The sequence below is a fragment of the Loxodonta africana genome, chromosome 18 (assembly GCF_030014295.1).
Source record: "Loxodonta africana isolate mLoxAfr1 chromosome 18, mLoxAfr1.hap2, whole genome shotgun sequence".
NCBI classification, from domain to species: domain Eukaryota; kingdom Metazoa; phylum Chordata; class Mammalia; order Proboscidea; family Elephantidae; genus Loxodonta; species Loxodonta africana.
Genome location: NC_087359.1, coordinates 58,563,550 through 58,699,795, shown reverse-complemented (window position 1 = coordinate 58,699,795; position 136,246 = coordinate 58,563,550). Strand labels below are relative to the sequence as shown.

Genomic DNA, 136,246 nt, shown 5'->3' with positions numbered 1-136,246 from the left:
GAATGTTCAGTCTTTAAAGTGAATTCAGGAGTTACTGTAAGTTCCAAGTCCAAAGTTTGATCTGTAACTTCAGTCAGGTTTGGATGCTGAGGCTGAACCTGGTCTGGAGGTGGTAATGTCACCTCAGGATGCTCTGGAGAAGAAGTTGTATTGTTCTGCAGGACTGTAGAATATTCAGCCTCCATAGTGGGTTCTGGGGTTATGGTAAGCTCCAGGTCCAGAGGTTTAACTGTGACGTTGGGTAAGTTTGAATGCTGATCTTGATCCTGACCAGGAGGTGAAACTGTCACCTCATGATGTGCTGGATGTTGAGTTACAACCCCCTTAGGAGGCTCTGGAGGCCGAGTTGGAGTCCTCTGCTTGGTTGGAGTATTGAGTTCTGGTGATATGGAAAGCTCCAAGTCCAAAGTTTGAATGGTGACTTGCTTTGTAGGAGGAACTGTGGTCTTCTGCAGGGTTGTAGAATATTCAACCTCCATCGTGGGTTCTGGAGTTATGGTCAGCTCCAGGTCTACAGGTTTAACTGTGACTTTGGGCAAGTTGGAATGCTGAGCTTGATCCTGTCTTGACGATGGAGTTGTCACTTCATGATTCACTAGAGGTTGAGCCACAACCTCCTTAGGAGGCTCTGGTGGGTGAGTTGGCATCTCCTGTTTAATTGGAGAAGGTTCAACCTCCATATTGGGCTCTGGAGTTATAGTAACTTCCAGGTCCAGTGGTTGAGCTGTGACTTCAGTCAGGTGTGCCTTCTGAGCCTGTACCCGGTCCGGATGTAGAAGTGTCACCTCAGGGCACTTTGGAGAAGGAGCTGTAGTCTTCTGCAGGGGTGTAGAATGTTCAACCTGTATAGTGGGTCCTGGTGTTACGATAAGCTCCAGGTCCAAAGGCTGAACTGTACTTTCAGTCAGATTTGGATGCTGAGCCTGAAACTGGTCTGGATGTGGAATGGTCACCTCAGGACAAATTGGAGGAGAAGTCGTAGTCCTCTGTGGGGCTGTAGAATGTTCAACCTCCATAGTGTGTTCTGGAGTTATGGTAAGCTCCAGGTCCAACGGCTGAGCTGTAATCTTGGGTAAGTTTAAATGCTGAGCTTGATATTGACCTGTTGGGGAAACTGTCACTTCATGAAGCACTGGAAGTTGAGCTGCACCCTCCTTAGGAGGCTCCAGAGGTTGAGCTGGGGTCACCTGTTGGGTTGTCGAAGAGTCCTCCACCTTAGGAGTCTCTGAAGAGTGTGCTGGAGCTCCCTGTGGGACTGGAGAATGTTCTACCTCCTTAGGGGGTTCCAAAGGATGAACTGGGGCCTTCTGCTGAGTTGGAGAAGGTTCAGCCTCCTTAGAAGGCTCAGATGTCTGAGGCGGAACCTCCTGCAGGGATGGAGGAGGCTCCACTTCCTTAGGAGGCTCTGGAGCTGAGGCTGGGGCTTCCTGTTGGCTTGGAGAAGGTTCAACCTCTTTAGGGGGTTCTGGAGGTCGGGAAGAGGCTGTATGCTGGATTGAAAATGGTTGGCTATACTCAAAGGGCTCTGGGGGTAGAGCTGGGGCCTCTTCCTGGACTGGAGAAGACCCTACATCCTTAGGTACTTCTGCAGGTGTAGCTGGGACGTCCTGCTGTACTGAAGATGGTTGTACACTTGTAGGAGGTTCTTGAGGTGGAGCAGAAGCCTGCTGCTGGGCTGGAGAAGGTTGGACTTCCTCAGGGGGCTCTGGCGGCTGAGATGGGGCCTCTTGCTGGATTGGAGAAGGTTCTACCTGCACAGGGGGCTCAAGAGATTGAGTCGGGTTCCCCTGCTGGGCTGCAGAAGGTTCGACTTCCTCAGAGGGCTCTGGAGGTTGAGATGAGGCCTCTGGCTGGATTGGAGAAGGTTCTACTTGCATAGGAGGCTCAGGAGACTGAGCTGGAGCCTCCTGCTGGGCTGGAGAAGGTTCAACCTTCTCAGGGGGCTCTGGACTCTGAAATGGGACTCCTTGCTGGTTTGGGGACGTTTCCACCTGTGTAGGAGAATGTGGAGGCTGAGACGGAGTCTCCTGCTGGACCTGAGAAGATTCTACCTCCTTAGTGGGCTCTGGTGTAAGAGCTGGGGCCTCCAGCTGGGATGGAGAAGGCTTAGCCTGTGTAAGAGGCTCGGGAGACTGAGCCAGGGCCTCCTGCTGGGCTGGAGAGGGTTCAAACTCCTTGGGAGGCTCTGGAGTCTTAAATGGGATCTCGTGCTGGTTTGGGGAAATTTCCACCTCTGTAGTAGACTGTAGAGGCTGAGGTGGAGTCTCCTGCTGGACCAGAGAGGATTCTACTTCCTTAGGGGGCTCTGGACTAAGAGCTGGGGCCTCCTGCTGGGATGGAGAAAGTTCTGGTGACATAGGGGGCTCGGGAGACTGAACTGGGGCTTCCTGCTGGAATGGAGAGGGTTCAACCTCCTTGGGCGGCTCCGGAGTCTGAAACGGGGCCCCCTGCTGGTTTGGGGAAGTTTCCACCTGTGTAGGAGTCTCTGGAGGTGGAGGTGGGGCCACTTGCTGGAACAGAGATGATTGTACTACCTCAGGGGGCTCAGGGGACTGAGCTGGTGCCTCCTGCTGGGGTGAAAAAGGTTCTAACCCCTCAAAGGGCTCTGGAAGCTGAACTGGGGGTTTCTGCTGGACTGCAGATGGTTCAGCCTTTTCAGGGGGCTTTGGAGGCTGGGATGAAGCCTCTACTTGGGTTGAAAAAGGTCCAGTCTCTGTAGGGGGTTGTGAAGATATAGTAAGCTCCAGATTCAGAGGTTTTCCTGTGATATGGGGCAACGTTAGATGCTGAGCTTCACTCTGACCTGTGGGTGAAACTGTTACCTCATGATGCCCTGTATATTGAGTTCCAACCTCTGTAGGGGGCTGTGAAGTCTCAGCTGGGTTTTCCTGTATGTTTGAAGGAGGTTCAAATTTCTCAGGTTGCTCAGGAGATTGAGTTGGGGCTTCCTGCTGGCCTGAAGGAAGTTGGACCTCTTCAGTGACATCTACAGGCTCTATTGAGTCTTCCTGCTGGACTGGAGAAGGTCCAACCTCCGTAGAAGATTCTGCAGGCTGAGGTGGGGCCTCCTGCAGGGCCGGAGATGGTTCATCCTCCTCAGTGGACTCTGGAGACTGTGATGAGACCTCTTGCTGGTCTGGAGAAGGTACATCCTCTGTAGGATGCTCCGGAGTTTGAGTGGGGGTCACCAGCTGGCTTGGAGAAGGTTCAACCTCAACAAGGTCCTCTGGAAATTGAGTTGTGGCCTCCTGCTGGTCTGGAGATGGTTGAACCTCTGTAGTGGTTTCTGTAATTATGGGAAGCTCCAGATACAGAGATTTAACTGTGACTTTGGCCAATGTCGGGTGCTGAGTTTCACCTTGACCTGGAGGTGAAACTGTCACCTCATGATGCCCTGCTGGTTGAGTTACAACCTCTGTAGGGAACTCTGGAGGTTGAGCTAGGTCCTCTTGCAGGACCGGAGAAGGTTCAACCTCCTCAGGGGGCTCTGGACGTAGAGATGGGTCTTCCTGCTGGGTAGGAGAAGCCTCATCCTCTTTAACCAGGACTGGGAGCTGTGTTGGGTCATCCAGTCGAATGGGTGAATGTTCAACCTCCTCAAGGAGCTCTGGAGGCTGAGTTAGGTCCTCCTGGTGTGTTGCAGAAGTTTCACCCTTCTTATTGGGCTCTGGGGGCTGTGGCAGGTCCTCCTGCTCAACTGGTAAAGATTGAGAACCGTCAGGAGGATCTTGAAGTTGAACTGGGTACTCCTGCTGAACTGAAGAAAGTTCAATCTCCTTAGGTGGATCTGGAGGCAGAGCTAGGATTTGCTCCTTGGTTGAAAAGGGTCCAACTTCCTCAGGGGACTCTGGAGGCTGAACTGGGGCATCCCGTTGTGTTGGATAATGCTCAACCACAGGTTTAACTGATACATTAGGCAACACTGAATGGTGAGCTTGAGGATGACCTGGAGGCTGAATTGTCACTCCATCATGCAAAGAGGGTAGGGTTAAAACCTCATTTGGGGGCTCTGAAGGCTGAGCTGGGACCTCTAGTTGGACTGGAGAAAGATTAACCTCCTCAGTGGGTTTTGGAGGCTTAGTTGGGTATTCCTCCTGGCTTGAGGAAGGTCTGATCTCCTCAGGAGGTTGAACTGAGGAAGGTTGCACCTTTTCAGGAGTCTCCGGAGGCTGAGCTGGGACCTCTTGCTGGGTTGGACATGACTGAACCTCCTTAGTGGGTTCTGGAGTTAAGGTAAGCTGCAGATCAGCAGGTTTAACTGTAACAGTGGGCAAGTTTGAAAGGTAAGGTTGATTCTGACCTGGTGGTGGAACTTCATGATTTGTGGTAGTTTGAGTTATAACCTCAGTAGGAGGCTCTGGAGGTTTAGCTGGGGCCTCCTGCTGGAGTGGAGAAGGTTCCACCTCTTCAGGGAGCTGTGGAGGCTGATGTGTGTCTCCCTGCTGTACTGGAGAAGGTCCAGCTTCCTCAAGGGGCTTTGTAGCCTGAGCAGGAGCTGCCTCCTGGGTTGAAGAAGGTTTAATTTCTTCGGAGGGTCTTGAAGGCACAGCTGGAAACTGCTGCTGGGTTAGAAAAGGTGCAATACCTTCAGAGGGCTTTGGAGGTTGTGCCTGGGCTTCATGATGTATTGGAGGTTTAACCACCTGGGGAGGTTTTGGAGGCTGTGCTGGGGCTTCCTCCTGGACTGGAGAAGGTTTAACCCCCTCAGGGGTCTCTGGAGGCTGAGCTGGAGCCTCCTGTTGGGCTGGAGAAGGTTTAACCTCCTGGGGAGACTTTGATGGCTGTGCTGGTACCTCCTGTTGGCCTGGAGAAGGTTCATCCTCCTCAGGGAGCTCTGGAAGGGAAGCTGGAGCCTCCTGTTGGGTTGGAGGTTTAACCTCTTGGTGAGGTTTTGGGGGCTGTGCTGGGGCTTCCTGCTGCACTGGAGAAGGTTCACCCTCCTCGGGGAGCTCTGGAGGCGGAGCTGGGGCCTCCTGTTCTGTTGGAGGTTGAATTTCTTCGAGGGGCCTTGGAGGCTCAGCTGGAAATTCCTGCTGGTTTGGAGAAGGTTCAATACTCTCAGAGGGCTTTTGAGGCTGTGCTAGGACTTCCTGCTGCACTGGAGAAGGTTCAGCCTGCTCAGGGAGCTCTGGAGGTGGAACTGGGGCCTCTTGCTCAGTTGGAGGTTCGACCTCTTGGGGACGATTTGGAGGCTGACCTGGAGCCTCCTGCTGGAGTGGAGGAGGTTCAACTTCCTCAGAGTGTTTCGGAGGCTGTACTGGGGCTTCCTCCTGGACTGGAGAAAGTTCTACTTCCTCTGAGGGCTTTGGAGGTTGAGCTGGAGCCTCCTGATGGCCTGGAGAAGGCTCAACCTCGTGGGGAGGCTTTGGAAGGTGAGTTGGAGCTTCCTGCTGAACTGGGTAAGGTTCAACCTCCTCAGAGGGCTTTGGAGGCTGAGCTGGAGCCTCCTGCTGAACTGGGTGAGGTTCAACCTCCTCAGAGGGCTTTGGAGGCTGAGCTGCAGCTTCCTGCTCAGTTGGAGGAGGTTTGACTCCCTCAGAGGGCTTTGGAGGCTGAGCAGGAGCCTCCTGATGGCCTGGAGAAGGTTCAACCTCATGGGGAGGCTTTGGAGGGTGAGCTGGAGCCTCCTGCTGAACTGGAGGGGGTTCAACTTCCTCAGAGGGCTTCAGAGGCTGTACTGAGGCTTCCTCCTGGACTGGAGGAGCTTCAACTTCCTCAGAGGGCTTTGGAGGCTGTGATGGGGCTTCCTCCTGGACTGAAGAAAGTTCAACTTCCTCAGAGGGCCTTGGAGGCTGAGCTGGAGCCTCCTGATGGCCTGGAGAAGGCTCAGCCTCATGGGGAGGCTTTGGAAGGTGAGCTGGAGCTTCCTGCTGAACTGGAGGAGGTTCAATCTCCTCAGAGGGCTTTGGAGGCTGAGCTGGAGCCTCCTGATGGCCTGTAGAAGGTTCAACCTCATGGGAAGGCTTTGGAGGGTGAGCTGGAGCCTCCTGCTGAACTGGACAAAGTTCAACTTCCTCAGAGGGCTTTAGAGGCTGAGCTGCAGCTTCCTGCTTGCTTGGTGGAGGTTCCACTCCCTCAGAGGGCTTTGGAGGCTGAGCTGGAGCCTCCTGTTGAACTGGGTAAGGTTCAACCTCCTCAGAGGGTTTTGCAGGCTGAACTGTGACTTCCTGCTGGGTTGGAGGAGGTTCAAGTCCCTCAGAGGGCTTTGGAGGCTGAGCAGGAGCCTCCTGATGGCCTGGAGAAGGTTCAACCTCATGAGGAGGCTTTGGAAGGTGAACTTCAGCTTCCTGCTGAACTGGAAGAGGTTCAACCTCCTCAGAGGGCATTGGAGGCTGAGCTGTGCCTTCCTGCTGGGTTGGAGGAGGTTGAACTCCTTCAGAGGGCTTTGGAGGCTGAGCTGGAGCCTCCTGATGGCCTGAGGAAGGTTCAACCTCATGGGAAGGCGTTGCAGGGTGAGGTGGAGCCTCCTGCTGGACTGGAGGGGGTTCAACTTCCTCAGAGGGCCTTGGAGGCCATGCTGGGACTTCCTCCTGGCCTGGAGAAAGTTCAACTTCCTCAGAGGGCTTTGGAGGCTGAGTTGGAGTCTCCTGATGGCTTGGAGAAGGTTCAACCTCATGGGGAGGCTTTGGAAGGTGAGCTGGAGCTTCCTGCTGGACTGGAGGAGCTTCAACCTCCTCAGAGGGCTTTGGAAGCTGAGCTGGAGCCTCCTGCTGAACTGGGTAAGGTTCAACCTCCTCAGAGGGCTTTGGAGGCTGAGCCGCGCCTTCCTGCTGGGTTGGAGGAGGTTCGACTCCCTCAGAGGGCTTTGGAGGCTGAGCAGGAGCCTCCTGGTGGCCTGGAGAAAGTTCAACCTCATGGGAAGGCCTTGGAGGATGAGCTGGAGCCTCCTGCTGGACTGGAGGGGGTTCAACTTCCTCAGAGGGTTTCGGAGGCTGTGATGGGGCTTCCTCCTGGACTGGAGAAAGTTCCACTTGCTCAGAGGGCTTTGGAGGCTGAGGGGCAGCGTTCTGATGGCCTGGAGAAGGTTCAATGTCATGGGGAGGCTTTGGAAGGTGAGCTGGAGCTTCCTGCTGAACTGGAGGAGGTTCAACCTCCTCAGAGGGCTTTGGAGGCTGAGCTGGAGCTTCCTGCTGAACTGGGTAAGGTTCAACCTCCTCAGAGGGCTTTGGAGGCTGTGCTGCAGCTTCCTGCTGGGCTGGAGGAGGTTCGACTCCCTCAGGGGGCTTTGGAGGCTGAGCAGGAGCCTCCTGATGGCCTGGAGAAGGTTCAGCCTCATGGGAAAGCTTTGGAGGGTGAGCTGGAGCCTCCTGCTGAACTGGAGGGGGTTCAGCTTCCTCAGAGGGCTTCAGAGGCTGTACTGGGGCTTCCTCCTGGACTGGAGAAAGTTCAACTTCTTCAGAGGGCTTTGGAGGCTGAGCTGGAGCCTCCTGATGGCCTGGAGAAGGTTCGACCTCATGGGGAGGCTTTGGAAGGTGAGCTGGAGCTTGCTGATGAACTGGAGGAGGTTCGATCTCCTCAGAGGGCTTTGGAGGCTGAGCTGGAGCCTCCGGCTGAACTGGACAAGGTTCCACTTCCTCAGAGGGCTTTGGAGGCTGAGCTGGGGCTTCCTGCTCGGTTAGAGGAGGTTCGACTCCCTCAGAGGGCTTTGGAGGCTGAGCAGGAGCCTCCTGATGGCCTGGAGAAGGTTCAACCTCATGGGGAGGCTTTGGAGGCTGAGCTGCAGCTTCCTGCTGGGTTGGAGGAGGTTTGACTCCCTCAGAGGGCTTTGGAGGCTGAGCTGGAGCCTCCTGCTGGAGTGGAGGAGGTTCAACTTCCGCAGAGGGCTTCAGAGGCTCTGCTGGGGCTTCCTCCTGGACTGGAGAAAGTTCCACTTGCTCAGAGGGCTTTGGAGGCTGAGGGACAGCATTCTGATGGCCTGGAGAAGGTTCAATGTCATGGGGAGGCTTTGGAAGGTGAGCTGGAGCTTCCTGCTGAACTGGGTAAGGTTCATCCTCCTCAGAGGGCTTTGGAGGCTGAGCTGGAGCCTCCTGCTGAACTGGGTAAGGTTCAACCTCCTCAGAGGGATTTGGAGGCTGTGCTGCAGCTTCCTGCTGGTTTGGAGGTTTGACTCCCTCAGAGGGCTTTGGAGGCTGAGCTGGAGCCTCCTGCTGGACTGGAGGAGGTTGAACTTCCTCAGAGGGCTGTGGAGGCTGAGCTGCAGCTTCCTGCTGGGTTGGAGGAGGTTCGACTCCCTCAGAGGGCTTTGGAGGCTGAGCTGCAGCCTCCTGATGGCCTGGATAAGGTTCAGCCTCCTGGGGAGGCTTTGGAAGGTGAGCTGGAGCTTCCTGCTGGACTGGAGGAGCTTCAACCTCCTCAGAGGGCTTGGGAAGCTGAGCTGGAGCCTCCTGCTGGACTGGAGGAGCTTCAACCTCCTCAGAGGGCTTGGGAAGCTGAGCTGGAGCCTCCTGCTGGACTGGAGGAGCTTCAAACTCCTCAGAGGGCTTTGGAGGCTGAGCTGCGACTTCCTGCTCGTTTGGAGGAGGTTTGACTCCTTCGGAGGGCTTTGGAGGCTGAGCTGCAGCCTCCTGATGGCCTGGAGAAGGTTCAACCTCATGGGAAGGCTTTGCAGGGTGAGCTGGAGCCTCCTGCTGGGCTGGAGGAGCTTCAACCTCCTCAGAGGGCTTTGGAAGCTGAGCTGGAGCCTCCTGCTGGACTGGAGGAGCTTCAACCTCCTCAGAGGGCTTTGGAGGCTGTGCTGGGATTTCCTGCTGGGCTGGAGGAGGTTGGACTCCCTCAGAGGGCTTTGGAGGCTGAGCTGGAGCTTCCTGCTGCACTGGAGAAGCCTCAAACTCCTCAGGTTGCTCTGGTGGCAGACCTGGGGTCTCCTCATGTATTGAAGGTTTAACCTCCTGGGGAGGCTTCAGAGACTGGGCTATGGCTTCCTGCTGCATTGGAGAAGGCTCAACCTCGTCAGATGGCTCTGGAGGCAGAGCTGGGGACTCCTGCTGGACTGGAGAAGTTCCACCTTCCTGTAGAGGCTTTGGAGGTAGTGCTGGGGCTTCCTGCTGGACTGGGGAAGGTTCAACTTCCTCGGGGGTCTCTGGAGTCTGAGCTGGGGTCTGCTGCTGGGTTGGAGAAGGTTTAACCTCCTGTGGAAGCATTGGAGGCTGCGCTGGGACTTCCTGCTGGACTGAAGAAGAGGCAACCTCCTCTGGGCTCTGTGGAGGCAGAGCTGGGGCCTCCTCCTGGGTGGGAGAAGCTTCAACTTCTTCAGTAGCATTTGGAGGCTGCACTGGGGCATCCTGCTGACCTGGAGAAGGTTCGACCTCCTCAGAGGGCTTTGGAGGCTGAACTGGGGCTTCTCCCTGGACTGGGGAAGGTTTACCTTCCTCTAGAGGCTTTGGAGGGTGAGCTGGGGCTTCCTGCAGGCCTGGAGAAGGCTCAATTTCAAACTCCTCAGGTAGCTCTGGAGGTGGAGCTGGAGCCTCCTGCTGTGCTGGAGAAGCTTCGACCTCCTCGGATGGCGTTGGAGGCTGAGCTGGGGCCTCCTGCTGGCTTGAAGAAGGTTTAACCTCCTGGGGAGGCTTTGGAGGCTGTGCTGGGGCCTCCTGCTGAGTTGGACATGATTGAACCTCCTTCATACGCTCTGGGGTTAAGGTAAGCTCCATATCCACTGGTTGAACTGTGATATTGGGCAAGGTTGAATTATGAGTTTGATTCTGACCTGGAGGTCGAAGACTCACCTCATGAGGCCCTGAAGTCTGAGGTATAACCGCATTAGGTGGCGTTAGAGGCTGAATCTGGGCCTCCTGCTGGGCTAGAGAAGGTTCATTCTCCTCAGGTGCCTCTGGAGTGTGAACTGGGGTCTCCTGCTCTGTAGGAAAACGCTCTTCTACCTTAGGGGCCTCTGGAAGCCGTGTTGGGGCCCCTTGCTGGACTGGCGATTCGGGTGGGAAATCAGGGGAGGGCAAAGACCGGGGTTCGGTCAGCCCTGGGGGGTCAGAGTTCAGCCGGACTAGGTTCCGGGCCCACCTTGGAACAGGTGGCGCCTGGACCAGCAGCCACAGTAGTTGCAGCATGAGGAGGACCCGTGGGTCCCAGAAGCGAAACCGGGACATGACACGCGGAGGGTACGGGGCGCCGCGCTCTTAGCCGGAGCCGAACCGTTATGACCGACTGAGACGCACGCGCACGGTTACCCACCGCGCGCCCCACCCTTTATTTATGATGACACCTTTGTTTACGCACCACCTTTATTGAGGTGCGTCAGAGACCAGGCCCAAGCCACTATGGCGAGCCCTTTTCCTAGAATTACTGCGGCCCAGGCTTCCCTTCTCCTGCAGAGCTGGCAGGATTTCACGTCCCCTCCCTCACCCTTCCCCTCAAAGCAGGGGAGGGTTAGGGCTCTTTCTGTCCCCCCTCCCTGCCCTCAGCTTCCAGCTTCAGGGACAGAGAGCTTCACCAGCCTCTCTGCACAGTCAAAAGTGCTAGTCAGTTTCTGGCAGCCAGACCTCTTCTTCCTCCAAACTGAAATCGAGACATTCTTCCACTCTGTGGCGGAACTGCTTTCAAGAAAAGCACCTGACCTGCAAAATGAACGCTATTTAGTGCGGCCAGGAAGGGAGGGAACACACATTAAAGCTATTTTACTCTAAAAGGCTGCTGTTTCCTCAACTCTCCGTATCCTCTTTGTTCCATATTTGGTTATTAACTCACCACTCTATCAGGTAGAGGGTACCACTAGCCAGTGAGGACGCCAAACTTTCTGTAGGAAGGCCTTAGGGAGTGGGCAGTTTGGTCTGAGAGTGAGGGACTGAATCCGAGTGCACAGCACTTTACATTGGCATGGAAAAACTTGCCCAACCCACTTTGACTCAACAAGGCCATTAATACAGAAAAAGTAACAACCCCACTTTTCAGAGGTCCACCTTTGCCTACAAGGGAGGAGAAGGATGTTAAAGTCAGCATGTTAAAGGCTTCTCTTGAAATACTGTAACCAACACCCATTTGTTTCCTTTATAGCTCTCCTTATAATCTTTTATTTTCTTGTTTATTTGCTAGCACGACCCCTAGCATGTAAACTCCGAGAGAGGGAGGCTTTATGGTGTTATTCCCAGTGCCTAGCATATGGCTTGGCACATAGTCATGGTTTTAAAATTGAACCGACTTCAAGATTGGTCTCATAAGGGGGGATCTTTTGTTTTATTCAGGCTTCTGAAATCTTTAGCACCGGCGTTGAATCCCTTCCTCTTATATTTAACAGGAAGCTAGACTTTTTTCCTTCCAAATTTGTTGTTGAGAGTACACACTGCAAAGGATAAACTAATCCAACACTTTCTACATGTACCATTTAGTGACACTGATTATATTCTTCAAGTTGTGCAACCATTCTCACCCTCCTTTTCTGAGTTGTTCCTCCCTTATTAACTTTACCTCACTGCACCCTAAGGTTCCTATCTAATCTTTCAACTTGCTGTTGTCAACTTGATTCCATATAGGTAGTTCTTATACAAGCATAATGGTCAAGGCAGGCCCTTTTTTACTATTTATGCTGAACTACTCTTCGGTTTTAGGAGACTCAGGGGACATTTTTTGTTCAACATTTAAAGATTATCTCAGGGCAATAGTTTCAGGGTTCATCCAGCCTCCATGGCTCCAGAAAGTCTAGAGTCCCTGAGAATTTGAAATGCTGTTCTGCATCTTCCCCCTTTGGATCAGGATTCTTCTGCAGAATCTTTGATCAAACTCTTCAGTAATGGTAGCCAGGCATCATCCAGTCCTTCTGGTGTCCCAGCAAAGGAGGCAGAAAATGGAGGCAATTAGCCACACATTCCATATCCTCCTCCTATTCCTGACTCTCCTTCTTCCTCTGTTGCTCCAGGTGAGTGGAGACCAATTGTTGTGCCTTGGATGGCTGCTTGCAAGAGTTTAAGACCCCGGGCAGTATGCAGTGAACTAGGAAGAACAACAGAGCACTAAATATGCTATTAGGCCAATTAACTAGGATGTCCCATGAAAACATGACCCTAAACCTCCAAACCAAGAAACCAAATTCCCTGAGGTTTTTGGCTGTACAGAAGCAGCCTCAGCAGCTCCTCTTTCTTCTTCTTCTTGTTTTTGTCATTGTTGTAAATACATCCATAACACAACTTCTGCCAGTTCAACTTTTTACAGGTGTACAACTTACTGACGTTAATTACAGTAATCGGGTGTGTAACCCTACCCTGAATCAATGTGATTTAGGAAGGTAGACTTCTTAAAGCCCAGTCTTGGATAAACCTGAAGTTCCCTTCACTGGGTTCTCTTTAAATCAATTAAAATAATTATTTTACTCAGAAAAACCTTCAAATACTTTTTCAGAAGGGAATGGCCTCCTCTTTCTCTACCTTCTTCTCTTCAAATCAAAACACTTTGCAGCTTTGGGGTGAACTAAATAATCAAACACCTAGCCCCCAAATTAAGTTCCCATTGATCCATGTCAATGAAACACATCTTCCGGCTCCTAACTTTAATTCTTTTTATCACTATTTTTAAAGAAAACATCTTACAGGTAGTAAAGTTGTTTTAGAAACTACCTTGGCAGCTTAATGCCTAAGCTGGGGCATTCATATCACAGATCTACAAAAGGGTTCTTCAGCCAGCTTCCCAGGCGCTCACTCGATCCGAAGTCAGCGCTGCAGCTCTCACTTTCCTCCTCGGGGGGCCAATCTACAGACTGGAATCATACATCCTCAGAGCTGGGGGTCCTCCCAGAGTGGGAGAGGGACCCGAAATGCCCTCCCAGCAAGCCAGGCCAGAAGACCCCCAGACAGAGAGGAAGCTTTTTCCTTTCCTTACCCTGGTTAACTCCCCTCACGGCCACCAGGGACCCTCAGAGCATTCGCTTTCCTTGACGCATGGAGCCCCTCGTATGTTGTAGACAGCCATGCTATTCTCCCCCACCCTTTCCTACCCTGGCTACCCCTACCCACCTCCCAGTTCTGGCCTCTTCTTCCTCCCAGTTCTGGCCTCTTCTTCTCGTATCTTCTTCAGCCCCACTGTACACACTCCACTAAGTCAACATTCCTCAGTATGTGGCTACCAGTTCTGAGTTTGGGATTCCAGCTGGGGCCAGAGCACTGCTACCAACCGCCCCAGCATCACCTCCCTAGATCTGAATTCCTACCTCTATTAATTTTTTTTTTTTTATTAATACAGTCAAATTCTGTACCCACTGTTGGCTTATAGGGAATTAGAGGTCAAAAAGACCCCAGTTGTTTTTTTTGATAAATAGCAGTCAGAGTGGGCCTACTCTGTTTCTACTTATGCAACTGATATTTTAAAGCTAAAAGATGGTGGACACAAGTTCAGGTTTTGTTTTCTAGTTTCAGCTGTCATTCTGGCCTGAGGCTGTTTCTAGGGGTATTTGCTTTCTTCCTGCCTCACTTGAAATGGCAAATTCCTCTGTTATCATCTAATGGTTGGAAGAAAAAAAGGTGCACAGGTTCCAGAGCCAAGACTCAGGAATCTTATTCCAGTAACAGATGGAACCTTTGTCTTTGAAGCAAATTACACAAAGAAGAGATTAACTCTTTAACTCAGTAAGCAACGAAAGTTTTCTGATTTTAACAGTGAGAAACCTAATTCTTCGTTTTATATGCTAGTTAACATTAAAACTCTTCAAAATCTCATAAATTAAACTGTTAAACTTTAGTCAGACAGATAAAACTTTTGAAAGGGAAAAGATAACTTATTTCTTCCCCTTTTACACTTTTGGAACTCTTACTTTTACTTTAAGACGAAATTCTTATTCTTATTATTTTCTACACCAGCTGCACTGGTCTCTTTCCAAAGGGGTGAGGGGCTTTCTCCTCTCCTGTGGCCTTGGTCTCCTACCTTTTTTTTTTGTTTGTTTTCTTGTGGGGTGGCCTTTAGCCTGCAAGACAGCAGTTAGGAAGGCTGCCTGACAATTGGGTCTGTAAATCTTTTTCCTTATCTCAGAGTATGCTTGGCAGGCCAGTCTCAGTAGCTGAGAGATAATTAACACTATACTTCCTCCTTTTTCTGAAGCTTTCTTTTTCTTTAATTGATCATAAAAAAAGAATTGTCAGTGATTAAGAATGCACCCTAGGGTGAATCTCCTGGTATGGGCTCTTGATTTTTCATTGTATCTAATTAACTATTCCCAGGGACCCACCTTTTTATTTTTATGGGTAGTTGATACCCCTAGCTTTTTCTTTTAGTCCATAGGAATTTATTTCTCTCTCGTCTTGCAGCCAAAAATTTTGTCAGCTCTGGGAGAGAAACTCTTTTTTTTTTTTTCAGCTCAAACAATAAGTTCTCAGGAGTCTCTGTAAGTATGTTTTAATTTAACCTGAACTTTTTTCACCAATTAATTTCTATACATTACATATAAATGACACATAAGACACAGACAGAGGTGATGGAGATAATCTTGCAGTCTCAACATTTCAGAGAGCCCAGGTCTCGTAAAGTTCACACATCAGACAAACAGAGACTGCTTGGACCAGACAAGCCACAAAGGGAGAGGGGAAATGAGGATGGTTTTAGTGAGGTCCAACACATTACTAGGAATATCTGAATCTCCACTGCCATCCTCCAGATGCCTCTTATCCCCAATACCAGATGGGGGTGCTTCAATCTCTCAGCCTAAACAGATAGAGATGTCTACATCCACTCCCCAGAACCAGGGTGCACGAACCAGAGCCAGACAACATCTAGATAGACAAAATTGACAGCCGTTTTTACACCTGCCCAAAGTCTAGAGTCACCAAGGGTCCCTCTTTGCGATCACAAATGCAATAATGGGCCTGAACTAGTAGAAATGCACTAAGTGGCAAAACGCCAGGAGTAACACCCACCAGCTGGCACTTAATCAAAAGGAAAATAAAATGGAGAGGAAACTGAGAGAAAGAAGAGAGTCAATTATCAGTTCTGCAGAGTATATCAAGTCTAACAGATCTTGGGGTGATTCCCCCCTCACTGCAGACTACACCAGGTCTAACAGATCTTGGGGTGGCTCCCTCACCTCAGAAGCCAAGTCTGCATCGAGGGGAATCACTCCACTCTTGAGACTCCCTGGATTGTGCAGGTCAGGGCAGGCAGCTTTTCAACTCAATCTGGGAAGTGTATCTATTAAGTGTGCCTGCTTTACCAGGTTTACCAGATCTGGGGGCCAAGCCCCTCACCATAAACGTGGCGTCAGGACTCTCAGGCTCAGGAAAAACAAACAGTCAGGTGGAGACAGAAGAGAAATATCCTTTGTTCTTATGGAAATTCAGATGAGAGGAGCAGGCATGGAGATCTAATCACCAGAGGGAGGGACACAGGACAGGTGGTGTCCTGGCAGTTGCTTGTCTGTCTGTCATGGTTTAGGAGGTCTCCTTATCTGCCCCCACACCCGGGTCTGAGGAAAAAAATCAGTCCTGCTGTGATTGCCAAATTCTGTTACAGGGCAAGGCTTCCCAGCTCGAGACTAAGCCCTGCCGAGGTTCTTACCTTCTTCCGACCAAGAATGCCCACGAGAGGCTCAGAGGTTCCACAGGAACAAAGCTTTATTAGTGATAGAAAGAAAGTAAAAGGCTCCCGAGGGAGAGAGGGAGAGGGGTTTCCACCTATGCTAGCCTCCAGGCTCACTGGATAAAGGATTTCTTAGGGCTTATAAATGCATTAGAAAGGTATTAACTTTATTCATTAGATGGGTGGAGATTTCTAGGGGAAGGGGAGAAACCAACAAAACCAAACCCAGTGCCGTCAGTTGATTCCGACTCATAGCGACCCTATTGGCCATAGTAGAACTGCCCCATAGAGTTTCCAAGGACTGCCTGGCAGATTTGAACTGCCAACCCTTTAGTTAGCAGCTGTAGCACTTAACCACTGGCCAACCAGGGTTTCCGGGGAAGGGGAGGGATTATGGAAATCACATGCGGGCGCAGTTAGAATTCAAGATGGACTTCCTCGCAAAGGTTGCTGGAACTAAGATGGACTCTGTCACAAAGGCTGACGGGATGTCAAACAGGACTTATTCTGGGATGTTGTGCATGCGTGATGCCTTTGGATCTTGGTTTCAGTCCTGGCGAGAGGTCCCTGTTTATGTTTGTGTCATGTGAAAGGTCATTCACAGGCCTCGTTGATCTTTACTGAACACAGTCTGCACCTGGTGAGGCCTTGAAAAACAACTCAGAAGGATTATCCCTAATTTATCGCTGGTCAAGCACACAGAGCCTTGAAATGCTGCCCCTTATCTTGTCTAAACACCTAGTTTGTTAATCACAAGTAGTTTTCTGGCGCCAGCAGCAAAAGTTATATGGTGGTCTGTACTTAGGTTTAGATTCAGAGACTAATTAGATCTGGTCAAGCACACAGGGCCTTGAAATGTAGCCCTTATTTAATTCAGCTGGCCCGATCTCTTCTCTGTCTTACATACACCCACCCTGTGCTATGTAATGCTCTGGCTGGGCTTGGGGCAGCATCCTGTAATTACACTCAGTTGCATTTCTGCACCCCATTCATTTCTCAGTCTGTCATACACTGGTGGCTTGTGTGTTGCTGTGATGCTGGAAGCTATGCCACTGGTATTTCAGATATCAGTAGATTCAGCTGTGGTGGACAGGTTTCAGTGGAGCCTCCAGACTAAGACTAGGAAGGCCTGGCGATCTACTTGTAAAATTTTACCAATGAAAGCCCTGTGGATTACAACAGACTGTTGCCCAACACTGTGCTGGAAGACGAGCCCCTAGGTTGAAAGCACTAAAAATACACAGTGGCCACTACAACGGACTGCAGCATACCCACAATACTGAAGATGTGACAGGGCTAGGCCGCTTTCAGTTCTGTTTGTACATGGGGTCTCTGGGAGTTGGAGCTGACTCAGGTGAAGCTAACAACAGCATTTCCGCAGCAAAATATGAATATTCATAAGTGGGATAAATAAAGATGATCCAGGGCTTGCAGGGAGCTCTGGTGGTTCAGTGGTTGAGCGCTCTAAAGCTAATGGAAAACGTGGGCGGTTCAAAGCTACCAGGCACTCTTCGAGGAGAGAAGTGACAGTCTGTTTCCGTAAAGATTACAGCCTAGGAAACCCTATGGGGCAGTTTTCTACGCTGTCCTGTGGGGTCGCTATTAGTGGGAATCCACTCGACGGCAACTGGTTTGGGAATCGATGACATCGCAACAGTTCAAGTCAAATTTTTGCCACCAATCAAGTTACAAAAAACCTTTGGCCTCCCAGAGTTTTGGCATTTTGGACATGCATCATCTGCATTGTGAGTCTGTACCATGCTGGTTTGGGGCTGAGGAAGGTGAGGCCCGGTACCCTGTGTGAACGAACTGATCCAGGGGACACTGGGTGTCAAGCCCCACACTAAGCGGGTCTCCTTGCACTCCTACTCCTCGCCTGGTAACGCACCTGGTCCGGGCGCTCCTCCCGCGGGGGCCCACGCACGTCCTGGATGGCCTTGCTGATGTTTTCTGGGCCATTGCTCGCCAGGCACCGCGGACACACCCAGGAGCCCGCCACCTGCAGGCCCTGAAGCTGCCCGCGCTCCCGAGGACGCCGGCAGGGGCGCAGCGGCAGGAGCCAGGTAGTCCAGGGACTGGGCGGGCCGCACAGGCGCAGGGGGCCCCAGGTACAGGCAGGCAGGCCCGGCGACAGTTTGTCGCGCTGGGCGGCACAGGGAGCGTGCGCGGCGCGGTGGCTCGGTGGGGGCGCCGTCGGGGTCCGAAGGCGTCGGCGCGCTCAGGAACCGGTAGTCGTAGGCGAGCGGCTCTGGGCTGTGGGCCCGCGTGGGGCGTTGGCGGGGCGGACAGCAGCGGGGCCGCCGAGCGGCGACAGCTCACGCACGCACTGCGCGCGCAGATTGAAGGGGCGCCCGCCGGGCTCGCGCCTTAGGTGCCACCAGGGCTCCGTACTGTGGCTCAGCAGCTGGTAGCGCTCGTTGGGCTGGATGGCGACGCGGCGCCCATCCTTGGCGGTGTACTCAAAGGGGTGCTCCACCAACAGGTACACGTCCCCCTCGACGTCCGCCGCCATCGCCGCCTGGGCGCTTCCCTGAGGGCAGCAAGGTGGGGCGGGGTGGGGGAGGACATGGAGGTCAAGGCTGCGGAGCAGGGAAGAGCACCGCAGGGGGTGGGAGGAGGCCTGGGTTCGAATCCAGGTCCTGGACTTACCCTGTGCGCCCGGGACTCCGTTTCCCTATCCCTCAATTGGGGGCCTCGAACAAGAAAATCTCGAAGGCTCCGGTTCTTACACTCCATGACGGACTAACAACACCGCGTTCATTCTGTGGCGTTGGTTATGAGATTCGAGCCTCGCTTGTGTCCCGTGGTGGGAAGGTTGGGGTAATACTGCTCCAGCTGTACTGCCAGGGAGGCCTGGGCTCAAAGAGTTGGGGTGATCGACAGCACAGTTGCCTAAAAACTGACTGGGCCTCAGTGTCCCCGTCTGTAAGGTGGAAAGAACTGTCCATTGCCTACAGCTCCTGCTGCCCGCTGGTCCCGCCTCCTGGAGTCCGCAGGGAGCCCTCGGACGGCCCTGCAGCGCCCCCTGCCGCCAGGAGTCTGAGGACGCAACTTGGCGGGTCAGGGCCTAGGCGCGGGCTCTGGGGGCGGCTCCCTGTCTGCTCTGCCCCTGAGATACCCCTGTCCGGCTTAGTCCCAGGGTCAGGGCGGCAGGGCTGCATCTGCCAAGGCGGGGAAACCGGTTCTCTGGGTTTCTCCTCCCCTACCTAGCAGCCTCGCCGCATACGTGAACACGGTGCCCGGCCCGCCTAGACAGAACCGAGCCGCCCCTGCCCTCTAGCTCCCACCTCCGCTCCCATCCTGCCCTGTAATGCCTACATGCCCCATTAGAGTGACCCCTAGAAAATGGACTCTGTGACAGTGACTACCCGTGCGGTGACACCTCCCTCCCCCCCGAAAAAAATCAAACCCACAGCTGTCGAGTGGATTCCGACTCACAGCGACCCCAAAGGCCCTCCAAAGTTCTCCAGCAGTGAACCCAAGTCCCCGCCACTCCCAGGCTGCCCCAGCTCTGCTCCTAGTGGATCGGGGAAGGGGACAGAGCCTCACTGTAAATCTGCCAGCATTCCCATCAGAGCGAGGAGTTGGTATCCTCCCCAGGAAGTGGCTTTCGCTGCAAGCTCTTCCACTGACCACACCTTCTCCTGTCCCAAAAGGTTGCCAGGGACCAGCAGCGGAAAGCCCGCCCCCCTGGGGAGCTGAGGGACCCCAGGAACAGCGTCAGGGCGCGTAGTGATCCTTCTCTACTCTTTCTCAAGCTTTCCTCGATGCTGGGAAGGGGTGTAAACCGAGTCACTGAGCACACTGAGCTCCGGAGGTGGGATCAGTGAGGGGCCCAGAACTGAACCAACAAGTCCCAGGGGCCCAGAACTGAGCTAACAAGTCCCAAGGGAGAGGACATCCCCTCATCCCACCTCACCTGGGACCCTCAGCCGCGCACTTACTTGGGCAGGGCCAGCCTCAGGGCTCCCATCAGCTGGGTGGGCGGAGCTGGCGGATGGGTGCAGGTTAGGTTCCCATCATCTCCCTGGACTGGGCTTCCAAGGGCAGGGTTGAGAGCACCGGGATCAAGAACTGGGGAGGGGAGCAAAGAGGGAGAGGGATGCTCAGGAGTGACCAGGTTGGCTCCAATTTCCAAAGTAGCTGTACCTGGGAGGGGCTGAATGCTGCTGCCTAGGCCCATGAGGACGCTGGGGACGGGGCACCGAGAGAGAGGAGACGTGGGAGAGTGGGCACCGACTTGAGGGGCCGTGTCGGGACGGATTTGCTCCTCTGGAGTCCCTGCGCCCTGGGCGTGCAGCGCCAGGACACCCGGCCGAGCTCCACCCGGATCGGAGTGCCGCTGTCGGTGCTGCGAATCTCCAACTCCGGGCCCTCTCCAGCCTATTGTAACGCCACCCGCCCGGGTCCACCTCCTCTCTCCTCAGGCCCTTGACTGGCGCAGCCGTGCTGGGCCTAGAAATACGTGAAGCGGGGTTCCCACGGCAGGGACGCCCACGGAGAGCGGTGTCCCGCAGTGGGCGAGGAGGGGACCAGGACCTCGGCTTCCTCCCAGACTCTCGGTGCGGAAGAGTAGGGGAGGGATGGCAGAGCGAGGAGGCTCCCCGAGCTCAACGACGGACGCCTGTCAGGAGCGGCGCGAGTCACAGTGGCTCCACCGCCTGGGTAGCCGTTGGGGGCCCGGGCCTGTGCCCCTCCAGCCCCCAGGCCTGGGGCAGCCCTGGACTCCCCGCTCCCAAGACGGATCTGTCCTTTGGCTCCACTCCCGGGCCCGCGCAGCTCGGACCCCCGCGTGGCGATCAGGGGAGAGGGGAGGGCAGCGGCCACCTGTCCCTCTCCTACAAACCATCGGCAAGGCTCTGCGCCCGCCGCCGGGCCCTGCACCTCGGGGCACCGGCTCGCGTCCGGGGCGCTCCTTTCTTGGCTGCTGGGTGCCGGAGCTGCCAGGTTTCCTGTTCAACAATACAGTGAGGGAGGCACCAGAGGAGAGCGCCGGGCAGAACTTCCTCCCAAGCTGGGGCTAGGCTGAGGTTGTGAGAGAGAATCCCTGGTGTCCAGGCTTTCTGTCTCCTCTGGGCCACGCCAGCGCCCCAGGAGAGGAGCCACCCCTTCCCCCTGCACCTCCCCTGAGCCTAGGCCACACCTGGCTGTCTCCCAGGAGGAGGAGGCATCAGAGCCAGGATGACACTTGAGGCTGGGGGCGGGAGTCTCCCCACCATCTTTCCCTGACCATATTCACTCCCTCTGCGCCTGGCTTCCTCGTTCCCTGTAGGGGAGGTGGCCACCCAAGCTCAGAGCAATCCCTGGAGGCCAGGATCTTGAGTCCAGCCTTAGGGCGCCATACTTGCAGGCTTCTCTTCCAGAATCTTCTGCCTCTCTGGGGAAGGCAGCCTCTGTCCCCCCTGACTAGAGCTTCCATTCACTCCAGATATTGGCAAGCCCTAGCCCCTGTGGTCCCTTACTCCGAGGGCCCTCATAGAAGGATTAGTTGCCCCAGGCCTTGACCCCTCCAGACTCCACCTCCTCCACCTCCTGAGGGCTGAGCGTTTAGTTGGTGCCTGAGTCTGGCCACCTGCTTCACTGAACTCCGCCTCCATGTCTTTGCTCTTTCTAGGCTTTGCTCAGAAGTGATTCCATCTTGTGCTAGTTATTTCAGTGTGCCTGAGGCCTGGTGGCATCCTGGACTCCTCCAGGGCAGGTACCCAGCAAAATTAAGCATTCAAGTCCCTGGTACCCATCATGCTTAGGAAAGAGTGGCTGGATGACTCTCCTTGAGGTCCCTCCCCACTGGTCCCAGAGTTACCCAGCAAGCCAGGCAGGGTGGCACTGGCTGATGGTGATTAAGGTTCTTGCCTGGAGTCAGACAGGTCTCACGCCAAGCTCTACCATTTGCTGGCCTTCGGGCCTCGGGAGATCTGCCTCATCTCTGCATTTCAGTTTTCTTTCCTGTGAACTGAGGGTAATAACACCTACTTTGTATCACTGTTGGTTGAGACATACTTAATTAGCACAATGCCCAACACTAGGAAATTCAATATATTATATATCACTATTTTTTTTTATCACTATTAGTTATATATCACAATATATATCACTACTTTTATCATGTGACGAACCTTCCCGTCTCTGGGTTTGGACTGAGGCCTTCAAGCCTCCGATTCTTCTTTATGGGGAGAGGGAAACGTGCCCCCAGAGGCACATTGTGGAGGACAGAGGGGCTGATCCAAACGCAAAGCAGCACCCAGGACACACGTCCCTGGCCCTCTACTGGGTCTGTTTCCCCCCATTCCTCAGGCTTGTCTCCTCTTCTCCAGACCCTCCACCTACTGCCCCTGAAGGGAGACAAAGCTGGACTCATGGGATGGGCAGAGGGTGCTCCCTAGCAAGCTGGGAGGATCCTTCATGGACAGGAAACACCAACCAGGGTCCTGCCACTTGATTTCCCTGGGGGTTAGTCTGACTTCCTTCTCCTGTGATAATGATGGCTCTGGTGGGCTTCCCCTGGAACTTCAGAGGAAGGTCAACAGCCAGGTAAAGGCCACTTGGGGCCCTAAAGCTGTGGGCCCTGAACCAGGGGCCCTGCTCAAGCAGCCTGGCCATTCTGAAGCTCCCTCTCTCCTTCATAACCCAGTGAGAAGTTCATTCCTGAAGCTTCTCAAGTCCCAGTGTCAGGAGGCTGTGCTATGACATTTAAGGCCTAGGAAAAATGCTTTTTTAGTGTGGAATTTCAGGCATCAGCTTCAGTTGTTACCTATGAGCGTATGTGAGTAAACCTCCCAAAGCCCCTTACCGTCTCCTCTGTCCTCACTCCTTCCTGGCACACAAGCCCCTGCCTTCAAGTGTTTGCTCCTGATCTCTGAGCTTTCTGCTGTGCCCAGGGACTACTGGGGCAGGTGGAGCCCTATCACACACAGTAACAGGTGGCAGATGGCCCGTGGTCTTCCCTGAATCAGTGGCAGCATTAGGATTCAGAAGCAAAAACAGAGATTAGAAAGAGCAGGTATTTGGTGGAAAATCATTTAAAAATCCTATGGCAACAGTCCCTTCAATGCATTGCAAAACGCTTTTCTGGGCCGAGGCCTGCTCAGGAGAGACAGTTCATTGCATAAAATACCATTTTTTAAAAGAGCGTGGGCACTACTGAGGTTCATGCCAGCTTTCCACTGGAGGCCAGTGAGTAAAGGTCATTAGCATTAGCAGCTTTTTGGCAATGGGGAGGGGGTGAGCCCTAATGCTAATAATCCCCAGGGTGGGAGAAGGCCCCACCAACCAAGATGAGCTCCGCCAAGGTCTCACTCCTGCTGCCTGAGGGCACCTGCCAGGATAGACTCACAAAGCCTGAGAAAACAGGGCCAGGTGCAGGCTGCGCTGCCCACCCCAGGCTGGGCTCCTGCCCACTCAGGCTTCTGGAGCAGCTATGGCTCTGACCAAGCCGTGCCTGTGGTGGGCCATGAATGCTGGCTACAGGGGTTGGGGGTTAGGGCCCACTTTCTGGTTTAGAGGCTTTGGTGTGCTGGGTACAGGTGTGTACCATCTTCCATGACAGAGGGATAAGCTGTGTGGCAGCCTCCCTGCTCCACACCTGCTACGGCCTCCTCTATCCTGTTGCACAATGTATCCGGCTCCACAGGGCTCCAGGGCCAGGTGACTCAGGAGCTGGATCACCCCAAGAGAGAGGTGGAGTTAGGGTCACCCTTTGACAGTGACACCTGGGATCTCCACCTGAGGCCTCCAATTCCAAGCTGAATGCAGGTTAGATGGTTAGAGGGCCCTAGGGCTGAGAGAGGCCCTCTGGGTCCAGGATAGGTGGGGGAAGGCAGCAAAGAAATCACACTCAGATTTCCCCCCAGCCCCAGGGGTCCAAACACCACTTTGAAAACAAGTTCAGGCCTCATCCTGATCCCAAGACTTCCTCCAAGGCAATGCCTTCCCATGAAAGTTTCCAGACTCTGGCAGCGCCCCCTACTGGGCAAGTCCAGCAAAGCTTTGTGAATAATGGCTTAGAAAACTGAAGCTAAAGATCCTTCCACAATCAGTTTCTCCCACAGGTCCCTGCACATCTTCGCAGTGGGGCTGGCACTCTTCACAGAATGACAAGTCACTTCACAGTGCAGAGCCTAGCTGCCACAGTGCCTAAGGTGAGCCCCTGGCCTGGGCTCCATGCCCTCTCTCTGGGCCCAGACCATCTCCCTGCCCTGGCAGCAGTCAGGCAGGCAGGGTGCTTCCCAGGAGCCCGCCCGAGGTAGGCCTGGAGCATCTGCAGAAGCACCCTGCCCTCTGGCTGCCTGTGTGTGGTGGGATGAGGAGTGCATGGGGGTGAGGAGTGGGCAAGATAAGCCCCCTTCCCTGGAACAAGGAAGGCTCAAAGTGCTTACAGTGCTGGTTCTGAGTCCTTTCTCCTGCTGGGACTAAGACTCCAGGATGGAGGGGGGGAGGGTCCTACACTGAGAAAGGGGAGGGGTTTATCAGGTGAGGAGGCTAGGGGAGGGGAGAGAGAGACCGAGAGGAAGAGGGTGGTCGATGGGGCCAACCCACCCTGCCGACAGGCACTTTGGCACCTTGCACTGGAGTTGTCCGTGCCCTGCAAGGGCACAGGAAAGGCACCGGGTCCTACCAACAGTCTCTGTCCCAGCAGTGGCCCGCCTGCCAGCTCCCCACCAACCATCAGGGAGGGCCTAAGCAGCAACTGCACAGCTCTCTCAGGGTGAGAAGGCCTGGACTTCTTGGTGACTTGTGTAGAGTCAAGAATGAAAAAATATTTCCTGCTGAAATACGAAGGGGGGGAAAAACCCACCTTAAAAAACTAGACCTTTTCATCAGGAATGTGAAATTGAAAATGTTCCCTAAGTTTGGTTTCCACAGCCCTGATGGATGTGCCGGGGACAGCGAGGTGAGCTGGGCCTGGTGAGTAGAGAGGGCCCTGAGGAAGGGCGCATCTGATGGGGAGGCACGGGGCACCTCTGGGGCTTCTGTGGCCTTCTCCAGGAGGCTTGTGCTCCAGTCACATCTGATAGTCTCCCTGACCAGGAAAGGTGGCCCCAACACCTTGAGACAGAGTGGCCCAGACTGATGGAACAACCAGCTCTGATGGCTGAAATGCACCCTTGTCCCTGTGGCCTCTGGGGTGGGGACAGGAGTTTGGAATTAGGTGAGAATGTTCTGTTCTTGGTACTTGCGCCAGCGGGCACAGTGGGGGCAGGCCTTCTTTACCACACCCGGGAAGCTCTGATGGAAGACAGTCTTGCACTCGGCACACGGGGGGAGAGAACAGCAAATGCTGCTTGTGCCAAATGGGCCGGAGGCCTCCCCTGTGGCTGCCCAGTGTTGTCCACAGTATCCACAGGAAGGCTGTGTTCTACTCCGCAACCCAGTGCATGCAGTCAGCACCTCTCCACTCCAGAACAAAAGATCTTAAAATGCTTACCTGAAAATGATGCAAACATTCTGATATTCTCTTTCCTAGTTCATTTTTTTTTTTTTTTTAATGCTGTTTGAGACTCACTAAATTGATTTGTTCCCTATGTTTAAAACACTCTGTAGCTTAAAAATCTCAGCCTTAGGCCCCATTCAGGGACTGTTCCTGGCCAGGGTACTCCTACTGAAAATGAACCCACACTCCACTACTCCAGTTCTCCAGTCCCACGTGGAGTGGGATGAAGGTTTGGTGGATGAATTTTTCCATTTAGAGGCATGTGACCTATGCTGTTGAAAGCACTGAGATCAATGAGCAGTAACTGTGGACAAGACAATAATGACAGCAACAGAGGCAGCAGCAGGTACCATCTACCAGGTGCCCACTAGGTGCCAGGCCTCTGTCAACACTGCAGGGCAGTAACTCATTTAATCCTTTTTCAACCCAGTCACAGATGGCAAAACTGAGGCCCAGGGAGGCTCCCACTCAGAGGGTCTGTGGGGGCCACCTCTGAGTAAGCAAATGGATGGCTCAGTAGAGTCCTGTGAGGGCTTGTCCTGTCCCCTGACCTTGACCAGAGCCAGCCATGTGAGGACGTGGACTGCTCTGGACAACCTCCACCACGCTTCAGCACTGACAGAGTGAATGTTCAATATGTTCCCGCAAAATGGAACTAGGCCTGCTGCGCTGGGACTCTTGGGCCAGGCTGTGGGTGTGTTGGGGTGTCCCACATACTTGACTGTGGTGTCAGACTCAAAGGGGAAGATGATGTCGTGATGGTGGCAGATCTGGCAAATGAAGGCAAGCTGTGCGCACAGATGGTAGTGGTAGACATGCCGGGAGGCAAACTCACTCAGGCCTTGAGGAATCCTTCGTACACGCCCTCTGCAATCTGTGGAGGGTGAGCACAGGCCACCGGGCCTTTTAGGCCGCAGTGCTGACACTGTCTGCAAAATGGGGCCCCCTGCTGCTTATGGCAGCTTACATGGGGAACATCAACCGCCAAGGCCACCTTGGGCAAGAAACTTCCCTAAATTAGGTTGAGCAGGCATCCAGGATTTACAGAGGAGACCCAAATACACCATACCCTCCCCCTTGGGGAAGGAGTGTCCCAAAACTGTCATTGCTGTGGCTCTTCCACCCCTTACCCTCCAGGTCAGGGGAGGAGTTCAGATGCAGGGAAGGGGCTGAAGAGCCCTGTGATCCTGGGGTTTGCTAGAGGACCTGCTAATTCCAGGGGGCTGGGGGCCTCACCACTGCCCCAGGAAGCTTGGGGCAGGAAACAGGGAGACCCATGCTGAGAATGGAGAAGCTGAAGACTGCACCCCCTCGCCATCTCCCTTTCTGATTTTTCCAGGAACGAGCTCCTTCTAGAGAGGTCGGGAAGTGGGGCAGGGCACTTCATCTTACCTGTTGGAGATCGGCGACGCTGTACTTGTGGGCAAACTCCAAAAGATAATTCCTGTGGTTGAGCCTTCAAAGAAAAGAAGACCCAGACTAACCTCTGTTCTATTTGTTCTCATTCCCTCAGCTGCTAACGAAGCTTAAACCCTTTCCTGCCTCGTACTGGGTTGTAGTTGGGAGCACAGAATGAGCTGCCTGGGCTCGGGACCTGGTCTTCCAGGTAACTAGCTGTTGTGACCTTGCTCAAGCTCCTCAGCCTCCCTGAGACTCAGGCTCCCTCCAGTGAGAAACAGAGCTGTTCTGAGGAGAAAATCATTCACCGAAGGAACCTGGCACAGCACCTAGCACACAGTGACACCTGAGGGTGAGGATGAGGAAGATGAAAGCTCACGCTTGGTGCTGGTACTGAGCCAAGAGCTTTACATATCATTCTAGCCCCATAGTCCTGTGAGGTTGGTACTATGTAATCCTCATCTCAGAGAAGAGGAAACAGAGGCATCAAACCCAAAACCCAAACCCATTCCGGTTGAGTTGATTCCGACTCATAATGACCCTATAGGACAAAGTACAACCGCCCCATAGCTTTCCAAGGAGCGCCTGGTAGATTTGAACTGCCAGCCTTTTGGTTAGTAGCCGTAGCGTTTAACCACTATGCGACCAGGGTTTCCAGTTCTCATCGTAGAGAAGAGGAAACAGAGGCACAGATGGGCTAATTAATCTGTCTGAGGTCTCATAGCTAGTAAGTGGCAGAGCTGGACTTTGAATGTAGGAGTCGGGCTCCAGAGCCTGTGCCCTTATCGGCCCTGCTGAGTGCCTACAGGTGCTGGCTGTGGTAATCGTTGCTGCCACTATGTGCCAGGCACAGTGCTGGGACAGAAATGCACAGGATGTGGCCTCTGCCCTCCTGCAGCCCTAGTCTAGCGAGGGACAGATATTCAAACACTTGGTTTCAGTCTATGTGAGAGGAGCCAGACATGCCCTAGGTGCTACAGATCCCGTTTCAGAAGCAGAGAAGGGGTGTGGAGGACAAGGGCTCACCGCCTGCTTGGCTCTCCTTTCCCCCACACCAATGGGAGAGATCCTGTGGGTGACATCCTGAGAGACGGAGAGGAAACACCTGCAGAAATTCCCCTGGTACAAAAACCTGCCTGGCCTTGCTGTGTGTGTGTGTTTCTATGGGTATCAGGGATGGGGACAGAATACTCTGAGTCAGAGGAAGCTTGGGAGCCTGCCCCAGGACATGGAGGGTCACACGGGGAATCTGGATGGTGTCAAAACTGTGCGGCATCTGGAATGGGGTCTTAGCTATGCCCCACCCCATGGCCTTAGTTGTGATCCAGGGAGGGCTTGATCTAGGGCAGAGATAGTGGTCCCACCAGGTAGCCAAGTGGGCCACACTGTGCCAGAAGGGGTGGTGATTCTGCCTACAGGTCACTCAGTTCACCATGCTGATTTCTCCTGTCAATTCCCAGCTTTCTGGGAACAGGAACTGCCATTTATCACCAGGAAATGTGGGGGTGGGGGAGAGCACAGGCTGGTCTTGAGCTAGCTGGAAGAGCGGATTGGAGGCAGAGTTATTTCTGTTATCTGTCCTCTGTTGCTGTCCTGGAAGCCCTGGGTGCCAGCGAGGCCCAGGGCTTCCCTGCGAGCCCTCCACACCCTGGCCTGTCATACTCTCAGGTACAGCAAGGCCTTGCAGCCGGTTTCTCTCCATAAGACTTGGCTGACGTCAGAGGGGAGAGTACTGGCCCGGGGTGAGAGGCCACCTCTCATCCCAGCTTCTGGTAGAGAAATCTTCGAGCATGCCCACACCCCAGGCCTACTTGGGCCTTAATTTCTCCCCCACACAATGAGGAGACTCAGCTCTGTTCTTCTCTCACCTGAGGCTGACTCCCTGGGGAAGGGACGTGAGAAATCTTTTGGGCTCCCTGGAAGAAAGCTGAAGATGAGAGGAGATGGAGGTATCTTAACTCCTGTAACCCACAAAGTGATGGGGTAGGATATGGTGGGTGATGTGGATATTACCTGTCTCCCTCTGAGCCCAGGGTTCCTTCTCTGCCCACAACTCCCTAGGCTGTTAGGAGAAGCACTTGAGGTCTGGTGGGCAAGCTCCCCTGTGAGGCACTTCTGTGATGGCTGCTTTGCAAAAGCCCGAAAGGATGCTCTCCTGGGCTTCCCTACCTCTTGGAGACGTGTCTGTGCCCCAGGCCTGCCCCTTTCTCTCAGAGCACCCAGCCAGGGTGCTACCACTAGCGAGGGGGAACTCCACAGTGACTTCCCCACCTGCATCCAAGGCCTGCTCATTCTCCTTTTCAATCCACCTCTTCCTCTCAATTTCCACTCTGGCCACCTGGGTCCAGGCCCTCTCATCTCCCTGGATTAATGGATTGCTACACCAGTCACCTGCCCAGGCCCCATCACAAGCTGCTGCACCCCACTGCTGCCAAAGCGCTCTTTTCTAAAGTCCTGATAGAATATGACCGTCGCTTGCTCAAAATTGTTCAATGGCTCCCCAATGCTTGCAGAATAAAACCAAAACATCATCAGTGTGGCACACAGGATCTTCGAGACTGGCTCCTGAGGACACCTGGCCCATGCACCACAGCCCAGCTGCCCTGGACCCCTGGCAGGTCCCTCTGAGCCACGTTCCCTCCCACCTCCACATCACAGATTCCCTTCGGAAAGCCTGGCCCTCTTCTCCCCTTTCTCTCTGTATTGATTTTTCTGAACACCAGTTCAATACATACATGATGCCGTTTGTGCAGAGGCACCTGTTTTCATGTGTGAATAGACAGAATGAGGTCTGAAAGAATGCTCTGTCGATCATGACGGTGGTAGGATTTGAGAAGGGGTGATTGGAATTTCTCACCTTTCTCCCTGTTATACTGTTTGAATGTTCTAATGTCATCCACCAGGGACCATTTTTGAAAACAAGAAAAATCTTTTTTTAAAAAGGTAAAAAAGGACTCTGCAAGCCCTCAGCTCAGATGCCATCTCCTCTGGGAGCTTCTCTGGCCCCCGGGCTCTGCTCAGGCTGGTCAGGTGTCCTAACTCACAGCACACGCCACACTGACCTGGCGAAATAGGCGAATGTTAAGAGACCAAGGCTTATTATCGGGGGGTGAGAGGGAGGGGTAAGGGGGGTCATTGCTTAGGGGGCACTGAGTTTCTGTTAATGGTGGTGGAATAGTTTGGAAAAGATTATGGAGGGTCTAACCCGATCACTTCTGAGTTACAAAAAGAGCAGAATAGACACAGAGACACACACGGGGGGAGACAAATGCCGAGGAACGCCAAGGTACACCAAGGAACTCCAGGGACTACTGACAAGGAAGGCCTTCCCTAGAGTCAGGCCCTGAATTTGGACTTCTAGCCTCCTGAACTGTGAAAAAATAATTCCTGTTCTTTAAAGCCATCTATTTTGGTGTTTTTGGTTATGACAGCATTAGGTAACTAAGACAGTGCTCAAAGCCATCACACTGTGTGTTCAAGGGAGAGATGCAGGCTGCACAAGAGCCCGTAATGGGTACTTGACCCAGCCAGAGAGCCAGTGGAGTTTCCTGGGATAGTGACCACTCGGCTGAGAACTAAAGAATGAGAAATGGACAGAGAATGGGCTTTGCAGCTGGGCAGGCATGGGCTGTGTTATGGATTGAATTGTGTCCCCCAAAAATGTGTGTCAACTTGGCTAGGCCATGATTCCCAGTATTGTGTGATTGTCCAACATTGTGTCATTTATGTGATTTTTGTATGTGTGGTAAATCTGGCCTCTATGATGTTAATGAGGCAGGATTAGAGGCAATTATGTTAAGGAATATGTTAATGAGGCAGGACTCAATCTACAGGATTAGGTTATGTTTTAACTCAATCTATTTTTTTTTTTTTAATAATTTTTATTGTGCTTTAAGTGAAAGTTTACAAATCAAGTCAGTCTCTCACACACTCCCAATTACTCTCCCCCTAATGAGACAGCCCGCTCTCTCCCTCCACTCTCTCTTTTCCTGTCCATTTCACCAGCTTCTAACCCCCTTCACCCTCTCATCTCCCCTCCAGGCAGGAGATGCCAACATAGTCTCAAGTGTCCACCTGCTCCAAGAAGCTCACTCCTCACCAGCATCCCTCTCCAACCCATTGTCCAGTCCAATCCATGTCTGAAGAGTTGGCTTTGGGAATGGTTCCTGTCCTGGGGCAACAGAAGGTCTGGGGGCCATGACCACCGGGGTCCTTCTAGTCTCAGTCAGACCATTAAGTCTGGTCTTATGAGAATTTGAGGTCTGCATCCCACTGCTCTCCTGCTCCCTCAGGGGTTCTCTGTTGTGTTCCCTGTCAGAGCAGTCATCAGTTATAGCCAGGCACCATCTAGTTCTTCTGGTCTGAGGATGACGTAGTTGCTGGTTCACACGGCCCTTTCTGTCTCTTGGGCTCATAATCGCCTTGTGTCCTTGGTATTCTTCATTCTCCTTTGATCCAGGTGTGTTGAGACCAATTGATGCATCTTAGATGGCTGCTTGCTAGAGTTTAAGACCCCAGATGCCACCCTTCAAAGTGGGATGCAGAATGTTTTCTTAATAGATTTTATTATGCCTATTGACTTAGATGTCACCTGAAACCATGGTCCCTAGACCCCTGCCCCTGCTACTCTGGCCTTCGAAGCATTCAGTTTATTCAGGAAACTTCTTTGCTTTTGTTTTAGTCCAATTGTGCTGACCTCCCCTGTATCGTGTGCTGTCTTTCTCTTCATCTAAAGTTGTTCTTATCTACTATCTAATTAGTGAATGCCCCCTCCCACCCTCCCTCCCTCCCCCCTCTGGTAACCACGAAAGAATGTTTTCTTCTCAGTTTAAACTATTTCTCAAGTTCTCATAATAGTGGTCTTATACAATATTTTTCCTTTTGCTACTAATTTCACTCAGCATAATGCCTTCCAGGTTCCTCCATGTTATGAAATGTTTCACAGATTCCTCACTGTTCTTTATCGATGCGTCGTATTCCCTTGTGTGAATATTCCATAACTTATTTATCCATTCATCCATTGATGGGTACCTTGGTTACTTCCATCTTTTTGCTATTGTAAACAGTGCTGCAATAAACATGTGTATGCATATATCTGTTAGTGTAAAGGCTCTTATTTCTCTAGGATATATTCCAAGGAGTGGGATTGCTGGATCGTATGGTAGTTCTATTTCTAGCTTTTTAAGGAAGCGTCAAATCAATTTCCAAAGTGGTTGTACCATTTGACATTCCCACCAGCAGTGTAGAAGTGTTCTAATCTCTCCACAGCCTAACATTTATTATTTTGTGTTTTTTGGATTAATGCCAGCCTTGTTGGAGTGAGATGAAATCTCATTGTAGTTTTGATCTGCATTTCTCTAACGGCTAATGATCATGAACATTTCCTCATATATCTGTTAGCTACCTGCATGTCTTCTTTAGTGAAGTGTCTATCCATATCTTTTGCCCATTTTTTGATTGGGTTATTTGTCTTTTTGCAGTTGAGTTTTTGCAGTATCATGTAGATTTTATAGATCAAGTGCTGATCGGGAATGTCATAGCTAAAAACTTTTTCCCAGTCTGTAGGTAGTCTTTTTACTCTTTTGGTGAAGTCTTTGGATGAGCATAGGTGTTTGATTTTTAGGAGCTCCCAGTTATCTAGTTATTGTATTAGTTTATGCTTGCTTACTGTGTCGTAGCTACTTGCTTTGTTTTGTTTTGGTATACCCCTGTGGGTTGCTTGAGTGAGCTAGCTTGATTATTTTCACCTTTGGGGCTCTGGTGTCCTGTCCCCAGCTGACTAGAGCTGTTATCAGGTATATCAGTCTAGGAGTCCATTCAGTTTTCTTGTATGAATTCAGCTCAGGTGCCCAGGTAGCTGATATCGAGTGTGTGGTACAGGCTCTGTCCTACAGTCTAAGAGGGGTAGGGGAGATTGGCATATATACCGGTATCTGACCGCAGCAGGGGGTCACACTCTGAACAAGGCAGGGGGGCTGAGAACCGACCACCAAGTGTCTCTGAGGAAAACCTGTCTCTGTTCCCTAGAGCGTGCTGGTCGGTGGGTTCTGCAGAGGGACCATGGGCACCCAAAGTTTTTGGTCGTAAGGACTGGGAGGTACCAGTTACCTTTGGACCCCTGTCGCGGGTGGCTGGGTGACCTGAGTGGAGCCACCAGTCCATAGGTCCCTGTTGTAGGTAGGTGAGGACCTTGTTTAATAGGCAAAGCAATGTCAAACGTCAAATAGCCACCTCTCCACCACACCGCTGAAATGGTTGGAGTTTGCCAACAAGGGCCTATTCTCCCAAAATAGGCCCACACAGGTCCATGCGGAAGGGAAAGGTGCTCAAGGTCCACGGACGGTTTGTGCCTGGGCAGGAGCCGCTTCTGTCCTGAGCTCCCCCAGTTAACGGAGCTAGCAAATTATCTTTTCCCCCCAGTTGGAAATTTTTTCCTTCCCCAAGGCTGGGAGGACCCTCCAGGCGCTCACCAGGGTCTACCTCAGGCCTAGGGATTCAGCTCCTGAAGCTGGGTTCGGGGGGGGGGTGGGTAATGGTAAAATATATGCAAGTACTTAGCTTTTGCCGAGAGCGGTCCCGGAGGTGTGAGTGGGCTGTGTGGCTGCTGCTCCTCCCTGAGGGAACTGCGGCCGAGCGCTAGGACCAGCCCGCCGCCACCACAGCTGCTCCGGGAATGGTGCCTGAGGGCTCCCTGCCATTCAGGTCCAGTAACTCCTCTCCGCTTCTGAACGGCCTCTTCCTTCCCCTGCCCCTCAGTTCATTGTCTAAGCTTGCCTTTGATGCTCAGGGCTCCCAGCTTGTCCCAAATATACTCCTTTCACTTGTTTTTTTGGTCTTTGTTGTAAAGAGGGCTGGAAGGAAGCCTCTGTCTATTCCGCCATCTTGGTTGAGGAATCTCTTTTGAAATATAAAAGAAAGAAGTGAGCGGATAGACACGGGGACCTTACACTACCACAAAAGCAGCGCTGGATGCAGAGCCTGTCCATTGGACCCAGGGGTTCTTGCACAGAGAAAGTCCTAGACTGGGGAAGATTGATGACAAAGACCTTCCCCCAGAGCCAGCAGAGAAAGCAAGCCTTCCTCTGGAGCTGGCATCCTGAATTCAGACGTCTAGCATCCTAGACTGTGAGGGAATAAATTTCTCTTTGTAAAGCCAAAAAAATAGAAATAAGAAGGATGGTGCTGGATGTGCGTTTATGTACCTGGGTGTTTAGTGTTTGCTAATTCCTCACACCACTGTCCACTGTTCATCTATATATCCTGATATTCTTTCCGAGTTTCCCTGTAATAGCCAGGACAACATTTCCCACACAGGGTGGATGGTTACTGATTCAACGACCTTAAGCTGGAATTTTCCAATCACAAGACTCATGAAAAATGAAGGTAAGGCACGTGACCAAGAGAAGGCTGGCTGGTCTGTGGGAGGAGGCAGAGACACACAAAGGACTAAGACAGGTAAGACAGCCTAAGTCATGCCATGGGTCCAGGCATTTCTGGAGAAAGAGACGCTTCTCCCCAATATATCAGATCTAAATTCCCCCAAGGGACAAATGAAAACTGCATACCAATGCTCCACTGCTTTATAGGTCCTTTATGGGGCCTATGAGACATTCTTATGTATTCAACTCATTAACAGTCATCTGATTTGATTCTCAACAGCCCTATAAGGGTATCTCCATTTTACAGATGAAGATACAGAACCTCAGAGTCTACAATTTGCCTGACATTACTAGGCCTGTACATGGTGGGACAGGGATTGAAACCAAGTCCAATCCAGTATTATTCTCACACCAGATGGGAACTTGTAAGGACCTGAACCAAGGTAGGAGCAGCAGGACTGGACAAAAAACCAAAACCAAACCTGTTGCCATCAAGTCTATTCCAGCTCATAGCGACACTACAGGACAGGGTAGAACTGCCCCATAGGGTTTCCAAGGCTGTAAATCTTTAAGGAAGCAAACTGCCACATCTTTCTCCTGTGGAGTGGCTTGTGGGTTCAAACTGCCGACCTTTCAGTTAGCAGCCAAACACTTAACCACTGCACCACCAGGGCTACTGTTTTTTTTTTTTTTTCCTTTAACCATAAAAATGGATTATTCGAAAAAAAAATCAATGAAAAAAAAAAGGCTGTATGAAGAAGGCTCCTTCCCAGGCTCTCCCCCTCTGGTTAGTCTGCACCATACACTCCTCTACACACTTGCTTCTCCCCAGTTGTCTACCACCTCCTCCACGGGCCACTCAAGTTTCGTGTTCTCTATATCTTTTGTGTCACTACATCACACTCTTAGGCATTATGCTTCACTGTATTTTTTGGAAGTCGTAGATATCAGCCTGAACTGTTAGCTTCCTCCCTTCTAGATGAAAACTTTTTACACTGAAATATTTCACACTGAGCCTCAGAGAAACTAAGTAAGACAAAGTAACTTGCTATCCAGGGTCAGAGCTGGACCTTGAATCTGCTCTGAGCCCTATGTCCCTTCTTCACACTGCTTCCATGTTGTTTCAAGTTACAACCCCCAGCTTCTCCAGTCCCTGAAGAAGAGGAATGATGTCTCCTTTGTCTGGCTTTATACCCTAATAGAGTTCAGTGCTCAGCGACAGACAATCACAAATCCAATTTGAAAGCAAGGAAGGAGGGAAAGAGGGAGGGAGGGAGGGGGGTAGTCACTCTTGCAGAGACTGATCTCAATCATCAGCATTTGCCGTCCAAAGGTCTGAGTCGTAGATATGGGCTCCTCAGAACAGTCTGGGCTCTTGGAGCCATTTTCTTGAAGAAGGCAGCTATCGGAGTTCAGGGTGCAGGACAGCTGGAATGAACTGGCCGTGTCCAGGCTGAGGGAGGAGGCAGTGAGCTTCCTCTTCTGCTGAATCTTATGGCCTGAGTACTGGACTTTGATGTCCTCTGTGCCCAAGGAATGGGGAACTGAATCCAGGGACTCCTTCGGCTGTAGTTCTGCACCCGAGGTAGTGAAAGGGTCGAGCTCAGAGAATGGGCAAAGCCTAGAGAGGGCTAGTGGGGTGGGTGTCCACTCGTTTAAGATGGCAGACTTTTAGGAGAGCTCAAAGGACAAAGACCTTAGTCCCTGCAGGAAGCTAAGGAGAAACTCGCCTTCCTTGGTATCTCCAAGCAGGGTTGTGGGCTGATAGTACTCAAACAGCTGGGCCTGGTCCTGGAGGAGCAATTTCAGGTAGCACTCCATCAGTCCATCATTGAGGGTAAGTTGGAGCCATGCCTGGCAGCGGCCCACATTCATGATGACGAAGACCAGGTGCTCTAATTGTCTAATGATGTGTCTGGGAAGGGGGAAAACAGACTCGTTTCAAGTAACTACCTCAAATCACTGAGATGTCATTTTATCCACGAGTTAGCAAGAATGAATATAATCGTTGTAAATATACATAAAAAACCCACTGCCGTCGAGTCGATTCTGACTCATAGCGACCCTATAGGACAGAGTAGAACTGTGCCATAGAGTTTCCAAGGAGCGCCTGGTGGATTTGAGCTGCTGGCCTTTAGGTTAGCAGCCATACCACTTAACCGCTATACCATGAGGGTTACATAGGCACGACAAATTCTGGATAATAGTGTTTTAAGGGGAACTCAAAAATATCTAATCTATAACCCCTGAGGTTTCCAGGTTGGTGTCATGAATTTCTATGTTTATTACAACTGCCCCTTGGGCCCCGGGCATCGATCCGCTCATTTAAGACCTGTTTGCTGAGCAAAGTGCAAACTCCTTGGAGCTGTGCAGATACAGGGGAAAGACATGGTCTCTGCCTTCAGCAATTAACTGCTTTTCAAGGGCACATGTGAGTCAAGCCCTGTTTTTGGTATCATTTCATGGTTAGAGAGAGTAAAATGCCAGAGAAAAGGCAGCCCTGAGAGATTTCAAGAGAAAAAGATGAAAGGAGAATCTTCTAGGCACAAGAGACTGACAGAAAAAAGGCATAGAAGGGTAGGAAAGCAACAGACCTACAACAGGAGTGGTAAGCACTCGGATTATAACGTGTGGAGGGAATTCGGTTGCAAAGCCAGGTAGTAAAGGGTCTTGAGTATCAAAGTGATGAGACAAAGTAGGGCAGTGGCTCCCACAACAGGCTGTGCATCAGATTCACATAGGGAACTTGATCAGGTTACAGATTCTGAGCACCTAACCTAATGAATCAGACTCGAGGGGACTGGCAGCTGCCCCAGGACGGCATTTGGGAGCCTATGGGCTACAGGTTTTTGTGCAGGAAAGTTTGACTTGGCCATAACTGTGCAGATTTCAGGGTGGAATTCTCTGAATAGAAAGATAAGACCCCAAGCCTACCAAACTCAGTTCCTGAGTCCCTCGGTTTGAGGTAAATGCCCCTCCTGTGAGCTACCCTAGCCCTCTGTGCATGTCTCCTCTGTGGGCGGGCAGACCACACTGTACTGAAGGTGGGCTACACTCTACTGGGCTCAATAACTGAGCTCCTAGTTGCTTAAGCTCAGTAAATGTTGGCCTGCTGGCTGACCTAATGGAAGACAGAATGAAATAAGAGGGACAATTAGAAAGCCAGCGGTCAGCCAGGAGCAAGATAAGAACCTGAGATAGGACAGTGGTAGTAAGGCATGGAGGGGAAGGTCAGAGACAGAAAAGGCACTTCGAGCCTGAAGGTAGCATTTAATAGCACTTAGAGGCACAGTGCGGCCCTGTGGCACAGTGGGTAGCCCTGGTGGCGCAGTGGTTAACAGCTCAGCTGCTAACCAAAAGGTCAGCAGTTTGAATCCACCAGCTGCTCCTTGGAAACCCTACAGGGCAGTTCTGCTCTGTCGTACTGGGTCGCAATGATTCAGAATTGACTGAACAGCAACGGGTTTGGTTTTTGATTACAGGCTCAGGGCTAGATACTTTCTGGGCAGGGCCAAAAAGGCAAATGTCTCCTGGGTGAATATTCACATGTTCTACCTGGATTCTTCTCCTTCAAAAATTCTATCCTTAGCTACACATGTAACATTTAGCACATAGATGTTCAAACATTCTAAGGCAGGGTTGGCAAAGTTTTTTTATAAAGGGCCAGATAGTAAATATTCTTGGGTTTGTGGGCCATACAGCCTCTGTTGAACTACTCAACACTGCCACAGTTGGGGAAAAACAGTCATGGACAGTATGTATATGAATGGATGTGGCTGTGTTCCAATAAAACTTTTTTTACAAAAATAGGTGGTGGACCAGATTTGACGTATGAGCCCTAGCCTGCCAGCCCTCGTCTAATGCAGTGTTTCCCAAAGTTTTAACATTATGACAAACATACAAAATGTTTCTGTGGCACCTTCAAGTAAACAGGAGACACTGTTCCTGCTAGAGGAGGCCAGCGCTGGGGTGCAAAGCAGCCCCAGATCATCCTATGAGGGCTGAGGGGCTCAAAACCTAATAGTAGACTGGTGGGAAGCCTGGTTCAAGGAGAAACCCTTCAGCAGTCTCCATCCACTATCTCTACACTAGAACATAGGCTCTGTAAGTTTTCCTCATAGCTGAAGAGGAAGAGCCAAGTGTCCCACACTCAGAAACTCCTCCCCAAAGCAAAGCCTCTCCAGGCTGAGCTCACTTGTGGGTACCAGCTTTCAGGAGGGGCCAGAAGACAGGCCGAGGCAGAGGCTTCTGGTAGGCACTTTTCTTCCTCTTTCCTCCAGCCTCAGCTCGGATGTGCTTGGCGTGCAGGCCACGGAGAAACACAGCCTCCAGGGCACTGCGCATGGTGGTGGCATCTCCGTCTTCACTGGTGACCACTGTGTCTGAGGACACGTACTGTTTCTGCAACGCCTTCACTGATCCCACCAGCTTCTTCTTGATGACCTAGGCAGTGCCAAACTTAACATAGGCCTTTAGGAAAATATCCCAGGGGATGGGACTCTTTGCCTATTGGCAAATACATGTGCAACCACACAGGCAACCTATCTTAAATCCATTCTTTGTAAAGTTCCATTTTATCACCAATAAGATGATCCAGAAAGGGCAGGATCTCCTCAGGCCCTACTTCTGCTATAACTTTTCTTACCCCGAGACCTCTTGTTGGATACTGCCCATTCATTTAAAATTAAGAAAAGCTGACGAAATGGCGTTCTCTCCTTTCCCACCCTGACCCTCCCTTGCTTGCCTACTGGGATGGCAGCCCGGGGGTCCAGTCCGTTCTCCACCACTGAGAGCATTTCCACTTGTGCAGCAGCTCCCCCAGAGAATCACAGACACCTGCAGAGAAAGATGAGGGCAAAATGAGCAAGCTCCCAAGTCACTCCCTTTCCCAGCCAGAGTCTCCAGCAGGCAGCCGGAGGTCAAGGAATCTTACTGGAACTGCAACTGAACGGCCTTTTCAGTGCAAAAATAAAAGCCAGAGAGTGGATTCTAAGGAAGTAAACAAGGAAGGAAAAAAGTCAGAGGGCTCAGACCTCAGGAGGTGAGGAGCCCTGTGTGCCTCAGGTGGATCTGCCCCAAGGAATGGGCAGAGAGGGCTCTTTATACCAAACACTGGCAGAGCGCCAGTGTTCATGGGATTTTTTTTGGGGGGGGGTGGCAGAGAATGACAGGCTGATTTAGATACAATGATGAGGGTACAAGGTGGATGCTGCAGCAGGAAGTGCCCCTTGGGACCAGGAAGCAGGGGCTCAATTTATTCAGAGCCCTGCAGCTGCCCCCTGACTCCTGCCCCACTCCCGAACCTGCAGCTCAGCACTTAAAATTATAGCTGAAATGGCTTCAGAAGGGGAGGATTCATCTGCTACACTTCTGCTTTTCCTTTGGGGTATGGGGTCTGGCTTCAGGAGCACTGGGACTCATCTAAAAGGGGCCAACGAGGATTCTAATCTCACTTTGCCTCTAACCATGTGGGCATGCTTGGGCAGGGTATCAGACCGTTCTGATGGAGATTAGGAAGGTGTGTAAAATGCCTGACACAAGGCCTGATATATACCAGATGCTCAGTAAATGGTATCTATGATCCCAGTAGATGTGGCCATTCAATACACAGGCAAAGAATGCCGTTGCTTAGACGAATGTGCACAAAATGTTGAAGTCAGTACACAGTGAAATCTGCTTGTTAATGGAAAACTGTTTTCTCTTAAACTGGTCATTAATTTTATATGGAAAGGGAAGAGGACCCAGATAAGTAAAGCACTGCTGAAGAAGAATAAGGTAGGAGGACTCACACTATCTGACCTCAGAACCTACTATACAGCTACAGTAGTCAAAACAGCCTGGTATTGGAACAACAACAGAAACATTGACCAATGGAACAGAATTGAGAACACAGATGTGAATCCATCCATCTATGGTCACCTGATCTTCGACAAGGGCCCAAAGTCCATCAAATGGGGAAAAGACAGTCTTTTTAACACATGGTGCTGGCAAAACTGTATGTCCATCTGCAAAAAAATGAAACAGAGCCCATACCTCACGCTATACACAAAAACTAATCCCAAATGGATCAAAGACCTAAATGTAAGACAAAACTTCATAAAGATTATAGCAGAAAAAATAGGATCAACACTACAGGCCCTAATACACGGTATTAACAGGATGCAATCCACAACTAACATCACACAAACTCCAGAAGATAAGCTAGATAACTGGGATCTTCTGAAAATTAAACACGCTCATCAAAAGACTTCACCAAAAGAGTAAAAAGAGAACCTACAGACTGGGAAAAAAAATTTTGGCTGTGACAAATCCGACAAAAGTTTAATCTGTAAAGTCTACAGGAAAATCTAACACCTCTACAAGAAAAAGACAAATAATCCAATTAAAAAATGAGCAATGGAAATCAACAGATACTTCACCAAAAAAGACATTCAAGTGGCTATCATGAGGGAATGCTCTCGATCACTAGCCATTAGAGAAATACAAATCAAAGCACAATGAGATGCCATCTCACCCTGGCGCTGCTGGAATGAAAAAAACAAAACAAAACAGAAAATCACAAATGTTGGAGAGTCTGGGGGGAGATTGCAACTGTTATGCACCACTGGTGGGAATGCAAAATGATACAATGTTTTGGAAAATGATATGGTGCTTCCTCAGAAAACTAGAAATAGAAATACCATATGATCCAGCAATCCCAATCCTAGGAATGAATATATCCTAGAGAAATAAGAGCCACCACATGAATAGACATATGCATCCCCATGTTCATTGCAGTATTGTTCACAATAGCAAAAAGATGGAAACAAACTAGTTGCCCATCAACAGATGAATGGATGTACCAACAAACTGTGGTACATACACTCAGTGGAGTATTACACTACAGTAAAGAACAATGAAGAATCTGTGAAGCATCCCACAACATGGATCAATCTGGAGGGCATTATGCTGAGTGAAATAAGTCAATCACAAAAGAACAAATATTGTATAAGACCACTTCGATAAAAACCCATGAAATGGTTTACACACGAAAACACTAAATAGACAATAGGTAAGTGGTATCTTTGGTGAAGGGTAAGACAGTACACAATACTGGGAAGCCAGCACAACTTGTCCAAGGGAAGGGCATGGAAGCTCCATAGACATATCCAAACTCCCTGAGGGATGGAATGACTGGGCTGAGGGCTGTGGGGACCATGGTCTTGGGAAACATCTAGCTCAACTGGCAGAACATAGTTTATAAAGAAAATGTCCTACATTCTACCTTGGTGAGTAGCGTCTGGGGTCTTAAAAGCTTGTAAGCGGGCCATCTAAGATATTCCACTGGTCTTATCCCATCTGAAGCAAGGGAGAATGAAGAAAACCAAAGACACAAGGGAAACATCAGTCCAAATGACTAAATGGACAACAACTACCAGAACCTCTGCCAGAATGAGTCTAGCACAACTCAATGGTGACTGGCTACCACTGCTGACTGCTGTGACAAGGATCACAATAGAGCTGGTGAAAAATATAGAACGAAATTTTAACTGGCAAAAAAAGATCAGACTTACTGACCTGACAGAGACTGGAGAAACCTCAAGAGTATGGCCCCCCAGACACCCTTTTACCTCAGTAATCAAGTCACTCCTGAGGTTCATCCTTTACTGAAAGATTAGACAGGCCCATAAAACAAAACGAGACTAAAGAGGCACTGCAGCCCAGGGGCAAGGACTAGAAAGCGGGAGAGGACAGGAAAGCTGGTAATAGGGAACCCAGGGTCGAGAAAGGAAGAGTGTTGACATGCCCTGAGGTTGGTAAACAATGTCACAAAACAATATGTGTACTAATTGTTTAATGAGAAGCTAGTTTGTTCTGAAACCCTTCACCTAAAATACAATTTAAAAAAATGTTTTTCTCTTTTCTATTGCTGAAGCCCTCAGTTTCTCTTACAGGTGCAAGTGTTGCTTCAAGGAAGAGGTGGGTCAGGCCCCATTTGCAGGGCAATAGGGAGCCAGATCCCAGGTCCCGGCATAAGGCCAGCTCCACCCACCCACCCACTGCCGTCAAGCTCCACCAAGGATGAGCAAGACCTCGGGGCAGCTGGCTTCCTCCCCCAGTGTGCTTTCGGGAGCCTGAGCCTGAGGGGGACTGCTGGCTGGCCCAGCCCCACCACAGCAACTTGGACAGGCCAGAAGCGGGGGCGTATTCACACCTAAACCAATCTCTAGTGACCACACAAGGAGTTCTGCTGGCTCAGGACTTCAAACCCTTTACTTCGGTTCAAATACCTGCTGAGAATCTGTTATTTCTAACAAGTTTCCAGGTGATGCTAATACTGCTGGTTAGGGTCAAATTCTGAGAACTACTAGTAGAGCTGTGCATCTCAAAATTCATTATGCTTAAGAATCACCTGGGGATCTTATTAAAATGTAGATCCTGATTCAGTATATTGGGGGTGGAAATGCATATTCTCAGGAGGGGTTCGAAACAGAACAAACTGGTTCAAAGACCTACAATTAAATAAGAATAATAGAGTATTCTTAACCCCAGAAACTACTGCTGAGATAATCTTTAAATCTTACACCAAAAATACCCCTCAACTATTCTTTAAACGAAACAACAGTTTAGCTTAACTAGTAAAGAATGTCTGTCTTGAGCATTGTGCTCTTTTAAGAACTATCTATCTGGGATCAAACTGACAACACCAGCTAGAAAGATTAGAGGCAACTTAGTGGGCGGTGAGTTTATGTTAATGGAGGGAGGGACAATCTGGAAAAGGAGAGTGAGAACGGTTACAAAAGTCTAAGGATGTAATCAGTGTCACTGAATTGTACGTATAGAAATTGTTTAATCGGTGTGTGTTTTGCTGTTTATATTCCCAACATCAAAAAATAAATACATAAAAAATAGCATATTCTTGAGGGGGGACGGTCAGTAAGTGGGTGCTCCAGTCAAGTAATTCTCTGCTAAACCAAATTAGACTAAATGGAAGAGGTCAGAGCAGGGCCAGGCAAGTAACTGTCTCCTCAAACAAAGTGTCAGAAAACCATAAAATGACAATAGCTCAGAGGAACCCAGGAGAAAAGCCAGTCACTTGACAATTCACAAAAACAGGGCTAAGTCTTTGGGGTTCAAGCCACAATTCAGGGCATACCTTTCTGTGAAGGAAGCCAAGTCAACCTACCTATTCACATCTTTCCATAATGCCTCAGGGAGGCCGGAAGCCAGCTCAGAGGGAGGAATCTGTCCATTCAGGTCACAAGAAATTGCTGGGGGAACCAGAACAGGGCTTTGGGTCCCTTGACTGCTGGGTCAGCACTCCATCATCCTATGGCCCAGGCCTCAGATCTACCACTGTATGGGACTGGTTTCACTTCCTGTCCTCAAGCACTTTTCATTGACACCAAATACCAAACCAAGAGAGGTAGAGCTTCAAGGAACGTCTACAATGAAGGGAGTCATGGGAGAACTTGGCCAACACCATAAACTGCTCTCGAAAGATTACAGTGAAAGTCTGAGGTGGAGAGAAGGTGGTTTCTGCCCTTTTAAGAACTCCAGATCACGTGACACAGCGGCTGCTTCTACTTCCACGCCTGAGCACTGATTTTTCCTTATACAGCTCTCCAGAGTGCGCAAAGCAAGCTTTTCTGCCCTCATTCTCTAACTTCATTTAATTCTTACAACAATCCTTGGAAGGAGGATGGTTATTTCCATTTTACAGGAAGGAAAACCGAAGCTGTGTAGAAATGGGCCTCAGGGAAGGGACTGAACTCTCTGGTTTCTGCAGTCCAAGTCCTGTTCCTTGCCAACACGTCACACTGTCTCAGGTCTCTGGCTCAAAGAGCTTCTGGCAAACGTTACTTACAGATTTTTTAGGAGATATGCAGAAGCTCCATCTTATCTACAATCGAACAAGGCCTAAAACCAATAACAGTCTTGCTGGTCAGATCTGTAGCCCCAAGCACCTGAGCCAAGGTCCATTCCACAGTGCCCAAGTTTCAGAGCTGCCTTTCTTTTTTTTTTTTTTTTAATAACTTTTATTAAGCTTCAAGTGAACGTTTACAAATCCAATCAGTCTGTCACATATAAGTTTACATACATCTCACTCCCTACTCCCACTTGCTCTCCCCCTCTTGAGTCAGCCCTTTCAGTCTCTCCTTTCTTGACAATTTTACAGCTTCTCTCTCTCTCTATCCTCCCATCCCCCCTCCAGACAAGAGTTGCCAACACAATCTCGAGTGTCCACCTGATATCATTAGCTCACTCTTCATCAGCGTCTCTCTCCCCCCCGCTAACCAGTCCCTTTCATTTCTGATGAGTTGTCTTCGGGGGTGATTCCTGTCCCGTGTCAACTGAAGGTCTGGGGAGCATGGCCGCCGGGATTCCTCCAGTCTCAGTCAGACCATTAAGTTTGGTCTTTTTATGAGAATTTGGGGTCTGTATCCCACTGATCTCCTGCTCCCTCAGGGGTCCTCTGCTGTGCTCCCTGTCAGGGCAGTCATCGATTGTGGCCGGGCACCAACTAGTTCTTCTGGTCTCAGAATGATGTAGGTCTCTGGTTCATGTGGCCCTTTCTGTCTCTTGGGCTCTTAGTTGTCGTGTGGCCTTGGTGTTCTTCCTTTTCCTTTGCTCCAGGTGGGTTGAGACCAATTGCTGCATCTTAGATGGCCGCTTGTTAGCATTTAAGACCCCAGACGCCACATTTCAAAGTGGGATGCAGAATGATTTCATAATAGAATTTTTTTGCCAATTGACTTAGAAGTCCCCGCAAACCATGTTCCCCAGACCCCCGCACTTGCTCCGTTGACCTTTGAAGCATTCATTTTATCCCGGAAACTTCTTTGCTTTTGGTCCAGTCCAATTGAGCTGACCTTCCATGTATTGAGTGTTGTCTTTCCCTTCACATAAAGCAGTTCTTATCTACTGATTAATCAATAAAAAACCCTCTCCCACCCTCCCTCCCTCCCCCCCTCGTAACCACAAAAGTATGTGTTCTTCTCAGGTTTACTATTTCTCACGATCTTATAATAGTGGTCTTATACAATATTTGTCCTTTTCCCTCTGACTAATTTCGCTCAGCATAATGCCTTCCAGGTTCCTCCATGTTATGAAATGTTTCAGAGATTCGTCACTGTTCTTTATCGATGCGTAGTATTCCATTGTGTGGATATACCACAATTTATTTACCCATTCATCCGTAGATGGACACCTTGGTTGCTTCCAACTTTTTGCTATTGTAAACAGAGCTGCAATAAACATGGGTGTGCATATATCTGTTTGTATGAAGGCTCTTGTATCTCTAGGGTATATTCCTAGGAGTGGGATTTCTGGGTTGTATGGTAGTTCTATTTGTAACTGTTTAAGATAACGCCAGATGGATTTCCAAAGTGGTTGTACCATTTTACATTCCCACCAGCAGTGTATGAGAGTTCCAATCTCTCCGCAGCCTCTCCAACATTTATTATTTTGTGTTTTTTGGATTAATGCCAGCCTTGCTGGTGTGAGATGGAATCTCATCGTAGTTTTAATTTGCATTTCTCTAATGGCTAATGATCGAGAGCATTTTCTCATGTATCTGTTGGCTGCCTGAATATCTTCTTTAGTGAAATGTGTGTTCATATCCTTTGCCCACTTCTTGATTGGGTTGTTTGTCTTTTTGTGGTTGAGTTTTGACAGAATCATGTAGATTTTAGAGATCAGGCGCTGGTCGGAGATGTCATAGCTGAAAATTCTTTCCCAGTCTGTAGGTGGTCTTTTTACTCTTTTGGAGAAGTCTTTAGATGAGCATAGGTGTTTGATTTTTAGGAGCTCCCAGTTATCGGGTTTCTCTTCGTCATTTTTGGTAATGTTTTGTATTCTGTTTATACCTTGTATTAGGGCTCCTAGGGTTGTCCCAATTTTTTCTTCCATGATCTTTATCGTTTTAGTCTTTATGTTTAGGTCTTTGATCCACTTGGAGTTAGTTTTTGTGCATGGTGTGAGGTATGGGTCCTGTTTCATTCTTTTGCAAATGGATATCCAGTTATGCCAGCACCATTTGTTAAAAAGGCTATCTTTTCCCCAGTTAATTGACACTGGTCCTTTGTCAAATATCAGCTGCTCATACATGGATGGATCTATGTCTGGGTTCTCAATTCTGTTCCATTGGTCTATGTGTCTGTTGTTGTACCAATACCAGGCTGTTTTGACTACTGTGGCTGTATAGTAGGTTCTGAAGTCAGGTAAGGTGAGGCCTCCCACTTTCTTCTTCTTTTTCAGTAGTGCTTTGCTTATCCGGGGCTTCTTTCCCTTCCATATGAAATTGGTGATTTGTTTCTCTATCCCCTTAAAATATGACATTGGAATTTGCATCGGAAGTGCGTTGAATGTATAGATGGCTTTTGGTAGAATAGACATTTTTACTATGTTAAGTCTTCCTATCCATGAGCAGGGTATGTTTTTCCACTTAAGTATGTCCTTTTGAATTTCTTGTAGTAGAGCTTTGTAGTTTTCTTTGTGTAGGTCTTTTACATCCTTGGTAAGATTTATTCCTAAGTATCTTATCTTCTTGGGGGCTACTGTGAATGGTATTGATTTGGTTATTTCCTCTTCGGTGTTCTTTTTGTTGATGTAGAGGAATCCAAGTGATTTTTGTATGTTTATTTTATAACCTGAGACTCTGCCAAACTCTTCTATTAGTTTCAGTAGTTTTCTGGAGGATTCCTTAGGGTTTTCTGTGTATATAATCATGTCGTCTGCAAATAGTGATAACTTTACTTCTTCCTTGCCAATCCGGATACCTTTTATTTCTTTGTCTAGCCTAATTGCCCTGGCTAGGACTTCTAGCACGATGTTGAATAAGAGCGGTGATAAAGGGCATCCTTGTCTGGTTCCCGTTCTCAAGGGAAATGCTTTCAGGTTCTCTCCATTTAGAGTGATATTGGCTGTTGGCTTTGCATAGATGCCCTTTATTATGTTGAGGAATTTACCTTCAATTCCTATTTTGGTAAGAGTTTTTATCATGAATGGGTGTTGGACTTTGTCAAATGCCTTTTCTGCATCAATTGATAAGATCTTGTGGTTTTTGTCTTTTGTTTTATTTATGTGATGGATTACATTAATGGTTTTTCTGATATTAAACCAGCCTTGCATACCTGGTATAAATCCCACTTGATCAGGGTGAATTGTTTTTTTGATGTGTTGTTGGATTCTATTGGCTAGAATTTTGTTGAGGATTTTTGCATCAATGTTCATGAGGGATATAGGTCTATAATTTTCTTTTTTTGTAATGTCTTTACCTGGTTTTGGTATCAGGGAGATGGTGGCTTCATAGAATGAGTTGGGTAGTATTCCGTCATTTTCTATGCTTTGGAATACCTTTAGTAGTAGTGGTGTTAACTCTTCTCTGAAAGTTTGGTAGAACTCTGCAGTGAAGCCGTCCGGGCCAGGGCTTTTTTTTGTTGGGAGTTTTTTGATTACCGTTTCAATCTCTTTTTTTTGTTATGGGTCTATTTAGTTGTTCTACTTCTGAATGTGTTAGTTTAGGTAGGTAGTGTTTTTCCAGGAATTCATCCATTTCTTCTAGGTTTTCAAATTTGTTAGAGTACAATTTTTCATAATAATCTGAAATGATTCTTTTAATTTCATTTGGTTCTGTTGTGATGTGGTCCTTCTCATTTCTTATTCGGGTTATTTGTTTCCTTTCCTGTATTTCTTTAGTCAGTCTAGCCAATGGTTTGTCAATTTTGTTAATTTTTTCAAAGAACCAGCTTTTGGCTTTGTTAATTCTTTCAATTGTTTTTCTGTTCTCTAATTCATTTAGTTCAGCTCTTATTTTTATTATTTGTTTTCTTCTGGTGCCTGATGGATTCTTTTGTTGCTCAGTTTCTATTTGTTCAAGTTGTAGGGACATTTCTCTGATTTTGGCTCTTCTTTTTGTATGTGTGCATTTATTGATATAAATTGGCCTCTGAGCACTGCTTTTGCTGTGTCCCAGAGGTTTTGATAGGAAGTATTTTCATTCTCGTTGTTTTCTAAGAATTTCCTTATTCCCTCCTTAATGTCTTCTATAACCCAGTCTTTTTTTCAGGAGGGTATTGTTCATTTTCCAAGTATTTGATTTCTTTTCCCTAGTTTTTCTGTTATTGATCTCTAGTTTTATTGCCTTGTGGTCTGAGAAGATGCTTTGTAATATTTCGATGTTTTGGACTCTGCAAAGTTTGTTTTATGACCTAATATGTGGTCTATTCTAGAGAATGTTCCATGTGCGCTAGAAAAAAAAGTATATTTTGCAGCAGTTGGGTGGAGAGTTCTATATAAGTCAATGAGGTCAAGTTGGTTGATTGTTGTAATTAGATCTTCCGTGTCTCTGTTGAGCTTCTTACTGGATGTCCTGTCCTTCTCCGAAACTGGTGTGTTGAAGTCTCCTACTATAATTGTGGAGGTATCTATCTCGCTTTTCAATTCTGTTAAAATTTGATTTATGTATCTTGCAGCCCTGTCATTGGGTGCGTGAATATTTAATATGGTTATGTCTTCCTGATCAATTGTCCCTTTTATCATTATATAGTGTCCTTCTTTATCCTTTGTGGTGGATTTAAGTCTAAAGTCTATTTTGTCAGAAGTTAATATTGCTACTCCTCTTCTTTTTTGCTTATTGTTTGCTTGATATACTTTTTTCCATCCTTTGAGTTTTAGTTTGTTTGTGTCTCTAAGTCTAAGGTGTGTCTCTTGTAGGCAGCATATAGATGGATCGTGTTTCTTTATCCAGTCTGTGACTCTCTGTCTCTTTATTGGTGCATTTAGTCCATTTACATTCAGCGTAATTATAGAGAAATAAGTTTTTTAGTGCTGTCATTTTGATGCCTTTTTATGTGTGTTGTTGACAATTTCATTTTTCCACATACTTTTTTGTGCTGAGGCGTTTTTCTTAGTAAATTGTGAGATCCTCATTTTCATAGTGTTTGACTTTATGTTAGTTGAGTCGTTACGTTTTTCTTGGTTTTTATCTTGAGTTATAGAGTTGTTATACCTTTTTGTGGTTACCTTATTATTTACCTCTATTTTTCTAAGTAAAAACCTAACTTGTATTGTTCTATATCGCCTTGTATCACTCTCCATATGGCCGTTCAATGCCTCCTTTATTTAGTCCCTCTTTTTGATTATTGTGATCTTTTACCTATTGACTTCCATGATTCCCTGTTGTGTGTATTTATTTATTTTTTTAATTAATCTTAATTTGTTTGTTTTTGTGATTTCCCTATTTGAGTTGATATCAGGACGTTCTGTTTTGTGACCTTGTGTTGTGCTGATATCTGATATTATTGGTTCTCTGACCAAACAATATCCTTTAGTATTTCGTGTAGCTTTGGTTTGGTTTTTGCAAATTCTCTAAACTTGTGTTTGTCTGTAAATATCTTAATTTCGCCTTCATATTTCAGAGAGAGTTTTGCTGGATATATGATCCTTGGCTGGCAGTTTTTCTCCTTCAGTGTTCTGTATATGTCGTCCCATTCCCTTCTTGCCTGCATGGTTTCTGCTGAGTAGTGAGAACATATTCTTATTGATTCTCCCTTGAAGGAAACCTTTCTTTTCTCCCTGGCTGCTTTTAAAATTTTCTGTTTATCTTTGGTTTTGGTGAGTTTGATGATAATATGTCTTGGTGTTTTTCTTTTTGGATCAATCTTAAATGGGGTTCGATGAGCATCTTGGATAGATATCCTTTCGTCTTTCATGATGTCAGGGAAGTTTTGTGTCAGGAGTTCTTCAACTATTTTCTCTGTGTTTTCTGTCCCCCCTCCCTGTTCTGGGACTCCAATCACCCGCAGGTTATCCTTCTTGATAGAGTCCCACATAATTCTTAGGGTTTCTTCATTTTTTTTAATTCTTTTATCTGATTTTTTTTCAGCTATGTTGGTGTTGATTCCCTGGTCCTCCAGATGTCCCAGTCTGCATTCTAATTGCTCGAGTCTGCTCCTCTGACTTCCTATTGCGTTGTCTAATTCTGTAATTTCATTGTTAATCTTTTGGATTTCTACATGTTGTCTCTCTATGGATTCTTGCAACTTATTAATTTTTCCACTATGTTCTTGAATAATCTTTTTGAGTTCTTCAACAGTTTTATCAGTGTGTTCCTTGGCTTTTTCTACAGTTATCCTAATTTCATTTGTGATATCATTAAGCATTCTGTAAATTAGTTTTTTATATTCTGTATCTGATAATTCCAAGATTGTATCTTCATTTGGGGAAGATTTTGATTCTTTTATTTGGGGGGTTGGAGAAGTGTCATGGTCTGCTTCTTTAAGTGGTTTGATATGGATTGTTGTCTCCGAGCCATCACTGGGAAACTAGTTTTTCCAGAGAATCCGCTAAAAAAAAATGCAGTCAGATCCCTATCAGAGTTCTCCCTCTGGCTCAGGCTATTCAGATGTTAATGAAGCCGCCTGGTGAGGGTGGGGGAGGGAACAGAGAGATAGGAGAGTAGCACCTCAGAATATAGCCAGAGTTGCTTGTCTTGCTTGTAATGACTATTATATCTGAGATTCCCGCGGGTGCCTCGCCTATATGTGCTGGCTGTGTGGAGATTGCCCCCGGGGGGTCTGGCCTGCTGGAGTCACGGTCAGATCCTCCGCTTCCAGCCCCACGCCCAGCGTCAAGGCTCCCCTACTGGGACGGTGCACTCTCGACTCCAAAATCAGTCGCTGCCTCCCGGGGATTTCTCATCCCTCCAGCCACGTGGCCGTGCCGCCTCCGAGAACCAGTTGGGCCTCCTCCCGGGGCTAGTTCAGATGGGTGGAGCAGCTCCCCGTGCTTGTGCCATGACCGAGTGTCCTGGCTGGGACGCTGTTCTCCCCGCTCCAATACCAGTCGCTGCCTCCCGGGGACTTCTCCTACGGGCTGCGTCCCACGCCGCCCGCGCGACCCGGCTGGGCCCCTTCCTGGGGTTAGTTCAGGGGGGTGGAGCACCTCTCCATGTTTATGCCGTACCTGCGTCCAGTCGAAATCCCTGCAGGACGGTTCCCCGGCTCGGACGCTGCTCTTTCTGCTCCAAGACCAGTCACTGCCTCCCGGGGAATTCTCCTACCGGCTGTGTCCCACGCCGCCCGTGGAACCGGCTGGTCCCCCTCCCGGGGTTAGTTCAGGGGGGTGGAGCACCTCTCTGTGCTTGTGCCGTACCTGACTGGTACGCTGGCTCCAGGCTCTGGAAACAATCGCTGCTTCCCCGTATTAGTTCGTTCTCCGTCTCTAAATCTGTGTTTGTTGTTCAGGGTTCGTAGATTGTTATGTATGTGATCGATTCACTTGTTTTTCTGAGTCTTTGTTGTAAGAGGGATCCGAGGTAGAGTCTGCCTAGTCCGCCATCTTGGCTCCGCCTCCCAGAGCTGCCTTTCTTAAATGTTGTAGCACACAGTTAGGAAGGAATTGTCCTGCTTCCTTTCTTCATTATACTGCCTGGCTTTCTGTATATGTTCAATTTCACTTCCTCTGGAGACCAGAGAAAACTGAATGGCTTAGATGAAGACTTACATTAACAGATGCAATGGATAAACTGGCTTCACTGCTTTCAACACAAATCAGTAAATAGCAAGCTGTTCTCATTGGGCTTCTCAGCCACTCCCAACGGCCTTTCCAGCATCGGCTGAATCTGATCCAGCTCCTGGCTGTTCAGAAGAGCCTGGCATATGACATCCAGCTGCTGTACCAACAGATGACTCATGTTTTTTTCATTTGGAAAAGAATGACAAAGTTGTCAGTATGGAAAAGAATGACAAGGTTAGCTTCCGATTCAGAAAGGCAGTTGATCATTCAGATATGGGTGTGCTGAATAAGGAAACAGCACCTTCCTTCCTCCTGAAGAAATCCAAGTTGGATTTCTAGATAATCGTCCTGTGCGGGATGGGGATGAGGGTAGACTCTGATGCAATGCAATGCCGGGTATAAGGCAAGAAACTTCTAGAAGCTTGTGATTCCCAGACCAAGAACTAGTGGGCTAGGGGAGACCTGTGAAGCTGGTGAACATTGCATATCTTTCTTTCTTGCCTCCTCCCTTCCATCCAATAATCCCATCTCCCCCATATTCCTGACCCATATCCTGTAGGAGTCTAGATAGGACCAAATTCTGAATAAATGAAAACAGAAACTTTGCCTGACTCATTCATCGTTGCATTTCCAGTGCCTGGCACACAGTCGGTAGTTGTTGTTGTTAGGTGTCATCGAGTCGCTTCCGACTCATAGTGGCCCTATGCACCATAGAATAAAACATTGTCCAGTCCTGCACCATCCTTACGATCGTTGCTAAGCTTGAGCTCATTGTTATAGCCACTGTGTCAATCTACCTGGTTAAGGGTCTTCCTCTTTTCTGCTGACCCTGTACTTTGCCAAGTACAATGTGCTTGATAAATGCTTGATGAATGAATCAATGAATGAAATAAAAATAAGGCAGAGGGCACTATTACTATTTCCATTTCATAGGCTGTGGGAAGTTAAGGTACACAACTTGTAAGTGGTGGGGCCATTATGTTACTGTGATGGATTGAACTGTGTCCCCCAAAAGTGTGTGTCATCTTCACTAGGGCATGATCCCCAGTATTGTGTGATTGTCCACAATTTTGTTATCTGATGTGATTTTCGTATGTGTTGTAAATCTTACCTCTTTGATGTTAATGAGACAGGATTAGAGGCAGTTATTTTAGCTAGGCAGGACTCAATTTGCAAGATTAGTTTGTATCTTGAGTCAATCTCTTTTGCGACATAAAAGAGAGAAGCAAGCAGAGAGACAGAGGGGCTCACTACCACCAAGCTAGATGAGCCATCTTCTTTTGATTCATGGTTCAATATTTTGTTCATAGAATTCTTCAAAATTGCAACTCGAAGATTGAATTTTTACTTCAGCTCTTCCAGCTTGAGAAATGCCAAGAGTGTTCTTCTCTTTTGGTTTTCTAACTCCAGGTCTTTGCACATGTCATAATACTTCACTTTGTTCTCTCGAGCTGCCCTTCGAAATCTCTTCAGCTTTTCCATCGTCATTTCTTCCATTCGCTTTAACTACCCGATGTTCAAGGAGCAAGTTTCAGAATCTCTTCTGATATCCATTTTGATCTTTTCTTTCTTTCCTGTCTTTTTAATGACCCTTTGCTTTCTTTATCTCTGATGTTCTTGATGTCATTCATTCCACAACTGGTCTGATCTTCATTCATTAGTGTTCAATCAGTCAAATCTATCCTTGAGATGGTCTCTGAATTCAGGTGGGATATACTCAAGATCGTATTTGGATTCCCTTGTACTTGCTCTAATTTTCTTCAACTTCCTCTTGGACTTTCATATGGGCATTGATGGTCTGTTCCACAGTCGGCCCCTGGCTTTGTTCTGACTGATGATATTGAGCTTTTTCATCATGTCTTTCCCATGCACCTGTCGGTTTGCCATAATGTGGTGACTTGCATGTTGCTGTGATGCTGGGAGCTATGCCACCAGTATTTCCAATACCAGCAGGGTCATCCATGGTGGACAGGTTTCAGTGGAGCTTCCAGACTGAGACAGAAGAGGAAGAAGGACCTGGTGGTCTACTTCTGAAAAACTTGACCAGTGAAAACCCTATGAATAGCATAGGAACGTTGTCTGACATACCGCTGGAAGATGAGCCCCTGAGGTTGGAAGTCCCTCAAAATGCAACAGGGGAAGAGCTGCCTCTTCAAAGTAGAGTCAGCCTTAATGATGAGAATGGAGAAAGCTTTCAGGGCCTTCGTTTGGTGATGTGGCATGATTCAAACTGAGAAGAAACAATTGTAATTATCCATTAGTAGTCAGAACATGGAACGATTGAAATATAAATCTAGGAAAATTGGAGGTTGTCAAATATTAAACGGGATGCATAAAGTCGTAGGCATTAGTGAGCTGAAATGGACTGGTATTGGACATTTTGAATCAGACAATCATATGGTCTATTATGCTAGGAAGGACAAATTGAAGAGGAATAGGATGGCATTCATTGTCAAAAAGAGCATTTCAAGATCTACCCTGAAGTACTACACTGTCAGTGATAGGATAATATCCATACACCTACGAGAAAGACCAGTTAATGCCACTATTATTCAAATTTATGCACCAACCACTAAGGCCAAAGATGAGAAAACTGATGACTTTTAGCAGCTTCTGCAGTCTGAAATTGATCAAACATGCAATCAAGATGCATTGATAATTACTAGTGATTGGAATGAGAAAGTTGGAAATAAAGAAGGATTGGTTGTTGGAAAATATGACCTTGGTGATAGAAACGATACCGGAGATCACATAATACAATTTTGCAAGGCCAACGACTTCTTCATTGCAAGATACCTTTTTTCAACAATATAATTTTTTTTTTTTTTTATACATGTAGACCTCACTGAATAGAAAACATAGGGATTAAATTGACTACATCTGTGGAAAGAGACAATGAAAAATTTCAGTAGTGTAATTCTTATGTATATATATTATTTCATTTCATGGATAAGAATGGTAAAATCACTATCAGGGGGAGGTCCACAGTTTTGTTTTTAACATTAGAAAGGGATTCTTAGCTGAGTTTGTGCTCCAGAAGAAGGGTAAATCAAGAAAGAAGAAAAGGCAGGCAGGAAATGAAGATTCCAAGCCAGGAAACAGTGAGAGGAAGTTGGGGGTGACAGCTGTGTGACAGGTCTAGGCAGGAACTAGAGACAATGGAGGGCAAATCTCCGGGAGAGAGAGAGTTCTGGGGAAAATGCAGAGTAACTGCTATGGCAGAACGTTCCTGGGGAACTAAGAATATGATAATGTGAAGTCATAATATCTACTAATTTATTTTGTTTTAGGCAATTTGCAGAGTAATCTGGTTACAACTGTCTGCATGCAGTAGCCCTGGGGCTCCTAATTCCAATTTGTTTATTAAAACGTATTTTTAAATGCACAATACAAACACATGGTATCAAATTCCAAAGGTACCAAAGGGTACATGGTACTGCAGTCTCCCAGTTTCCCTCCCTGAAGGCAACCACCATTACCAGTTCCTTGTGTGTCCTTCCAGAGTTATTCTACACCAGTGTTTTCCGACAGGACTTTCTGAAAGATGGAAATAGTTTATATCTGCATTGTCCCATTTGGTAGCCATTACTAGAAATAGCTAGTGAGCACTTGAGATGACTAGTGTGACTTAGGAGCTGCTGTTTAATTTTATTTGTATTAATTTAAATTTAAATAGCCACAGATTTATACATATGCCACATAACACATAGTAGCATACTGTCAAAATGGTGTGGTGGCATTAGACCTAGTCTAACTTTGTGGAGGAAGAGAATCACCATCAGCATCAGCCCAAGGCTGATTCCTATGAGGCAGAGGTCAAACATACCTCCATCCTCCAACCCTTTTACCAATTCTGACACCAGCCGTCCCTCCCACAGCATTCTCTGCTCTACTGGGTTCAATAATTCATTGCAATGGCCACACGGAACTCACAGACTATGCTTACAGTTTTGGGATTTATTAGGAAAGTAACAGGTTACAATTCAGGATCAGGAACAACTCAAGATACAGTTCTTTGGTCAGGACAGCTTCTCAGCCGTGCCTGCAGGCAGGCTTCTCTCTCCTCTCTCAGCTCCTTGGCCCCTCAGTCGGCCCTCTGCCCTGCTTGGGCAAGCTCCTTTAGCTCTGCCAATAAGCACACAGAGGCACCCCACTCGGCCAGGAAGCCTCCTGCCAAAGGCGCTGTGCTCTCTAGCTCTGTGGGTCAGCACGCTGACTGTAGCAGCCTTCCTCGGTGGGCTGGGAAGCCCTCTGCACCGTCTAGTGCCAGTCTCCTGCTTCTGTTGCTGGCGTTTCTCTGCTTTGCTTGCTACTGCCACTTCTCACCATCTCACACACCTTCTCTGATGTTACAGCTCTGTCTGTCTCCTGAGTCTAGGAGGCTCTCAGTGCAGGGAACCTGGGCCTAAAGGACATGCCCTACTCTTGGATCTTCTTCTTGGTGGTAGTGAGGTTCCTCCCGCCCCCCAACTCCTGGGATTGGCTCATTTTAAGCCTAGCGGGATGGCAAAACTTACCAATCCACTACAAGATTTCCATATACCTTATTGGCATAGTCCCACTCTGAAGTTTCTATGCACCATGTTTGCATTATTAGTAGGCTGTCCAATCCCCTTGGTGGGCCCCAAGCACCCTATTTGCATAGCACCACCCAAACATTTTGTGGGAGTCACAAGACCATGCATGGCTAGAAGGATCCTATTAAGTAATTCACTGCACCACACATACTATATACACCACACTACATCTTTCTTTGTTCACTTGTTGTGTGCTGTTGAGTTGACTTGGAATCATAGCAACCCTATAGGACAGGGTAGAGCTACCCCATAGGGTTTCCAAGGCTGTGATCTTTATGGAAACAGGCTGGCACACCTTTCCCCTGTACAGCCGCTGATGGGTTTGAGCAGCCAACCTTTGGTTAGCAGCCGAGTGCTTAACCATTGGACTATCAGGGGTAATTTTTCTTCACCTAGTAACCCCTATGTATCTTGGAGAGAGATTGTTCCAGTCTGCCTCATTAGAACAAACAAACTGCTGCATAATATCCTTCTCTTGCAATCCACTAAGGCAACCCTTTATTAACTGCCTGGAGAACCCTAATGACTCTAAAGCCTTCCACAGATAGCAAAACCAAGAGACCTTGCACCAACTCTAGGTTCCCCAACCTTCTACTTTGATCCTTTGATCAGCCTAAGCCTGAGACAGCTTGACATTGAACAGTCCCTCTTGGGAGACAGGAAAACGATTTCCCATGAATTCCTACCCTAAAATACACTTTTTACCGCGTGCCCCCTGTGCCTGACATTCAGTGGTGACTACGCCATTTTTTAGGGTTAATCATGGCTCTCTCAGCTCTCTACCAAAGTGAAAAGTCTCCTGAGGAAGGCAGCAATTAAGGTCAAGCACCTAGAGCCGATTTGGCTTTTGCCCTTATGAGAGGGGCCAATGGACTTTATGGAACAGTGGAGGCTCTGATGGTGAGTCTCACCGTTCTTAAATTGTCCTTAAATCCATGTGGATCGCTGGCTAGTTTTTGCCTTTAGACAGCCTTCCTCTTAGGGTATTTCAGGTTATAAAAGTATTTCTAGTTTTAAACGGCCTCTAGAGAAAGAAACTTCACTAACCTGCTGTCTTAGTTATCTAGTGCTGCTATAACAAATACCACGAGTGGATGGCTGGCACAGAAATTTATTTTCTCACAGTCTAGGAGACTAGAGGTTTGAATTCAGAGCGCTGGCTTGAGGGGAAGGCTTTCTCTGTGTGTCAGCTCTAGAGGAATGTCCTGGTCTCTTCAGCTTCTGCTTCCTGGTTCCTTGGAGATCTCCATGTGTCTTAGCACCTGCCTTATCCCATCTCTCTGTGTCTCCCTCTGCTCCTCTGTTTAATCTCTTTTTATATCTCAAAAGAGACTGACTGAAGGCACACCCTACACTAATCCTGCCTTAATATAACAAAGGTAACCAAATGGGATCATAACCACATGCATGGAGGTTAGGATATACAACACATTTCGGGGAGACATAATTCAATCATTATCACCCTGCTTTGATGTTTAGCCCTGTATACACCTTTTCTTCTGGTGTTTCCTGTGGGAAGCAGTAGGCACAGGATTTAGTGTCAGACAGAGCTGAGTACAGATTCCATCTCCAAATGGCACAGTCCCTTTGCAGTTTATGGGGCAAATACATAGTATGCACTAACCTTTAAAAGGTCTGTCTGTATTTCATTAGGAATCACATGAGGAAAATGAAGGAATGACCTAAAATTCACTCAATAATATTCCTTGAGCCATCACTAAGGTCAGAGCTTGTACTAGGCATTGAAGGGAGGAGGGAGCTGTGGAGATAAAGGAGATCTGACTCTTGCCTTGTCAGGGTTCTTGACCTTAATAGAGAACAGTGGTTAAGTCTTTACATTGATAGGCATTACCTGTCATTATGTTCCATTTATAGGCAACTCCTAGAAGAGTGGAACCAGGGGGTGTAACCACCAAACCAGGGCTCATTCACACACTAGGGTATGTAGAATTATTGGCCCCAATTCTTCACCCTTCCCTACGTCCATGGACTCTTTTCTCTTTGTGGGGAGAGTGTACTTTCTTGTTTCCTGGCTTTGGCCTTGGCCATGTGTCTTACTCACCTAGTGCTGCCATAACAGATACCACAAGTGGATGGCTTTAACAAGGAGCAATTTATCTTCTTACAGTCTAGTAGGTTACAAGTCCCAATTCAGAGTGTCGGCTCCAGGGGAAGGCTTTTTTTCTCTGTCATCTCTGGAGGAAGGTCCTTGTTCTCAATCTTCCCCTGGTCAAGGAGCTTCTCAGGCACAGGGACCCCATGTCCAAAGGATGTGCTCTGCTCTTGGTGCAGCTTTCTTGGTGGTATGAGGTCCCCAACTCTCTGCTTGCTTTCCTTTCCTTTTATCTCTTGAGAGATAAAAGGTGGTGCAGGCCACACCCCAGGGAAACTCCCTTTACCTTGCTTGGGTCAGGGAGGTGACCTGAGTAAGGGTGGTGTTAAAATCCCACCCTAATCCTCTTAACATAAAATTACAATCACAAAATGGAAGACAACCACACAATACTGGGAATTGTGGCCTAACCATATTGATACACACATTTTTGGGGGGACATGATTCAATCCATGACACCGAGTGACTTGATTTGACTCATAGAATTGTGCAGAAATGAAAGTGTGCCAGTTCTAAGTCCAGGCTTTAAGAAGCCATATATTTTCTACTGGCCTTTTTATGCCTCTGCCTTCTCCATGAGAAGAGCTCTTCCTGGGTCACTGCTGACTCTTCAGCCTGGGCCCTGGAATTAAAACTCCTGGGACAGATCCACCCCAGCTGATCTGCAGCCTTAGAGTAAGAAGCAGAGCTGAAGCAGCACAGAGTTAAAGTGCAGCACCCCAGCGAACCTGCAGATCTGTGGGAACTGTTAGGTCAACTCACCAAGTTTCAGAATGGTTTATTACACAGTAATATCGTGGCAATAGCTAACCCATATGTACACTGACTCCTTTGTTAGGCTATGGGGTCAGCTGCTGCAATAGAGAACCAAAGAATAGCGGGTTAAATAAGAGGGAAGTTTCTTGATCTTTCATGTAACAATCTGGTTAGGAAGTCAGGGCTAGTTTAGGGGCCACTTTGTCAGGGTCTAGGCTTCTCCTATCTTCTTGCTTCACCAACCTTGGGGTATGGCCCTAATCCACATGAAGTCTCCATAAGGATTGCAGTTTAAGTCTTAATTTCCTTTAGCCCTGCAAGTGAAGACACTCTACAGTATTACACCAAACTATGCTCTAACACATAGACTCTCAACCTGAACCATTTCCCACTTCTGCTTCAGGCCTCAGGATTTTTTTCTCCTCTTGAATGTGTGCTTCTCTTGACTCCACTGGTGCTCAACAACAGCATCTCACTCCTACCAGACCCAGGCCTCAACAATAGCATCTCACTCCCACCAGGTCTGTGGGAGCCAGAGCTCATTGAGTGTGGTGCTTGTTCTCAATCTTCCCCTGGTCGAGGCCCTAATTTCCGTGGCGGTGAGCAGTAGCCCAGGGTTATCTATGTTGGCAGTCCAAGGTAAGACTCAGTCATGCCTCCCATTCTCACAGACTTAACCAGACACCAGTCCTCTCACCTCCCACTCCTCTGCCCTGCCTCTCTACAGTCATCTCCCTGTCACCTCCAGCCCGGAAGAAACCGCAGAACCTCTGCTTCCTCTAAGTCCCTGCCCTTCTTGTCATAGCTCAGTGGTTCCTAAAATGGACATCTGTCTCCTGGAGATGGATTCAAGTGGGGCAGGCATGTAGGTTTGGAGGGGAGATGTCCAGGAATTAGCCTTTTAAATAAGCATCCCAGTGATGTTTGAGGATAGAGGTTGGCAGAATATGCTTTGAGAAATTGTATTTTCCTATTGACATTTGAAACACTAACTCTCCTATTTTGGATGTGTGGCCTAGGGCACTTGGGCTGGTTACTTACATTCTTTGAGCCCCGTTTCTTTATCTGTCAAATGGGAATAACAAAATATCTTCCAGGGGTGGTTGGACTACATGAAATAAGAGTGTAAAATGCTTAACCCAGAGCTTGGCACCAAGTAAGCGAGTGTAAATGCTAGCTGCTGCTGCTTCCTATTATTGTTATTTATTCTTGTGCTTTAAACATAGTAAATATTTGCCGGCTCACAGAGGTCACCACATAGGGACAAACATTTGTTTTTCATCCTCAGTAAAGAACACTGAGAGGTAGCTGAGTCAGGTCAGTATCAAGAGAACAGGTGTCTCTTGCCCAGCATTGGCAAACTGATGGACCCAATGAAGTACAGATGGGCTGTTCATTTTGCCTGGAACCCTAACCAGCAGAATATGCCAGGAGGCCACTGCCCGATTACATTGTTCTTCTGGGGGACTCTGTGCCGTGGTTCCTTGGTTGGTTGGCATCCTTCATTCTTCATCTCAGATTACTGAGCTGCCAGCATTTATTTGTGGTCCTAGAGGTCGATTAGCAAGTCTTGCTCATTCAGGATTTCTTTTACTCACTAATGTGTTTAGCTCTCCTTGACTTATAAATGTGAATTAATGACTTTTTCTTTGCTTTTAGTAAAATACTTAAATAGGGGTAGGTATATTTTTAAAATTTTTTTATCCTTCTTTTTGCTCTTAACATGTCTGATTCCCACATGGATGAGCAGAAGGTGTGCAGGAACCCTTGCATCTTCTGCAATTTTTACTTGTGCTGTCACTTTGAATCACGCAGACTGGTGGATGAGGAAGGAAGCAGGTGGGTCTGGTGCTGGGCCGAGCTGGAGGGGGCTGAGCAGCATATATTTGATCCCTGGTGGGGTTCTCCAGAGGGTAGGGCAGTACACATGAGCAGAGAAGTGACCCCACCAATAGATTTTCTGAATCAGCACCAACCCAGGCCTGAAGAGGGCAATGTTGGGCAATTACTGTTCTCACATATTCTTCCTTTACCCCGATTCTCCTGTACCTTTCTGAGAGCTACCCAAGTGTCTTATTTATCTAGTGGTGCTATAACAGAAATGGATGGCTTTAACAAAGAGAAAAATATTCTGTCATACTCTAGGAAGCTAAAAGTCCGAATTCAGGGTGTCAGCTCTAGGGGAATCCTTTCTTTCTGTTTTGGCTCTGGGGGAAGGTCCTTGTCATCAACCATCCTGATTGAGGAGGTTCTCAGTGCAGGGGCTCCAGCTCCAAAGGACGCACTATGCTCCTGGTGCTTCTTTCTTGGTAGTATGAGGTTTCCCCATCTCTCTTCTTGCTTCTCTTTTATGCCTCAAACGAGATTGACTTAAGAAACAACCTAATCTTGTACATTGAGTCTTGCCTCATTAACAGTGGTTAAGTCTTTACATTGATAGGCATTACCTGTCATTATGTTCCGTTCCCTCTAATCCTGCCTCATGAACATCATAGAGATAGGATTTACAACATATAGGAAAATCACATCAGATGACAAAATGGTGAAAAATCACATAAAACTGGGAATCATAGCCTAGCCAAGTTGACATACATTTTTTGGGGGACACAATTCAATCCAAACAACAAGGGTTGGGATGGTTTAAAAAGATATATATGAATTTTCCACCAGCTTGTAAGGGCAGATAATCCCCTACCAAAATACGACACACATTTTTTGCATGAGTTTGAGGTCTTTGGATAAAAGAAGGACTTGGCCGCACAGTGGAAATCCAAATATTCTAGCAACTTCAAAGAACCTATGAGAGGGTCCAGAAGGTGGATGATCTCCTATGGATAGGAGCTCAAGTGTGTTGGTGAACTCAGGCTTGAATGAAGCACAGAGGAGAGAGAGCCAGAATAAATGGGTACTTGATTTAATAATCTATGCTCCTTGTGGCTGATATGTTCTCCGTTTCCCTGGGACGGAGTATATTGGGGAAACAGGAGAGTGAAGCCCCTATTTGTGCTTCTGTGCCCACATGGCCTCATGGAATGGCCACCACGAGGGATTCTAGTTTCAGCCCTGCTTTTCTTGCCTATGGCCCTTGATCAACACCCTGTTGCTTTTATGTCAATATTTAATATTTATATTTCAATTCCTTACCACATGGCTAGAATTGGTTATAGAATTTATATATTTTAATACAAGCAATGCCAAGAAGCCAAGATCAGAAAACAAAATTTGCGGTAGCCTGAGGCAGGATGGGGTTCACACTGTGGTCTTGACTTCAAGTAGTTCGCTTTCCTCACCGGCCTCTGTAGTAGTCTCTGTAGGCTCAGCCTTCTCTGTTGTGACTTCTCTGGCCTCCCTGGGATAAGAAGAATAATGCCAATGGCTCTTATTCTTGAAAGGAGCAATTAAACTTTTCATTACCTCCTCATTTTATTATTTTTCTTTTAAAAATTTTTTTTATTGATTTTGTTGTTGAGAATATACACAGCAAAACATATACCAAATCAACATTTTCTACACGTACAAGTCAGTGACATTGATTTCCTTCTTCGAGCTGTGCAACCATTCTTACCCTCCTTTCCTGAGCTGTTCATCTGCGTTTAACATAAACTCATTGCCCACCAAGCCTTAGGGGGCTGTTGCTGTTGTTGTCAGTTTGATCCCATACAGGTAGACATTAAAAGACCACAACGCTCAAGGAAGACATTCTTTACTAACCAGAGAACCCAGTGCCGTCGAGTCGATTCCGACTCATAGCGACCCTATAGGACAGAGTAGAACTGCCCCCATTAAGCTAAAGTACTGTTTGGTTTTAAGAAGGCTTTAAGTGATATATTTGGTTGAAGGTTTAAAGATTATCTCAGGGTAATAATTTTGGAGTTCATCTGTGGTCCATGACTTCAGAAAGTATGGAGTCCATGAGAATTTGAAATTCTGTTCTGCACTTCTGCCCTTTTGATATCTCCTCAGTTTACATAAAAAGTTTAAATTTTCCCCGATCATTTACCTGGCATCTTTGTTGAAAATCTCATCCTCATCAGAAGAATCCTTGTCATGTAGCTTCTGTGCCATGTTTCTCTTGTGGGTGGCATTGAGAGGCCTATACATATCCCTGAGCCAAAGTGGCTGCCTTCTCCAGAAAAAGCCCCCCTGGAAAAGAGAAAGGGAACTATTAACTCTGAATCTCTCCTGCTTTCTCCCACCACAGCACTGGATCTTCCCCAAATGTACCTGACTTTTACTTTCTGACGTGCATCTCCTTTGCAGCAGACTTCGGAAAAAGCCCCTTGGGGGAAACACACACGCAAGGCAATTAGTGATCTATGTCATTTTCCATGTCCCTCATAACGCATATCTCTTGTTTCAGCAGGACTCAAAGTTTACCTCTACTCGTAATCACAACTAGCAAAATCACTACAGACTTGGGGTTTGAGAACAACTCCATGCATGCTGGACTTCGAAGGGCTCTCTGTATCTGTTCACGGGGCCCCACGATGTCTCTGGGGAGACCTCTGTACATGGCTTGGTATGGAGGCTAGGCAGAATTTTCAGGCCCACTTACCTCCTTGGCCAAGTACCTTTGTGCAGTGAACCAACTGCACAACCATACTGAGCAGCCCTGTCCAGAAACATTTACATCAGTCCCCTTCAGATTTGGACTCGTGCTTCATTCTCTGGGGAGTGGGGGTAAGTGGAGGAGAAGGTGCTTCTATTTTTCTAGCTGCTTTATTCTGTAAGTCAAATCACACCAAATAAGTGCCTGAGTCTAACTAGCCAGATTAGCTCACTGATTTTCATACTGTAGGTGGTCACTGATTAGTGAGAGGTCACTGTAGGTGGTCACTGATTATGAAGTCAAGTTAAAGGTCATGAATAGCATTAAAAATAATCTGAACAGAACAGAAAATATCAGAGTGCATAGTGGGCAATAAGTTTAATGAAAAAAAGTTCCCATCAGGTCGACTCCGACTCGTGATGACCCCATGTGTGTCAGAGTAAAACTGTGCTCCACGGGGTTTTCACTGGCTGATTTTTTGGAAGTAGATAGCCAGGCCTTTTTCTGAGGCCTCCAGGTGGACTCAAACCTTCAACCTTTCAGGTAGGAACTGAGCACGTTAACCCTATGCACCACCCAGGGCCCCCAAGTGTGCTTAGAAACTATTTCTGCCTCTATCAGCAGCCACGTCTATGAAGTTTGCATGGACTGAGTCATGACATAAAGTGTAGCTCACAGTCCAAGCACAATGTCATCAATGGAGAAGTACCCACATTGGAAGGAGTCATCCTCTTTCTGACATGCCCGGTAGTGAGACCACGGAGGAAAATATTTTCCCTTTCTCCCTCCCTGAGACAAGCTACCGTCTGAAACTCTTCAGAGTTAAAATTCTGTAAAGTTTGGATAAGGGGAATCCAGAGCGGGGGCTTAACAACTGTCAGGATGAGAAGTGACGTTTTCCTGACACTTTAGAGGAAAAACACATATATTCTACCTTCCGTCAGCCTTGAATGAGGCCAGCCCTCTTACCCAAGACCATTTGGCCTTCCCTACCCTTTCCGTAGAGCCTCCAGGGAAGGCCTCTGGCCCAGCTTTATGCCCACCAACAGCAGGAAGAAACAGGTATAGCCTAGCTCTTCCCCTGAAAGGACTGGCAACAGCAGGTGCCTCTGTGCTAGTCCCATCAAGCTCAGCTTGGCCTGGGAGTTAATTTTGCTGGAGCCAAAGTATTAAGGTGAGTATGTTCTTCCTGCCTTTGGTAGTTTCCTCACTGAACACTGAGGGGAGTGAAATAGAGGCCCTCTATGTTCTTTCCTAGTTCTAAAATTCTCTTTTAAAAATTGTCAGTCTATGAATGTTTTGTTATAGCTATTTGAACCACGATAAACACTGAAACAAAATTGCTGGACTAATATTTACCGTGAGGATCCTTCTTTGTCTTCCTCTGATGTTGCTCGATGAGCATAAATCTGTTTTGGAAGAAAGCATGATCGTGGTTATCCACCACAATGACCGGTATCTTCAAACCTTTATTCCTTCCTTTTATTTATTTTGACCCTCATCTCCACTGCTAGATGATGATCTTTTTGAGCACAAGGATTCTATCCTCATTCACCGCCTTTACTCTTCCACAGTACCTAGTTTAGGATCTTGCATATATTTTTCATGAATTTTATCGATGGTTTTGGGTAACACTCAACAAATAATTCCTAATAAAAACTTGTAAAAGTAGGAAAAGAAGGAAATATCTTTAATTTAATAAAAGTATGTACCATAAACTTAGACAAGAGCGTTGCTTTAAAGTTAGGAATAAGGATGCCTGTTACCACTGCTGCTATTCAACATTGTTGAAGGTACTAATCAAGGCAATAAGAAAAATAAATGGGATGTAAGTAGTGGAAGATAGAAACAAAACTATCATTACTTGCATGTGAAATAATGGTGTCTTTATTTTATTTTATTTTTTTAGTTATCTAGTGCCACTGTAAGAGAAATACCACAAATGGATGGTTTTAACGAAGAGAATTTTATTATCTCACAGTCTAGGAGGATAGAAGTCCAAATTCAGGGTGCCACCTCCAGGGTAAGGCTCTCTTTCTCTGTCAGCTCTGAGGGAATGTCCTTGTCCTCAATCTTCCCCAGTCTAGGAGCTTCTCAGTGCAGAGACCCTGGGTCCAAAGGATGGGTTATTCTCCTGGCTCTTGTTTCTTGGTGGTACGAGGTTCCCCTGTCTACCTCCTCACTTCTCTCTTTCATATCTCAAAAGAGATTGACTTAAAATACAATCTAATCTTGTAGATTTGAGTTCCCCTTCATTAACAACATAACGGCCTCTAATTCCACCTCATTAACATCATGGAGGAAGGTTTTACAACACATAGGAAAATCACTTCAGGTGACAAAATGGTGGGCAATCACACAGTACTGGGAATCATGGCCTAGCCATATTCATACACATTTTGGGGTGACACAATTCAATCCATAACAGATGGGCAACCTAAAAAGCTCAAGAGATCACCTAAAATTTTTTGAAAGTAATATGAGAATTCAGAAAGAGCCCTGATGGTACAGTGCTTAAGCACTCAGCTGCTAACTGAAAGGTCAGTGGTTCAAACCCACCAGCCACTCCGTGGGAGAAAGAGGTGACAGTAAACTTCTGCAAAGATTTACAGCCTTGGAAACCCTATGGAGCAGTTCTACTCTGTACTATAGGGTCACCATGAGTTGGAATCGACTCGATAGCAATGCGTACAGGTAATATTAGAATTTAGTGAGGTAGCTAGATACAAAATCACACAAACCTCAACAGTTTTCCTATGTACCACCAATAACCAACTAGAAAATATAATGGAAGAAGAGTTTCATTCACAATAGGAATAAAAATGTATAAAGCACCTAGGAATAAACGAACGTTGTGGAAGACCTCTGTGAAGAAAACACTAAAATTCTTCTGAAGGACATTGAGGAGAACTGATTATGTGGAATGAGACACCACGTTCTTAGAAAGGAAGTCTCAACGTTGTAAAGATGCCAATTCTCCTCAAATTAATCTACAGATTCAATGCAATTCCATTCTAATGCCAACATAGCTTTTTTTTTTTTTTACAAATTGACCAGTTGACATTTAGTAGAGAAAATATTCAACAATAGCTTGAGAAGGATGAAAGAGCAGGAGCTTGCCCTACCGAATATCAAATTATGTTGTACAGCAACTGGAATAAGTAGGCGATACCGGTAGAGGAAAATAGAAGTCAATCAGTGGGACAGCACAGAGTCCAGACAAAGGCAGTATTTTCGATCAGCGTGGAAAGAAGGAACCAACCATTCAATAGGAGATTGTAAACAACTGGATATTCACATGGGGAGAAAAAAGATTCTCTACCTCAACCATAGCAAAACCAAGCAAAGAAAATAAATTCCACATGGACTAAAACATATAACACATATCACAATCTTATAAAAGTAATAGAAGAAAATGTAGGAGACTGTCTTTATGCCGTGAGGTGGCAAAGGCCTCCCTAACAAGACCCGCACCCCATACGCCATGAGGACAGGGTGACGGACGTGATTCCAAGAGTGCAAACACCTCCTGCTCTTCCCAGCCCTTGCCCCCTTTTCCCCTGGATTCTTTGTCTTCGTCTTGTTTATTTATAAAAGCTCCTCTTATATCCAACATACCAATCCTTTCAACTTTTTCCATTCTGTTGCGATGCTTCAGATACTTGGCACTTGTTTTTCTCTTTAAGGAGGCAAAACGGAACAGGCTTCGTAGTCAGGTGACTATCAGTTCTGCTTTTGGTTTTGCCCCGGGGGCTTCATTTGATCTCCTTCATCTGTAAAAGAAGGATGATACTACCTTCCTCCAAGGGTCCTTGTGTCAGACAATATATGCTGTCCGATGCTCGGCATTTAAATCAATGCTGAATTTGCTGTTTTGTTGTTGTTAGATGCCTTCAAGTTGATTCCCACTCATGACGACTCCATGTGTGCAGAACAGAACTGCTCCATAAGGTTTTCAAGGCTGTGATCTTTCAGAAGCAGATCACCAGGCCTTACTACCAAGGCACCCCTGGGTGGGCGTGACCTGCCAACCTTTCGGTTAATAGTCCAGCGCCACACAGGGACTCCCTAAATTTGCTAACGGTAGTCAAATCTATCAAAGTTTTTTGCCTGTGGTATCAGGCTTAGAATGCTCTTTCCCACCACAAGATAATAAAAATATGGCTTCTATTTCCTTCTAATACTTTTATGGTTTCTTTTTGTTATTTACTGAAACATGTTTGTTTAAGGTGAGAAATATGGATCTGCCGTTATCCCCCCTTCCCCCGATAGTTAGGCCACTGTTCTACTACCATGTATCCACTTCCCCCCACTGACTAGAACTTTAAAAGATGACATTTCAAAAGTGTTAATCATACATGGGTCTGTCTATTACTGGGCTCTGTCTGCTATTTCAAAATAAATATTATGTTGTATTATTTCTCATTGTGGAATTGCTGTAACACCTTATCTTTCTTCCCTAGAGTACCACTGTTGTTGTTGTTGTTAGGTGCCGTCGAGTCAGTTCCAACTCATAGCGACCCTAAGCACAACAGAACAAATCACTGCCTGGTCCTGAGCCATCCTTACAATCCTTGTAATGCTTGAGCTCATTGTTGCAGCCACTGTGTCAATCCACCTTGTTGAGGGTCTTCCTCTTTTCCGCTGACCCTGTACTCTGCCAAGCATGATGTCCTTCTCCAGGGACTGATCCTTCCTGACAACATGTCCAAAGTATGTAAGAAGCAGTCTTGCCATTCTTGCTTCTAAGGAGCATTCTGGTTGTACTTCTTCTAAGACAGATTTCTTCCTTCTTTTCGCAGTCCATGGTATATTCAATATTCTTCACCAATACCACAGTTTGAAGGCGTCAATTCTTCTTCAGTTTTCCTTATTCATTGTCCACCTTTCATATGCATATAATGCGATTGAAAATACTATGGCTTGGGTCAGGCACACCTTAATCTTCAAGGTGACATCTTTGCTCTTCAACACTTTAAAGAGGTCCTTTTTTTGCAGCAGATTTACCCAATGCAATGCGTCTTTTGATTTCTTGACTGCTGCTTCCATGGCTGTTGATTGTGGATCCAAGTAAAATGAAATCCTTGACAACTTCGATCTTTTCTCCATTTATCATGATGCTGCTCATTGGTCCAGTTGTGAGGATTTTCGTTTTCTTTATGTTGAGGTGCAATCCATGCTGAAGGCTGTGGTCTTTGATCTTCATTAGTTAGTGCTTCAAGTCCTCTTCACTTTCAGCAAGCAAGGTTGTGTCATCTGCATAATGCATGTTGTTAACGAGTCTTCCTCCAATCCTGATGCCCTGTTCTTCTTCATATAGTCCAGCTTCTCGGATTATTTGCTCAGCATACAGATTGAATAGGTATGGTGAAAGAACACAACCCTGACACACACTTTTCCTGACTTTAAACCAATCAGTATCCCCTTGTTCTTTCCGAACAACTGCCTCTTGATCTATGTACAGGTTCCTCATGAGCACAATTAAGTGTTCTGGAATTCCCATTATTTGCGATGTTATCCATAATTTGTTATGATACACACAGTCTAATGGCTTTACATAGTCAATAAAACACAGGTAAACATCCTTGTGGCATTATCTGCTTTCACCCAGGATCCATCTGACATAAGCAATGATATCCCTGGTTCCAAGTCCTCTTCTGAAACCAGCCTGAATTTCTGACAGTTTCCTGTCTATATACTGCTGCAGCCATTTTTGAATGATCTTCAGCAAAATTTTGCTTGCGTGTGATCTTGATGATATTGTTATATAATTTCCACATTTAGTTGGATCACCTTTCTTGGGTCAGGCATAAATATGGATCTCTTCCAGGCAGGTGGCCAGGAAGCCGTATTCCATATTTCTTGGCATAGACGAGTGAGCACCTCCGGCGCTGCATCTGTTTGTTGAAACATCTCAATTGATACTCCATCAATTCCTGGAGCCTTGTTTTTCACCAATGCCTTCAGAGCAGCTTGAACTTCTTCCTTCAGTATCATTGTTTCCTGATCATATGCCACCTCTTAAAATTCTTTTTGGTATAATGACTCTGTGTATTCCTTCCATCTTCTTTTGATATTTTTTATATTCTTTTAATATTTTCCCCAAAGAATCCTTTACTATTGCAACTCAAGGCTTGAATTTTTCTTCAGTTCTTTGAGCTTGAGAAACACTGAGTGCGTTCTTCCCTTATGGTTTTCCATCTCCAGCTCTTTGCACATGTCATTATAATACTTTACCTTGCCTTCTCGAGATGCCCTTTGAGATCTTCCGTTCAGTTCTTTTACTTCATCTATTCTTCCTTTCGCTTCATTTGACAGCAAGTTTCAGAGTCTCCTCTGTCATCCATCTTGGTGTTTTGTTTGTTTCCTGTATTTCAATGACCTCTTGCTTTCTTCATGTATGATGTCCTTCATATCATTCCACAACTCCTCAGGTCTTCGGTCACTAGTGCTCAATGTGTCATATCTATTCTTCAGATGGTCTCTGCAAACATCCATTAATAATCGGAACCTGGAATGTACAAAGTATGAATCTAGGAAAATTGGAAATCATCAAAAATGAAGTAGAATGCATAAACATTGATATCCTAGGCATTAGTGAGCTGAGGTGCACTGGTATTGGCCATTTTGAATTGGACAATCATATAGTCTACTATGCTGGGAATGACAACTTGAAGAGGAATGGTGTTGTAGTCATCGTCAAAAAGAACGTTTCAAGATCTATCCTGAAGTACAATGCTGTCAGTGATAGGATAATATCCATATGCCTACAAGGAAGACCAGTAATATGACTATTATTCAAATTTACACACCAACTACTAGTGCCAAAGATGAAGAAATAGAAGACTTTTATCAGCTGCTACAGTCTGAAATTGATCAAACATGCAATCAAGATGCATTGATAATTACTGGCGATTGGAATGTGAAAGTTGGAAACAAAGAAGAAGGATCAGTAGTTGGAAAATATGGCCTTAGTGATAGAAACAATGTCGGAGATCGAATGATAGAATTTTGCAAGACCAATGACTTCTTCATTGCAAATACCTCCTTTCACCAACATAAACGGCGACTATACAAATGGACCTCACCATCTGGAACACACAAAAATCAAATTGACTACATCTGTGGAAAGAGACGATGGACAGGCTCGATATCATCAGTCAGAACAAGGCCAGGGACCGACTGTGGAACAGACCATGAATTGCTCATATGCAAGTTCAAGCTGAAACTGAAGAAAATCACAGCAAGTCCACAAGAGCCAAAATATGGCCCTATATATGGAACACCATTATTGTCCACCTAAAACACTGCATGGTTTCAGTGCTCATAAATCTTATGATCTAAGTGGGGGAGAGGATATAAGGAGAACATATAAATGAATACAAATATAAGGCTAAACTGCACGTAGGAATCAAAAGCAGCACAGGATTTATAGAAATGTCAAAAAAGGAAACAGCCATAGGCTGCTTATAGAAGCAGAGGGAACTGTCTGGGCAATGGCCAATGACTGTCTTCCCAGATGTCTTGGCAAACTGACCCCATGCTGGTCCCCAGCCTCCCAGGCTTAGAAATCAGACTCTGTCACCACCAAAAGAGAACCAGCATCTTCCTTTTGGGGGCAGTCTCACCTTATCAATATTTCAGGACTGACCAAAAATCAGAATGCCAAATTATGACTTGGCAGTGAGAAAGACTTCTGTTCCACAGACAGGACTTCTGTGCCTACAGGATTAGGGATTTGTGTCTCTGAGGAGACAGGCCTGTGTGCGCAGTAAAGCACAATCAGAAGGCTACTTGGTGAGAACAGAATAGAACGTAAGGAACCAGCTGAATCCAGGGTTTCATGGAAAGATTTAGAGAGCCTCATCCATCCATCTCCCCCTCAGGCACAGCCCTGCTGGTGGCTCTGACACTTCACATCTGCTGCCCTGGGCTCCATCCCTACTTTTGTGCAATGTTAGGACGGGCACTGCCCACGTAGACCTGTTCCTTGCCTTTTCTACAAGGAACTGACCAACCCTCCTGCTGATAGACCTGTTTTTCTTCAGATAGATCAGGAGGCCATCTGGTCTTTACATATCTCTGTTCTGCTCCATTATGTGTTGATCTTAAACTTTCCCTCCTGAGGGGCCATCTTTTTAAAAGTTGTTTACCATAGTTTTAACTTCTCTGGAGAGGGCAATGTCTCTCTTTGGCCCCCAAGGAATGGCAACACATCTCACGAATGAACCAGGGCCTGGAGGACTGAAGGGTTCAGGGAAGGCTTTTTGAACAAAGATGGACTTGTGTTGGCTTTCGACAGATTCATAGGACTTCAACAGGCAGAGTGTATTAAGGGAATTTTCGAGGGGTAAAGGCACAGACAAAGGTAGGAATGAGCACGGTGTGGCTGGGGTAGGGTGAGGGGCTGGAACGTAAGGCTGCTCCAACAGTAGAAAAGGTGGATAGGGAAATTAGGGTGAATTGGCAGGGTATGGTTAAGTTGTCAGCTTGTTAAATATGCTAGCAGCTGTCTGTCAGGAAATCAATAAACCATTATATAATTGAACAAAAAGCAAGCAGAACCAAACTGCTTACTGCAATATTTTAACTGAGCCTATTTAGACAATGCCTATATGGTCTCTATGATTTAGAATCTACTCAATGGGAAGGGTTTTTTGTTTTTGTTTTTTTTTTTTTTTTAGTTTACTCACTGGAGAAAAAAGATGCTGAGTAAATCTAAGGACTCTACAAGGTCACAGTTTTATCCTTTTGTTGGTCCTTTCTCCCCAGGTTGATTGATCACTCCCTAAGAGTGGACATTTTCTCTCTCTTATCATTTCATCCAACAGGGAAAGAAATCGGGGATAGAATGAAAGTGACTGGTGTCTACATCAAATCACTGCCAAAGTTTTGCGTTGAAGGAATTTTCCAGTCATGTCAACACTGGCCTTCTTAAATTTAGTTTCTCAAAATAGTCTAATGGTTTGCTATCTTGGCTTCAACTGCACCAAGATCTCCTGAGAGTAGGGTTCCTTTCAAAATCCCTGGAACACAACCCAAGCACACCAAGCACACCCCAGTCCTAGTGACTGAAGAGGAATATCAAGTAGTAGCAGGTGGTAAAGTGGCTTTAATTTTCAGTTTGTGGCTTTCGAATCTATTATAAAGACAAAATATATTCTGGAAACTTGAATTAATTGTTGTCCTTACCTCAATGAGGCAGAAAATTATAATCAAAATCATCACTACCACAGTCACAGATATCGCCAAGATGAGTTTGTGGTTATATCCATATCCTGGAACTTCTTTTGTGAGCTAAAAAATAGGAAGAAACAATTTTTTTTTTTTTTGTAGAACAAAGACATGAAAAGGATAAAAGCTAACCATTCAGTTTCAAAACCCAATTCTTCCAGGTGAATCTAGCTTATAGGTTCATAAAGAACATCACAAATCGAATAATCTTACTATTAGGCATTCTTCTTGTACAATTCGTGTGTTAAGTCTTCTCCTCTACACTAGGAATAGTGGTAAAAAAAAAGTCGGAGATGATTTTCTTGGCCCAAGTTCCTTGGCCAAGATGAGATACAGAGTAGGAGCTTTGGCACTCTAAAGGCATGTCCTGAACTCTGATGGAAAAGTCTGAGCCTCATGTTTCTGGAGTTGTCCTCACCTCACTTGACTCTTGCTCTTTTTGCTCACTGTGGACTTCGGTGCTCTCGTTGATGTAGTTCTCGGTTTTCCATTGGTCTGTATCCCAGTCTGCCTTGGACACCTTAACTTCTTGGTGCTCACTGAGAAGCTTCATTAGGAGGCCTGTTCTGGAGAGGAGCTTGGCACAGGCCAGTTGTACCTGGGGCTCTGAGCAGTCCAGTTTCAGTGTCCGCATAACATGAGCAATGAGCCTTCTCACATCGTTGTTGGGGATGAGGGACCGTAGCTGCTGGTTTAGCTGAGTTTCAAATTGATCCCCTGGGGATGAGAGCAATGGGAGAGAGGAGCCATGGGGCTTGGAGGGTAAGTCAGGGCCCATGTTCTGGTATTCCCATTGTGTTTCATTTGTTTGTTTAACAGGTGCCATGAAGTTGTCTGCAGTCACAGCAGAATCTGCAGTGGAAGGATCCTTATGGGCAGTGATTTCAGGGGTAGCCTCACCTAGCATAGTAGCATTGTGTACAGTAGTAGTTTTTGCAGACGGCTCTGGAAAAAGAAACAATTCTTGAAAAGGATTTTCTGGAGAACTCAGTTCTTCTGAAGATGAAAAAGCCTCTCGAGGAGGGGAATTTATGAGGCTCCTCACTGCAGAGGAAGGAGGTCTATTTCTAAGCATCAGTCTACGGACCTTTCTGAACCTTCGACTTGTTTTGGCCTTTGGTCTTCTGTGAACCACACGAGAGCGAGATTTATGGTAGATGTAATTTTTTCTGGAATGCGATACTGATATAGGAACCTCCATATTTTTAACTCTAGCATTTGCATCTTCTAAAACAAAAATGGTGTAGGACAAGTCTTTTGAAAGGATTCTAACTTCAGGTGGGCCTTTTGAAGGAGGAGAGGCAGAAGGCCTGCCCATGGAGTATTGTTTCAGGGAAGAAGAGACTGCTGCCTTATGTTCCTTGCTGGATGAAGGCTCTGTGTTGAAGGAGACTCCCCCTAACTTCCTTTGCCTCCGCACCTTGAGAAGTCCTTCCACCTTCTTTGAGAGTGGCCTTAGAAGCCTTCTTGCTTTGGGAGTGTTGTCCATAAATGACTTGGCCCCTTGTTTCCTCTTAATGCTCAGATCTTCCATTTCTTTGAAGTGCCTTTTCTTTATGCCCCTTGGCCACTTGAGGACTCTGTTTACCCTTCGCAGCCTTTTCCTGACACCTGTTCTCCGGATCTTTGCCAGGTGGTTTTCCTGGGGTTGAACAGTTTCTAACTTCTTTTGAAGGATTTGGCGTTTAAATTTGGCATGTAAAAAGTTGGGATACATAAGCATGGCAGTTTTTTCTTTCTGTTTAACCTCATTAATTTTTTCTTGAATTTCTGCATCTAACAAATTCTCCAGAAAATAGAGCTTCCTCAATTTACTTCTGTAAGTTGCATTGTTGTTTTCAGGCTTAAGAGGGGGATTCCCTGTGTTGTTCTGCAAATCACTCAGGGCCTTTTCTCTATCTTGTACCTTGGAAAAAAGCAGTTTAATGAATGGTAATAACGTCATCTCTATGTGTCCTAGATTTCCCTCCGAGAAATAAGGCAATACGTAATTTAGTGCACTAATAACATCACTTTCATCATTAAAGCCTAGAGGCTCATTCAGGACAGTTGACAAGTTGACACTACTTCTGTCTGAGGATGCAGCTTCTGGCTCAATAGTGAGCTCAGTGCTGGTGTTCTTTTTCCGGGCTTGTAATGCCTTCATAAATGTTCCTTCTGCGGCCCCCAGAGATGGTTCTTCACCTGCCAAAACAGAAAGACTGTGATTGATAATGAAAGACGGATGGGACAGCTTTTTGTCAATTCATAGCCATACACCCCAGTCAAAGAAATGAGAAGTCAACAAAGATTAGAGCGCCGTTTAGAGAGGAGAAAAATAAACCCAAACTGAAGTTTATGACTAGTGACAACAATGTTCTACTATGAATATGTCCACTCTGTCCACCCTGGTTCTCTTCAAAAATTGGCTACCTACTGAGAGCATTCCATAGTGTGAAACATAGTAACTATATTTAGATTATGGTGCTCTGGTAACACATTGGTTAAGCAGTTAGCTGCTGTCCAAAAGGTTGGCAGTTCAAACCTCCCAGCCTCTCCACGATAGAAAGATGTGGCAGTCTGCTTCTGTAAAGATTTACAGCCTTGGAAACCCTGTGCGGCAGTTCTACTCTGTCCTATAGAGTCATTATGAGTTGGAATCGACTCGACAGCAATGGGTTATGAGACAGGGAAGAGACTGGGCTGGCTGAATTAAATGAGGGCTACATTCAAGGTCCTGTGCCCTTGGCCAGCTACGATTAAATAATCTCTGAATCTAAACCTAAGTGCAGACCACCATATAGCTTTTGCTGCTGGCACCCGCAAACTACATGTGATTAACAAACTAGGTGCTTAGACTAGATAAGGGGCTACATTTCAAGGCCCTGTGTGCTTGACCAGTTATAAATTAGGGATAATCCTTTTGAGTTGTTTTTCAAGGCCTCACCAGGTGCAGGGCATGTGCTGTAAAGATCGACGTGGCCTATGAATAACCTTCCACAGGAGACAAACATGAACAGGGGCCACTTGTCAGGTCTGAAACCGTGATACAGAGGCGCCATGCATGCACAACATCCCAGAATAAGTCCTGTTCGACATCCGGCAGGCTTTGTGACACACTCCATCTTGGTTCCAGCAACCTCTGCGAGGAAGTCCATCTTGATTGAATTCTCACTGTGCGTGCATTTGATTTTCATAATCCCTCCCCTTCTCCTAGAAATCTCCTCCCATCTAATGAATAAAGACAATGCGTTTTTCCCACCTAAAAACTTTTATACGACCTAAAAAATCTTTTGTTCAGTGAGAGACTGGAGGCTACCGTAGGTGGAAACCCCTCTCCCTGTCTTCCTCGTGAGCCTTTTACTTTCTCTCTGTCCCTGATAAATCTTTGTTTGAGTGGAACCTCTGAGCCGCTCCTGGTCATTCTTGGTCAGAAGAAGGAAGAACCTAGGCAGGGCTTAGTCCGAAGCTGGGAAGCCTTGCCCTGTAACAGAATTCGGTGACTGTGGCAGGAATGATTGTTTTCCTCAGACCTGGGTCTGGGGGCAGATAAGGAGACCCACTAAACCCTGATGGACAGATAAGCACCTCCCAGGACACCATCTGTCCTGTGTCCCTCCCTCTGGTGAGTAGATTTCTGTGCCTGCTCCTCTCATCTGGGTTTCCAGAAGAACAAAGGATATTGTTGTCTGTCTTGACCTGACTTGTTTTTCCTGAGCCTGAGAGTCCTGACCTGATGTTTATGGTGATGGGCTTGGCCCAAAGATCTGGTAAACCTGATAGGTCAGGCATACTTAATAGATATTCTTTCCAGGTTGAGTTGAAAAGCTGCCTGCCAGGACCTGTGCAATCTGGGGAGTCTCATGAGTGGAGTGATTGATTACTTGGCATCTGCAGTGAGGGGGGGGTCACCCCCAACACCTGTTAGACCTGGTATTCCCCCTCGATTGAGACTTGGCATCAGTGGTGAGGAAGGCCAGCCCCAAAATCCAAGACCTGCTAATCAAGCCTGAGACCTGGTAATTCAGACCTGATACTGATTGTTTAATGTGAGGGGCTTGACTCCAAGATCCATGAAAACCGGTGTAGTCTGCAGACCTGGTAATTGGCTTTTTCTGTCTTCTCTCTAGCTTACTTTCCTCTCCACTTTATTTTCCTTTGATTAAGTGCCAGCTGGTGGGTGATATCCCTGGCATTTTGCCCAGTTAGTGTATTTCTACCAGTTCAGTCCCATTATTACATTTGTGATCACAAAGAGGGACTCTTGGTGACTCTAGATTTGGGACAGACATTTTTATGAGTATGTGATGGCCATTATTTTTGTGTGTCTGGATGTTGTCTGTCTCTGGTTCGTGTACCCTGGTTCTGGGGAGTGGATGTAACACCCCCATCTGGTATTGGGGATAAGAGGTGTATGGAAGATTGAAGTGGAGATTTAGATAATGTGTTAGACCTCACTAAAATCATCCTTGTTTCCCCTCTCCCTTTCTGGCTTGTCTGGTCCAAGCGCTCTGTTTGTCTGTTCATCTTATGTGTGAATTTTCTGTGTGACCAGGGCTGTCTGAGGTTGAGATTGCAAGATCATCTGCGTCGTCTCTGTGTCTTATGTGCCATTTATGTGTGATGCATAGAAATTAATTGGTGAAAGGAAATTTGGGTTAAATTAAAAAATACTTATGGAGATTCCTGAAAACATATTGTTTAGGCTAAAAAAAGAGATGCACGGGGAGAAGAGATTTTCAGTCTAGACTGGGATTTGAATCACAATACAGAGAACACTCCAGGCAGAGTGTTAAGATTAAAAAAAACAAGATTCTCTCCCAGAGCTGAGAATGCTCTTGGCTGCAGCATGAGAGACAAATAAATTCCTATGGACTGAAAGAAAAAGCTAGTGGTATCAACTATCCATAAAAATAAAAAGCTAGGTTCTTGGGAACACTTAATTGGACAGAATGAAAGACCAAGAGAACAAACCAGGAGATTCTCCCCTAGGGTGCATTCTCAAACACTGACAATTCTTTTCTTATAATCAATAAAAGATAAAGAAAGCTGCAGAAAAAGAAGAAAGTATAGGGTTAAAAATCTCTCAGCTAATGATACTGGCCTGCCAAGTATACTCTAACTGAGATAAGGAAAAGATTTACGGACCAAATTGCCAGGCAGCCTTCTTAACTGCTGCTTTGCAGGCTAAAGACCACCCCCCAAAGAAACAAAGAAAAATAGGGAGACCAAGGCCATAGGAGCGGAGAAAGCCCTGCACCCCTTTAGAAAGAGACCAGTGCAGCTGGTGTAGAGAAAATAATAATAATACCAACAAACAAACAAACAAACAAAACCCACTGCTGTCGAGTCGATTCTGATGCATAGTGGCCCTATAGGACAGAGTAGAACTACACCATAGAGTTTCCAAGGAGCATTTGGTAGATTCGAACTGCCGACCTCTTGGCTAACAGCTGTAACACTTAACCACTATGCCATCATGGTTTCCCAAATAACTTTGCCTTAAATTAAAGGTAACAGTTCCAGGACTGTAAGAGGGAAAGAAATTAGTTATCATTTGCCTTTCAAAACTTTTATCGGTCTGACTAAACTTTAATTTATGAGATTTTTAAGAGCTTTAATGTTAGCTAACATATAAAACAAAGAATTAGGTTTCTCGCTGTGAAATAACAAAATTTTCTTTGATTCCTGAATTAAGGAGTTAATCTCTTCTTTGTATAATTTGATTCAAAGACAAAGGTTCAGTCTGTCACTAGAAAAAGATTCCTGAGTCAGAAACCAAGGCACATGGCTTTAGGGAAAAAGCAAAAAACAACAAAAAAAAACAAAACCACACACTACGGTTATTTATTTTAAGATCGCTGGTTAAATAACTAAAGTATTGTTTCTTGGTAACTTATGATAAACTTCTGGCAAGTCTGAAAGCCACAAAAATTTTTTTATAAAGAAAAAGTGCTATAAATGTTTATTTAACATGATATAAATTACACAGAACATGTTAAAATCAAGAGAAGTGTCTGATTCTCTATGGGTTAAAATTTATGTGTTAGTATTTCCTCTTGTGTTTTTGCCTAACATTAGGCAGCAAATGATTGCCAACTTGGTTGAAACTTTGTTTTTTGAATCTAGCAATGTCAAAGCCAATGGATTAATTGAAGAATTACTGTTCAGGTATTCAGAGACTTGATAATTTTGGAATGTTCTGGTATATCCTGACTACATGACATTATGTCTCAAGGTTATTATGTGTTACATTTGAAGTTCTTTAAAAATATGCTTAATGGTTATTATTGAAAATAATTTTATCTATAGTTTTTTTCAACTGATTTTATTTGGCCTTTGCGCTGTGCTTGTAATTGATTTCTATCAGGTCTCTCACCATTAAGAATTATGTTTATAAATTAATCATGCATGACCATATTAAATTCTGTCATCAGCAGGTAAGTTTTTACTTTGCTGATTTCCTGAACACATTTGACCGGAATATGTCAACAAAAAGGTGGATTATACTGGACTTATAAAAGGGACAGTGACTAGACTCAATCAAAATTGCCAGAACTCTTACGCGGATGCTGGTGGGTTCACAGACTGCGGTTGACCCCGTAGCACATGGAACAGAAGTTAACTACGAAAGGCGGAGCAGACAGAATGATACTGCAGGTTTATGTGAGAATACTGCTGGTGGTTTAAGGTCTTTCTTTCTAGAAATAAGAAATGCTTTAAGGTCCTACTTTTTGGAGATAAGAAACCACATTCCTCTTTTCTCCTAAATTAACTAACTCGTGAATTTAGATACTGTAACTCTTGAATTGAAAGTTCCTATTGACAAACTTAAAGTTATAAATATCATAACCAGAAAAGTGTCTGAAATTTGAGCTATGATTTTACAAATTGAAATAACATTAGATTTCCTATTCTCTCAAAGAAGAGTTTGTGCCTTAGGAAATAAACGTTATTTTATTTATATAAATACACAATCCGAGACCTTAGAGAATATAGGTGCTGCTGAAGCCCTGAAACGACCAGGATCCTGACTAAGGCTAGAGAACAGGCGGACGATGTTAACTGCCCACAACCAGCACCCGTTGTTTTCAGATTAAGGGGAGAAACAGTGCCTGACACAGAGCCGAACTGAGATTACAATGGAGATGGTAAAAAAAAAAAAAAAAAGGGCCATTTAGTTACATGTGGTATAAAAAAAAAAGAAAAAAAGCGGGATTAAATAGTGTATAGCCAAGCCTGTTAATTATGATAGGGTGAAAAAAATTACTCAGATAGCAGAGGAGAACCCAGCAGTCTTTCTCACCAGGTTCACTGGGGCTTTTAAGAAATATACTAACACTGACCCTGAGAGCGTGGAAAAAAATACTTTGCTAACTGCATTTTATTACCCAGTCTCCAGCAGATATCAGAAGGACACTGCAAAAGATAGAGACAGAGCCCCAGACTCCACCCTCAAAACTGGTTGAGGAAGGCTTTAAGGTATTTAATAACAGAGATCCGGCAACAGAGGATAAAGTAAAAGAAAAAGGCCCAATTTTTGGCAGTAGTGCTTCAGAGCCCACCTCGAAGCAACCCTGCAAAATCCTGAAGACCAAAATCCCCACGAGAATTTCTTCATCGGCCAGTGAGCATCAAGCCAGACCAATGTTAAGTATTACAAAAAGAGAGGCCACTGAAAGGCGGAGGGTCCTGAGTGTCCTAAAAGAGGGTGACCAGTTGACTTCCCCTGGAAGCCAGTTCAGGGAGGCCCACAGCACTTGATGTCCCTCTCAGAGGAAGAGGAAGAGGGGCCCTATTGACAAGGCCCAGAAGTCTGCTCAGCTCCCGGCCAGAAGGCCATTACTATTTCCGATGCAAAGCCTTGGGTTACTCTCGACGTGGGAGGTAAGGAAATTACATTTGTACTAGACATGGGAGTTGCCTTCTCTGTTCTCACCCAAAATCCAGGCCCACTCTCTGGTCGTGACTGCACTGTCATTGGGGTGGATGGAAAGCCTAAGGTAAGGAATTTCACTTTCCCCCTTTCCTGTGAAGTAGGCCGGAGAACTCTATCCCACTCTTCCTTGCATGTCCCTGACTGCCCAGTTCCCTTGCTAGGGAGGGATTTATTAACTAAGCTGGGTAAAACAGTATATTTAGAAAAGGGGGAACTCAGTATAGCTACAGGTAATAGTTAGAGCTTAGGGCTGCTGCTCATGTTAACTAAAGAGAAGACTCCTGAGCTTGAGAACCCATCTTCCAAAAAAATTTTAAAATAGGTAAATCCAGATGTATGGGATATCCCAACTCCGGGTCTGACTAAAAATATACCTCCTGTGTTAATCAAGCTGAGACCCAACACACCCTATCCCTGGAAGAGACAACACCCTCTAAAATCAAAAGCCCAAGAAGGAATAAGACCAGTGTTAAAACATTACTTACTCAAGAGACCACCCAATATACCTAGACTTGCTTACCTCAAGGTTTTAGATAATATCCTCACTTATTTAGAAATGCCCTGGCTAGAGAATTGAGAGCATTACAGTTGCCAGGTAGTATATTATAATATATAGATGATATATTAATAGCCAGTTCAACTAAAGAAAGTTCAGAAAAAATTACTATATTAGTGTTACACTTCTTGGGAGAATGGGGATACCGTGTGTCCCTGAAAAGGCCCCAAATCTCTGAACAGCAGGTACACCACCTAAGTTTTATACTGACCCTGGAGAAACAGATGCTGGCTCAAAAGAAGATTACGCTGCCCTGCTGGCACCTGGAAACCCTGGTAGTGTAGTGGTTAAGTGCTATAGCTGCTAACCAAAGGGTCAGCAGTTCAAATCCGCCAGGCGCTCCTTGGAAACTCTATGGGGCAGTTCTACCCCGTCCTATAGGGTCGCTATGAGTCGGAATCAACTCGACGGCACTGGGTTTGGTTTTGGTTTTGGTTTTTACTGACACCTACCACCAGGAAGCACTTTAGGGGCTTCTTGGGGATGACTAGGTTTTGCCGAATCTAGATGCCTAACTGTGGCCTTATAGCAAGACCTCTGTATAAGGACCTTAAAATGGGAAAAAGAGCTCCCTTAGATTAGACCCCGGAACATCAGAAGGCTTCTAATAAACTAAAGATAGAATTAAAAAAAAAAAAAAAAAAACTAACCTTAGGGCTCCAAGATTTAAGAAAGCCCTTTAAACTGTTTGTATATGAGAAACAAGGGGTGCTCACTCAGGAAATTGGTTCTATAACCAGGCCAGTAGCTTACTTTTCAAAACAGCTTGGCCCTGTGGCTCAAGGCTGGCAAGGGTGCCTTCAACCGGTTCAAGCTAGGGGCCTCCTAGGAAAAGAAGCATCCAAGTGTCCTTGGGACAATCCACTGAGCTATCAGCTCCTCATCAAGTACAGACAATATTGGCTGAAAATGAAAAGGAAAAAGGGGCCAAAAGGAGGTATACCCAAGAAGGCCCAGGTAGGTAGCTAGTCAATGATAAAAAAATTCTCTGTGCTCCCGAGTCTGGACTATAGAACATTGTTAAGTGCTTTCACTCTGCCATCCAGTATGGAAGGGACACATTAGTGAACTTGCTGAGTAAACGCCTTTGTGAAAAAAACATATAAAGTGGTTAAACAAGTGGTGCTCAATTCTAAAACCTGCCAAAAAAAGAAAAGAAAAAATCCTCAGTTGTACCTAATACCCCCTCCGCTTGCAAAGAAAGTCCAGCACAGAGGAACCTACTCAGGAGAAGACTGGCAAGTAGATTTCACTGTCATGCCTCCATGCCAAGACTATAAGTTTCTGCTAGTTTATGAAGACCGTTTTATAGGACAGATAAAAGCTTTCCCTGTTAGGACTGAGAAGGCTACTGAAGAAGACGGAGATTTCCCTGAAGAGCTCCCAAACTATAGAAGACCTGAAGTTCCTGTTTAAATGAAAAAAGACACCTCCCAGCAATAGATAAGTATCTACATAGGCGAGGAAAAAGAGTGAAGTCTCCAGAGGGAAACCAGAGCCCCTCACCCTCATTACTCTCGGAGTGACGGCCCGATAACGGCCTTGGGAAGAATAACAGTGAGTGTTATTTGTAATGCCTACACAATCCAGAATGTAGCCTCTATAGTGGAGGGGATAGCTGAAGATGCCGGGCAGGGACTCAAAGGCCTTGCTACCTCATTAGACTCTTTGGCCAACATGGTGATGGATCACAGAGTAGCCCCGAAGTACTTATTAGCAGAAGAGGGTAGAGTTTGTGCTTTCGCTAATACCCCTTACTGCATGTACATCTGTTCTTCTGGGGAAGTGAAATTGAGGGCAAAAAGGTTGTTAGAACATGCAGCATGGCTTCGCGATGTTCTGAAGACTTTGGCAGGGGACACCTGGGCCCAGATCAAGGGATACCTGCCCTCGCTCACTTAGGTTTTTACCTTTACTGGGACCTACAGTAGCTATACTTTTATTATTAATTTTTAGACCATGACTTTTTAGTCTCCTTGTAAAGTTTATCTCCTCACGACTTCAACAATTTCAGCTCAAGCTAATGATAATGCAGAGATTTCAACCTATACCCAGATAAGAGCATTCCAGCCCTTATATATATATATATATCATTAGAACAGGTAGCGAGAGACTTTTACTCGGCTAGGCAGGAACAAAGCCCCGGTTCAGCATGAGGAAGTTACAGAACCAGAGACCTCCATCCATATTCCCATAAAGATTTATGGCTTTAAGGTCTCCCAGGGGGGAAGTGAGACAGGAAAGAGATTGGGTGGCTGAATTAAATAAGGGCTACATTTCAAGGCCCTGTGTGCTTAACCAGCTATAATTAAATAGTCTCTGAATCTAAACCTAAGTGCAGGCCACCATATAACTTTTGTTGCTGGCACCCGAAAACTACATGTGATTAACAAACTAGGTGCTTAGACAAGATAAGGGGCTACATTTCAAGGCCCTGTGTGCTTGGCCAGCTGTAAATTACCAATAATCCTTCTGAGTTGTTTTTCAAGGCCTCACCAGGTGCAGTAAAAATCAACGTGGCCTATGAATGACCTTTCACATGAGACAGACATGAACGGGGACCCCTTGCCAGGGCTGAAACCAAGATACAGAGGCATCATGCATGCACAACATTCCAGAATAAGTTCTGTTTGACATCCCGGCAGCCTTGTGACAGACTCCATCTTGGTTCCAGCAACCTCTGCAAGGAAGTCCATCTTGAATTCTAATTGCGCACGCATGTAATTTCCACAATCCCTCCCCTTCTCCTAGAAACCTAATGAATAAAGACAATGCCTTTTTCCCACCTAAAAACTTAAAAAACACTAAAAAATCTTTTGTTCAGTGAGAGACTGGAGGCTAGCGTAGGTGGAAACCCCTCTCCCTCTCTCCCTCCCGAGCCTTTTACTTTCTCTCTGTCACTGATGAGCTTTTGTTTTTGTGGAACCTCTGAGCCTCTCCTTGTTGTTCTTGGTCAGAAGAAAGTAAGAACCTAGGCAGGTCTTAGTCCTGAGCCGGGAAGCCTTTCCCTGTAACAGTTATATTTAGGAATATTCTTTTGGTCCCCAAAGGTCAACTGTCCAGACTTAATAAACCCAAGGCTGGAAGACAAAGATTCCCCCACTCAGGTAGATCCATCTGTAATTTCTCCTCACATTCATATGCCATATACTGTCCTGCCTCAGATGCAGAGAGAGAGGGCAAAGCTTCCTCTCTCCACCTTTTCCGTGTGTTCACATTCTTGTTGGCATCACAGGTGACTACCTTGAAAGACAGACCTCTGAGGGGAGCAGGGGCACAGGTGTTAAAGTTGAGCCTCCAAATCCCACTGCTCATAGCTCCTCATCTGGACACGCCCTTCTCTACCCACCTGCCCAACTGCTTCCCTGGGTCCCTCCTGCCATATATCCTAGTCCCCCTAACAGAAGGCTCTGTACAGACTGTGTCCACTATGTCCACCTGGTTCGTTTTTGAAATTGGACAGAGATCTGGGGTATAATAGGTTAAGAAATTTTTCTCCCCTCGAGTCTGCTAAGACATTTAAAAATTTTATTTTATTTTGTTGTTGTTGATAGTATACACAGCAGAACAAACACCAATTCAACAATTTCTACATGAACAATTCAGTGGCACTGATTACATTCTTCAAGTTGTGCAACCATTCGCATCCTTTCCTGAATTGTTTCTCTCCCACTAACATAAACGCACTGCCTCCTAAATTTCCTATCTAATCTTGCAAGTTGCTGTTGTCAATTTGATCCCGTATAGATAGTTCTTAAAAGAGCACATGCTCAAGGCAGATATTCTTTACCAGTTAGGCTAAACCATTGTTCGGTTTCAAGAAGACTTCAGGGTATTTTTTTGGTTTAAGGTTTAAAGATAATCTGGGGGCAATAGTTCCAGGGGTTCAGCCAGCCTCAATGGCTCCAGAAAGGCTGGTATCCATTAGAATTTGAAATTCTGTTCTGCATTTTTCCCCTTTTCATCAGGATTGTTCTATTGAATCTTTGATCAAAATGTTCAGTAATGGTAGCCGGGCACCATGGTGTGCTGCATGCCTAGCTGTAAAGTATAATAAATGTATGGGATCACAGCAATTTCTGGATAAACGTCCTACATGCTAAAAGAGAAAAAGCAACTTTTGTCAGATGACTACTTTCCTTTCATTGTATTTCATGTCTAATACTTTACTTGAGGAACCACCCAAAGCTTCTGACTGCATGAAGGTCAAATGTACCATTGTGCAATTGTGTTTCTTTTCCACAAGAATTAAAAGTATTTTTGGTGCTAGCGAGAGTCAAAGGAGGACTAGAAGATCATGGGAAAGGGGGATTATGGGCTTGTGGAGAGCTCAGAACTGGGGACAGGACACCTGGGCACCAGGCTATCATACTAACACCTCTAAGCTTGTTTTTCCTCATCTGTAAAAGATTAACAGTGCCTCTTCTGCCCACCTCTGGGGAGGAAAGGAATAACAGAAATGTTTTGAAAAGCAAGCAGTGCTGTTTTTATATAAGTAGCAAAGTGTCTTTTTTCTCTTCTGTTTTTCTTAATGACCCTTTAGCTTTCTTCATGTATGATGTCCTTGAAGTCATCCCACAACTTGTCTGGTCTTCGGTTATTAGCATTCATTGCATCAAATCTATTCTTGAGATGGTCTCTAAATTCAGGTGGGATATACTCAAGGTTGTACTTTGGCTATCATGGGCTTCTATTAATTTTGTTCAGCTTCAACTTGGACTTGCATAGGAGCAATTAATGGTCTGTTCCACAGTTGGCCTCTGGCCTTGTTCTGTCTGCTGATATTGAGCTTCTCCATGGTCTCTCTCCACAAGTGTAGTTGATTTGGTTCCTGTATATTCCATCTGGCAAGGTCCTCATGTATAGTCACTATTTACATTGTTGAAAAAGGTATTTCCAATGGATAAGTTGTTGGTCTTGAGAAATTCTACCACGTGATGTCCGGTGTCATTTCTATCATAGAAGGCCATATTTTCCAATTACTGATCCTTCTTCTTTGTTTCCAACTTTCGCATTCCAATCACCAGTAATTATCAATGTAACTTGATTGCATGTTTGATCAATTTCAGAATGCAGAAGTTAGTAAAAATCTTTATCTTTGGCATTAGTGGTTGGTGTGTAAATTGAGTAATAGTCTTATTAACTGGTCTTCCTTGTAGGCATAAGGATATTATCCTATTACTGACAGGGTTCTATTTCAGGATAGATCTTGCAATGTTCTTTTTAATGATGAATGTGACACTGTTCCTCTTCAATTTGTCATTCCTGGCATAGTAGACCATATGATTGTCCAATTCAAAATGACCAATACCAGTCCACTTCAGGTTACCAATGCCTACGATATTGATCTTTAAGTGTTCCATTTCATTTTTTGACAACTCTCAATTTTGATTTGTACTTCATACATTCCACATTTCTGATTATTAATGGGTGTTTGCAGCTGTTTCTTCTCATTTTGAGTAAAGGCACATCAGCAGATGAAGGTCCCAAAAGCTTTACTCCATCCATATCATTAAGGTTGACTCTACTTTAAGTAGGCAGCTCTTCCCTGGTCATATTTTGAATGCCTGCCAACCTGAGCAGCTCATCTTTCAGCACTACATCAGACAGTGCTTTGCTGCTCTTCATAAGGTTTTTCACTGGCCAATTTTTCCAGAAGTAGATTGCCAGGTCCTTCTTCCCAGTTTGTCTTAGTCTGGAAGGTCTACTGAAATCTGTCCACAATAGGTGACCCTGTTGGTATTTGAAAGACTGGTGACATGGCTTCCAGCATCAGAGCAACACAAGCCACCACAGTATGACCAACTGACAGCACTTAATTGTGCTCATGCAGTACCTGTACATAAACCAAGAGGCAGTTGTTTGAACAGAACAAAGGGATACTGCATGGTTTAAAATCTGTTAAGGTGTGGGTCAGGGTTGTATCCTTTCACCATACTTATTCAATCGGCATGCTGAGCAAATAATCAGATAAGCTGAACTATATGAAGAAGAACGCAGCATCAGGATCAGTGGAAGACTTATTAACAACCTGCAATATGGAGATGATACAATTTTGCTTGCTAAAGTGAAGAGGATTTGAAGCACTTACTGATGAAGATTAAAGACCACAGCCTCCAGTATGGATTGCACCTCAACATAAGAAAACAAAAATCCTCACAACTCGACCAATAAGCAACATCATGATAAATAGGAAAAGATAGACATTGTCAAGGACTTCATTTTACTTGGATCCACAATAAACAGCCATGGAAGGAGCAGTCAAGAAAGCAAATGATGCATTTCATTGGGAGAATCTACTGCAAAAGACATCTTTAAAGTGTTCAAAAGCAAAATGTCACCTTGAGGTCTAAGGTACACCTGACCCAAGCCACAGTATTTTCAATCGCCTAAAGTATGCATGCAAAGGGTGGACAATGAATGAGGAAGACTGAAGAAGAACCAACACCTTTGAATTATGGTGTCACTGAAGAATATTGAACGTACCACGGACTGCCAGAAGAATGAACAAAACTGTCTTGGAAGAAGTATAGTCAGAATGATCACTAGAAGGGAGGATTGTGAGACTTCGTCCCATATACTCTGCATATGTTACCAGCAGGGACCAGTCCTTAAAGAAGGACATCATACGTTGTAAAGTAGAGGGTCAGGGAAAAAAAGGAAGACCTTCAATGAGATGGATTGATGTAATGAATGCAACAACCGGCTCAAACATTGCAATGATTATGGGGATGGTGTAGGACTGGGCAGTGTTTTGTTCTGTCGTACGTAGAGTTGATATGAGTCAGAACCGACTCAACAGCGCCTAACAATAACAGCAAAGTGGTATTGTTTATTATTTGTTCCAGATCACGGTTAGAGGCCCATATTCAGGCTCTCTGGGTGTGAAGATGATCACATTGTGGAACTCATGAAGTCAGTGCCAATAAACTAATACACAGAAAAAAAAAAAAAACACTTCAAAGCACCTGCTTTTTTGTTTTGGGAATAGAAAACCTTGAGATTCAGAGCAAGTTTAGAGTTGGACAGTCTAAGAATGGAAGTGCCCTCTCATCCATTAGGAGATCTGGGTAGCAGCTTCTGGTTATAGGACCAGAAAGTCTGAGACCTCAAATACAACCTTTATAAAGCATTATTGCTTGTACTCTTTTATGAAATTGCAAATGCAGAAAGAAAACAAACAAAAATGGATCTATACGTGTCCTAAGGCAGGGCGTACTTGAGACATAATCCATATGAAATCAGTTTACAAGCCACAATATGCTATCTGAATAAGTTACCATTTTGGGGTAACACCCAAGCACAGAGCAGGGTACAGAGCATGTGGCCCACTAAGGTCTTTCCTGTCCCCTTTGCTTTCCTTTCTCTTGTTCCTTTACGCATGTGAATCAGTAGCATTATTAACTGACTGACCAAACTGAGAATCTGACTTTCAGCAACGGAGTAGTTCTTCCAGCTAGTTACACTGGGACTCTGAATGAAGGAATAAAAATAAAACATTTACATTGCTAGTCTAAAATTTATCATGAAGCATTTCAGACTCACTGCAACGTGTGCTGTTTATCAGACATTCACTGTCACAATGCAGCTTGACTGTCTTGCAGACAACTTCAATGGTACTTTTAAACTGGCACAGGCAGCATGCCATATGACTAGGTAAGATCCTGTAAACGGAAATAAGGAGAATTAAACTAATGTGAATGGGGTTACTTAAGTAGGTAGAAGCAGGCCAAGGCCACAGGGCTGTGTATGAAGGAGTTCTTTTTTTTTTTTTTGAAAATCTGTATAGCAGAGCAGACACCCATTCAACAATTTGTACATGTACAATTCAATAACGCTGGTTACATTCTTCAAGTGTGTCACCTTTTTACCCGTATTGTTTCACCACCACGGACTTAGATTGACCACCCCTATACTTTTTTTTTTTATACTTCTTATCTATGCTTTATAGTTACTGTTGTCAACTTGATCACATACAGGTAATTCTTTAAAAGAGTGCTATACTCATGGTGAACATTCTTTACTGATGTAGTTAAACCGTTGTTTAGTTTAAAGATAACTTCAGGGAATAATTTGGGGTCATGGTTTGAAGATTTTCTGAGAGTGATAGATTCTGGGGTTCTTCCAGGCTCAAAAGGTCAGGTTTGCATTCTGTAAGAATTTAAAATTCTGTTCCAAATTTTTCCCCTTTTCACCATGATTCACCTACAGATTCCTTGATCAAAATGTTCCATAATGGTAGCCAGTTACAGCCCAGTTCTTCTGGCCCTGTGGCAGGGAGAGCAGTAGTACATGGAAGCAGTTAGACCTGCTGTCCAGTTCCATGAAGGAGTTCTTGGGGCATATGGCTTGGGCACTTGGATGGGGACCAGGTGGTCAATGGCTGCTCTTGAATATGGTAAATAAACAGGAGGGAGGATAGAGGTGTCCAACAGGAGGGTAAGGATGGCAGTGGGTATGGTATTAACTCAAAATGGATCATAGACTTAATTGGAAGAGCTACACAACTATACAACTTCTGGAAAAAAAAGCACAGGAGAAAATCTTTGTGACTTTGGGTTATACAAACATTTCTCAGATAAGACAGAAAAGAAGCACAAGCCATATAACAAAGAAAAAAAATTGCTAAATTAGACTTCATCAAAATTAAAAACTTCTGCTCTTCAAAAGACACTTTCAAGAGAATGAAAAGCAGCCACAGGCTGGGAGAAAATATTGACAAAACACACATTCGAGAGAGGGGATATATCATCCAGAAAATATAAAGCACTTTTACAACCCAATACTATAAGAAAAATATCCAGTACAAAATTCCAACAGATGTGAGCACTTCATTAAAGAAGATACAAACGGCAAATAGGAACATAGACACTTAACATCATCAACTATTAGAGAAATACAAATTCAAACCACACTGAGATACTTTACACAACTACTAGTGTGCAAGTATTAATAGACAGTGTTGGTACATTTGTACTGAGCTGCCTTTACTTTTTTTTGATCTTATTTGTAAAAAACTTTTTATTTGCAAATGTACAGAAAAGGTGAAAACTTTTTCAAAGACCGAAATATACATAAACACCGAAAACCAAACCCAGTGCCATTGAGTGGATTCCGACTCATAGCGACCCTATAGGACAGAGTAGAACTGCCCCATAGAGTTTCCAAGGAGCGCCTGGTGGATTTGAACTATCGACCCTTTGGCTAGCAGCTGTGGCACTTAACCACTACGCCAACCAGGGTTTCTGAAATATAAACATTAGGTAAAATACGGAGCAATAGCAACTCTCATCCACTGCTGGTGGGAAAGCAAAATGGTCAGCCACTTTGGAAAACAGTTTAGCAGTTTCCTATACAGCTAAATATGCCCTTAGCATGTGATATAGCTATCCCTCTCCTAGGTATTTACCTCGAAGAAATGAAATCCTGTGTTTGCGCAAAGACCTGCGAGTGTTTTCAGCAGCTTTGTTCACAATAGCCAAAGATGGAAACAATCCAGCTGTGCATCAACTGATGAATGGATAAACAAACTGTGGTACATCCATACAACTGGAATACTACTCAGCAAAACAAAGGAGTGAACTACTTATAGATGCAACAACACAGACAAATCTCAGAAGGATTACACTAAGTGAAAGAAGCCAAACATTAAAGGTTCCATACTATATGAATACATTTATACGACGTTTTCCAAAAGGCAAAACAACAGTGATAGGAACGAGATATAGGTGGTTGCCAGGGGCTGGTGGTGGCAAGAAGGGATTGATGGCAAAGGGGCACAAAGGGGCTTTTGGGGTGACAGAAATATTCTAATCTTGATTGTGGTAGTGGTTATGTAACTACATATTTGTGAAAACTCCTTGAAGTGTACACTTAAAAAGCGTGAATTGGGTTACACGTAGTTTGCCTCAATAAACTGACTTTAAAATAATAAAATGAAGCTAAAAAAAAAAATCTTAAGTGAAAATAAATCTAAGAAAAAAAACGACTTACAGTTTTTCCAACTTGAGTGTCATTATGAGGATGTTCTCAACTGTTGTAAGTGACACTTGTGTTGTTCCCATGTCTCTGAAGGAGAAAGACCAAACGTTCATGATATGAACCCAAAGACAAAAATTCTATACTGCAAAAGATACTGAAGGACAGGTAATTACTTCAATTTTGGCTTCTCTGTAAAACAAGCTAGCTCTAGTTTATTTGCCATAGAAGATAGCTCCAGAAAGTTCTTCTGGAAGAAATTCAATTTTATTTGCATCATCAAATGGATGATGTCAGCACAGAACAGTAGGACTTGTAGTCGTTTACCGTTATCCCACTTCTCATTCCCCGATTGTATTAACCTCTCCTGATTCCTTGTTCTTTTTATAATGTACACCTTAATCTCTTTGCTTTTTTGAATAAGTGATAGTTCTACATTTATCTGCATATACCATATCCTTATGTGTTCTTCAACACTGCTCTCTTCCACTGTTACTGCCTTGCCCAGTTTACATCCTTTCTTAATCCTTTTCTTCGCCATAACTTTTTTCAATAACCAAATTAAAATGATGACTTTTTAGCCTAAATGCAAAATACTTAATCTTTGATGAAAGTAAAAATGAAGAATCAAAATCATCTAATAACCCACAAGATAGTTGCAATACTTACAAATACTTTAATGCTGGCAATTTAAAAAGATATGAATCTTCGACGGTTACCAGAGGATTACGATTGAGAACTCTGGAAAAATGCAATGGAATTAAAGTTATCTGCATTTTCAATAACTTCCATGAACGTTTATACTCATTTTTTTTTTGGTATGGAACTTGTAGGTGAAAAAATAAAAATCATTTTCTGCCTTAACCTATAAATCACCCTTAGAATCCATAAAGCACTCTTCCTTTGGGAATTAGGAGATAAGTGGAGAAAGGAAAGAAAGAGAGTGAGAAAAGAAAGGTGGATAAAAAGAAAAAATACACCAAAGAACCTTAGGAAGAAACCTGTAACCTCATTCGGCCAGAAAACCCTGGAAGTGACCATGCTGGGAGGAAGCCTTTGCTCCATAGGAAATACTATTTCCAGTGTCCTCCATAATTCAAGGTGCTTTCATTTCAGTGTTTAGAACTTCAAAAAATTCCATGGTTTAATTCACCCAATTGAAAAAAAAAAAAAAATAGGACTAATACTTTGGCCTTGGTACCAAAGGGGAAGAGGGTAAATCTAAGAAGAGGAACTTGGGGAAGCCATAGTTCTGTCACACACTCCAGGTACATTCTTGTATCACAGCCCTTGTTACACTGATGTCATCACCTTTACTTGTCAGTCTCCTGGACTGCCAGCTTCTTGAGGGCAGGGACCACAACCTGCCACTGGTGTCATCCCTGTACCTGGCATAGTGCCTGATGTTTACCAGGTGGTTAGTAAATATGTTGAATAAATAAATAACATTTTGCTTACATATCAATGAATGGATTCATTAAAAAAAAAAATTTTAGTCCAAAATGCTAGAATAGATTTTTTTCTCAATTCTTAAAAAAAAAAAGAAAAGAAACTGCCTTTAGGTTACCTCTATTCAAGAATCATTAGGGTACTTTTGCAGAACATTATAAAATAATAATTATTACGTGTATTACCAACAGAACTTCCAGGTACAATGATCAGCGTTTCACATTCGATCCTCACTATAACCTTCTTATATGGTAGACATTATCATTACCCCATTTTACAGATGAGGAAACTGAGGCACAGAGAGATTATGTAACTAGTCCTAGGTCACCAAGCTAGTAAGATGCAGTTCTAGGATTTGAACTCAGTCCCGTCTGACTCCAAAACCTGTGTGTAACCTGTATGAAGAAAATGGGTTGAAAACAGTGGTTACTTTTAACTTTAATTTTGAGAGCATTAAATATAGATATATACCTTTTCAAATTTCGTCTACTCATTGGGGACAGCCTCGCGAGAACTACACTTTCTGTTTCTCTTCACTAATTGTCTCTCATGACTAAATATTTAATTAGTCTATGTTCATATGTGTCAGGGTAGAACTGGGCTCCAAAGGGTCTTCCATAGCTGTTTTTTCAGGCATAGATCGTCAGGCCTTTCTTCCCATGTGCCTCTGGGTGGACTTGAACCTCCAACCTTTTAGTTTGTAGCCAAGCACATTAACCATTTGCACCATCCAGGGAATAAGGGTCTAGTATCCACAGTACGGAGCCCTGGTGCCACAATGGTTAGGAGCTCAGCTGCTAACCAAAAGGTCAGCTGTTTGAATCCACCAGCTGCTCCTTGGAAACCCTATGGGGTGGTTCTCCTCTGTCCTATAGGGTCGCTATGAGTTGGAATTGACTTGAAGGCAACTGGTTTGATTTATTTGTTTTTATAGCCACAATATATAAAGAACTCTTACAACTCAACAATAAAAAGATAAATAACACAATTGAAATATGGGAAAAGGATTTGAATAGACATTTCTCCAAAGAGATCTATAAATGGCCAATAAGCAGATGAAAAGATGCTCAATATCATTTACCCATCAAGGAAATGCCAATCAAAACCACAATGAGGTACCACTTTGCATTTCCTAGGATGGCTTTAAGGACAGATAATATCAACAACAACAAAAAAATTAAGCTATTTAAAAAAAAGAAGATAACAACGGTTGGCAAAGATGCCGAGAAAATGGAATCTTCATATGTTGGTAGTAAAAATGTAAAAAAGGGCAATCACAGTGGAAAAGTTGGCAGGTCCTCAAAATGTAAACACAGAGTTACAGTATGACTCAGCAATTCCACGCCTTGGTATGTGCCCCAGGGAATTAAAAGCTGTAGTTCACACAGAAGCTTATACACAAATGTTCACAGCAGCATTGTTCATAATAGCCAAAACGTGGAAACAATCCAAATGACTAGTAACTAATGAATGGAATAACGAAAGGTGGCATATCCATACAGTAGAACGTCATTTGGCCATCAAAAGGAAAGAAGTACTGATACATGGAGCCCTGGTGGCACGGTGGTTAAGAGCTCAGCTGCTCAGCAACAGGTTGGCAGTTTGAATCCACCAGCCACTCTTGGGAAGCCCTATAGGGCGGTTCTACTTTGTCCCATTATACGAAGTGAGAGAAGCTGGACATAAAATGCCGTATATTTTATGATTCCGTTTATACAAAATGTCCACAATAGACAAATCTATAGAGACAGAAAGTAGAACAGTGGTTGCCAGAGGTTGGAGGGAGGGTATGGAATTTCTTTTTGGGGTGATGAAGTATTCCAGAATTAGACAGTATTGATGGTTATACAATTTTGTGAATATACCCCTGAATTGTACACTTTAAAATGCTGAATTTTATGGTAGGCAAATTATATCTCCTTGAAAAAAAGAGCCATCTTGTACTACACAGAGTGCCAGTTTTCAGAGATCAGATGTGTTGGTAGATGGAGAAAAGGGGAATGAAGACTCTTCCTTACTTAAAGTCAGAGTTAGTAAGTGGTGTGTCTGGGAGCCACGTAGCTTGTTCTTGCCTTGTTATCTTCCCTAGTCTTTCTAGTCTAGTGCATTCTTCCAGATTTATTTTAGTACTATTAATGAGTTTGATTTAAAACAGTAGCTAATACTCAGTAAGACGTTATGAAGGGAAAGAATGTGAGTGTCACATGTCTGGTTGAGCATGGTTTCTCAACAAGGGCTCCTTTTCTTTTTTTTTTTTAAAACCTTTAAGTTCACTGATGGGCTCTATGCAAGTGAGCCCAGCCACCTCTGCCATCTCTCCCTGCCTACTTTTCCCCCAGCCATTAAGAATGCCAATTAGGCAATATGTAAATGGTCGGCAGCTCGAATCTGCCAGGCGCTCCTTGGAAACTCTATGGGGCAGTTCTACTCTATCCTATGGGGTCGCTATGAGTCGGAATCGACTCGACAGCACTGGGTTTCTCCGATTGTTGTGGAGTAGATTCTAACTCATAGCAATCCTATAGGACAGAGTAGAAATGTCCAATATGGTGTCCAAAGTATTTGATCCTCTGCTTCTTTACGGAAACAGATTGCCACAACATTCTCCCAGGGAGCAGATGGAGGGTTTGAACCACTGACCTTTTGTTTAGCAGCCGAGTTCTTAAACATTGCATCCCCAGGGCACCTAAAAGCAATATACAGCCAACACAATGTAGCAAAGTTTTGTATTCTTCCTCCCAGATTACCTCAGTTCTCCAAACCTCTGCTCTTTCCTTCCTTTTTTTGTGAACACATTGTTTTCGTTTAGGTGAGAGTTTACAGAGCGAATTAGTTTCTCATTCAACAGTTTCTACACAGCTTGTTTCATGACATTGGTTGCAAACCCCTGAATGTGTCAGCACTCTCTCCCTTCTTCCTGGGTTCCCCATGTCCATTCGCCCAGCTTTCCTGCCCCTACCATCCTTCTGAACTTTGCTTTTGGGCAAATGCTGCCCTTTAGGTCTCATGTAGCTGATTGTTCTGAGGTGTACATTCCTCACTGGTGTTATTGTTTATTTTACAGGCCTTTCTACCGTATGGCTGTAATGTGATCTCCGGGAGCGATTTCAGTTCCAAGTTTGAAGGGTGTCTAAGGGCCAAACTCTCAGGGGATCCACCGGTCTCTATCAGGCCAGTAAATCTGGTCTTATTTATGAGTTTGAATTTTGTTCTATGTTTCCCTCCCACTCTGTCCATAACCTACTACTGTGGTCCCGCTCAGCCTCTGATCTTTCCTAATAGATCATCCATGACCTCACAGCCATCAGCTTAGTATTTCCTCTTAACTAAACAGCCGTTCTCTAACTGACATTAGAATTCTCAAATTTGTCCCCAATGAAATCAAAATATGGGGACAGTATTATCCTATTTCCTGCTCCTGTCTTTAGAGCACACTTTCCTTCACCAAGCTTGTGGTTGGTTGAGAGAAATGACTTACCAGCTGAAGTTTGGGGGACTCTGTAAGTCTTTTGGACAAACTAAATGATGCTAACGGTTTTACAGAATTACAGTGGACGATGCACTAGAGATCATTTCCATTTCTGGTTCAATCCCTTCATTTCATAGATGAACTAAGGTGCAGTGGGGTTGCAGAATAGGTTATTTAGGGTCCCACAGCTAGTTAGTTAGAGTTCAGAGACGAGAACTCCTGACTCCTAGCCTATTGCGTAATTGACATTCATGGGCTTATCTTTGTGGGAGAAAAATGCGGCAATACTTTTAGCTCAGAGTCTATCCCAAAGTCAAAGTTTAAGAAATATTGTTCTAAATTAGTTTTTAAAGTGTATCTTATTAGAAGAAGAAAACACAAATATATTTTTTAGGCGATACATTTCCAATAAAATTTACTTTTAATATTTAATAATTATTTATCAAAGATTTTGGTGTGTATACATACATACATACAGGTATATGTATATGGATTTTTTTCTTTTTTTTAATTTAATTTATTTTTATTGTACTTTAGATGAAGGGTTACGGAACAAACTAGCTTCTCATTAAACAATTAATACACATATTGTTTTGTGAACACTGGTTGCCAACCCCATGACAGATAAACACTTTCCCATTCTTGACCCTGGGTTCCCTATTACCAGCTTTCCTGTCCCCTCCTGCCTTCTTGTCCTTGCCCCTGCACTGGTGTGCCCATTTAGTCTCATTTTGCTTTATGGGCTTGTCTAATCTTTGGCTGAAGGGTGAACCTCAGGACTGACTTCGTTACTGAGCTAAAAGGGTATCCAGGAGCCATACTCTTGGGATTTCTTCAGTCTCTATCAGACCAGTAAGTCTGTTTGTGTGTGTGTGTGTGAGTTAGAATTTTGTTCCACATTTTTCCCCAGCCCTGTCTGGAACCCTTTATCGTGAACCCTGTCAGAGCAGTTGGTGGTGGTACCCAGGCACCATGTAGAGGTGCTGGACTCTGGGGAAGGCTGTAGTACTCATGGTCCATTAGTCATTTGGACTAATCATTCCCTTATGTCTTTGGTAGAAAACACATAGTTTGCATAAGCGTTTTGCTATAGAACAACGGGACAGATGAAAGGGGGCTCACAACATAAGGGAACATCTCCTACCTCTTATGTTTTTTTCTCCCAATTCTACACAGATCCAGACAGATGGGCTATGTGTCCTTTCTATTAACTGAAGACACAGAGAAGAATTGAGGACTGAAGCCTGTCATCACTGTCCTGAGTGTCCTGAAATCCTACCAGCTTTAGCTGAAAAAATGCCCAAAGCAGGCAGTGAAAATAAATTTAAAATAGGACAAACTCCCAAATTATTCTAGAATTTCAAGGCAGGCAGGAGAAAATTGGTTCCTTGGAGGAAGGTAATCAAAAAAATAAGCAGAGTGACGTAGACCCTGTTCTGATATGTCTGAAAGTACTTGGGGATGGAGTGACCCCTTTCCTTTACTCATCTACATAGATCCATGAGCCGTGAGAACATGACTGCCCACGTGAAGCTCCTCAATACAAGACCTCTGATGACAACACAGAGACTTTCTCAGGGGCAAAGCCTAAAGAACCTGAAATGGGTAACCTATCCTTGAATCGAAGTTTGGAGAATAGCCTGGAAGAAGATTCTCCAACTGGGTGTACAAAGAAGCAGAGGAATAGTGGAAGAAGCAAGGGCCCTGGAATCAGGCAGAGCTGGGTTTGAATTCTGACTCTGCCACCTTCTGGTGAAGTGACTTGAGTAATTCACTTCTCTGAGCCTTATGTAGCACCATTTCTCACACAAGGTAGTTTGAAGATTAAATGAAAGCACATGTGTAAAGCACCAAGCATGGGCTGGGCACAGAGTAGGTGCTCAGAGGTAACAATGTCATATCTGCACTGGCCAGTGAGCAGAAATCCTAGGACTACCCCGGGATGGCATGGAGAGGGGTTCCATGGGGGTTTCATAGGAAAATGAATCTCTCTGCTCTAACGGTCCTATCCAAGTAAGAAAGCAACTTCAAGACACAATGCACAAAAAGTCAAACTGCCCTCATACACTCACATTACAAGGAGTGGAGAGCTGCATAGAGAATTGCTGTGAATCTCCTCAGTGGCTCAGCCCACTTATTAACAGTGTGTACCCAGGCAAGCTACCCAACATCTCTGAGTTTCAATTTCCTCATCTGTAAAATGGGGATAATAATATCTATATCACAAGACTTACTGAGAAAACGAAAATGAGATACATCATGAGCTAACATGCATTGAGCATTTCCTATGTGCCAGGCATGATGGTAAGAGCATTATGCATGCCATCTTACTTGGTATAATAAGTAAAATTACTTAGTGTAGTGTGTGGAGCATAATAAGAAATACCTAACAAATACAGATTTTAAAGAAATGTCATGGGGCAGAGGAAGAATTACTAAGCTTCAGAGAGAAAAGAAGATAGCTTGGGTGGGAAGAAGAAGATGAAGATGGAAAAAGACAAGTGTAATACTTGCTGGGTGTGACAGTCTAAACACTTTTGAACCTTTACAAATTAAACAGCTACCCTAAATTACTCCAAAGAACAGACCCAAGTGGTTTCTTTTCATCTTTAATGTTCATGCCTTTCTAAGAAGAAGCTGCCGGGTTTCCAGTGCACACCAAAAAGTGATGACAACATCCCGAAGTGTGTTATCTTTTGTGTGTCTACCTCTATCTAAAGGGAACCGATGCTAGTTGACTGGGGGAGCGGTAGGGCATCTCTTTGATGAAGCTTAACTGGCCTTCAAAGCATGGCCTCACCTACCTCATTGATAGTCAGTAGTGGGGCAAATAATTCAATAGGAATTAGGCTTGGATTTTTTTTTTTTCATCTTATTTGATCTTGGTGCTTAAGTTCTTGGCACAACCTTGATGTGCCACAGACAAGTCAGCATGTGAACGTGCTCTATCTGAATAAGGTATAGCCTCTATGTTGTAGAATCCATCCGTGTTTAAAATCATGGAGCTTGTATGGTTAGAACCAATAAACTTGACTAAAAGAATTTTTTTTTTTTTTTTAATTAGCCACCAGTCTGGACCTGTGTGGGTGAATAAAGGAGAAACACTTTAAACTCAGAAATAAAAGGTAGACTTAACATTTGGGATTATCCACCCCTGCTTGTTTTCCACAATGTATTTCATCCCTGATTTCATCTGAAAGAGATATGATTACTGCTACTATTCAAAGAGCGCTGTTTAACTAATGAGGTCTTGGCACGTCTTCGAGGTGGATTTCAGACTCAGAGAAGACTGACTCTTTACACTTCTAACGTGTTCAGCTGGGGTTTGTAACGACATAGAGGCTTCGCTTAGGAGACCTGCTGCTGCTGCTGTTGCTTCTGCTGCTGTCGAGTTCATTCCAACTCACGGGGGCCCTACAGGACAGAGCAGAACTGCCCCATAGGGTTTCCAAGGCTGGCATCTTTACAGACGCAGACCGCCACATCTTCCTCCCGCAGAGCGCTGGTGGGTTTGAACTGCTGTCCTTTCCGTTAGCAGCCAAGCGTTTAACCACTGAGGCACCAGGGCTCCTTTTCAGGAGATTTACTGGGTTATAATTAGCTGGAACCTAGGTTTTGTTCAGCCTGAAGCTTATCTAACTTGGAAATTCTCTCTAATAAAAAAGTGCAAAAGTTTAAGTAAGAAAATTGCTAGGGCCCCTCCTAGGACCTTGGAAGAGTTCTATGGAAGTAAGGGGCCCTGAGGCTTAAGCTTTGTTCAATCCATGATAACCCCACCTCCGCTGGGAACTTTTTAAAAAGCTTTTTTAATGCCAGAGAAATACTGTTTCAACTTGTAAATGCTCCAGTGCTGTGCCACATGGGTTATAGAATTACTTAGCTTTTCAGAGGTGCCATCTTTTCTTGGCAATCTGCCTTTGGAAAGAACTGCAATAAAGCTTATATTTCACCTGTGGCAAACAAATTACCTATTAGAAAAATTTGACCCAAAACAAAGGAGGAGCCCAGCTTCCAACCCACATTGTGGCAAGTGTGCCAAGCTTTTCAGCATGCCTGTGTATTAGTTTTAGGAGTATACCCTTTGCTGTCGAGTTGATTCCAACTCAAAGGGACCCTATAGGGCAGAGCAGAAATGCCCCGTGGGGTTTCCAAGGCTGTAGTCTTCCTGGAAGTAGGCTGCTAAGTCTTTCTCCCTTGGAGTGGCTGGTGGGTTCGAACGGTCGACCTTTTAGTTAGCAGCTGAGCACTTAACCACTGTGCCACCAGGGCTCCTTTTTAGGAGTATACCTCTATTCAGATAACATGTTTATTCATTTATCTCCAATACTAGCTAGCTCTAACTCTTTCATTACTATTTAGCAAATGCCCTTCTCTGTTGTTTAAGATGAACACAGAAATTTGAGATAAGAAAGTTGGTCTCTCCTCCATCCACTTTTTCTATGAGTATTTTCTAATCCCCTACCCTTCCTCTGGAGCCCTGTGTTGGCACAGTGGTTAAGCACTTGGCTGCTAACTGAAATTTCGGTGGTATGAGCCCACCAGCCACTGCACTGAAGGAAGATGTGGCGTTCTGCTTCTGTAAAGATTACATCCTTGGAAACCCTATGGGGCAGTTCTACTCTGTCCTACATGCTGTGAGTTGGAATCAACTTGACGGCAATCAGTTTGGTTTTAGGGGGTTCCCTTCCCCCTCCTTTGTCATCCTCCTACCTTGTTGCCCTGTGCAGGGATCCTAGCGTGGCTCTTCTATGTTTTCTCATCAACCTCCACTTCCTTCTTCCATTCTGACAGTCTCCTGGGGACAAAGTCCTGTCCTTTTTCTCTTTGTACAGCCAGCTCTTAGTACAGTGCCTGACACACAGTGGTCAGTGAACGTTTTTCATTGATCTCATTAATTAAAATGTGATACCCACTTTCCCCCTATGTTGCCTACATAATCACGAAAACGGAATTCTTACCAGGGAAATTACGACCTTGTTATTGAAGCTACCAAAGTTTCTTGGTGTGGGAGCTAACCACCCAGCTCTCTGGTCTCTTATCACAGACTATTCATAAAAGTCTCTGGTGCCGACAAAAGAAAAAGGGACCCTCAAGTTTTCTTTCCCCAAGTTCAGCATCAGCAAATTAACGGTGGGGCAGGTGGCTACAGGTTGGCATCTGCAGGATGTTAATCTGGTTCCAGACACACCTGACATGAACTGTGTGACATGGGTTGCTGAACCATCAGGCAGTCTTTTCCAAAGTCAGGTTTAGAGGACAAGCTCCATCTTTCATCCAAAATTCCCTTGAGGCCGGTGAACATACCCACTACCACTGCCTGGTGTCAAAGAGAAATCACAGAATTTTCTAGCTGAAAGAGAATAAAACCCACACTTCTTGTTTGACGAGTGGTCAGGAAAGAAGGCATTTGGAATTAGGCTAGAGCAATGTATTTTCCTTATTAACACTTTTCACACTATTCCTTAATAAACACCATTTTTGTTCATGCCTCAAAGGTTCCCCCTATGCATAGATAATTCCTAGCTTTTTGAAAAGGATATATACTGTTTGAAAAATAATGTTCTGGGTGCCTAGGGAGAGAAGTGCACTCTGGCACGTTTCCCGGGATTCCTTTTACTGTACAGTCTAACAGAAGCTGATGGCTGAGAAAGAACCCCAACTCTTCGCTCTCTGGAGGACTCTGTGCTCTGCCTTGTGCTGTGTGGCTACACATTGCACACATTTAAGCAGGGAGGAACCTTACATGTGAGCTGGAATCCGAGTTAAATTCCAAAGCGGAATTCCTAGGACCATCCACACACCCGAGCAGCAGCACTGGGATTCCCACGACAGGGCTAGTTTGCGTGCTACTTGCTCGGTGCATTTAGTGCCGGCGCCAAAGGTCAGTACTAGGGCAAGCAGAACGTGCCACATATGAGTTAGACAACTCTCTTGGCCTCTTTGTGCCTTAGTTTCCTCATTTGAAAAAATCGATCTTAAGACATACATGTTTCAGAATTTCTACTTGCTCATACACCCAGCTAACTGATACAGTTCGATGTTTTCACACATAATCTCTTCCCATGTGTCCATCTTCTATCCCACTTACAATGTCTGTAAAAACTGCATTCCATGCCAGGCCTGAAACGTTCCAAAGCCAAGTTCTGTGATTAAATTGCAGCCAAGGTTTCTACAAACAGACACAAACAAGAGAGAATAAATAAATAAATAAAGCTATTCTTTCAGAACACCATTCCTTTGGCAATGATTCTAATTTACATATGACGAACACTAACTTCAATACTCCCTCCAGACACTAAGGGAATCTCATTATGGAAGATCTTTGCTTATGATTTATTCTTTCCTACTTACACATCTTAGGTACAAATACCTAGATTAAGTGATCTTTACTTCTCTAGAACAGAGTTTCTCAACCTTAGCACTACTGACATTTTGGGCTAGGTAAACTTTTCTTGCGATGATTATGAAGATAGCATGGGGCCAGGCAACTCTTTGTTCTGTTGTACATGGGGTCGTCATGAATCACAGCCATCTCAACGGGAATTCACAAATATCAACAATAAACTTTTTGTTGTGTGGGCTGTTCTGTGCGTTGTAGGGTGTTTAGCAGCATTCCTGGCATCTTCCCACTAGGATGCCAGTAGCACACTCACAGTTGGCGATAACCAAAAATGCCTCTAGACATTGCCAAATGTCCCTCGATGCAAAACTGCCCCAGTTGGGAACCACTGCTCTAGAATGATTCCCTCTTATCTGTGTAATAATCCTCACACTAATCTTTGCCACAGTGGAAAAGGATTTGCTACATAACTTTAGTAGCTTTCCACTAATACAAGTTTCAGATTTCAAAATGAACAGCAAAAAGATTTACAGTTAGGTTTTATAAAGATTCTAAATAGAATTAAGTCTTATTTGTAACTTACACAGACAGTAAAAAAGGTAGTGGTTCAAATGTACGTCTTTCAATAGACTGTATTTTATTGCAGGATAAATCTCTAGGGAAAGTAAAAGAAAAATATTGCCTCATTAGCTATTTGATATTAAATTAGTAGGAATAAATGGCAGAGTTCAGCATAATATTGAATAAGCTTTTATCTAAACTCTAAACCTTAGTAATTGTTCTCTAAACCTTCCAAGGCCCTAACCCTGCCCTCACCTCTCCTAAGAAAGAGTCTCACCTTCATAAATAAAACATACAACCACGAATCTCGATAGATTTTGGAGGTACTCTTTCCTGAGAGTAGGACAATTGATTAGATGACCTATTGTCGTCACATTAAGATCTGGATTCAGTGAGCTTAAAGTTTTATTCCTTGTTATTATTGTAATTTATAATATTAAAAGAATATTCTCACATTTACACCTTCCTGGCTTAGTTCCCTTTTGCTAGGCAGCTCAATACCAGAAGAAATAACATAATTTGACATGATTTGAAAGGGAGTTACTCCTCTAATAAATACAGAACTTTGAAATAATTTAGAATAATGCTTTTATCATATTAATAGAAATCTATGTTTGGTTTTCTATTGCCTTCATGTTCCATGGGAGCCCTGGTGGCGCAGTGGTTAAGAGCTACAGCAAGCTATGGTTGCTATGCAAAAGACCCGCAGCTTGAATCCAGCAGCCGCTCCTTGGAAACCCTAAGGGGCAGTTCTGCTCTGTCGTGTAGGGTTGCTGTGAGTCAGGATCAGCTCGATGGCAAAGGGTTTTTTTTTTTTAATGTTCCATGAATGCAATTCCTGCAGTTGTAAAGTGGTGACTCAGGAAAAAAACAACATAGAAGTGGATTTTCATGTGAAAACTCCCGTTCCTGACTGTAGTTAACCTTCTTATTTCCCTTTAGCCCACATTAGTCCCTCACGTTTTACTCGGTGGGTATAACTATCTTCTGACTGGTGTTTCAGCTCTAGTCTCTCCCTTTCTAATCCATCCTGCACACAGATTAACTCTGCAGCAGTGGTTCTGAAAGACCAGCATTGTCTGGGAACTTATTGAAGAAGCAAATTCTTGGCCCTACTCTGGACCACTGAGTCAGTAATTATGGGGGTAAAGCCCAGGATCTGTGCTTTAACAAGCCCTAATTGTTATGCACACTAAAGTTTGAGAACCATTTGTCCTACAGCATTGCTGTGATAAGATGGTTCTCCATGGTGACTCCTTACTTTGGCATGCAAAGCCTAGATGATCTGGCTCCAATCTCCTACTCTCCCTACTTTCACCCAAAGGTACTCCTGACGTTCTTGAAAGCCACATTCCACTTCCTATCTTTGCCTTTTTCCCACCCTCCTTTTGCAATCTTAGAATAATCTGCCCAACATGTCTGTCTGATGATACCCACTGGCCTTCAAGGTCCTGTTCAAATGGCATTTCTCTAGAAACATCTTCCCTGATCCAATTGGAAGCCTTCGCTCCCTCCTCTGTGCTCCAGAAATAACTTATACCTCTCAGTGCCCACATTTATTTCTTTTTTTTTTAACATAGTTATCTTTGTAATCCATTTTCTCATTGAAAGCATGGACTAGATCTTGCTTATCTGTATTGCCTGCAATGTTTAAAACTGATAGATAGACATAAAGCAAACTCAATTATTTACCAAAGGAATGAATAGCAAAGGAGTGAGAAAGGAAAATGACTATTTAGAAAGAAGTTAACTTTTACTACTTCATTGCTCTTTTGTGCCTCTGCAGCACTTAGCCCTCCACTTAGAGCCTATTGTGGTATGGTTTGAGTTTATGCCTTTGCTTCCCCTGCCGCATCAAGAGTTTCTAGAAGGTTAGGAATGCTGTCTTACACATCTTTGTACCACCAACCCTAGGCACAGTGCTTGACATAATGTTTTTAACTTTTATACTGATTCACATTTTTTTAATGGATGAGAATAGATACACTAACAGGAAGTAATTAGCTTACAAAGCGTTTCAAAGTAGAAGTAAGGAAGGGCCTGCTCCATTGAGCAGTTATCTCATTTGTTTTTCTCCAAATTGTGTTTATAAGATTTGGGAGCCCAGGTGCCAGAGGTGCCCAAGAAGATCGATGCAAAACTGGTTGTCCCACTAAGGCCTAAAAGGTTTGATAATTTAAATGACTACTTTTAGTATCATGTCAGGCTTTTTATCCCCAATTCTCTTAAGCCTTCTAAACTTGTAAGAAGAATCCATTTGCTAAAGAGCATCATCAAAATAGCTTAATAAGGATTCATGACACAAACAACTCTAGGCTTCATGGACAAAGGATAAAAATCAAGCTTTTATAGCAAACGACATAGTATCTCGTTATCTCTAAACAGATATAAATACCACGCAAGTATTCCCTCCTTGGCAAAAGGGCTGGAGAGATTTCTAGTTTGTATTTAGTAAAGGGTTAGGGGCATTTCTGATATGTTTACTTAGGGTAAACATTTCTAGCTATACTAATTAACCATCATTTGAAACATTTATTTGTAATATGGTAAAATAATTCCTACCTTGAAATCCTTAACAGCAGTCCTTGGTAGCTAACTATGTTATTTATAGTATTGTTTACATAATTCAACTGTTTAGTTACATATTTAATATTCAAATGCTGACTTAATTCAATTATCAAAATATTTTGGGTTAATGGCCTTCAAATTAATGTAGGTATTCTATATTTTCTTGTCCTTTAGGCAACAAACAAAGGTTAATCTTAATTCCTCTTGTTCTGTTAAACCAACTTTTTTGAATGTTTTCTACAAGGCCAGATAGTAAATATTTTAGGCTTTGCTGACCACAGACAACCTCTCTCTCATAGTTTTTTTTTCTTCAAAATCCTTTAAAAATGCAAAAAATCATTCTTAGCTTATGGGATCTCTAAAAACAGACCATAAGCTACAGACTAAATATAAACAGATAGTATATATGGACATTTACAAAACAAAGTTCATATGGGTGTCCTAATTACTCAGACCTTATTGCCACTTTTCCTCTGTAACTAAAGACTTTTTTTATCTGTCATTTGTCTCTCTAATTAAAACTGGAAATGGACAGGAGATATTTAATGCCAGAAATGGGCTGGGACCCTACAGACTTACAAAATTGCAGAATTATATTGCTGAAAGAAAAATGTAGAGATTACCTTATCCAAGCTCCTTATTCATTTTACATATAACTAAAAACTCAGAAATAAATATGATTAACTGACTAACTTACAAATGCTGGAGGGATAGCAGGCCTTCAAATGAATCCTTACGTAATTCGGTCAAAGAATTTTCACTGAGAATTCTGGAAAATGAAAAGGTTATTCGTGGATCTAATGCAAATTAGCTACAACTGTTTGCTACCTAGGTCTATTCTATGTGGGAGGAACCAGGTAATGGTCCACCTAAATACTCTAATTTCCATTTAATTTAGGGATGGTGACCTCTTTTGTTTTTATTGAAAACTTTCTTCTCCTGTCCTCCTTTGTATCCATCTCCCTGCTTCTGTCTCCTCTACCCCCACCCCACACAACCCTATCCACTCTTCCCACGAAGTCATATATTTAATGCTTCCTCTCTAGATCACAAAGTCTCTGTTAGAATTCAACTCTGGGTGGCACCAAGATTGGCAGAACTGCCATTTCCCTGGCTCTCTTCCCAAACCTCATTATGAAAGCCCAACATGGAGCTATGTGAGGGCTGCAAGTGAAGCCATTTGACTCTTTCCCCATTCATTTTTTTGAGAACTGAAATGTGCATAAAGTACATAAAACATGTTTAGTTTAATGATTATAAAGCAAACACCATATAACATCATTCATGTCAGGAAAGAATACTGTCAGCATCCCAGAAGCCCCCAGTGTGCCCTTTTCCAATCACAACCCTGTCTCTGACTCCTATAGGTAACCACTATCCTGACTTTGATGATAATAATTTCCTTGCTTTTTAAATACAGTTTTACCTGATATATGTCAACCACAAACAACATGGCTTAATTTTACTTCTTCTTGAACTTAAAATGGAATCATAGACACATATTTCTATTTCGTTTCTTTCACTCAGTGCTATGTTTGTAAAATTCATTATGTTGTTGCCTGTAGCTGAGGTTGGTTCATTTTAATGCCTTACTGCTGGAAGTCCAATAAGGGAGCCACTAGCCTCATGTGACTGCTGAGCTCTTATAAGTTTCTAAGATCAGCAGAGAGAACTGGAGAGAAAGACAGGCTGATACAGAGAATCACTTTCTACCCGATGCTGAGTCCTAGTTTCTGCTGGACCCAGCATCAGGTGGAAATACTTCAAGAGTAATTGACTAATTTCTGGAGACTAGTGTAGACTAGTTTGAAAGACACCTCCTGGAGGCCCAGCCTTGGGGAGAGAGGGGGGCACGTTTCTGGGAGTTTTAATTCCAGGAGCACTACCAGGTTCTCACTGTGAATCTCAGGAAAATCCCCTCATGATTCCCGAAAGAAGAGGGGAGAAGCTGCCATGACGAAATAGGGCTCTGGTCTCCTTAACAACAACCTGCCCTCAAGGGCTATTACTTTACCACAGACTAGTCAATGTGGGTTCCATCTGAGCCTAACCAAAGTGGGGAGTCCCTGGGTGGTATAAAAGCTTAAAACTAACTAAAATGTTGGAGGTTCTAGTCCACCCAGAGGAATCATAGAAGAAAGGCATGATGATCTTCATAATGTAGAATTGGCCATTGAAAAACAACTTGAGGAGCACAGCTCTACTTCGACACACATGGGATCACCATGAGTCAGAAGTGACTTCATGACAACTGGTACTGGTTAATCAAAATAGATGAAGGGAAATACTCAACTCCAACTCCCTCTACCCTTTTCCATGTGAACAAAAGGGATTAGCAACTCCAGTTGCCTTCTGGCCTTTGAAGTGGGGGAAGGAAAATACCCAACTGTAGCCCCCTCTAGCCCTCTTGGTTCATCTAAAGGCTGAAGGAAAAAAGCTGAGAAGCACTTGTGAAGGTCACAACCCAGGGACACTGGGTCACTAAGAAACTGAGACCTAATCATAGAATTAGAGAACACTTCCTCTTCCCTCACACCTTACCACCACATGAACATCAACAGGGTTTTACAGGAAATTGCAGCTCAAAGAATCTCCATTCCTTTTACCTGATATATCATATTCAGTTTCAGCAAAAATTACAAGGCATGCTAAAAAGGCAAAAAACAGAGTCAGAAGATGCAGGACAAGCATCAGAGCCACATTCAGATATAGCTGATATTTGGGCTTATCAACCTAGAGATTTAAAAAAAACTATGATTAATATGCTAATGGTTCTAGTGGAAAAAGTGGATGACATGCGAGGTGAGTAATGTAAGCAGACAGGATAAAAAAACACTAGACATTTAAAAAAATGAGTGATTTAAAGTCAGGAGAGGTGTGCATCAGGGTTGTAATCCTTCACCATAACTATTCAGTCTATACACTGTGCAAAATAATCCCAGGAGCTGCAGTATATGCAGAAGAATGTGGCATCAGGACTGGAGGAAGACCCATTAACAACCTGTGTTATACAGCTGACAAAACCTTGCTTGATGAAAGTGAAGAGGACTTGAAGCACTTACTGATGAAAATCAAAGACCACAGCCTTCAGTATGGATTACACCTCAACATATAGAAAACAAAAATGTTCACAACTGGACCAATAAGCAACATCATGATCAATGGAAAAAGATTGAAGTTGTCAAGGATTTCATTTTACTTGGATCCACAATCAACATCCATGGAAGCAGAAGTCAAAAAATCGAAAGACACATTGCATTAGGCAAATCTGCTGCAAAAGACCTCTTTAAAGTGTTAAGAAGCAAAGATGTCGTCTTGAAGACTAAGGTGAACCTGACCCAAGCCATGGTATTCTCAATCGCCTCATATGTATGTGAAAGCTGGACGATGAATAAGGAAGACTAAAGAAGAATTGATGCCTTTGAATTGTGGTGCTGTCAAAGAATACGGAGTATACTATGGAGTGCCAGAGGAAGGAACAAATCTATCTTGGAGGAAGTACAACCAGAATGCTCCTTAGAAGCATGGATGGTGAGACTGCATCTCACATACTTTGGACATGTTATCAGGAGGGATCAGTCCCTGGAGAAGGACATCATGCTTGGTAAAGTACAGGGTCAGTGAAAAAGGGGAAGATCCTCAATGAGATGGATTGACACAGTGCCTGCAACAATAGGCTCAAGCTTAACAATGATTGTGAGGATGGTGCAGGACTGGGCAGTGTTTCGTCTGTTGTACAGAGGGTCACTAGGAGTCCGAACTGACTTGAGGACACCTAACAACAGCAACAAGAGTGGGAGGGACGGGGAAAAGGGAAGTTAATTGTGATGGAAATACTCCATTGATTAAGGATAGGGTTGCACAGTCAATTATTGTAATTTCTGTCAAGAAGTTCAGCACCTGGAAAAAGTTGAAGTGACAAAAGTTGTGTAATAGATCTATTTACAATGACAAAAAAAAAAAAAGTAGTTACTGAGGTTGCTTATGTACAGCCAAAAACCTCATGGGATTTGGTGGCCTAGGGTCTGGGTTTCATAGGACATTCCAGCTAATTGGCCTAATAACATGTATAGCGCTCTGTTCTACCTCCTAGTTCACTGCGTAGAGCCTGGTGTCTTAAAAGCTTGCAAGCAGCCATCCAAGGTACAGCAATTGGACCCTATTTGTCTGGAGCAACAGAAGAAGAAGGAGAGTCAGGAATAGAAGGAGGAAATGGAATGTGTGGCTAATTGCCTCCATTAACAACTGCTTCCATTGCCATGAGACAAGAATTAAATGGTGTCTTCCTGACATTACTGAAGATTTCGATCAAAGATTCCATAGAAGAATCCTAATCAAAAGGGAGAAAATGCAGAACAGAATTTCAAATTGTCATGGATTCCAGACTTCTTGGAGCCATGAAGTTTGGAGGAACCCCTGAAAATATTGCTCTGAGATAATCTTTAAACCTTAAGTCAGAAATGTCCCTGAAATCTCCTTAAAATGAAACAGTAGTTTAGCTTAACTAGTAAAAAATGTATGCTTTGAGCATTCTGCTCTTTTAAGAACTATCTATATGGGATCAATTTGAGAACAGCAACTTGAAAAATTAGATAGGAACCTTAGGGGGCACTGAACTTATGTTAATGAGGGAGCAAAAACTCAGAAAAGGAGGGTGAAAATGGTTGTACAACTGAAAAATGTAATCAATGTCACTAAATGGAGCATCTATAAACTGTTGAATTGGTGTATCTTTTGCTGTGTATATTCTCAACAACAACAACAAAAATAAATAAAATTTTCTAGTTGTTTTAGATTGAATTGTGTCTCTGCAAAATGTGTGTCAACTTGGCTAGGCCATGATTCCCAGTATTGTGTGGTTGTCCTCCATTTTGTAATCTGATGTGATTACCTATGTGTTGTAAATCCTAACCTCTACAAAGTAAATGAGGCAGGGTTAGAGGCAGTTATGTTAATGAGGCAGGACACAATTTACAGGATTAGGTTGTACGTGGAGTCAATATCTCTTGAGATATAAAAGAGAGTGGTTAACAGAGAGACGGGAGACCTCATGCCTCCAAGAAAGCCACCAAGAAAGAAACACCAGGAGCAGAGCACATCCTCTGGCCCCATGGTCCCTGTCCTGAGAAACTCCTCAACCAGGGGAAGATTGATGACCAGGACCTTCCCACAGGACCAACAGACAGAGAAAGCATTCCCCGGGAACTGGCACTCTGAATTCAGACTTCTAGCCTCCTAGATTGGGATGGAATGAATTTCCATTCAGGTATGCTACTTCTGTTATAGGAGCCCTAGATTACTAAGACAACAGTGCTTAGAGGAAAATGTATAGCATTGAATGCATACATTAGAAAAGAAAAAAAAAATCTGAAGTAAGCAGAAGAAAAGAAATAATAAAAATCAGAGCAGAAACCAATGAAGTGGAAATAAGAATAAGGAAAATCAATGAAACTGTAAGCTGGTTCTTTGAAAAGATCACTAAAATTGATAAGCCTCTAGGCAGACTAACCAAGAAAAAAAGAAAGAAGACAAATTATTAATATTAGAAATGAAAGAGGGGCCATCACGACTGATCCCATGAACATTAAACCAAAAACAAAACCACACCCATTGCTGTTGAGTTGATTCCAACTCACAGTAACTCTACAGGACAGAGCAGAACTGCCCCATAGTGTTTTTGAGGAGTGGCTGGTGGATTTGAACTGCCGACCTTTTAGTAAGCAGCTGAGCTCTTAACTACTGTGCCATCAGAACTCCCTATGGACATTAAAAGGATCATAAAGGAATACTGTGAAAATGTGATAACTTAGATGAAATGGAGCAATCTCTAGAAAGACACAAGCTACCAAAACTCATACAAGGAGAAATAGACAGTCTGAGCAGTCCTATATCCATTAAAGAAAATTAATCAACAACTAATAACCTTCCAAAATAGAAAGCACCAGGCCCAGATGGTTTTATTGTTGAATTCTATAAATATTTAAAGAATAATTAATACCAATCCTTCTAAAACTCTTCCAAAAAATAGAAGAGGAAGGAACACTTCTTAACTCATTCTATGAGGCCAGTATTGCCCTAATACCAAAACCAAAGACATTACTAGGAAGGAAAATTACACACCAATGTCTCTCATATACATAGATGCAAAGATCCTCAGCAAAATATTAGCAAATTGAATCCAACAATGTAGAAAAAGAATTATACACCATGACCTAGTGGGGTTTATCCTAGCTATGCAAGGCCAGTTTAACATTTGCAAATCAATTAATATAGTTCATCATATCAACAAGCTAAAGAAAAATCATATGATCATATTAATAGAGGCAAAAAAATCATTTGACAAGATCCAACACCCATCCATGATAAAGACTCTCAGCAAACTACCAATAACAGAGAACTTTTTAAACTGAATAAAGAACATCTACAAAAACCCTACAGCTAACATAATACTTAGTGGGGAGAAACTAGATGCTTTCCCCCTAAGATCAGGAACAAGACAGGGATGTCCCCTCTCACCGCTCTTATCAACACTGTATTGTAAGTTCTAGCTAATGTAAAGAAAAGGAAATAAAAGGTATACAGATTCAGAAGGAAGAAATAAAACTGTCTTCGGAAGGAAGAAATAAAACTGTCTTCATCCACAGATGATATGACTGTCTGTCTAGGAAATCCCAAAGAATTGACAGAAAAATACTTGGAACTAATAAGTGATTATAGCAGGGTTGCAGGGTACAAAGTTAATATACAAAAGTCAATTACTTCCCTATATACCAGGAATAAAGAACTGGAATTTTAAAGTAAAATCATACCATTTACATTAGCACTAAAAGAAATGACATGCTTGAGTACAAATCTAACAAAATTTATACAAGATCTATACGAGGACAACTACTAGACTCTGATGAAAGAAATTCAATTTCCAAATAAATGGAGGGATATTTCACATTCATGGATAAGAAAACCAAACCCAACCCATTGCTGTCGAGTTGATTCCTACTCACAGCAACTCTATAGGACAGGGTAGAACTGCCCCACAGGGTTTCCAAGGAGCAGCTAATGGATTTGAACTGCTGACCTGTTGGTTAGCAGCTGAGCTCTTAACCTTTGTGCCACCAGGGCATTTACGGATGGGAAGACTTAGTATTATTAAGATTGCAATTCTTCTCAACTTCATCTACAGGTTCAATGCACTACCAATCAAAATCTCAGCAAGCTATTTTGTGGATATTGACAAACTGATTTACCAAGGCAGGAGACCAAGAAATGGCCAACAAATAATGAAAAATAGAGTTAGAGGACTAGCATTACCCTACTTCAAGAGTTACTCTAAAGTTACAGTGATTAAGACAGTGTGGTATTGATGAAGGAATAGGAAAATAGATCAGTGAAACAGAATAGAGACCATAAATTGACCCACGCAAATATAGTCAACTGACCTTTGACAAAAGGAGCAAAGGCAACTCAACAGTGAAAGGATAGTCTTTTTAACAAATGGTACTGGGACAGCTGAGCATGCACAAGCAAAAGCATGAATATGACACAGCCTGAAACTTTCCCAAAAATTAACTCAAAATGAATCACAGGCCTAAATATAAGATGCAAAACGTTACAACTTCTAAAAGATAACACAGGAAAAAAATCTAGGTGACTTGGGTTTGGACATAGCTTTTTAGATACAGCATCAACAGTAAGATTGATAAAAGAAAAAATTCACAAGTTGGACTTCATTAAAATAAAAAACTTCTGCTCTACAAAAGATACATTTCAAAAATTTTTATTGTGCTTTGAGTGAAAGTTTACAAATCGAGTCAGTCTCTCATACCAAAAATTTCTATACACCTTGATATTTACTTCTAGTTGCTGTTCCCCTAATGAGGCAGCACATTCCTTCCCTCTATTTACTGTTATCATGTCCATTTGGCCAGCTTCTGACCCCCTCTGCCTTCTCATCTCCCCTCCAGACAGGAGCCGCCCACATAGTCTCACGTGTCTACTTGATCCAAGAAGCTCACTTCTCACCAATATCATTTTCTACCCCATAGTCCCGTCCAATCCCTGTCTGAAAAGTTGAATTTGGGAATGGTTCTTGTCTTGGGCTAACAGAAGGCCTGGGGACCATGACCTTGGGGGTCCTTCTAGTCAGTCACACCATTAAATCTGGTCTTTTTAGGAGAATTTGAGGTCTTCATCCCACTGCTCTCCTGCTCCCTCAGGGGTTGTCCGGGCAGTCATTGGTTGTAGCCGGGCACCATCTAGTTCTTCTGGTCTCAGGCTGATGTAGTTTCTGGTTTATTGGCCCTCTCTGTCTCTTGGGCTCATAATTACCTTGTGTCTTTGGTGTTCTTCATTCTCCTCTGCTCCAGGATGGCTGAGACCAAGTGATGAATCTTAGACGGCCGCTTGCTAGCATTTCAGACTCCAGACACCACTTTCCAAAGTGGGATGCAGAATGTTTTCTTAATAGATTTTATTATACCAATTGACTTAGATGTCCCCTGAAACCATGGTCCCCAAACACCTGCCTCTACTACGCTGGCCTTTGAAGCATTCAGTTTATTCAGGAAACTTCTTTGCTTTTGGTTTAGTCCGGTTGTGCTGACCTCTCCAGTATTGTGCGTTGTCTTTCCCTACACCTAAAATAGTTCTTATCTACTATCTAATTCATGAAAACCCCTCTTCCTCCCTCCCTCTCTACTCTCGTAACCATCAAAGAATATTTTCTTTTCTGTTTAAACTATTTTTCGAGTTCTTATAATAGTGGTCTCCTCAATATTTGTCCTTTTGCAACTGAGTAATTTCACTCAGCATAATGCCTTCCAGATTCCTCCATGTTATGAAATGTTTCACGGATTCATCATTGTTCTTTATCAATTTGTTGTATTCCATTGTGTGAATATACCATAACTTATTTATCCATTCATCCGTTGATGGGCACCTTGGTTGCTTCCATCTTTTTGCTATTGGAAACAGTGCTGCAATGAACATGGCTGTGCATATACCTGGTTGTGTAAAGGCTCTTATTTCTCTAGAATATATTCCAGGGAGTGGGATTGCTGGAACGTATGGTAGTTCTATTTCTAGCTTTTTAAGGAAGCACCAAATCGATTTCTGAACTGGTTGTCCTATTTTACACTCCCGCCAGCAGTATATGAGTGTTCCACTCTCTCCACAACCTTTCCAACATTTATCATTTTTTTTTTTTGGATTAATGCCAGCCTTGTTGGAGTGACATGGAATCTCATCGTACTTTTAATTTGCATTTCTCTAATGCCTAAAGATCATGAGCATTTCCTCATGTATCTGTTAGCTACCTGAATGTCTTCTTTAGTGAAGTGCCTGTTTATATCCTTTGCCCATTTTTTTAATTGGGTTATTTGTCTTTTTGTAGTTGAGTTTTTGTAATATCATGTAGATTTTAGAGATTAGACGATGATCAGAAACGTCATAGCTAAAACTTTTTCCCGGTCTGTAGGTAATCTTTTTACTCTTTTGGTGAAGTCTTTGGATGAGCATAGCTGTTTGATTTTTAAGAGCTCCCAGTTATCTAGCTTTGCTTCTGTAAAGACACTCTAGGAGAGTGAAAAGTCAAGCCACAGACTGGGAGAAAGTATTTGCAAAACACATATCTGATAAAGGACTTGTATCCAAAACATACAAAGAACTCTTAAAACTCAGCAATAAGTAAACAAACAATCCAGCAGAAGATCGGAACAGATACCTCACCAAAGAAGATATACAGCTGGCCAAAGCTTATCATCATATATCATCAAGGAATTGCAAATTAAAACAATCAGATGCCACTACACACATATTAGAATAGCTAAAACCCAAAACACTGATAACACCAAATGCTGGAGAGGATATGGAGCAACAGGAACTCTCAGTCATTGCCGGTGGGAGTGCAAAATGATATGTCCCCTTTGGAAGACAGCCTGCAGGTTCTGACAAAGCTAAATACGGGCTTATCATACAACCCAGCTAATGTACTTCTGGGTATTTACCCAAATAAATTGAAAAGCTTATGTCCACAGAAAAAACTGAACAAGAATGTTTATAGCAGCTTTATTAATCATTGCTAAAACTTGAAAGCAACCAAGATGTTCTAGAGGAGTTAATAAACAAACTGTGGTGCATCCATACAATGGGGTATTATTCAGTGATGAAATGAGCTCTCAAGCTATGAAAAGACATGGAGGAACCCTAACCGCACACTGCTAGGTGAAGGAAGCAGCCAGTCTGAAAAAGCTATATGCTGTATGATTTCAACTACTTGACATTCTAGAAAAGAAAAACTAGAGAGATAATAAAATGATCCATGGTTCAGGGGTTCAGGGGGAGGGTGAGAGGATGAACAGGTGGACCACAGGGCATTTTTAGGACAATGAAACTATTCTGTGTGATACTATAATGATGCACAGAGGGCATTAGGCATTTGTGAAAACTACAAGACTGCACAATAGGAAGAGTGAACCCTAACGTAAAATATGAACTTTAGTTAATAGTGATGCATCAGTAGGGATTCCTCAATTGTAACAAGTGTATCACGGGCATATAAGGCGTTAGTAGGAGAAACAACGAGCAGGGGGTAGCGGCTATTTGGGAACTCTGTACTTTCTGTGCCATTTCTCTGTAAACCTAAAACTGCTCCAAAAAGAAAAAAGTCTGTTTTAAAAAAAATGAAATTGCACTTTTTCCTAAAAGAAAGCAAATCTCATTTGGCTGATGTGTTTGACAGTGAGGACTAGCTTTGCCGATTAGATTCTGTGCCATTTTCTACAAGCTGAATGAGTTATACAGTTAACATATACTTAGAGCATATGATATGATAAAATAATTTTATAAAAATGTTAACTAATCTCCTTGTGTTCTATGGGCCAGAAATGGACTCCACCGATGGACCTTTAAAAAGGGCGCCATTGTTATTGGTTCGTCCTGGAGGTAAGGACAGCCTCAGCAGAAAGAAGCTGGCATCATACAGTTGTATGTGGAAGCTGAGGGGTCTTCATGAGAAGCCAGCTGGAGAAGAAGCACCACCAGGGCAAGGGAGTGACAGCTGGACAACTCCAGTGGTGCTATTTTTGAGAAACCCAGGAAGTGAGGAATCCCTCATGGGAGATGCAACACCCAGAGGGCACCACTACCAGAGGATATCAGCCCCTTCCTCTCCACCAGTCTCCTCACCAACTTCTAAGAAGCCAGAGGCAGCCAGCTGAATGGAGGGATGGAGAATGAGAGATATGGGCAAGGAAACAGAGAAGAAGCCAGCCAGGACCCCTCTTCACATTGTAAGCATCTAGGTTTAAAGAAAGGCTCAGGCTGGGGGAAGGGAGAAGTTTTCAATTCTTTGAGAGTATAGACTTATGTGACTGAGACACTGGACTGGAACTAGCACTGTTCTTGGGACTGAAAGTGATCAGAGGAATTTTATTATCTCAGTGACCGGAAAAGCTATAGGGCTTCCCAGACTTCATCTATGGGATTCCATCCACAGGACTGTGAAGTCCTCCGATTGTATTTTTATACATATAAGATAAAGTTCCTCTGTACTTTCAAGAAAACAAAATCAACCCCTCCCTCAAAAGTGCTCCAATAAACATCCTTGCCCTTAAAAAAAGAAAGTCTACTGAAAGAAAAAGACAAAAAGAAAACACACACGCACAATAACCCTACTCTGCTATATGTCAATGTGGATGTAGGCAAATGCGTGGAATATGATCCAGAAAGATGTACACAGAACTCAGAGAAGTGGTCACTCAGGGGTGGGGGGTTAGGGAACAAGGAGAGTTCTCACGATACCTGTTATTTCAGTGTTATACACAGAGAAGAGGATCATGTATTATTTATCAAATGAGAGATAAATTTAAATTGCATCTTACTTGTTTTAAAGAGAATCCACCAAATTCAATTTTAAAAATCACCATAGAGGTAATCAATAGAAGTCAGTTTGGAATATGGAGAGAGGAAAACATCTTTTCTCAGAGGTATTGACATCAAAACTGTGGACCAAGAAGGCTCTTACAATGTAGTTAGCTTTCTGTATTCGTATTTGGGGAGGATATACTCACAGTTTCTCAGTCCAACGGTATGCCTTCCAAATATTTTCCTCAATATAAGAAATAGAGTTTCCTTGGAAATTTCTGTGAAGAAACACAGTTCATATTTTTGAATATGTAGGAATACGAATGAACAGAATAACTAAAGAATCATGGCAACCTTACCGGAAATATTCAGATGCAGAAAATATCAGCTTTCTAACTTCCATGGCTGTCAGCTGCCAAATTGGTTCAATTCAGACAGACAGACTGTGGGGGGCAGTGGCACAAATGATAAGGCCAACTGCTCAGAACCTGAACTTCCTATCCGCCCAATTCTCCTCCTTTATCATTATCAGCACATATGCACACAGATAATGCTTGCTGGCAATGCCAGAGATTGGGTGAAAGGCCCGCTGTTGAAACCTCTCCAGGTGGTGGAAGGATAAAGGCCATTAGAAACTAGAAGGACCAATGGACTGGAGTGGAAAGATCTCTTAGGCATACTGCTTAACGAAAAACTGAGAATCACTGCTGAGCAAGAAGTATTGTCTTAAAAAAAAAAAATTACCTCCTTAGAAAAACAGGAATATGTATGTAAACACGTATATGTATGTAAATGTAAAGGGAAGAGACTGGAAGGAAGGACACATACTCAGGGAGAAGGGTGGGAAGGGGAAGGGGAGGGGACTTTCACATTTTATGCTATATTCTTCTGTGACGCTTTTTAAAATTGTTATACTGCGGAAATGTATCCACGAATGACATAAGTTTAAAATAAGTTGTTAAATTCCCGAGGTGTGGTTTCAACCACTAACTCTGTAAATAACTGTGACTCTTTCCTTCAACTATGTCCTTTTCCCTCTGCAACAACTTACCTAGTCAGTTTATAAAGTCAAATAGGTGGCACTTGAAATTAAGTCAAAACAGTTAAGTTGCCTGCCCATCTGCCTGGTGGACATTTCCACTCCACCAGAAACTTTCTGATTGTTTTATTCTCACCAGCAAAGGATGCCTGAAACTGAACTCATCTTCCCCAAACTGGCTCTCCTTCCTGACTGATGGATCTCCATCTGTGTGTTCTAACAGTTTGCTAATCGTGCAGGGCAGAAACTTTGGAGTCGTATTTGAGTTTTTCTCTTTCCTGTACACTGCTTCCCCAACTCTCTAGTCCATCATCAAATCCTGTCCTTTTTTTTGAAGTGCTCCCAGGATTCTCTTTCCATTCCTAACACAACTGCTCTGATTCAGCCCCTTTTTGCTTTGCTCACAGGTTTTGCTAGACCTTCCTATTCGGTCTCCCTGAATCAAGTTTTCTTCTCCAGGCGGCCCTACACTTGGATTCTAAAATAATTTTCCTGTTTTAATTACTTATCCCTCTTGCTTGAAAACTTGCAATGGCTCTCCATATCTCTCAGTGTAACTTCCAAACCTCTGTAGCTGATATTCAACGTTTTTCACAATCTCATTTTGCATTGCTTCCTAACCCAATTTTTTGTAGCCAGGCTGGTCTACTAAATCCTGACCATTCCTGCAGCCATGCCTTTTCCTAGGCTGTATTCCCTGTTTTGCTCTATTTAGCAAATCCTAGTCGCTCTTTGGAGCCCTGGTGGTGCAGTGGTTAAGAGCTTCCTGCTCACCAAGAGGCCAGCAGCTCGAATCCACCAGCCACTCATTGGAAACCCTATGGTGCAGTGCTACTCTCGCCTATAGAGTCTCTATGAGTCGGAATCAACTCAACGGCACCACGTTTTGGTTTCTGTCACTCTTTTAGCTAAAGTTTTATCTTGCCCATGCAGCTTTCTCTGTCCTCCACATGCAAACGATTACGGATTGTGGTGAATTATCCCACCTATGGTCTGCAGCTCTTTTACTACATAATTATGCGCCACTTCCCTTTTCATGTATACTCTTTTTCGCCCATTTATCGTTGTTATCTTCCGAAGCTAATGTCCTATACTTCTGTGGCTCCTACATACAGCGCCTAGCCCTGTATTGGGCACAGAACAGGTGCTATATCTGCATTATGCAGATGACACAACCTTGCTTGCTGAAAGTGAGGAGGACTTGAAGCACTTACTAATGAAGATCAAAGACCACAGCCTTCAGTATGGATTACACCTCAACATAAAGAAAACAAAAATCCTCCCCAACTGGACCAATGAACAACATCATGATAAACAGAGAAAAGATTGAAGTTGTCAAGGATTTCATTTTACTTGGATCCACAATCAACAGCCATGGAAGCAGCAGCCAAGAAATCAAAAGACACAGTGCATTGGGTAAATCTGCTGCAAAGGACCTCTTCAAAGTGTTGAAGAACAAAGATGTCACCTTGAAGACTAAGGTGCGCCTGACCCAAGCCATGGTATGTTCAACTGCATCATACATGTGTGAAAGCTAGACAGTGAATAAGGAAGACCGAAGAAGAATTGATGCCTTTGAATTGTGGTGTTGGTGAAGAAATTGAATATACCATGGAATGCGAGAAGAACGAAGAAATCTGTCTTAGAAGAACAAATTTTTTTTTTTTCAACCAGAATGCTCCTTAAAAGCAAGGATGGCGAGACTGCATCTTACATACTTTGGACATTTGTCAGGAGGGATCAGTTGCTGGAGAAGGACGTCATGCTTGGCAGAGTACAGGGTCAGCGGAAAAGAGGGAGACCTTCAACGAGGTAGATTGACACAGTGGCTGCAACAATGACCTCAAGAATAACAACGATTGTAAGGATGGCACAGGACCGGGCAGTGTTTCGTTGTGTTGTGCATAGGGTCGCTGTGAGTTGGAACTGACTCGATGGTACCTAACAACAACAACAACATATATGTAAATTCAGGGTCAAAGATCAATCTGGACCTGAGGGATAAAATAATAATAGCTAACATTCACATATGCTAGGTGCCGAAATAAATGCTTAACATGTATGAACTTATTGAAATTTCACAATAACCCTATGGAATAGTAATTTTACAGATGAGTAAACTGAGTCACAGGGCTGGGTTCAAACCCAGGCAGTTTGGCTCCAGAATCTTTCTCTTTAACCACTTTGTTGTATCCTCACCAATAGGATGGAAAAAGGAACACAATCCTATAAAGAGGATGGAGCAAAACTGGGAATAGAGCAGAGGTAGAGGCATGAAATGATGGGGCTAAAGAAGAATGGGTAAGGAAAAATAATAAGGGCAATCACAAGCAAAAGCCTGGGGAAGTGGGCATGATAGTAGCAGAAGAATGAGGATAAGGAAAAGTTGACAAACAAAAGGTAAAAAAAAAAGTCGTTCATAATGGGTTGGGAAGATGAGGGAGCCCAGGAAGGCTTGAAGGAAAAGGCTGTCATGTTAAGCAGAGTGCAGAGGACAAATGAGGAAAGGCAATGCTTACAAGACCGTGAAGGTGCCATTGTACTCGTTGGGCTCTGGCACAGGCACTCTGTGGAGCCTCTTTTCTGGGCGGAGGCCAGTACAGGACAGCGTTTCACCTTGGCAGACACAGAGCTCACATATGCTCATTCCGTTGGTGGCGTTCTGTTCCCACTGCACAGTGAAAGGCATTGGTGCCCTTTTTGGGGTGTAATGTATAACAGCATTCTGTTCCTGTAGCTCATCTAGAGCCATTTCTGTCCTTTCTAGGGGGTGATGTGTGATGGCCTTCTGTTCCTGTTGCTCTGTTAGAGCTTTCTGAACTCTTTCAGGGGTGTAATTTACAGAAGGCACCAATAATTGCTGAGTCGCTGGGGGAAAAACAACCGCCTCAAATGACCCTGGTTGCTGACTTACTGCAAGCTCTAGGTCCAAAGGTTTAACTGTAACTCGCTTTGGAGGAGATGTGGCCTTCTGCAGGGCTGTAGAATGTGTGACCTCCACAGTGGGTTCTGGGGACACAGTAAGTTCTAGATCCAAAGGTTTAACTGTAACTCGCTTTGGAGGAGGTGTGGTCTCCTGCAGGGCTGTAGAATGTTCAGTCTTTGAAGTGAATTCAGGAGTTACTGTAAGTTCCAGGTCCAAAGGTTGAAATATAACTTCAGTCAGGTTTGGATGCTGAGGCTGAACCTGGTCTGGAGGTGGTAATGTCACCTCGGGACGCTCTGGAGAAGAAGTTGTATTATTCTGCAGGACTGTAGAATATTCAGCCTCCATAGTGGGTTCTGGGGTTATGGTAAGCTCCAGGTCCACAGGTTTAACTGTGACGTTGGGTAAGTTTGAATGCTGAGCTTGATCCTGACCAGTAGGTGAAACTGTCACCTCGTGATGCACTGGAAATTGAGCTACAACCTCTTCAGGTGGTGCTGGAAGCTGAGTTGGGGTCTCTTGCCTGGTTGGAGAAGGTTCAGCCTCCGCTATGGGTTCTGGAGATATGGTAAGCTCTAGGTCCAAAGGTTGAACTGTAATGTTGGACAAGTTTGAATGCTGAGCTTGATCCTGACCAGGAGGTGAAACTGTCACCTCATGATGTGCTGGATGTTGAGCTACAACCCCCTTAGGAGGCTCTGGAGGCCGAGTTGGAGTCTCCTCCTTGGTTGGAGTATTGGGTTCTGGTGATATGGAAAGCTCCAAGTCCAAAGTTTGAATGGTGACTTGCTTTGTAGGAGGAACTGTGGTCTTCTGCAGGGTTGTAGAATATTCAACCTCCATCGTGGGTTCTGGAGTTATGGTCAGCTCCAGGTCTACAGGTTTAACTGTGACTTTGGGCAAGTTGGAATGCTGAGCTTGGTCCTGTCCTGACGGTGGAGTTGTCACCTCGTGATTCACTAGAAGTTGAGCCACAACCGCCTTAGGAGGCTCTGGTGGGTGAGTTGGTGTCTCCTGTTTAATTGGAGAAGGTTCAACCTCCATATTGGGCTCTGGAGTTACAGTAACTTCCAGGTCCAGTGGTTGAACTGTGACTTCAGTCAGGTGTGCCTTCTGAGCCTGTACCCGGTCCGGATGTACAAGTGTCACCTCAGGACACTTTGGAGAAGAAGCTGTAGTCTTCTGCAGGGGTGTAGATTGTTCAACCTGTATACTGGGTCCTGGTGTTATGGTAAGCTCCAGGTCCAAAGGCTGAACTGTACTTTCAGTCAGATTTGGATGCTGAGCCTGAAAGTGCTCTGGAGGTGGAATGGTCACCTCAGAACAATCTGGAGGAAAAGCTGTAGTCTTCTGTGGGGCTCTAGAATGTTCAACTTCCATAGTGTGTTCTGGAGTTATGGTAAGCTCCAGGTCCAAAGACTGAGCTGTAATCTTGGGTAAGTTTAAATACTGAGCATGATATTGACCTGTTGGGGAAACTGTCACCTCTTGAAGCACTGGAAGTTGAGCTGCAACCTCCTTAGGAGGCTCCAGAGGTTGAGCTGGGGTCACCTGTTGGGTTGTCGAAGAGTCCTCCACCTTAGGAGGCTCTGAAGACTGTGCTGGAGCTCCCTGCCAGACTGGAGTATGTTCCACCTCCTTAGGGGGTTCCGAAGGATGAACTGGGGCCTCCTGTTGAGTTAGAGAAGGTTCTGCCTCTTTAGAAGGCTCAGATGCCTGAGGTGGAACCTCTTGCAAGGTTGGAGGAGACTCCACTTCCTTAGGGCGCTCTGGAGGTGAGGCTGGGGCTTCCAGTTGGCTTGGAGAAGGTTCAACCTCTTTAGGGGATTCTGGAGGTCGGGAAGAGGCTGTATGCTGGACTGAAAGTGGTTGGATTTCTGGAGGTAGAGCTGGGGCCTCCTTCTGGACTGGAGAAGACCCTACGTCCTTAGGTACTTCTGCAGGTGCAGCTGGGACCTCCTGCTGCACTGAAGATGGTTGTACATTTGTAGGAGGTTCTTGAGGTGGAGCAGGAGCCTCCTGCTGGACTGGAGAAGACTGGACTTCCTCAGGGGGCTGTGAAGGCTGAGATGGAGCCTCTTGCTGGGTTGGAGAAAGTTCTACCTGCATAGGGGGCTCAAGAGACTGAGTTGGGATCCCCTGCTGGGCTGGAGAAGGTTCGACTTCCTGAGGGGGCTGTGGGGGCTGAGATGAGGACTCTTGCTGGATTGGAGATGGTTCTACGTGCACAGGAGACTCAGGAGACTGAGTTGGAGCCTCTTCCTGGGCTGGAGAAGGTTCAACCTTCTCAGGGGGCTCTGGACTCTGAAATGGAACCTCTTCCTGGTTTGGGGAAGTTTCCACCTGGGTAGGAGACTCTGGGGGCTGAGAAGGAGTCTCCTGCTGGACCAGAGAAGATTCTACCTCCTCAGTGGGCTCTGGTGTAAGAGCTGCGACCTCCTGCTGGGATGGAGAAGGTTCAGCCTGCGTTGGGGGCTCGGGAGACTGAGCTGGGTCCTCCTGCTGAGCTGGAGAGGGTTCAAACTCCTTGGGAGGTTCTGGAGTCTGAAATGGGATATCATTATGGTTTGGGGGAGTTTCCACCTGTGCAGTAGACTGTAGAGGCTGAGGTGGAGTCTCCTGCTGGACCAGAGAGGATTCTACTTCCTTAGGGGGCTCTGGAGTAAGAGCTAGGGCCTCCTGATGGGATGGAGAAAGTTCTGCTGGCATAGGGGGCTCGGGAGACTGAACTGGGGCTTCCTGCTGGAATGGAGAAGATTCAATCTCCTTGGGGGGCTCCGGAGACTGAAATGGGACCCCCTGCTGGTTTGAGGAAGTTTCCACCTGTGTAGGAGGCTCTGGAGGTGGAAGTGGAGTCTCTTGCTGGACCAGAGAAGGTTGTACCACCTCAGGGGGCTCAGGGGACTGAGCTGGTGCCTCCTGCTGGGGTGAAAAAGGTTCTAACCCCTCAAAGGGCTTTGGAAGGTAAATTGGGGCTTCCTGCTGGACTGAAGAAGGTTTAGCCTTTTCAGGGGGCTTTGCAGGCTGGGATGAAGCCTCTACTTGGGTTGAAAAAGGTCCAGTCTCTGTAGGGGGTTGTGGAGATATAGTAAGCTCCAGATTCAGAGGTTTTCCTGTGATATGGGGCAATGATAGATGCTGAGCTTCACTCTGACCTGTGGGTGAAACTGTCACCTCATGATGCCCTGTATGTTGAGTTCCAACCTCTGTAGGGGGCTGTGAAGTCTCAGCTGGGTTCTCCTGTATGTTTGAAGGAGGTTCAAATTCCTCAGGTTGCTCAGAAGATTGAGTTGGGGCTTCCTGCTGGCCTGAAGGAAGTTGGACCTCTTCAGTGACATCTACAGGCTCTGTTGAGTCTTCCTGCTGGACTGGAGAAGGTCCAACCTCCGTAGGAGACTCTGGAGGCTGAGTGGAGGCCTCCTGCAGGGCTGCATATGGTTCAGTCTCCTCAGTGGACTCTGGAGGCTGAGATGGGGCCTCCTGCAGGGCTGGAGATGGTTCAACCTCCTCAGTGGACTCTGGAGACTGTGATGAGACCTCTTGCTGGTCTGGAGAAGGTAAATCTTCTGTAGGATGCTCCGGAGTTTGAGTTGGGGCCACCAGTTGGCTTGGAGAAGTTTCAACCTCAACAAGGTCCTCTAGAGATTGAGTTGTGGCCTCCTCCTGGTCTGGAGAAGGTTGAACCCCTGCAGTGGTTTCTGTATTTATGGGAAGCTCCAGGTACAGAGAGTTAACTGTGACTTTGGCCAGTGTTGGAGGCTGAGTTTCACCTTGACCTGGAGGTGAAACTGTCACTTCATGATGCCTTGCTGGTTGAGTTACAACCTCTGTAGGCAACTCTGGAGCTTGAGCTAGGCCCTCTTGTAGGACTGGAGAAGGTTCAACCTCCTCAGGGGTCTCTGGAGATAGAGGTGGGTCTTCCTGCTGGTTTAGAGAAGGCTCATCTTCCTTATCGGAGTCTAGGAGCTGTGTTGAGTCATCCAGCTCAATGGGTGAATGTTCAACCTCCTCAAGGAGCTCTGGATGCTCAGCTAGGTCCTCCTGGTGTGTTGCAGAAGTTTCACCCTTGTTATTGGGCTGTGGTGGGTGCTCCTGCTCCACTAGAGAAGGTTGGGAATTGTCAGGAGGATCTCGATGTTCAACTGGGTACTCCTTCTGAAGTGAAGAAAGTTCAACCTCCGTAGGTGGATGTGGATGTGGAGGCTGAGCTAGGATTTGCTCCTTGGTTGAAAAGGGTCCAACTTCCTCAGGGGACTCTGGAGCCTGAACTGGGGCATCCTGTTGTGTTGGATAATGCTCAACCACAGGTTTAACTGATACATTAGGCAAGACTGAATGGTGAGCTTGAGGATGACCTGGAGGCTGAATTGTCACTCCATGATGCAATGAGTGTGGGGTTGAACCCTCATTTGGGGGCTCTGGAGGCTGAGCTGGGACCTCTAGTTGGACTGGAGAAAGTTCAACCTCCTCAGTCGGCTTTGGAGTCTTAGTTGTGTATTCCTGCTGGCTTGGAGAAGGTTTGACCTCCTCAGAAAGTTGAACTGGGGAAGGTTTCACCTTTTCAGGAGTCTCCGGAGGCTGAGCTGGGACCTCTTGCTGGGTTGGACATGACTGAACCTCCTTAGTGGGTTCCGGAGTTAAGATAAGCTGTAGATCAGCAGGTTTAACTGTAACATTGGGCAAGTTTGAAAGGTAAGGTTGATTCTGACCTGGTGGTGGAACTTCCTGATTTGTGGTAGATTGAGTTATAGCCTCTGTAGGGGGCTCTAGAGGTTTAGCTGGGGCCTCCTGCTGGAGTGGAGAAGGTTCCACCTCTTCAGGGAGCTGTGCAGGCTGATGTGTGTCCCCCTGCTGTACTAGAGAAAGTTCAGCTTCCTCAGTGGGCTTTGTAGTCTGAGCAGGAGCTGCCTCCTGGGTTGAAGAAGGTTTAATTTCTTCGGAGGGTCTTGAAGGCACAGCTGGAAACTGCTGCTGGGTTAGAAAAGGTGCAATACCCTCAGTGTTCTTTGGAGGTTGTGCCTGGGCTTCATGATGTATTGGAGGTTTAACCACCTGGGGAGGTTTTGGAGGTTGTGCTGGGGTTTCCTGCTGGACTGGAGAAGGTTTTGCCCCCTCAGGGGGCTCTGGAGACTGAGCTGGAGCCTCCTGCTGGCCTGGAGAAGGTTTTGCCCCCTCAGAGGGCTTTGGAGGCTGAGCTGGAGCCTCCTGCTTGCCTGGAGAAGGTTCAAGCTCATGCGGAGGCTTTGGAAGCTGAGATGAAGCTTCCTGCTGAACTGGAGAAGGTTTAACCTCATGGAGAGGTCTTGGTGGTTGTACTGGAGCTTCCTCCTCGATTGGAGAAGGTTCGACCTCCTCAGTGGGCTCTGGAGGCTGAACCGGGGCCTCCTGTTGGACTGGAGAAGGTTTAGCCTCCTGGGGAGGCTTTGGTGGCTGTGCTGACACTTCCTGTTGGCCTGGAGAAAATTCACCCTCTTCAGGTAGCTCTGGAAGGGGAGCTGGGGCCTCTGGTTGGATTGGAGGTTTAAACTCTTGGTGAGGTTTTAGGGGCTGTGCTGGGGCTTCCTGCTGCACTGGACAAGGTTCCCCCTCCTCAGGGAGCTCTGGAGGCAGAGCTGGAGTCTCCTGTTCTGTTGGAGGTTGAATTTCATCAAGGGGCCTTGGAGGCTCAACTGGAAATTCCTGCAGGTTTGGAGAAGGTTCAATACCCTCAGAGGGCTTTGGAGGCTGTGCTGGAACTTCCAGCTGCACTGGAGAAGGTTCAACCTGCTCAGGGGGCTCTGGAGGTGCAACTGAGGCCTCTTGCTCCTTTGAAGGTTTGACCTCTTGGGGAGGCTTTGGAGGGTGAGCTGGAGCCTCCTGCTGGACTGGAGGAGGTTCAACTTCCTCAGAGGGCTTTGGAGGTTGAGCTGGGGCTTCCTGCTGCACTGGAGAAGCCTCAAACTCCTCAGGTTGCTCTGGCAGCAGACCTGGGGTCTCCTCATGTGTTGAAGGCTTTACCTCCTGGGGAGGCTTCAGAGGCTGGGCTACGGCTTCCTGCTGCATTGGAGAAGGCTCAACCTCCTGAGATGGCTCGGGATGCAGAGCTGGGAACTCCTGCTGGACTGGAGAAGTTCCAGCTTCCTCCAGAGGCTTTGGAGGTGGTGCTGGAGCTTCCTGCTGGACTGGGAAAGGTTCAACCTCCTCCGAGGGCTCTGGAGTCTGAGCTGGGGTCTGCTGCTGGGTTGGAGAAGGTTTAACCTCCTGTGGAAGCACTGGAGACTCTGTTGAGACTTCTTGCTGGACTGAAGAAGATGCAACCTGCTCTGGGCTCTGTGGAGGCAGAGCTGGGGCCTCCTCCTGGGTGGGAGAAACTTCAACTTCTTCAGTAGAATTTGGGGGCTGTACTGGGGCTTCCTGCTCACCTGGAGAAGGTTCAACCTCCTCAGAGGGCTCTGGAGGCTGAACTGTTGCCTCCTGTGGGACTGGAGCAGGTTCAACCTCCTCAGAGGGCTTTGGAGGCTGTGCTGAGGCTTCCTCCTGGGCTGGAGAAGGTTCAACCTCCTCAGAGGGCTTTGGAGACTGAGCTGGGGCTTCCGCCTGGACTGGAGAAGGTTTAACTTCCTCTATAGGCTTTGGAGGCTGAGCTGGGGCTTCCTGCACACCTGGAGAAGGTTCAACCTCCTCCGAGGGCTTTGGAAGCTGAGCTGGAGCCTCCTGCTGGACTGGAGAAGGCTCGACCTCCTGGGGTGGTGTTGGAGGCTGAGCTGGGGCCTCCTGCTGACTTGAAGAAGGTTTAACCTCCTGGGGAGGCTTTGGAGGCTGTGCTGGGGCTTCCTGCTGAGTTGGACATGATTGAACCTCCTTCATACGCTCTGGGGTTAAGGTAAGCTCCACATCCACTGACTGAATTGTGATATTGGACAAGGTTGAATGGTGAGTTTGATTCTGACCTGGAGGTCGAAGACTCACCTCATGAGGCCCTGAAGTCTGAGGTATAACCGCATTAGGTGGCGTTAGAGGCTGAGTCTGGGCCTCCTGCTGTGTTAGAGGAGGTTCATTCTCCTCAGGTGCCTCTGGGGTCTGAACTGGGGTCTCCTGCTCTATAGGAAAAGGCTCTTCTAACTTAGGGGGCTCTGGAAGTCCTGTTGGGGCCCCTTGCTGGACTGGAGAAGGTTCTCCGATCTCAGGGAGCTCTGGAGGTTCAGCTGAAGTCTCTTGCTGGACTGAAAAAGGTTCTACCTCCTGAGGGGACTCTGGAGGCTGAGATGGGGCCTCCTGCTGGACTAGAGGTTTTGTCCCTTCAGGGGTCTGGAAAGTCTCATCAGGTATTTCCTGCTGGAGTGGAGATGGTTCCATCTCTGTAGGGAGCTCTAGAGGCAGATATGGGTGCTCTAGAGGCAGATGTGGGGCCTCCTGATAGGCTAGGTAAGGTTTTATTGATTGAGGGGCCTCTGAAGTCTGAGGGGCCCCTTGTTCAACTGAAGGTTCCTCCTCCTCAGGAAGCTCAGAGTGTTCCACCATGGGTAGAGTAGGACCATATTCAGGGGGTTCTGGAGGCTGATCTGGGGACCCTAGGAATCCCGGAGGTAGGTTGTCTGGAGGATACACTATATCCAAACTTGGGTCTAGAAGATAGTCATCCACAGCTTGGTCTAGTTGGTTAGGTATTCTTGGAAATGGCCCTGAAGTACCAACAACAACCTTAGCAAGCTGTGGATGCTGAGCCAGATCCTTTATGAGATTTGGGGGTGAAACAGTAACCTTTGTTGGTTTTGAACTATGACTATCTAAAGGTGGAACAAGTATTTCAAATGACTGGTGACCTTCAGCCTGATTCACACCTTCTGCTTCAGTCTTACTTTTGAGTGGACGCAGAGTTATGGCCTCATTCTCATTCCAGTCTTGCCCTGGAATCACCTTCGGGAACCTCCGACTCCCACGTGGGCCAGCAAACCGATTCCAGCTGGGGGGCAGCTGTGGGTCCGAATCTGTGTTCAAAGTCTTAGAGAATTCCTGAGGCCAGGCCAACATAGGGGCTGAAGCCGGGGACTCCACGTAGTCAGAGCCCCCTGGCTCGTCCGGGGCTGTAAGCGCAGGGAGCAATTCAGGTGGGAGATTAGGGGAGGGCAAAAACCAGGGTTCGGTCAGCCCTGGGGGGTCAGAGGTCAGCCGGACCAGGTTCCAGGCCCACAGCGGCAGTGGTGGTGCCTGGACCAGCAGCCACAGTGGTTGCAGCGTGAGGAAGACCCATGGGGCCCAGAGGTGCAACCGGGACATGACACGCGGAGGGTACGGGGCGCCGCGCTCTTAGCCGGAGCCGAACCGTTATGAGAGGCCGAGAGGCAAGCGCAGGGTTACCCACTGCGCGCCCCACCCTTTATTTATGACACCTTTGTTTACGCACCACCTTTACTGAGGTGCGTCAGAGACCAGTCCCAAGCCACTATGGCGCTATGGTGAGCCCTTTTCCTAGAATCACTGCGGCCAAGGCTTTCCTTCTCTTGCAGAGCTGACAGGATTTCACGTCCCCTCCCCACCCCAAACCAGCAGAGGATTAGGGCTCTTTCTGTACCCTCTCCCTGTCCTTAGCCTCCAGCCTCAGCGAGAGAGAGCTTCACTAGCCTCTCTGCATAGTCAAAAGTGCTAGTCAGTTTCTGGCAGCCAGGCCCCTTCCTCCTCCAAACTGAAATCCAGACATTCTTCCACTCTGTGGCCCAACTCCTTTCAAGAGAAGTACCTGACCTACAAAATGAACACTATTTAGTGTGGCCAAGAGGGCAACGAACACACAGTCCCATATTTGATTATTAACTCACCACTCTATCAGGTAGAGGCTACCACTAATAAGCGAGGACGCCAAATTTTCTGTAGGAAGGCCTTAGGGAGTGGCCAATTTGCTCGGAGAATGAGGTACTGAATCCAAGTGCATAGCCCTTTACATTGGCATGGAAAAACTGCTGCATCCCACCTTGCCTCAACACCGCCATGAACACAGAAAAAGTAACAACCCCACTTTTCAGAGGTCCACCTTTGCCTACAAAGAGAAGGATGTTAAAGTCAGCATGTTGAAGTCTTTTCTTGAAATACTGTAACCAACACCCGTTTGTTTCCTTTATAGCCCTTCTTATAATCTTTTACTTTCTTGTTTATTTGCTAGCAAAACCCCTAGCATTTAAACCCCAAGAGAGGGAGGCTTTATCGTGTTATTCCCAGTACCTAGCATATGGCTTGGCACATAGTCATGCTTTTAAAATTGAACCGATTTCAAGATTGGTCTCGTAAAGATGGATCTTTTGTTTTATTCAGGCTTCTGAAATCTTTAGCACCAATGTTGAATCCCTTCCTCTTATATTTAACAGGAAGCTAGACTGTTTTATTTCTAAATTTATTTTGGTGTTGAGAATATACATAGCAAAGCATAAACTAATCCAATACTGTCTACATGTACCATTTAGTGACACTGATTACATTCTTCAGGGTGTACGACCATTCTTACCCTCCTTTTCGGAGTTGTTCCTCCCTTATTAACATCACCTCACCGCACCCTAAGGTTCCTATCTAATCTTTCAACTTGCTGTTGTCAATTTGATTCTGTATAGATAGCTCTTATACAAACATAATGCTCAAGGCAGGCCTTTTTGACCATTTATGCTGAACTACTGGTTGGTTTTAAGATGACTCAAGGAACATTTTTTGTTCAACATTTAAAGTTTATCTCAGGGCAATAGTTTCAGGATTCATCCAGCCTCCATGGCTCCAGAAAGTCTAGAGTCCCTGAGAATTTGAAATGCTGTTCTGCATCTCCCCGCTTTGGATCAGGATTCTTCTGCAGAATCTTTGATCAAACTCTTCAGTAATGGTAGCCAGGCAACATCCAGTCCTTCTGGTGTCCCCGCAAAGGAGGCAGAAAATGGAGGCAATTAGCCCCACATTCCATATCCTCCTCCTATTCCTGACTCTTCTTCCTCTGTTGCTCCAGGTGAGTGGAGACCAATTGTTGTGCCTTGGATGGCTGCTTGCAAGCTTTTAAGGCCCCGGGCAGTATGCACTGAACTAGGAGGTACAACAGAGCACTAAATATGCTATTAGGCCAGTTAACTAGGATGTCCCATGAAAACATGACCCTAAACCTCCAAACCAAGAAACCAAATTCCCTGAGGTTTTTGGCTCTACAGAAGCAGCCTCAGCAGCTCCTCTTTCTTCTTCTTCTTGTTTTTGTCATTGTTGTAAATACATCCATAAAACAACTTCTGCCAATTCAACTTTTTACAGGTGTACAATTTACTGACGGCAGTTACAGTAATCGGGTGTGTAACCCTACCCTGAATCAATGTGATTTAGGAAGGTAGACTTCTTAAAGCCCAGTCGTGGATCAACCTGAAGTTCCCTTGACTGGGTTTTCTTTAAATCAATTAAAATAATTATTTTACTGGGAAAAACCTTCAAATACTTTTTCAGAAGGGAATGGCCTCCTCTTTCTCTACCTTCTTCTCTTCAAGTCAAAACACTTTGCAACTTTGGGGTGAGCTGAGTATGAAACATCTAGCCCCCAAATTAAGTTCCTGTTGATCCAGGTCAGTGAAACACATCTTCCTGCTCCTAACTTTATTATTATTATTATCACTATTTTTAAAGACAACATCTTACAGGTAGTAAAGTTGTTTTAGAAACTACCTTGGCAGCTTAATGCCTAAGTTGGGGCATTCATATCATAGATCTACAAAAGGGTTCTTCAGCCAGCTTCCCAGGCGCTCACTCGATCCGAAGTCAGCGCTGCAGCTCTCACTTTCCTCCTCGGGGGGCCAATCTACGGACCGGAATCATACATCCTCAGAGCTGGGGGCCCTTCTGGAGTAGGAGAGGGACCTGAAATGCCACGCTTTTTCCTTTCCTTACCCTGGTTAGCTCCCCTCACCGCCACTAGAGACCCTCAGAGCATTTGCTTTCCTTGATGCATAGAGCCCTTTGGATGTTATAGACAGCCATGCTATTCTTCCCCACCCTTTCCTACCCTGGCTACCCCTATCCACCTCCCAGTTCTGCATGAACCAGAGATAGACAACATCTAGACACACAAAAATGGTGGCTATTATCACACCTGCCCAAACTCTAGAGTCACCAGTAGTCCCTCTTTGCGATCACAAATACAAGAATGGGCCTGAACTGGTAGAAACACATTAACTGGGCAAAATGCCAGGGCTATCACCCACCAGCTGGCAATTAATGAAAAGGAAAATAAAATGGAGAGGAAAGTGAGAGAGAGAAAGAGGAGAGTCAATTGTCAGTTCTGCAGAGTATATCAGGTCTAACAGATCTTGGAGTGATGCCACCTCAGCGCAGACTACACCTAATGGATCTTGGGGTGACCCCCTCACCTCAGAAGCCAAGTCTCCATCAAGGGAATCACTCCACCCTTGAGACTCCCCAGATTGTGCAGGTCCAGGAAGGCGGTTTTTCAACTCAATCTGGGAAGAGTATCTATTAAGTACGCCTGCTTTACCAGGTTTACCAGACCTAGGGGCCAAGCCCCTCACCATAAACATCAGATCAGGAAAAATAGTCAGGTTAAGACAGAGAGAAATATCCTTTGTTCTTATGGAAACTCGGATGAGAGGAGCAGGCATGGAAGTCTAATCACCAGAGGGAGCGACACAGGAAAGATGGTGTCTTGGCAGCTGCTTGTCCGTCCATCAGGGTTTAGTAGGTCTCTTTATTGGCTCCCACACCCAGGTCTGAGGAAAAAAAATCAGTCCTGCTGCGGTCGCCAAATTCTGTTACAGGGCAAGGCTTCCCAGCTCGAGACTAAGCCCTGCCTAGGTTCTGACCTACTTCTGACCAAGAATGCCCAGGAGAGGCTCAGAGGTTCCACAGGAACAAAGGTTTATTAGGGATGGAAAGAAAGTAAAAGGCTCCCGAGGGAGAGAGGGAGAGGGGTTTCCACCTACGCTAGCCTCCAGTCTCTCACTGGACAAAGGATTTCTTAGGGCTTACAAATGTTTTTAGGTGGGAAAAAGGCATTATCTTTATTCATTAGATGGGTGGAGATTTCTAGGGGAAGGGGAGGGATTATGGAGATCACGTGCCCACGCAGTTAGAATTCAAGATGGACTTCCTGGCAGAGGCTGCTCGAACTAAGATGGAGTCTATCACAAAGGCTGATGGGATGTCAAACAGGACTTATTCTGGGATGTTGTGCATGCGTGATGCTTCTGGATCTTGTGTTGAGCCCCTGCGAGGGGTCCCTGTTCATGTTTGTCTCATGTGAAAGGTCATTCACAGGCCTTGTCGATCTTTACTGCACACACTCTGCACCTGGTGAACCCCCATCTTTACTGCACACACTCTGCACCTGGTGAACCCCCATTGCCGTCGAGTCAATTCTGACTCACAGCAACCTGGTGAGGCTTTGACAACCAACTCAGAAGGATTTTACCTAATTTGTGGCTGGTCAAGCACACAGGGCCTTGAAAGGTAGCCCCTTACCTTGTCTAAGCACTTAGTTTGTTAATCACAAGTAGTTTTTTGCTGCCAGCAGCAAAATTTATATGGTGGTCTGTACTTAGGTTTAGATTCAGAAAACTATTTAATTAGAGCTGGTCAAGCACACAGGGCCTTGAAGTGTAGGCCCTTATCTTGTCTAAGCACCTAGTTTGTTAATCACAAGTAGTTTTCTGGTGCCAGCAGCAAAAGTTATATGGTGGTCTGTACTTAGGTTTAGATTCAGAGACTAATTAGAGCTGGTCAAGCACACAGGGCCTTGAAATGTAGGCCTTATTTAATTCAGCCAGCCCGATTTCTTCTCTGTCTTACATACACCCACCCTGTGCTATGTAATGCTCTGGCTGGGCTTGGGGCAGCATCCTGTAATTACACTCAGTTGCATTTCTGCACCCCATTCATTTCTCAGTCTGTCATACACTGGTGGCTTGTGTGTTGCTGTGATGCTGGAAGCTATGCCACTGGTATTTCAAATATGAGTACATTCAGCTGTGGTGGACAGGTTTCAGTGGAGCCTCCAGACTAAGACTAGGAAGGCCTGGCGATCTACTTGTAAAATTTTACGAACGAAAGCCCTCTGGATTACAACAGACTGTTGCCCAACACTGTGCTGGAAGACGAGCCCCTAGGTTGAAAGCACTAAAAATACACAGTGGCCACTACAGCGGACTCCAGCATACCCACAATACTGAAGATGTGACAGGGCTAGGCCGCTTTCAGTTCTGTTTGTACATGGGGTCTCTGGGAGTTGGAGCTGACTCAGGTGAAGCTAACAACAGCATTTCCGCAGCAAAACATGAATATTCATAAGTGGGATAAATAAAGATGATCCAGGGCTTGCAGGGAGCTCTGGTGGTTCAGTGGTTGAGCGCTCTAAAGCTAACGGAAAACGTGGGCGGTTCAAAGCTACCAGGTACTCTTCGAGGAGAGAAGTGACAGTCCGTTTCCGTAAAGATTACAGCCTAGGAAACCCTATGGGGCAGTTTTCTACGCTGTCCTGTGGGGTCACTATGAGTCGGAATCGACTCCACGGCGACGGGTTTGGATATCAATGACATCGCAACAGTTCAAGTCAAATTTTGCCACCAATCGAGTTACAAAAAACCTTTGGCCTCCCAGAGTTTTGGCATTTTGGACATGCATCATCTGCATTGTGAGTCTGTACCGTGCTGGTATGGGGCTGAGAAAGGTGAGGCCCGGTACCCTGTGTGAACGAACTGATCCAGGGGACACTGGGTGTCAAGCCCCACACCAAGCGGGTCTCCTTGCACTCCTACTCCTCGCCTGGTGACGCACCTGGTCCGGGCGCTCCTCCCGCGGCGGCCCACGCACGTCCTGAATGGCCTTGCTGATGTTTTCTTAGCCTTTGCTCGCCAGGCACCGCGGACACACCCAGGAGCCCGCCACCTGCAGGCCCTGGAGCTGCCCGCGCTCCGGAGGACGCCGGCAGGGGCGCAGCGGCAGGAGCCAGGTAGTCCAGGGACTGGGCGGGCCGCACAGGCGCAGGGGGCCCCAGGTACAGGCAGGCAGGCCCGGCGACAGTTTGTCGCGCTGGGCGCCACAGGGAGCGTGCGCGGCGCGTTGGCTCGGTGGGGGCGCCGTCGGGGTCCGAAGGCGTCGGCGCGCTCAGGAACCGGTAGTCGTAGGCGAGCGGCTCTGGGCTGTGGGCCCGCGTGGGGCGTTGGCGGGGCGGACAGCAGCGGGGCCGCCGAGCGGCGACAGCTCACGCACACACTGCGCGCGCAGGTAGAAGGGGCGCCCGCCGGGCTCGCGCCTTAGGTACCACCAGGGCTCCGTAGTGTGGCTCAGCAGCTGGTAGCGCTCGTTGGGCTGGATGGCGACGCGGCGCCCATCCTTGGCGGTGTACTCAAAGGGGTGCTCCACCAACAGGTACACGTCCCCCTCGACGTCCGCCGCCATCGCCGCCTGGGCGCTTCCCTGAGGGCAGCAAGGTGGGGCGGGGTGGGGGAGGACATGGAGGTCAAGGCTGCGGAGCAGCGAAGAGCACCGCAGGGGGTGGGAGGAGGCCTGGGTTCGAATCCAGATCCTGGACTTACCCTGTGCGCCCGGGACTCCGTTTCCCTATCCCTCAATTGGGGGCCTCGAACAAGAAAATCTCGAAGGCTCGGGTTCTTACACTCCATGATGGACTAACAACACCCCGTTCATTCTGTGGCGTTGGTTATGAGATTCGAGCCTCGCTGGTGTCCCGTGGTGGGAAGGTTGGGGTACTACTGCTCCAGCTGTACTGCCAGGGAGGCTTGGGCTCAAAGAGTTGGGGTGATCGACAGCACAGTTGTCTAAAAACTGACTGGGCCTCAGTGTCCCCGTCTGTAAGGTGGAAAGAACTGTCCATTTCCTGCAGCTCCTCCTGCCTGCTGGTCCCGCCTCCTGGAGTCCCCAGAGAGCCCTCGGACGGCCCCGCAGCGCCCCCTGCAGCCAGGAGTCTGAGGATGCAACTTGGCGGGTCAGGGCGTAGGCGCGGGCTCTGGGGGCGGCTCCCTGTCCGCTCTGCCCCTGAGATACCCCTGTCCGGCTTAGTCCCAGGGTCAGGGCGGCAGGGCTGCATCTGCCAAGGCGGGGAAACCTGTTTTCTCGGTTTCTCCTCCCCTACTAGCAGTCTCGCCGTATAGGTCTACCTGGTGCCAGGCCGGTCCAGACTGGGCCGCGCCG

At 45.6% G+C, this 136,246-nt stretch overlaps 1 protein-coding gene and 3 pseudogenes across 1 annotated transcript; all 4 read right to left on the bottom strand.

Moving 5' to 3' along the window:
- Nucleotides 1-10,895: 10,895 nt before the first annotated feature.
- Nucleotides 10,896-18,010, bottom strand: LOC135228017 (rho GTPase-activating protein 27-like; annotated as a pseudogene).
- A 16,980-nt stretch (nt 18,011-34,990) lies between these two features.
- LOC135228016 (pleckstrin homology domain-containing family M member 1-like) lies at nt 34,991-38,501 on the bottom strand (annotated as a pseudogene).
- A 25,932-nt stretch (nt 38,502-64,433) lies between these two features.
- On the bottom strand, nt 64,434-121,048 carry LOC135228106 (leucine-rich repeat-containing protein 37A3-like). Its single transcript, XM_064271456.1, has 10 exons — nt 120,690-121,048; nt 117,338-117,409; nt 105,970-106,041; nt 91,555-91,626; nt 90,901-90,975; nt 88,453-88,571; nt 74,340-74,617; nt 72,852-74,075; nt 72,392-72,496; nt 64,434-64,608 (listed from the first exon to the last, which is right to left on the bottom strand). Exons 1-10 carry the CDS (start codon nt 120,920-120,922, stop codon nt 64,555-64,557), a joined length of 2,304 nt encoding a protein of 767 aa, XP_064127526.1. The 5' UTR covers nt 120,923-121,048; the 3' UTR covers nt 64,434-64,554.
- A 10,759-nt stretch (nt 121,049-131,807) lies between these two features.
- LOC100674933 (rho GTPase-activating protein 27-like) lies at nt 131,808-135,493 on the bottom strand (annotated as a pseudogene).
- Nucleotides 135,494-136,246: the final 753 nt, after the last annotated feature.

What these genes read in the sequence shown, in the direction of transcription:
- LOC135228106 (XM_064271456.1), bottom strand. Translation starts at nt 120,922, where the DNA reads ATGGCTCTAGATGAGCTACAGGAACAGAATGCTGTTATACATTACACC. An exon ending in CTGCTATCCCTCCAGCATTT is followed by an intron (nt 91,627 to 105,969) that starts GTAAGTTAGTCA and finishes GCATTTTTCCAG; the next exon opens with AGTTCTCAATCGTAATCCTC. An exon ending in AAGAGCAAGAGTCAAGTGAG is followed by an intron (nt 72,497 to 72,851) that starts GTGAGGACAACT and finishes CCTATTTTTTAG; the next exon opens with CTCACAAAAGAAGTTCCAGG.